General features: G+C 41.0%; 4 protein-coding genes across 9 annotated transcripts in view; 3 read left to right on the top strand and 1 right to left on the bottom strand.

Annotated features, from left to right (window-relative positions):
- anks1a (ankyrin repeat and sterile alpha motif domain containing 1A) overlaps window positions 1-11,820 on the top strand; it is a 62,844-nt gene extending 51,024 nt beyond the window's left edge. For 3 of the 4 annotated variants that reach the window (XM_022767584.1, XM_022767582.1, XM_022767586.1), the window contains 10 exons: window positions 1,022-1,120; window positions 2,276-2,422; window positions 3,142-3,249; window positions 3,508-3,678; window positions 3,824-3,961; window positions 4,055-4,126; window positions 4,242-4,328; window positions 4,923-5,060; window positions 6,086-6,268; window positions 8,799-8,998. In XM_022767584.1, the coding sequence (XP_022623305.1) occupies window positions 1,022-1,120; window positions 2,276-2,422; window positions 3,142-3,249; window positions 3,508-3,678; window positions 3,824-3,961; window positions 4,055-4,126; window positions 4,242-4,328; window positions 4,923-5,060; window positions 6,086-6,268; window positions 8,799-8,915 (1,260 nt within the window). In that variant the 3' untranslated portion in view covers window positions 8,916-8,998. Of the gene's footprint in view, window positions 1-1,021; window positions 1,121-2,275; window positions 2,423-3,141; window positions 3,250-3,507; window positions 3,679-3,823; window positions 3,962-4,054; window positions 4,127-4,241; window positions 4,329-4,922; window positions 5,061-6,085; window positions 6,269-8,798; window positions 8,999-10,193 lie in introns of those variants that run through there. The other variant, XM_022767585.1, reaches the window with a different exon arrangement.
- Window positions 11,821-16,212: 4,392 nt separating this feature from the next.
- Window positions 16,213-23,459, top strand: LOC111238193 (specifically androgen-regulated gene protein-like). 2 transcript variants are annotated; one of them, XM_022767597.1, is made up of 4 exons: window positions 16,213-16,328; window positions 20,539-20,733; window positions 21,360-21,519; window positions 21,613-23,459. In XM_022767597.1, the coding sequence occupies exons 2-4, from the start codon at window positions 20,629-20,631 to the stop codon at window positions 23,115-23,117; spliced, it is 1,770 nt and encodes a 589-aa protein (XP_022623318.1). In that variant the 5' UTR covers window positions 16,213-16,328; window positions 20,539-20,628; the 3' UTR covers window positions 23,118-23,459. The 2 variants fall into 2 exon arrangements, with proteins under 2 accessions (XP_022623318.1, XP_022623319.1); XM_022767598.1 differs by lacking the exon at window positions 20,539-20,733.
- An 8,708-nt stretch (window positions 23,460-32,167) lies between these two features.
- Window positions 32,168-102,554, top strand: scube3 (signal peptide, CUB domain and EGF like domain containing 3). Of its 2 annotated transcripts, XM_022767592.1 has the most exons (23): window positions 32,168-32,470; window positions 50,088-50,210; window positions 53,682-53,807; window positions 62,623-62,757; window positions 72,681-72,827; window positions 74,231-74,347; window positions 79,166-79,213; window positions 84,022-84,138; window positions 86,429-86,551; window positions 91,059-91,175; window positions 95,337-95,459; window positions 95,604-95,720; window positions 95,833-95,928; window positions 96,060-96,176; window positions 96,672-96,833; window positions 96,982-97,185; window positions 97,836-97,997; window positions 98,125-98,292; window positions 98,391-98,552; window positions 98,637-98,834; window positions 98,961-99,113; window positions 100,485-100,564; window positions 100,864-102,554. In XM_022767592.1, exons 1-23 carry the CDS (start codon window positions 32,371-32,373, stop codon window positions 101,014-101,016), a joined length of 3,048 nt encoding a protein of 1,015 aa, XP_022623313.1. In that variant the 5' UTR covers window positions 32,168-32,370; the 3' UTR covers window positions 101,017-102,554. The 2 variants fall into 2 exon arrangements, with proteins under 2 accessions (XP_022623313.1, XP_022623314.1); XM_022767593.1 differs by lacking the exon at window positions 79,166-79,213.
- A 1,388-nt stretch (window positions 102,555-103,942) lies between these two features.
- On the bottom strand, window positions 103,943-106,370 carry LOC111238177 (zona pellucida sperm-binding protein 3 receptor-like). Its single transcript, XM_022767577.1, has 7 exons — window positions 106,061-106,370; window positions 105,762-105,956; window positions 104,963-105,059; window positions 104,792-104,865; window positions 104,536-104,709; window positions 104,257-104,442; window positions 103,943-104,171 (listed from the first exon to the last, which is right to left on the bottom strand). Exons 1-7 carry the CDS (start codon window positions 106,368-106,370, stop codon window positions 104,149-104,151), a joined length of 1,059 nt encoding a protein of 352 aa, XP_022623298.1. The 3' UTR covers window positions 103,943-104,148.
- Between the last annotated feature and the right edge of the window lie 5,586 nt (window positions 106,371-111,956).

Genomic DNA, 111,956 nt, shown 5'->3' with positions numbered 1-111,956 from the left:
GTGTGTGTGTGTGTGTGTGTGAGGTGAGCACTGTAGGATTAACTTGAGATTCATATTGAAGTGTCAGCCACACGGGGCCTGAGCTGTCACAATTTGTTCCTGAGGCAGCAGCTCCCATGTAGCATCACGATACTTTAACAGATGAGATTTAGTTGCTGCCCCCGTGTGTAGAAGTAACACAGTGAGGATTTACAGTCGACAACATGCACTCTTCTTATTCACCGGTCATCTGAGGAGTACTGCTTTGTAATAACTCATTTATTTTGACTGTCAGATCTTTAGGTCAGCTAACAGGACACTGCTAATGACTTACATTCATTGTAGAAATAGAGGCTCTCCTCTTACATGTCAACAGTATAGCCTGCAGCTACAGCCAGCACTGGGATTCGACGCCTCCATCTCGTATGGCTGACCACTCTGCAGATCCGACATTGATTTATCCCTCCTGTCTCCATTATCCATTACCTGCCACATAGTCTCAACGGTGCTGCTGTGTCTAACCAAAGATGGATCGGACCATCATTCATACGTCCCTCTCTGTCCCCTCCCCCACACACTTACATCTCGCTTAAGGGGTTATCGACATGGCCCCTTTACTACAGTCAGTAGGCTGGACCCCAGGAAGGAGTTTGAACATGTCACTCAGGAATAATTGACCTTTTTTTCCTGCAACGGTTGCATTGCTGGTGATCAATACTTAGCCTGCAGCATAGGCTCCTGTTTTGAAAGGGTTTGCCCAGCTCAGATTGACATGTATTTTAGATTTTCATAGCTTGAACATAACATACATTAGAGATTTATTCATATGGCTTGATCGTGCAATACAGCCTGACTGTGATGCAGTTTTTTACATTTTACGTTGTGTTACAGACTGGCATCATCTTTTGCCTGGAGCTCATTGAGGGATTTGTGCTCTCATGCACGTGCCTCTCTTTCCAAAGACTTTCACAGGCACCAGTATGCGAGTTAATTCACTTCTCCTTTTAACAAGGATGCTGTTTTTATGTATGTTGTTCTACAGGGGAGCAATGTCATGGAAGACCAGGACTTGAGAGAGATTGGGATCACAGACCCGAGCCACAGGAAGAAGATCCTGCATGCAGCGCGTTCGTTACCTAAGGTGACAAATCATTGATTAATACTGCAGCGCTTATCTCAGCAGAGCAAGACCTGATTAGATGTCATGTGTTGCCTGTGATGTTAGATCACAAGATGCTGATCTCCCCTAAATACCCAGGCAGTGCTGGGAAGTAACTAAGTACATTTACAATGCTACTGTACTTAAGCACAATTTCAAGGTGCTTGTGCTAGTATTTGTATTTTAAGGCTACTTTACACTTACACTCCACTATAAACTTTTTACTCCACTATATTCATCTAATAAATATAGTTATGGGTTGCTTTTAAAATTAAGGCCTAGCATAAAAAAATTAATTATGCGCTTATAAAATATTATGCATTATTAAAAGATTAAACCATTAACCTCTTTGGCTTGGACCTCCTTGCAAATAACATTGTCTAGTTGGTGCCTTGTGTCACATTTCAGATGTATAATAGTTGTTGTCTAAACTGTCCAAATGGTTTAATGTAAATACCTGTTCCTGCTCTTTCAGGCCCAAACAAGTAAAATATACAATATTTCTAAAAAAAAAAAAAAAAAGGAAAATATTAGAGGAAAGTCCAAAAAAGGAAAATAAATTTGTGTAGCAGAACTTTGTTTTTTCATCTTTTGCTTCATCTCATGATGATTAATTGAGGGCGTCTGACCTCTAGTTGGGGAGCAATTTGACTAAACTAACTACCTGTATATAAAGTGGTTGAAACTACTCCCTCGAGCAGCTGCAACAATAAAATGCTGTGTATGCTGTTTGTTACTCCAGTATTAAAAACTGAATAACTAGTTTAGTAATACATGATATCAGTCGCAGGGAACCATTGTTCTGTGAGTAGTTTTATGCTTAAACCTTTAAGGATATTCACAGTTTTGTATTTTTACTGAAGTAGGATTTTGAATGTCAGATTTTTACTTGTGATGGAGTATTATTACATTGTGGTACTTTTACTCAAGTAAAAGATCAAAACTAACCCTAACCACCACTACAGTTGTGTAAATGTAATCTATAATCTGTTACCTCATTCAAATGACTTTTCTACACCACTTGCACAGGGTTATTGTAGCCAGATCCATAATAACAGGCAGGAAAATTGGTTAAAAATGCAGCACGTGCAGTGGCACAGCTCTTAGAGCATCAGTGAATCGTTTCTTCTCTTACAGGTGAAAGCGCTGGGCTGTGATGGCAGCAGCTCCCTGTCCTCCTGGCTGGAGAATCTGGGACTGCATGAGTACTTACACAACTTCCTGGCCAGCGGCTACCGCACTCTGGACTGTGTCAAAAACCTGTGGGAACTGGAGATTGTCAACGTGAGTCTCAGTGACGTACAGGGACTATGAGGAGTATCAGAGGGTGAAATTAGTTTCACAACGTGTTAAAGAAAATTCAGGATAAGAGGCAAGTTTGACAGTTTACTTCAGCTGCACTTTGAGGAGCCAGGAGACTCAAACAGACTCATTCTAGAGGAGCACACGGGAAATAAGCCTGCGGGCTTTATTGTGTTTTCATCCTCTGATTTTTTATGTATGTAATGACTACAGCACAGTGTTATATGTATTTTTAATCATCAAATAAATACATTTATTTATTAACTCATCCAGTCATTCAAACTCTGAAGGGGAAAACACAAAACTTTGGTTTTGAATGTTAGGGGAATATTTTTCAGTGCTTCAGCTGGTTAAAGGTTCAAAGGTCAGAAAACAAACCTTTAACATTTAAGGTGCTGACACTTTAAGAAGAAATGAACACGTCAGTTTTGAAAGAGAGAACTGGAGACTTGCACATAATGATCTGATAATTATCTCAAAACAAACTGTTAAAACAAAGACACTTTAGTCAGAGCTCTTCCAAGATGAGACAATTACAGTCTCATTTAAGGTTAAAAGCTTGAATACTTATGGGGAAGTTGTTATGTCAGTGACAGTGTCTGGATTCTCTTGACATGCCTCCTCCTTTCTGGCACTCCTGCCTCCATGAGTGCCGCTACTCATTTTCCTCTTTATTTTTTTTCTTTTTTTTTTTTCCCCAGGTGCTAAAGATCACCCCACTTGGTCACAGGAAACGCATCATTGCTTCCTTAGCAGAGAGACCCTATGAAGAGCCTCCCGTCAAACCTCCTCGTTTGTCTCAGATCAGGGTGAGAACCCACACACTCATACACTGTGTCACCAGCAGGTTTACAACACTCATCTACATTTTTCTTTTTATACACATTGAAATGACGTGTGGTAAGAAGGGATTAACAGGAGTTTGATGGTTTTCTATCCTGTCAGACTTGGCTCTATTAGTTTCAATCACTCTTTTCTTTTTCTTTTCTTTTTTTTTTTTTTGAAGTCCACAAATTCTGCAAAGCATGTTTTTTGTGAAGGATGAAGTACAAACTTTCTCTCTCCAGTGCCAAGACCTGCCTGGATCCCAGACCTCGTCTCCCCTCAGTCAGATGGAGTCCTACACGGGACGCTCGATGGACCCGCTGCTGCCTGCTGGAGAACCAGGGAGGAAAAAAGTGCCAAATACCGACTATGAGGTCACCCAAAGATACCGCAGTGAACGACACAGAACTCATGTATGTTTCGGTTTATCTTTATCCCTCACTTCAGCAGTACGTCATGTCAGAGGATCTCTATGTGATGTAGTGATTGTATTGCTCACCTGCCAGACATCGTTGATAATAATAATAATAATAATAATACTTTGAATAATCATTCCAGGAACGGTATGAAGAACGGCATCGAGAGCCTCGCCTGACCTTGCGGCCGCCCAGTCTGGCAGCACCGTACACCCCGGTCCAGAACTGGCATCACCAACCAGAGAAACTCATCTTTGAATCCTGTGCTTACGAAGCCAATGTACATTTACGCTTTTCTCCTTCCTGAATGATGTTGTTTTCATTGAACATATACAGCAACACTGACAGTTTCCTGTTTCCTTTTCCTATTTAGTACCTCGGTTCCATGCTTATTAAAGATCTGCGGGGTACTGAGTCCACGCAGGATGCTTGCGCCAAAATGCGGGTATGCTACGAGAGTTTCTTCTCCAGTCTCGGTGAACAAAAACATGTTATGCATATGAATGAACGGTAAATCACCCTGATGTCCTTTCTCCCTGCACTATTCTTTTCTCCTCCAGAGGTCGACAGAACAAATGAGAAAAGTCCCGACCATCGTCCTCTCCATCACCTACAAGGGTGTGAAGTTTATCGACGCAGCCAATAAGGTTCGCTACTACATCCACATACATGGCCCTGCTTGGTTTAACCTTGCACATCTTTAGTTTCATGTTATACACAATCTTGAACACGGTGCAAGTAACAGCTGATTGTTTGTGAAAGTGTTACAGTCAGGCATCATGCTTTTTTTGGATGCATAATAACATCAGGCAAAAGGACTGCTAATGAAAACGAGCCTTTTGGCTAACTTAGGTAAATGTACATTTATTTGACTGTTGATTAATGAACATTGTCCCTCTTCAAAAGAATGAAAATGCTCTCTGTGATTGTAAACGTCAGACTCGTCCATGTTTGTAGTTCTCAACAGGAGGCGAGTCTGCTCGTATTGTTATTCATTTGACATTAATAAAAAAAAAAAAGACATCGAGAGGTTGCCTTGGAAGCTCAGCCTGCTTCTCCTTTACACGGCTGCACTGTGAAACCCGATTCATGCCTCGACGTCTCCTCTTCACTGGCCGTCTCCTGTCAACTCATATTTCCATGATGCATCGTCATTTACAGCTGTGTGTGTGACAAAGCTTGATAATCTTTTTGTGTTGCGATGAAGCGGTAATTTTTCGGTCTGTATGGTCCCGTTACAGAACATCATCGCAGAGCATGAGATCCGGAATATCTCCTGTGCAGCCCAGGACCCCGAGGACTTGTGTACGTTTGCCTACATCACCAAGGACCTGCAGACCAGCCACCACTACTGCCATGTGTTCAGCACAGTAGACGTGGTAAGGATACCCTTGCTGTCACCCTCATTTTAGCACAGACGAGGTGACCGCACTGAAAGGAGAACTTTTAGCGAGTGTTGAAAACTTTCCTCGCCGGTACATTTGAATTCCGCCGGCATCATCTCCTGTACTTACACTGAGCAGATGTGACGGGCTGCACAGTCAACACTGTTATCTCCAGACTGCCCTATCTCTTCAAGGTGTCACGCTTCAGTTGGGGTTGATTGCCTCCACATAGACACAGTGCGACTCTGGCCATGATAACTAGACCTCACTTATCTCCTGTCCCGCCCCCCGAGATCTGATGATTATCCTGCTAATCTTCTTCATAATGCAGCCGGGGTCATTCCAGACAGCGCTCAGCGTAACAACAGTTTCCTCTGGGTTACTGTAGATCTCTGTGAATTCCTCCGTGGGGGCTGAAACAAAGCAGATAACCATCAAAGGCCCGCAATCAGTTATTTTAAACTGTATTGAACGTACTGCCGCTACGAGCAACCACCAGACGCAATCCTCACCTCACAAAGAGCTGATGTCGTCTGCCTGACACATCAGGGCAGATGACGTATTCGTGTCAGGACAGATTCCTGATCGAAGGATATGCAGATGATTTCAGAGCTCTGTGTTCCGTGTCTGTAGAAATAATGCTTTTTAACTTCCCAAGCCATGTAGTGTGAAGCTTGAGTCCTCTGTCTGTAGTCTGAGGTGCTTGTTCATATTTGGAAGCTGTCGGGAAACTAACAAAAGAATGCAGCAGCAGATTTAATACTAAGCTACAGAGGATGAATCCGGTTCAGGTACTGAGGGGAACAATACTCCACTGAGATTACTGCCACCTCTCCGTGTTACGCAATTCTGTTTTGAAGAAGTTTTAGTGAAAAGAAACTTTTCTCTGATAATTTTTTTTTTTTATTATTATTATTTTGCTGTCTCACTACAAACTGAGTGGAGTCTTGTTTTCCTGACACAAAACAAAACAATTTTCAAGATCTGCCTGCTCTTCCTCTCCTTCTCTTTCTGTGTAGAACTTGACCTATGAGATTATACTGACCCTGGGCCAGGCGTTTGAGGTAGCCTATCAGCTGGCTCTGCAGGCCCAAAGGACCAAACAGCACCAGAACCTTCCAGCGGGACACGGTTCAGAGGTCATTGAGGGCAAGTCCGGCCGACCCGTACCCAAACCACGAGGCAGCGTGCGGAAGTCAGCGGTGAGTTGGACATCAGACGTACTGTAGCACAAGACACCATATAGATACACCACACAGCAGGGAGCTGGTTACGGTCATTTGCCTGCTGATTCGGCAGTTGGAACTGCAGCAGTGGACGTGACACACAGCTCGTGGAGGCAATAACAGTGCTTTAAAACTCATAGAGAATCTGAGTCTGAATTTGGATGCAAATTGCAGCAATGAGATGCTGAGTCATAACTGTGAACACACAGACATGATGCACATGTTTTTTTAGAGTCAATGGGATGTACAATTTAAAACCAAGTAATCCAGTGATTGTTTTTTGTAAATCTATGGGTACATAGTACAGTGTACAAATGGCTAATAGCTAAGTCAGCATACTGTTAATCATGTCAATTTACAAAAATGTAAGCAAATATAGGCTAAACTGAGCCAAACTGTACTCCACACCTAAATAAGGTGGGTTTAAAGACATTTGCAGAATTCAGCATCCACCATTTGTTTAAAAAAAAAAAAGACATCTGCTTTAATAAAGTGTCTACAGGCATAAAGCTGAAGCAAGGAGAGGTCTGAACTCCTGCAGCACTTGTAATGTAACAACTTTATTGTGAGACCAGTGTGTTTTTCCGGCTCTGTCAGGGACTGTGATGAAGGCCACAAGCCGGAAGACGATGCTCTCGCTATAAAGTTGTTCATTATGTTTTGACCTTTTCAGACTTTTTTTTCCCTTCTGCGTGCACCTTGGAAGTACTGAAGGTGAAGCTGTGCCAGAAAAACTTAAACATAGCATGTATCACTGAGTCAAACGTGTAATAATTATGTTTTCATTAAAACATGTGCCTTAACTTTTTGGGATCAAACCTTCAAAAGATATTAGACAAGTCTTAGAACATTTGTATCAGTCCGCAGCGTTTCACATCATTATGATTACACTGCTGATGTTCGTCTGGCCATTAGCATTAAACCATTAAGAGGCGAGCGTGTGCTGAATATAAATGAGATAACTACACCTCAGGGACCAGTCGCACGTGTCCGTCTGCAGCTTAATGAACTCAGCAGAATCTTACGAGAAAATTTGCTGTCGCTCCTCCAGTGTCTGCCTTTTGTTTCCCCCACCTTTGTATTTTGATATGTACATTTTTCAAGCTTTATTTAATCAGTTGTAGTTTTGCTGAGCACAAATGACACTTCTCCCTGCTCCACACTCTCACAGTTACACACACCCACGCCTATAAGATGCCCCACTACAACCAGAGTCCAATCTGTGTTGGATACAACAGATCCGACTCCTCCTGTCTCATGCTGCTCAAATCTGTGTCGATTTCTCTCCCTTTAATTCCCTCTCTACCCCGCCTCCTGTCTGTTTCGTTTGTGCTCCTTCTTCTTCTGTCTCTCCCTCTCTCCTCCTGGCGGCGTTTATCTCTCCCAGGACTCTCCTCCTCTCGACAGTCGTTGCTGTTACTGTTACACCTGCACCACCCACCGTCCCTCCTTCCTACCGCTGCACTCTGCCAGCCCTGCTGCCCAGGTGCTGCCTTCTCATCCTGTCACATCTCCATCCTCTCACACTTGGATTCCTATTTGTTTCCCCTCTCACTGCCCTGAAAACCCAATAATCCTCTGTGTGTGTCTTTTAACCCACTTTTTCCTGTGTGAATTTATTTTGCCGGTAATGTATGTTTTTACTGCTGTGTGAAAATATATACACAAGCTGCACTGTGTGTACTGATAAATGCTTTGGATGTTACTTTGACTTGGGGGCCCTCTAATGACAGTTTGGTGGTAAGACAATAATGCACAGAGTGGCTGGTTTTTGGTAGTGGAACCAAAGAGAGTAATACAACGTCATAAAAATATCATTACAGTTCATTTCAGTACACGTAAAGGCACATGTATAAAATCTATTCTAAAAGGTTTAAAGTAAGTCCTTTAAAATACACTTTTTAGAGTTAATCAAGCTTGAAAGTTTGTTCTTCACCTTGAAAACATCAGTTGACAAATGGTACTTGATACTAAATGAACCTTGTGGTCAGATTGCTTCGACAAGGACAAAATTTGAACATCTACAATTCTTTAAGAACTGAGCTGCTATCTGCTGATGAGCACGTAATAGCATGTGATAATGGCTGAAAGCTCCAGAACAAGTTATTAAATGGAACTTGGGTTGTGGATGTGGCTGTGATGACTTCAAAGGACAAAGAATCCAATTTCAAACTAACTTTTGTGTGAAAATATTTCAAATGACAAAATACATTTAATTAACAAATTAAACCTAACTTATAATAATAAACATGATTTGAAATGAAGTGTGCTACCTTACAAACAAAGAAAACATACCACAGTGTAGTTGCAGCTGTAAGTGTTTATTAATGTACAGTATGTGTCAACAATTATAACTTCTCCTGTGAAGACATATTTTATATTATTAAAAGTGTGTTTTATTATTTAAAAAAAAACACTCACATCTGCTTATAACTACATTATACTGTGTTTTTGACAATTTCCTAAATGTTTATAGATTACTGATAAATGCTGTTTGTACTTACAGGGAGACATTGTGGACCAGGAGGGGGATGCTCAGTCCCAGAGCAGTGCCACGTGGCTCATGGACCCCAAGGAATCCAAGCGCACCATCAGCACTAAGTATGAGACCACCATATTCTGAGCGGACCCCCCCTCTTCCTCCTGACCTCTCAACCTGGGCCTGGTCTCACCTCCTTCCTTCCCCTCCCTCTGTGTGCCTTTCACTGTGATTCTGCCTCTCTCTCTCTGGGCTGGACCCCCGCCCTCCCCTGTCTCCCTTCAGCCGTCACTTGTGTCCTGCTTTTAGAACAACACCACAACAACACGCCGCTAGTGCAACCCTTCCACTTTATCGCCTCCTCTTCCTCTTGCTGGTATCGCTCACACAACCAGCCCCACCACTCACCTTCACTGTTACACTCCGTTCTGTTTACCTTGTTTGCTTCCTGAACTCTGTGCCCAGTGCTTCCCTTTTTCTTTCCCCCAGTCAACATCCTAGTATTTACTGTTGGTGATAAGCTCTTTTTTTTTTTTTTTTTTTTTTCCTGGTGCTTTTCCCGCTCTATTAGGCGATGGCCGCTCTGAGGCTTTTCACTCTGATCTTTCAACTCCTGACTCCTCCGAGTGCTGAGAAAATCTGATTTACCACAGCCAAGAGTGACCCACTGCACACGTCCTTGTCCCTGGATGGACATGTTTCCTGAGGAAACTGAGAAACTGGTTCTGTAATTCTATGCATCAGTTGGACTTTAGCAGACTGTTTCTGTTCAGCGGGATGCAGGTTGTGGTGTTACAGAGGTTACACAGGATTAACTAAGGGGGGGGGGGGACTTTTCACTTGTCAGTGTCTGCTCGAAGCCAAAGGAGGCTAAGATCCTAGCACTGTGATGAGGTCCTTTTGGAGCTAATGAAGTAAGCATTTTGGGGGATTTTGTAGTGGGGAAAATGGGAATCAAAATAGGGCACGGAGGCTGACATGGACCTGCATGTTAGTGGTCCTCGTTGCTCCAGAAAATAGACAGTCTGAACTGTCATAAGACTGGCATGCCCTCCTTTGTCTGTCAATCAGAGCACCAGGATTTAAACCTGATGCTTCTTCTGGAGTGAACTTACTATAACTAAGCACTTTTACCAAATCCCTGAGTGTGTAAGAATAAGTGCATCTTCCTCTGTCTTGTCTTTTTTTTCTTCGTCTTTTCACGACAAATGCCTTCTCTGTTCATCCTGTCAGCATGGCCTTTTGTTTTGCCAATCACACCATGTTAATATTTCACTGCTGCCGGAGAAAAGAGTTAATCATTGTAAAGGGGGGTGGTAATCCGTCACCATCGTGCTGTTTGTGTCCATTCGTTCAAAGTTATTTTTACTTTATTTTAACTTCCCTGCTTTGTGTGCGTGTGTCTGTGTCCCTTCCCTATAGCTGAACACTGTGGCCACTCCCAGCCAGTAAGAAACGACAGGAATGAGCCCTGTTGCATGGTGGGTAGGATGTTTTCTTTTTTTTTTTTTTTATTGGAAAGGTGACCCACTTCCCATGCAGCAGATCGCATCACCAGTTGGATCGTTCTCGCAGCTCGCCACAGTAAGACACGGGCCCGGAGACAAACAGACGTAAAGCTTTCATCACTGCACGCTCCATCGGTTCATCTGACCTCACCGACTTCATCAGACACACAAACACACACACACACACACACACACAAAAACCTCTGTTTAGCTTCCTGTCCATCAGAAAATGATGCTTGTCCCAGCCAGATGTTTTTGTTATGCTCTGTGCATTTCCTGAGGAATGAATCGTTGGCTCTTCTCGGCTGTCAGTCTTACAGGCCTCCCTCACAGGGAGCTCGTGTTTACTCTTTCAGGAGATGTACCAGCAGGTTTCAATGCAGAACTTGTAATTAAAGTGGAAGTGGCTGAGATGAGGAACGTAATAATTTTTTTTTTTATGATACAAAGGTACAAACTGTCAGTAAGAGACCTCACACTGTAGGTACACACTCCTTCCTGGATTATTTGTCCTGTATCCATCATTGTAGCGTCTCTTGATGACCGTCAGCCTCTCATCCACAGTACACATGCATAGCTGTGATAAATGATGTCATCTTGCACAGGAGGAACTCTCTAACCAAACTCAAAGGGCAGAGGAACTGACACTACAAAGACTGTTTTATAGTGGTGTTAACAGGGGGTGGCTTTTATTTGATTTGAAAGTTTTCTCTCTCTTTTTTTGTTTTTTTGGTATGTTTTAAATGTTTTTTAGGGCAATGACGTGTCCTAAAGCAGGAACTGGATCAGGTGTGGTTCACTGCAGCTCTGTCTCCTTCCCTGCCTCTTTGTTCAGTTAATCTAGACAAGATTATTCACCAAACCTGCCATGCAGGCTGGTACGTCTTTAGATTTTAGCTGCAGAGCAGAACAATAGGGCGCAGCATGTCTCTCCTAGCTAACTCCCAGTATGTTGACTGTTAATGGTACTTTTTGGTCAGCTGATGTGTATATGGGTACGTAGTTAGGTCGTTTTGATTTAACTGTTGTTTATGTGGTACGTTGTCAGGCCAGTACGATAACTCTATGGTACACTGTCTTCAGCTCGCTGGTGTCGGCACCTTCAGCCATCAGCCTGGTCCCGGTCTGCTTTTGCACATTGCTGAGGATCATGAGAGATATTCTGGGACTAATCTGATGACAACAATGATGAGAATGATATTGTACATGAATTTAGCGGTCTGTATTTTGATACTTGAATGATTTTTGCTTTTATAGATATCTATATATATATATATATATATATATATATGTATATGTATGTATGTACGTATAATTTTTGACGTTTGTCAAAAGAGAGAAAAGGACTATGTCTTACAAAAGTTAAACATATCGTGAATAAATACCCTGTGATTTAAAAAAAAATAAAATAAAATAAAAAAAATAAAGGCTGAGAAAACAATGACTCAGAAGAGGGACCTCACTTCAGAAAAAAAGATTGTAAATAATCTTGGGCTTCCAGTCTTTTTTATGATTATTTTTCATAATTGTACAACTAATAAATGGCGCAATTAGAAATGCTGTCCCTGTTGCCTCTTTATTTGTCTGTTCACTCATCTTGTTTCATGTCACCATTGAACTTTTGGCTTTTCATCCCATCTCCACCAGAATTGCCTGTCACATATTGACAACCTGTGGTTCTCCTGCAGGTATCACAGCTGAAGCGACACTGTGTTTTGATGCCTTCAGAGCTGCTCCATTTGTCAGAGGGCAGTCAAGGTCAGTGGTTGTGCCAGGATGAAATGTTTGGTCTCCGCCCTTCACGTCTATTTCATAAACATTTCCCCCGCTGAAGGATGGACAGCTCCCTCTCAGAGCCAGTGCAGGTGTAATGTAGTACAGGAGATAAGAGCGCAGAGGCGCAGGCACACAAGCTGACAGTGAAATATCATCATAGCGTCCCTTGTCAGTCCGAACGACAAGCCACTGCAGTAGGCGCAGGCTGCATGACAGCAGCATTTTAACACAGCAAACCCGTTTCTACATTATATATCTTTTGCATTAAAAGATACATTCCAGCACAGCATGATGAACACTATCTTACAGTTCAGGGTTTCATCTTGCCCTCTCAAACCCAGTCACCTAAATGTATCGCTGCGACAAGACTTTTTAATACCGTTGTGACATTACAAACTGAAGTTTTAGACAAAACTTTGTATTGAAACAAACTGTTTTTTTGTGCTTGTTAATTGTATCAGCTGAGATTAATTAAAATATTAAGCATTTTTCAAATCGCCTCGGCTCCAGATTGTGCACTGACATTAATTTTCATCTTTGTCAGAAAGGAAATGAGTCAACAGAGGAAAATGACCTCAACTATAATTTAAATGGCAACGTCTATGAAATATCAGTCAGTGATAACAACTCATCTATTCGCAAAACAATTCTGAAGTTTGTGAATGTATAGATAGATGGTAAAAGCCAATTTATTTTGTATCAACAATCACATATTTGCCTGCTGTTGTCTAGAGAGCATTAATTCTCAGCACGTAGTTATTCTTCATCTGATTTCTCTTATTTGTTTAGTCTTTTGATAGTAATACAGTCCCATGGGTAATAGCCATCAAATTTATTTTACAGTTTTACACTGCTGTTTTTCTCAAAAATCGAAAATAGCTCATTGCTTGAGGTTGTGAATTACAAATGACACTGCTCAAGTAAGATATTTGTATTAGCTTGACTGCTGCGATGAAATTACATGTGAATCCTGCAAAACTATGGCTGCATCACACCTTTGATACAATGACGTGACTGCTGCTGGAGTGGAAATATGTACTTTTTGAAATGTGATGTCACTGGCCAACATGAAAAAAAAAAACATTTTAACAGAACGACAGATCAGATGATTGTTTCTGTGTAAGATGTAAATAGGAATCTACACATCTGCTCATTTTCATAGATATGCAACAGACGTCACAGATGTATGCTGCTGTTCCTGGAAAACAAATCGCCATGTTGCATACAGATTGTGAGATTGATATCTGCAGACAAACCTGCTTTGTTCATAAACTAAACCATGCACTACAGGTTCACAGCATCCAGCCTGTAGACCATGGAAATAATTAGTAAAACAAGCCATGTCGCATTTCTTTTTAGACTACACAAGAATAAGCAGAACACAGTTTTGTGGTACCACACTCTAATCACAATCTGTAATGATTTATAGATTGTAATCTAGATATAAACAATTAGCAAGATTAAATTTTTGTGAAAAATCTCTTTGGCTGGTGCTTATCTCCTATTTGGTAGTAATGTAGATAAAACTATAATCCATTAATAAACATTCATGCGTTTTTTAGTTTCTAATAAGCGTGTGCAGCTTAGCCAGGACGTTCTGCACATGAAAAGTAAGAAGGTAAACTCTGTGCAAAGACAGCAGCATGCTAACCAGTGCTCTTGTTCTGCTCGCAAAGTCACTGAAGCCTTTACACCACAGAGAAACAGAAGTGCTTGGATGGCGCTAATTTCACTAAGTCCCGACTGACGGGTTTGCCCCTAATGCTGCTGAAGGGCAGCCAGCGCATGGGAGTAAGGATATGAACAGTTGGCATAGGAGAGAGCAACGCGGCGAGCAGTATCCAGCTTCAGGTGGTCAAGCAAGATGTAACATTTGAACTGCTCAGGTTTCTCTGGAGATATGAGGTTATGAAGGGCCATTTTGAACATTTCAAACTCCTGTGGATCATCATGAATGAAATTAGGGAATGAGGGGCCTTCATGGTGTGACTTGAAAGCATTCTGGTAAACAGGCAACGTGGCAGGTGACACCAGTGGTTGCTGTTGCAGATAAGGATGGTAGGGAACAGCGGCTTGTGAAGGATGGGAGGGGCCATCAGCCACAGCTGGAGGGCCACCAGCCACAGCTGGTATGTGCTGAGAAAGGAGACCTGCACTTTCTTTCACTAACTGGAAGAAAAGGATGGACCCCGGCGAGAGTTTGAGTGTGTTGAGAAAGAGGAACGGCACCAGTGGTTTCGGAGTGAGGAACGGAATGGTCACCTGCAGTAGCTGGTATAGTTTGTACTGGAGGATATGTCGCCCTCAGGAAAGGAAACTGCAGGTTGGAGTGCTTCACCACAGGCACAGGAGGCTGTGTTGCCAGCTGAGGCACAGCAGGGGGGGCGGCAAAGGAGGTTAAGGAGGTAGCAGGAGAGGGAAGGCTCAGCAATGCTGAGATTGAGATGTATGACACTGCAGGATGTACAAGGTTATGTGGAGGGGCCACACCTGAGGCAGCATGATACCCTAGCTGGTGAAAGGAAAGGTTCAAACTCTGTGCACCTGGGGGGTCCAAGGGATGAGTGTCAGCCTGAGGTTTGGGAAACTGGGAGTTGGATCCGCAACATTGATGGGTATTTGGAGTAGCGGCTGAGGTTCTGTTGAAGGGAGGGATGCACGACTTGAAGCAGAAGGAGGCTGGGGGCCACACTGGGGATGTGTGACCTTGGACTCATGTTGCTTCAAGTAGTGGCAAAGGTCCTCCACTGGAGACTAGAAAACTTAGGAAGAGTTGTCATACCCATGAGGAGGATGGTTAGGGTGAGCTGGAGAGGCATGGGCAGAGACCATAGCTGAAGTGATAGAATTGTTGGGAGAGGCCGTGCTGTCTAGCTGTCGATTGGCCAGAGTTTGCATTGAAGCTCCAAGCTGAATCATCATTTGAGTAACTTCACCAATATAATTTTGCATATCCACAAACTCTTTATGAAGATGCTGGGATGCTGTCAGTTGGATATCCACTTGGTGTATAAATGGAGCTGCCACAGATGCTCCTTGGCTCTGTGAAGCTGCATGTGGGATGTCCTATAACTACAGCCAATGTGCTGTGTTTGATAGTCAACTAAATTGGAGGGAGACTGAGCTTGTCCAATGGATCTCCAAGGTGCTCCATCCATAGCATTCACCATCTCTGCCTTAAAGGACTGCGTAGAAGATATTTGACATTAAGGAATGTATGAAGGCATGCTGATTTCCAGGTAATGTGCTAAACACTGTGGTTGTGCGGTCTGGCTCTGTCCTCAAGGCAGATTGGGGGCTACAGCGAATTACTGTCAGAACAGAACTTCTGAAGAAGCAAATAACAAACCTTTAAAGTAAGTAAATTATTTATTAATCCCTATAAAAACATTAGTCACTATTTATAATCCCTTTATAAATTGTACCTAATAAAGTGGCACTAATTTTGAATATAGACATGGATGTTGACCTTGAGTGACCTTGTCCACTCACTGTTTTGTTATAGTTTGGAATTAAAGTCTTTGAAGGCATTTTTGTGTTTTATTGAAATATGTCGACAAATATTGGATTGATTGTCCTGAGATATGATTCCGCTCAGGTCGAACTGTAATAACTGTGGTGATCCTCTGACTTTTCATCCAGCATCTTCATCAAGTCCAAATTTCATTTTGTTCAGTACTTTGGTTTATTACCGAATACCTGCATTACTAACATTCCCATCAGGCTCACAGAGGGACTAGCATGGCTGCAGACTCATAAGTGAATAAGTCAAGTTTCAAAATCCAAACAAATGTAAAAGCCTCACTATTCCAAATCTTTACACACATTATATGGAGCCTATATATTTATTCAATATGATATTTTTCCTATATTTGCAAATAAAATAATAAAAAATATATAAATAGATTTCTTTTGGAATACCATAAACTGTTAAACTGCAGGCAACATACACTCTATACAGTCTGAGGGTTACTCCCATTTGGCTGCTGTTATTCCACTGGCTCCTTCTTAAAAACGTCACAGTCAGGTGTTCACTGATTGGCCACCCATCAACCTGCCCTGAAGCTAATTGGTTCACCTGGCTGAGGTTATTTCCACCTGTGGTGACAGTCACTTCTCGTCGTGTAGTTTTACTTCCAAGAACAGTACAGCCACAGGAGAGGAGAGAGGTGCACCGCCACTATGGACTGAGACCTGAAAACAACTCTTATTTTTTTATTTTTTTTTAGCAGCTGTTACATTTAACCGAGACGTCATTTCCCCAACAGCCCCGGTGAGTTATCAGGAAATCTTTCTCTTGGAAGCGAGTGCTTGCTTTTCTCAGTTTATCTCGTGTATACAAAGGTTTTACAAGTTATGAGGGAAAACGTTGTTTAGTTCCTTAAAAACCACAAATCAGTGCTTTTCTGAAAATGTAATCCTCCCTTGTTTAGACTGGTGTGTATGTGTGCGTGCGTGCGTGCGTGCGTGCGTGTGTGTGTGTGAGCCAGCAAACCTTACAGGTCTCCAGGTTTTTTTTTTTTTTTTCCCCTGTAGCTGATGAGGTTGTGTGTGACTGACCCTATTTGCACAGACAGTGTCAGTTATCATCAGTCTGGGTTGAGAGGACTTGAAAAGAAATGGAGGGCCAGGTGAAATACTCCACAAGACACTCCTGCCATTGTAGGAAATATTCCTACATATGACCAGCATTATTAATCACTTTTCATGTTGTGTTGAAGCCTATTATTCCTTTCAGGGATGACACATTGATCACAAGTGTTTAATAACCTGAATATTTGGTGATGTAGAGAGTAGACAATGAGTCATGAATAGGCACAAATATTTGCACATAAATGTCAATAATAGTCATTTTAGTGGGACATGCTGCCAAGCTAAACATTAATGAAATATTTCTGTTCACTGCAGCAGGTTGAGAGTTGCACAACCGGGTGTTCACCATGAACTTTTGTTTACTGTTAATCATTAAATGAGTTCTCTGACTGGCTGCCCTTGAACACATACCTCACATTTTTTGGACCCCCTCTTTACGAACACACTGTAATTTGTCATCATGGGCTGTAAATGACGATCCCTGGGTTTGCAATAAAGCTGGCTCACAAACCGTGCAGCTGTTCTCACAGTAAACACATCAAAGACCTGGAGGGGACCCTCCCCTTTATAGTTAAAACGTTTTATCGTCTGAGTTATAATTCAAGTGGAACGCCCAGTCACATCAGGGCGCTTGGCTGATTTTGAGGGTTGTCTGAAAAGACAGGGAAGCAAGCAAAGTGACATTCCTGTCACTATTAAATCCTGAGTCAGCTGTGGGTGTAGTGAGCTTTCCCACTGCTGCCCTTCAGGTTTGTTGTCATGTTCAGGTTTGAGAGGTGTTGGCTGCTGAAGTTTGGACATTTGTCTGTCGCTCTGCTTATCTGAGCAGCCTAATGGGAGTTAGCAATAATTAGCACCTATTAAAGCTTTCTATGGGAGGCCCGTGGGCGCTTTGTCAAACAGCTTTTGTTGCCAGAAAACATGTGTGAATGTGGGTGTTGGAGATCAGGTTTTCCCCAACTGTCCTTGCTATGTCTTCATGTCAACAGGCCAGAATGTCAGTGCGCTAGATTAACCAGCCTAGGGGTCGGACCCCGACATATGTCTGAGGAGTCGCAAAAATCTCCTTCTCTCTGAGTAATTTTTGCTTGTCTCTTTTGTCTTTAAACTCTTATAAATAAAATATAAAATCTGGTTTTATTTTACTTCATTCTTGAGCAGCAGCTTCAACTTCAACCTGTCATCTTCTTTCTTGTTTCAACACACAGGCACTTGTTTCTAGGAAATTCAAGTTGAAATTCTCACAGACGAACATGACTTGATAGAAGTGAGAATCAAAGGGAGAGGAAAAAAAACACTTTTTGAATTTTTTTCAAATTAAGCGTTTTCTTCTTGTCAAATACTGGACCTCTTCAGGACTCTAAAAATCTTTCTAATGAAACAGTCTGAAAATAAGAACTGTTCATAACTAACATATCTCTAAGGGGTTCCAAGCCCAAACGTTGCATAACCACTGCTCTAGAATAGATCAACATCACAAAGGAAAGTCTGATTTTGGAAAAGTTTTACGACAATATGTTGGGGAATGTCCTCTTAATGCAAAGTATGTGTTTGATAAAACCAAGGCCTTTGGCAGGTTTCTAGAAATACTGAGGTTCCAACCCCATGATTCACAAAATGTTGATCAGACATATTGAATTTAAAGCTTTGAAGTGCATGAATTATTTGAATGTTTTCATACTTTATTCATTCAGTGAACTTATTCCCAAAAGCCTTTTTCAAAGTATTCTCTCAATAGAATTAATTATGTATTTATTCATTTTTTGCATGAAAGCAGTTATATTTAGTCTAAAAATATTTGAATGTGTCTCTTATATGTCCACCATGTGCTATTGTTTTTAAGTTGTGGAGTGTAAATTCCTACAGGTCAGTAAAACCCTCAGTGTAACCGCTACAGCTCAGAACAAAACTCATGTTTTGTTTTGTCCTCTTTGTCTTGCATTTTTAGAATTTGACTGATTGATCTCTCACCCTCTTTAAGCTGCCATCATTAAATGTTCATGCAGTTCATTGCAAAAAACATCAGTGGCTGCTCCCATTTTTATAGAAACACTTATCGTTTCACACATAAATGAAATTCAAACTGCGTCGTACTGGCAGAGGGAGACTCTGTCTGTGGGGACTGAGTGTCTGTGCGTCCTCAGTCAACCTCACTCTCCGGTAATTATTATGATAACTCACACCTTCATGCTGTATTAGGGCCTGGAAAAACTTTTTGTCATTTTGGTGGCTAATTCACAGACAAACAGTGACACTGACTCATAGAGGGAAAGTTTAATTCCGTTGCTTTTATATGTTTCATCAAATGTTCTCTGAGATAAGAGAACAATAAAGTTAGCTTTGCTCTGTGTCCACGAACACACCTGAACCTGATTGTGCAGCCGCGTCTACGTGATGAATAGATGTGTAACAGGCTGTAATGCTTTTCGTATTTGAATACAGTGTATTGCATTTGTGTGACCTAGTTAAGCAAAATCCATGACAGAATTTGAGTTGATCAAGTATTATCCCTTCATGTCTCAACTGCTGTTTGTTGGTGGTATTTGCTTCTGGCACATACTAATACACTGTAAGTACCTAGAAGGGGAAAGTAAGGACGTAAGAACTTTGCTTTAGTGGCATTTTCTAAAAGGTCTTGTGAATTAATTTCCTGCCCTATTTGTTTCTAAATGATCCGTCTTTTAGTGAGGATTTTGAAAATCCCCATCCTTGTATCCTTTTAGCAGATGACAAGCCAGTAATAATCCCTTGAGTTTTTTTTTGGCTTGCGTGCTTTCCTCAGGCCTGACACAGGATAATAGGTAGGAAACACAAGTAAGCAGTGTAGTGCTGCAACAAAACACAGCATATCAGCTGTCTGTGACTATGTCATGCAAATTCACAAACAAAGATGAGCATTTTTCTCTTTTTTACTGAATCATAGTGACTGCAATGGCATCTAACAAACAATGCTTAAAGCATCATTATGGAACTTCTGATCATATGTACAGCAATACCTTAATGCCATGATGCAACATATTCTCTTCCTGTGTAATAATTCAAAAAGCAGCTGTTGTTGTAGTAAGGCATTAAACTAATATCAATAATCTGTCCAACCAACAGTCAGTACCCTTCAAATCCTCAGTCTGCTATCATAGAAGAGAAAGAAAAGCAAAAGTTTGAGTCTGTTTTCAAGCAAAAACATCAAACGATTAATGGATTATCAAAGTAGTTGTTTAATTTATCGTTTCAGCTCATATGCTACATATTCTAATATATTAGTTTTCTAGAAACAGATGAAGGTAAAATATTAAATATTCAACCCATAGCCATCCATTCTGGTTATGAACTGATGTGCCACACCTGACAAAGGTATCAATATGTATGACAGAGGTCTGTAATTGTATTCGCAAACATCCATCTTCATGCTGATCTATTAATTTGAATCCAGGCCACGTTTTAATGTGTAAATAAAATGTTCACTAATTCATCCATTCATTTATTTAATGACGCAATTAGCATAACTGGTTATATTAAATAGATCACAGTGACTGGCATTTGGCATCTCAAACGCCCCTTGTTACGTTAATAGCAGAGTTATTACATTATGAGGGTCATTTAGCTCTGAGCTTTAATTTATGGCATGAATTTGTCACACTAATGGAAAGATTTGACGCTAATATTTGTTGCTGTTTTGTTGTTACTAACTCATTTTGTGATCTATTTTAGCCTCAAACTATAGCTTCATCTCCTTTTTAGCTGATGTAGGAAGTCACTGTTTGCATCATGGTTTGATAAATTGTGCAACGTGAAATAAACATTTTGCAGTAGCTGTGCCACATGTGAAAATTTCGTCTGATTCCAGTTTGGTCTTTTCATCCTGTTGTTTCGTTTTCTCCTTGACCTTTCAGAGTCTTCCTCACGTTGACTCTTGGTGAGATTTACACAATTAAAACAGGACCGCGAGGCCCAAGTCCTGCTCTCATCCTCTTCCTTGTGCAATGCCGAAGAGTGACACGTGGCCAGGCGGCGTTGCCATGGAATCCTTGAGCAATATGGACAGTGCTGGGAGCTGCGACAGTGTAATCAGCATGAACTCTGGCTGTGTGAGTGCTGCTGTAGATCTCCTCATTTCAGTCATCTGTCCCACTGACTGTTTATTGTACAACACACTGACACACTTCACCGTCACACTACTTTCCTCTGGCCTTTCTGAATAAACATGACTTTTGGCAGCGCTTCTGTCCTCGGTTGTAACAGGGGAAACAAAGAACTGAGATTTGCGCATCAGGTTGTAATGACGTTTGGCTGGGCATTTACAGTCAATATGAGACGGTTAAATGGGAGACAATGAGAGGAAGTGAATCTGTTTGAGGTGAAACGCTCTCATGTTTGTTCAGAGGGAGGCCTCTAAGGAGTTCCAGTGAGAGTTGTTATTTTAAAGATGACCAGAGGGGACAAGATCTTAATCTGTTCACAGGCACCTGTAGTTACCTGAAATAAATTCTTCTGACAGGCGAATCTAGAATGAAAGAGTCAGGACCAGGACAGGAGTGGTGTACTTAGTCATTGCTTTGCAGCTGTTTGAACACTAAACAGCTTTGACCTATTGCCCCTTTTGTGTCTCTCATGTGTTTAGGGTTAGATGTAGGACAGACGAGTCGAGATATTCTGTCAAAATGCATCATTATATCTGTAATATATTTCAGAGTGTCTTATTTTTTTTGCGCAGAGTGAAGATAGTATGGAGCATTTATCTGCAGAGGAGAGGGCGTGTCTCATGTATCTGGAGGAAACCATTGAGGCGCTGGAGGTGCAAGAGGACAGCGGCTTATCCAATGATGAAGAAACTGGGTTACAGGCAGAAGAAATAGGTTGGCCGAAAGAAGACGGTATGCTCATTTGATATTCTGCCCTGCATGTTCTCTTAGTTGATTGTCTCATACCTGCATCATAACTTTAATTATTGTGCTTTCCTTCCTTAGACATTTCCATTTTCAAGTCTGATGAGTTTGGAAGAGCTGACCATCATGCTGTGAATCAAACCTCTGAACCACAGTCCTTTCCTGTTTCAGCAGCTAACACAAAAGGTCTCATCTCAACACCACTGAGCTTGACTCAACCCAAACCTCCTGACACTGAATCAGTCCCTCCATCAGCTACTCGGACTCGGGTGCTGTGTATATCCACGGATGGAGATGCCAAACCAAAGATTGTCACGAGTACCGAGCTTTGCTCAGGTCAGTCCACTAAGGCCTCTGAAATAAATCTGGGTTTGATCCCTCCTCCCTCAGACTTCATGGATGTACCATACCCTCATGCACAACCAAAGAAAGTCCAAGACCATCTTCCACCTGCAGGGATATCCTGTAACAAGCCAGGAGCAACTATTGACTTGGAGAAGCTACGTCAGAGAGCCTCTGCGAAGAGAACCCAGGGCACTCCAAACATGGCCCCACCTGAAGTGTCCCCCACCCAGAGTCCACCAGCCATCACCTCTGGCCACCAGTTGAGTCCTCCCACCGAGGCTGCTGAGCCCAGAGGGCCACCTGCTGTGGCCCCTAAGCCCAAGAAGCTTCCTCCCAACATTATACTGAAGTCACACAAGGCAGCAGTGGCTGGCTCTGATGGCAGCTCGGGACATTCGGTCCCCGCTAGCAGTGACCGGGTGTTGATGGACCCTCAGAGGGTCCGCTTTGAGGCTCTCCGAAAGCTTGGCCTGCTAAAAGGCGATGAGGCAGATTCAGGTCCTGCCCTGAGCCCAAAACTTTCTCCCAAAACTCAAAGATCATGGGGAGCTCCTCCTTCTCCACTCAGCCCAGCAGCTCCACATACACCCCCCTTGACACCATCTAACACATCTGTCAACAGCCCACCTCGTGCCTCTGTCTCTCTACAGTCTCCTGCTGTGTCACCATCAGCTAATTCTACAGCTCCTGATATTCTCCCAGCACCTGCTGCCTTCAGTGACCCCCTCGCACCTCTGCCGTCAGATAATGAACTGTCTGCTGTCAAAGATGTTTCAGAGGCTGAAGTTAATGCACAGGTGACTACGCCTCCTTTCACCCCTCCTACCCTGACCAAGCAGTTAATGCCATTCAAGATCATAGGTGTTAAATCAGCCACCCTGGAGCGCTCTGGTCTGGGTCTAAGCAGCTATATGGCAAGTCAAGACTCCAGTGAGGCCGGTAAGGGTGTCAGCGGCGAGCTGAGTCCCAGCCATCTGCGTAACAATCGGCCACGCCCCGCCTCTCTGGGGAGCAGGAAGGAGTTTTCAAGTGCTCAGGGAGAGGGTTTGCAGCCAGGACGTGCCAAGAGTCAAGAGCCGAACTCAAGGAGGTCAATGCCTGCCCACACCGCCTTCCAGCACTCTGGAGACTCTCAGAAGCTGCCTCGATCGCAAGGCATCAGTGTGCTGATCTGCCCTCGTGCAGAAAATGAGGAGGACCGCCGTGAGGCCTTGAAGAAGCTGGGGCTGCTGAGGGACTAATGCATCGCCACTACATCTTACACCTCATCTAACTGCCACAGAATCCCTTCAGACACTTTATTTCATACACAATTGATGAAGGCATTACAAACCTTTCGGGAAGCAGCTTAACCACATATTTATGCATGTTTCATTTTACTGATTTAAGCTATTATAACCAGAGACTGCCTCATATGACTTGGATACTGTCATGCCCACACTTTCATCTACTTGTTACTGATATTGTACAGTCATATGTACAGTGTTTTGTTTCTCATTCGACTGGCAATCAAGGACTTTTTGGATATTCCTGACTCTCTCACTGTTCCTCTGGTTTTTGTAAATTAAATACTGTTACTTGTACGAGGCAACAATGAGTTATTTTGTCACTATATGTCTCATGATCTACAGGTATGAACCTTCTACATCACTGTCCACTTTCATAGGTTATTCTGCATTACAGTGACACCATTGTGAGGCTGGTTCCCCTCTTACTTCTCCTTTTATATACTTTGAAAGGTCATTGTTAATACTTTCACTTCCTAAAATCCTGGGGGAACTTTTAGTCCAGCTTTGTTTATCACAAGTTTTTGTTTTTGTTTTCTTAAGCACTGAACCTATTTGTGCAGTGCAGTTTGGCTCATAATTGAAGGCTGTTGGTTTAATGCATAAAAATGTAGACAGTGTGTTGTGTATTGCTAGAACATACCATACTGACACTCAAAGCAAGTAGTCGGTGGCCACTTGGTGATAAGAATCTGAAATCCGTTGACTGCATGGCTGCACAGTGATACACAAGCTTGTTACATAGCAGCAACATATAGTGTCACTATGGGTCTGTCAGTTGCACACGAGCTGATCAAACAAGTTTTATTCCAAGAATTGTTTTAATTTCCGGAAACATACACTCTCCCCATGCTGCCCACAAGTACTTTATGTGCATTTGGAATATGTCATTTGTTTTCCTCTGGTGGCTTATGACACATTGACCCTCTTGTATTATGTCAAATCGCATATTGAGGCACCAGTTTTCTGGCTCTGCTTCAGCTTCACCCCTTATCTGATGTGATGGTGCGAGAACTGGTGAAACCGGTTTTTCTCACCTGCTGGTTAAACCTTTATGGAACACCTTTGTTGCTCCTGATGGCACATTTATGAGCCGACGGGCTGTCTGAAAAAAATTTTAACACTGCTGCAGGCATTTAAGACAAATAGATTTGCTCTTTCCTGTAATCTGCTGTTAAGGTCACCTACTGCAGTGAAAATTAAGCTCAATTTGAAATATATTTCTCTGAGGTATTTACACCAGATTGCAGTACTCTAGAACTTGTAGACAATACAGCACAAGTTTTTCTATCAACTCACTTTTCAGACCTCAGACCATAACTTGGAAGACCGCCACATCCAAAAGTAACAAACATTTTGCCTGTGGAGCAGCATTGTAACCATTACTCTTTTATTGTGCAATTAAATCTACTCACAGTGTAGGTGTGTTGTCTCTAAATGACTGCATCAGTGCCAAGCGCCACGTCATGTGTCAGCGTTGTGATTCTTTGAGCCCTGCCCTGCACACCTTTTTTAATTTAGTCTTTTTGTTGTGTTGATCACACCCAAGGTTTCTTCTCAGGATGCATTTTCATCCATTATCTAATTTGCATCTAATTTTATCTATAAAGAGAGTATTTCCATATGCTTTTGTGGATATTTGTACACGTATTTTTCCCATGAAGGTAAACCCCTGAGTGTTATTTGTCAGAGGAAAGAAGAAGAGCCAAGTGGAAAAAGAATTTGAATGCTGTTTTGAATACTTTAGTTAAAAGATAAAGCTCGTGTGCATAAGTTGTAATAATGATTAATAAAATTCTATTCATTATACTCTCAACACACCAAAAGCTATTATCAGAATAAGAATCACTGGTGTGTTGCATTATTATTAGTTTATCTTATAGCGAATACGCTCTATTACAGTAAAGCCAGGAAAAGAGGAAGCAGCTACCTGGTGTCAAACTAACATAGGCTGCTTTGTGCTGTTCTCTGGCATGTTGGTATGTGAGCTATCTTTCTTTTCCACCTGCTCTGTCTGTTGTCCTGCTTCGAGCAGACCTGACTGACAAGGACTCACAGACAGCTCCTGTCACTTTCACTGTTAACCCTAGTAGGCATCATAGATGAGCTGCTACGAATAACATACCATATCAGCCTGCATACTTTCACTGATTCCCTGCAGTCTTGGTGTGAAGAAGTTACGGAGAAAAGATGGAATCTAAGATTAAGTAAACCTTAAAATAATCATTATGCAGCTGTGATATAAGAGTAAAGGGGCTACAGCTTTATGACAAATTAGGTTTATTAAGTAGAATAGAATTGGGCTTGTTCATAGTTTAAAAAATGTAGACAGTCTTACAGCATGCAAGAAATATATTGTGACCCTGTTAATCACTCTACAGCAGATATTCAAACTGTGAGGTGCGTGTCCCCAGGGGGGCGCAGGAGAGTTGAAGGGAGAGGCAAAGATGGCTATTAAGGTGAGGTGAAGGGGACAGGACAAGGGGAAGTTCGTTATTGTGATTTGGCCCGTTGATTAGGGCTGTTTATCACCAACCTGGTCAGCAGCTGGAGCAGCAGCAGTGGATGTGACACACAACTAATGGAGACAATTAAGGTATTTTCTTCCCCCACCGAGCTCAACTCTTTGTCAGAGTTATAATTCGGTCAAATCACAGACATTTTTACATACACACATTTTATATTCGGTGTCTTTTACACTTTCCAAGGATATCTTTAACTATGTTGTCCAATAAACGTCCATAAATCCGCTAAGAAATCAGAAACAAACAACAAACAAACGAACTGGCGAACTCGCCTGAGAATCAGCACGTTTTTAAGTTATCTTCAGTATCAAAGTGGTCTAATGACATTGTTTTTGAAGGTGCATTGATATATTGCAAACATAATCTGCTAATACTTAATTCGGCATAGTTTTAATGGTGCCAATTTACCAAACTCTTAACAAAAAGGCTAAGAAAAAAACATGTCTCAAATTTAGTACAAAGCTACCTAGCTAACTTCCTGTTTACGGCCCCCAAATTATGGAAACTGTTGTTCCAAAACTAATAACATTTTTATCCTCAAAGACAAAGAATGATAATTATAGTTTCGAAATCATTTGATATTAACCTTAACTTTAAATGTTTTCACTATCAATATTTTTGACATTACTAAGGCTTGTGCTGAATGACAGTGTCGTTCATGTACTGTACATGTATGGTGGCGGTGCTGGTTGGTGCTGGTTGGGTGGTGGGGGTCAGTCAGTTGTGTCTGAAGAGGGGCCCGCAGTGTCAGAGTTTGAAAACCTCTGCTCCACAGAAACAGCTCTACCACTGGAGGGCAGTCCAGATTGATGTTTGTGTACTAGTACAATAATGCTGTAACCAGACTGTGGCTGATGTACAGGATTTAAGATTGTGCATACAAATGCATATTTTTCACATCACATGCTTTATGCAGAGAAAAATTATGAATTTAAACAGTTCTACTTCTGCTGTATATTACAACTCACTTGAATCCAAAAATAGTGGGAAGTGGCTATGATACATTTTTCTGCGTGCCAAAGAGCTGATGTTGTAACTAACAGATGTCTTTTGTTTGCATACTCTTTATGTTTTCTTGATGAGTTCTAATCCTTTAAAGATGATTCATTACGAAGCTCTTTTTTTTTTTATCACTCTCATTTATGAATCATATGAGGTCATAACAGTTGTTTTTAAAGGGCATAAATGAGGATTAGGCTGCATTTGCTGTGGATTTTCTGAGGTTTTACATCCACTAATTCATAATAAACAGTAATATAATAATTTTATTATCATCCACACAAAAGCTGGGAAAGAGCATCAAGTCAGTTTGCTTTGAATTCAGCCAAAGGGAAATTACTTTGCATCAGTGAGTCCTTTACTGCCAACAATGCTAAAACAAAGAAGAATCCAAATCCATGACTTTAACTCAGTTTCCATTTTATTTGCCTGACATTTCCAAGTGCTTTTGAAGCTCAGTCATTCAAAATGTGGAAAGATTTTTGGATTTTGCATCTGCAATAATGAAATTTGGTTGACTAATTAAAATGAATTTGGTTCAGCTGTTGATCCATGAAATGTCTCATAAAACTGGCTTTTGTATGGGAAACAGGATCTGCTGCTTTCAAAGTGAATAAGTAATTATTTAGAGTTTTGAGGTTTATTTGAGGTCAGAATAGGCCTGAACCAGCGTGACTCTGAGAGCTCAGCTTGGTCCTGAGCTGTAGTTTTTATCTTTCCAAACAAAATCGCTTTGTCTTGTTCCTTCCAGAGGAAATGATTCAGGTCAGAGTATTAGCAAAGAATGTAAGAACTGAATGTGGGCGATTTGCTGGAAGGTTTTACTCATCACAGTGTCACAATGACCCTTAAGCATAATCATCATTTGTGCCGAGCTTGGAGAGCCTGACATGGTTTGAATGGGATCTGAAATTTGGTGTTTCACTCCCAAAATACTTCAGGTTTTGTATTATTTGGTATTTTATGACACACTTTTGAACCTCAACAAAGCTCCTTGGAGACACTCCCTGGGGTTAGCAGTTAGAGCAGGTAGGCGTAGCTGCTGCACTATCAGGCTAGACAGTGAGCTCATGGGACTTCCCCACCGTCCTGGTCCTGTTCTGTGCTTACCTACTTACATACTGTCTGTCTGAAGGAGGCCGCCAAAAGCCTCGTCCCTTTCTCCAGATATGAGTTGATCATAGAGGATTAGTGGAGACAAAGTGGCACAGAGCCACTGCTGAGTGTGCTGGGGTTTAAGCATGCCCAGCCCAGTTCTGTGTCATCAAAAAGGTTTACTTAAAATATACGGGTATTATCTCTCTCCTCTGTGTGGGTGTGTGTGCTGGCGTGTGTGCGCACAAGCACTGTTATCCAATTTTTTGTTGTATGATGGTGATTGATACTTTGAATGATACAGGCTCATCAGAAAGGATTAAAGTTAGGATCTTAACAGGACAAAGTCTCCCTCTCTGTCTCATTTGATCTTGATGGGTCCACTTGATTACAGGTGTGCACACACGCTCACACACACACACACCAGATGCGGTATGCGCACAGGCCTGTATCCCCTCCAGCACCCGCACGCTCACTCATGCAGCTAACAAGCCCGTCCGTATCATGTCTACCTCCCTGCTGCTGCAGCATAAAGACTCGGGTAACATGACTGGGACTCAAAGAAAACAGTCCCTCATAACCCAGAGCCTGAGGGTACCTGTGGTCATAACACTCATGAGAAGGTTTCAGCTCATGTGACATTTCCACTGGTGCGATGTTACAAATGCAACACAACTTAAATGTGCTTTTGCCACTGGAGTTGCTAATTTTTGACATGCAAGAGTAAGTCTTTAAGTTAGTTAGAGTGGCTGTGTGTGACACCTCTGTTTCGTCCCACTTGATAACTGTGATTCCTCCCTCCCTCTCCCTCTCCTGCTCTCCGTTAGTGCCAGTGACTGAGGCTGTGGTCAGGAGGCATTCCTGGGGCAAACCCACAGTGTTCGCTGGGATGCCTGTACTAAAGTGTGGAACTCAGCAAGCCACTCTGCTCCCCTGTGGTGCTGGCATGGTGAGTACCAAGAGATCCTGCTGGGCCTGCGGTGGTGTCGGTAACCTCGCATAGGAAGCCCCCGCAGAGAGGAGAAAGAAGGGAAGAAAGAGGAAAAAGTTCCGAGCTGTGAGTCTTGGCATTTTCACACATAAATCTTTCAGACAATTGGGGAGCATAAAAGTTGAACTGGAAGAAAGTAAATGAGGAGCTGAGGTGATGTGTCCCTGTGTATGACCATCTGGAAGAGAACATTAGGCTCTCTCCGGGGCTTCTAACTCCTCAGTTCATTAGCATGCAATAGAGTACAGTGTTGGCTATCGCAGACGCCTCCCAACATGCATCCATCTTGCATTTATCTTACTGCAACAGCTGTTGGGGCATTGTCTGACTTTGATTTTTCGGAGTCAAAATTACAAGCAGGTAGTGACAACACTGTCTAAAACAACTGTCTGGAAATATTTGTTGCCTTCTGATTTCTGAGAAGTGGAAAATTTTGGACTTTCCAAACACCCGTTGGTGGAGATAAAACAGTTGTAGCAGTTGTTAAATGTGGTGTATCTCTGATATACATCATTCATTTTTCATAAAGATCCAGATGGTGCCATGTTTGGTCTCTTTAAAAGAAAAAGCTATAAACTGATACTGCCTTCAAGTATTCACTTTATGCAGAACAAGTAACGGCAGCTTGGGGTCAGTCACTCTGCAGCAAATCTTACAAACAAGTTGCTTAAAAGCCGTTTCAGTCTCTGTGAGAAGAGGGAATAATACAGTTTCATTTGGCTTATTGTCTGTGAAAGATCCTCGCTGCTCCTTCGACACCTTCCACACTCTCCCACTCCCCTTTACCCAGTGTGTAGTCCTTTTTCATGACGAGCGTCATAAATTAAACATAGCCTGGGCTTCCCTTGTGTGTCTGTTGGTGAAAAAATAGCTTGGTTTGGTGCACGTTGTGATGCCCGTGCACAGCCCTTTGTCTTTAATGACGTGTTGCCATGAAAGTGCGGTGATCCTCCAGTGTGACTTGTACTCAGGCTCTGTGGCAACCGTGTTCTGACTTTCTCAAACTCCCCGAGTGACTCTGAGCTCATTTGGTTATACAAGTGCTCACAATTACCCAGAGATTTGGACACAGGGACATGGGATATTTCCATATCCCTGACGGATGTTGTTTTAATTACACTGAACTGCTTGACTTTGTGCTGTGGATTTACATGTTTTTTCTTCTTCCGTGGACGCGAAGGGGGATTCTCGGAAGGTTATTCCTTTGTACTGAATCTCTTATTTATTGAAGCCCCTGGTCTCTGGTAAAACGTGTGGTAGCATGGGAAACCATATTAGATAACATGGTTTATGAGATATCTGTCTTTCAATCTAAGGCAGTTACAATTTGACACGTAATCTTTAAAGCACAGGTAATGACAAAATTCGGATAAGATGCAAGATAATGAAAAATAATCCTCTCTCCTCCCTCTCTGTCATCAGACGATCCATGTTGGGTGTGATTCAAATTCTCTGCATCATCTGAAGAAAGAAGAGTTGTTATCTCCAATCAGCCTCATTGTGAGACCCTAATTATATTTGATTGAGAAAAAAAATTACACATGGGAACAGGCGTGATAATTATAGTGCGGAATCTGCCCGTACGTTGAAATAGAAACATAAATGCATCAACACAGCTGATTAAGTTAGGCGATAATACAGGAGATAGCAGGTGTGGAACTACAGATGCTATTCCTCCTGCAGGGTGCTCCCTGAAAACAACTGCCATTGACGGTGAAATGTGGCGCAGTAGCTCAGTGGGTTGTGCTCCTGGTAATGTGAGAGAGGTCTGTTTTGATTCATGTAACTCCTCAAGCCTCATTCCTCTTCAGGTCTTGTGGGTAATGGTGTGCATACAGGGCCTTGTGATCAGTGATTTTCAGGAATGGTTGATGGTGCCGGAGTGAAAACTTTAATCCCTATTCCACTTCAAAACACTTTTAGCATACTGATACTGTTTCATCTTTATTTGGTTTAAGGAAGTATTGGCATGAGGAGTTTTGTTTTTACAACATGCATCAAAAATACCTGAGTGAATCTCATTATGACGGATTTCTGACACCAAGCAGGGCTTTAGTTATTCAACGCCAGGAGCAAAAATCAATGAGGGAAATGTGGCAGTTGAGCTGAATCTCCTGCAGGGATAATGTGGTGTTGGTCATAGTTTTGGAACCAGATGACACAAATTATCTTTTGCATTGTTTTTGGTTCCTATGCCAGATGATTATTATATAAAGCTTTCATCAGTGTTCCTGTAAACAGTTACTGATTGTTAGTTATCATACATACTGTGTTTTGAACAGCTGGTGTAGTTTATTCAGTCAACATAATAACTTAATATCAGCAGGGCTTTTTATATTAAAAAAAAAAAAAAAAAAGAAAACATTTTCCTTCAAATGCATAGGCTATTTTCATACAAGTCACACGTTCATTTGGGTTTCAGTTCTTCATGCAGGACCAGTTCCAGTTATAACAGGAATATGAAATTGCTTTGGGCCCTCAATTGACCTTGAAATAAGGATGATATGCAGGGAAATCAGTTGATATATGAAATAAAACTAGGTTTTCATTTTCTATTTTCAAATGCGTTTTGCAATTTAGTTCTTAACTCTGTCAACTGAACTTTTAACTTCATTGAACTAGTAATGGGCAGATGGCATGAAGGACATTAATACCCACCCACCCATTAAATAGTTTAGTAAAAAAATGTTTGTGTCTTGATTTGGCTTTTTATTTTAAATGTCAACATTTATTGTTGACAAACTGCTTTATTGACAGCATTAATCCACCATCCGTGAGCTGTAGTAACATCTGCGCTGCACCCATGACCCCATGAAAATAGGCGTTTATTGGTCTGTTAGTTGGGCTGGATGAGCTCTTACACAGTCTACTGGAGTAAGAACAAAATTCAATCTCGAGGCTATTACTTTTTCCATCTGAGATATTTATAAATCCATCCGCCGTCTTGTACCCCTTTCAGACATTGCTTTTACCCACGCGACGTCCCGGGCCACTTTTTTTTGTTGGCGCAGGTGGCACTGGCCGGCCAGGTGAACAACGCACGAGCCACCAGACCCATCGTGGCCGTGCACGTGGGGGTAACCTTTAGGTTAAGTCCAAGCAGCACCTGTGTGTGTGTGTGTGTGTGTGTGTGTGTGTGTGAGAGAGAATTTTTGCAGAACTTAAAAAAAAAAAAAGGAGGTCGCGACAGCCAGTGAGGGCAGAGAAGGAGCAGCGGAGGAGTCCGGAGCGCAGCGCGGACGCTGCTTCCTCTTCTCTCCTCCCCCTTCAGACCCCGCCGCTCCACTCCATCTCTCTCTCTCTCTCTCTCTCTCTCTCTCTCTCTCTCTCTCTCTCTCTTAAATTGACATTGGTCTGGCTCGAAACATGATAACAAAAAAGCCTGCCTCCGCTCCGCGTTGTCGGGCTATCCTCAACCCCGATCACTTGAAACTCAAATAAGCAGGCGTAAAGAGGAAAAGGGATCGCACAGGATCCTGTCAGCGGGTGCTCAGAGGGAATAACAAGAGACCTTTATACCACACACACACCCTTGTATGTGCTCTTGCGCATCGCAGACCTTAGAAAGTGCTGGTGTTCAACTACAGTGAAAGTTAACATGTATATGCACGCTTTGATTCGCGCAAGCCTTGGATTTGTAGGTTTCTGCTTGGTCGTCTTTGTCCAACAGTCAGCTTCAGGAAGTAAAACCACTCAAGGTAAGTTTTCACCTCCAAATAGCTTTGATTTTACTCATCGTGGCTGGGAATGTACTGCTTTTTGCTTGACTGCTTGGTGCCTCATTAATAGATGTATTGGATTGCGTTTGGAAAGAAGACACTTATAAAAATTGAGATCAGTAGTTTAAATAAATGGATTTTGAATTTATGTGTATAACAACAAGTTATGAGCTGAATGTAGAGGGTAAGATTGAAGTTTTAAGTGACTTTGCTCCATCAATTATTCTTAGTTTAATTCAATCAGACACCTTCTCTTGATTCAGTGCCTAATTTGGCAATCTCTTAATAGCTGTTTTCTTGTGTCAGTGTGCTCAGTTTCTTCATATTTCTGCCGACTTGCCAAGACAGAAGAGAAAGGAAACATAATGAGGCTTAAATTAAGTTGTTAAAAAAAAAAACAGTTGTCTTTGATCTTCAAACGGCATCAGCAGTGTGAACAGTTATGTTTCATAGCTAATCCTGCAGGTAATTGTAGTGAGACTACCAGGAGGCATTTGTCACAGTCCAGACAAGTATTTGACACCAGCCTGTAACACACACATGGAGGAGTCTGTGTCTGTCAGACACTGCAGCTACAGTACCGTCCTGCCCAGCTGGCTGCCCTCTTGCTCCCTTGTCTTGTGAGAAATTATTCAGACCAGACAAGGGCAGCCTGAATAAAAAAAAACAAAAAAAAAACTAAAAAAACTCTGGCACCTTACAGGAACAAGACAGACACGGTGTGTTATTCACTCCATTTCTGATCCACTCAGTCTTCTCCTCCAGGTTTTCATCACTTAATTTTCCCACAATACAAAATGCCAAGGCAGAGCTGCCAGAAGTATTTGCATGCAAAGACACATCATGGTTTCTGTGTGAGTGTTGATTGTGGTTGGTGATGTTTTGCACACACAAAAAGACATCTCTCGGGCGGTCGACAAGGCAAAAAGAGAAAGGGGGTGGGTGACTATTTTGCATCCTGGGTGGTCTGCCCCCACTTGTGGGAAAACTCAATATTTACATTTTGCAATTAGAACTACTTTTTTCTCACTTTATTTTCCACAACATCGATTACACACTTCCTTGTAGTGTGGAATGCTTCTGTATGAGAGTCGCTCTGTAGTGGCATGCACCTGTTTGTTGGTCACACAGTGAAACGCCGGACGACCCCCACTTGATAGGCTTCTCCTCCAGTTCCTGTTTATCAGTGCAAGACAAGCAGCCCTGCAGTGACATACTATCTGTGTTTGGTTGTGAAGTTATTTGTGAGCATATTTTGTGCCTAACTGAAAATAAATACAGTGTTTGATGTTGGTGGCAAGTCTGTGGCACTGACAAGTCTGCAAGCTGGGAACAATTTTGAAAAATGCAGAAACAGAGAGGAACAGTGACTAGAAAAAAAAAAAGCTGCACAATTTGTCAGCTCAATATTTATTCAACGCAGATGTTGCCGACAAGAGTCTTTGTCTTTCATCAATGTCAGTCTAATCATGGCACTGAGTTTCAGGCATCAGTCATTACTATAGGAAAAAAAAAAGTGAAAGAGCAGTGGAATGAGGGAGGGAAGGTTTGAGGATGTGGTGGAGAGAATGACAAAGAAGGGAAAAATGAGAGCGGGGAAACAGAAGAGATTAAGGGTGCAGAGACAGACGGTGAGAGAGGAGGTTTCTTAGCGAGCGAGCAGCAGCAAGCGAGGAAAAGAGAAGGAAAGGAAAGAGGGGAGCCACAGACGTCATGGCAAATCACTCTCCCTCGAACAGAGTCAGGAGCTCTTCGCTAATGCAGCGGCACCAAGGCAACGGTTGGTGTGGGGCTGACATGCTGCCGTGGCTGGCTGTGTTGGTGTAACCTCTGCTCCGGGGCCTGGGGGTCTAAAGACGCAGGGCTGCCTGAGCAGGGAGGAAGGCCAGATCCAGGCCTGGGCACACTGTGGGAACCAAGCAGCCCTGGCAATATGAGGCCCAAGTGACGGGGAGGCTTACCTAGAGATGCTGCCTGAGTCTCCACTATGAGCGAGATGGAAGGGAAGAAGAAATCCCCCTTGCACCCACCCCCAACACCCACTCACCCCTTTCCTTTTTCACCCAACTCTTGCTTTGTTTGCTTTGTCCCCGCTTCCTTTCCTTTGCACTTAATGAAGTAGCTGTGCTTTTTCTCTGTCAGCCATAAGCAACGACTGCATTACACCCACTGTGTCAGAAAGCTCCCTGTCAGCCAATGTGCTATTTATATTTTTGCAACATAAAAGATGTGCACAGCTCCCCTCTGCCCCTTTCACCGCTTTCTGCAGTCATCTCCAGCCCACTTTTGTTACTTGATAGAAAGCTGGATATGCTGCAGGTCTGTGTAAGCACGCAAAGGTCAGTGTATGTGTGCGCATAATTGGGACAATGAGAGAGTGTATGGGCTGTGTCTGTGGTAATTTGGACAGTTCTTTGAAACTGTATGTGAAGCCACATAAAAGAACCATTTAAATGGGCCTTTTTATTTCTGTCTATCCCTTTGGCCTTGAACTTACGAGCGCTTGCTGTTTAGCAGAAAGAAGGAGGGGTAAAAAAAAAAAAAAAAAAAAAGACTGGCAGGCACTATCCTCTGTGAAAATGGCCAGTCATCTCACTTTAACATTTTGACACCACTTTCATCACCTTCGCTCTCATTTCTCAGGCTGTGTGGTTTCAGCATTACCCCTGAGTCCTGACAAGCTCCTGCAGTGGTATTTGTTGAGCTGCTGCACTTAACCCCTCAGAGACTGGATGTGCCTTTAACACAAGCAGGCACAAAAACCCCTATTTGTCTGCCGAGGTACCGGAGCTCAGTTTTTGTCAAAGTAATTTTTAAGAGCCAGCGAATGGAAGATGTATTCAGGTCAACCAGGAAAAAAGACGACTTCTGTCCTCATCGGGATGCTCTGTGACTTTGAGCAGTTAAGGACACTGTGGATCAGGACATTAGTGTTTGAATCACTTATTGACCACAGTGACAGGTCACCCATTAATTTTCTTTATCTACTTCTCACCATGTAAACCCAATTATAGCTGATGAGCTCCTAACCTGTAAATGCTTTTTTTCCCTACACAAAAGTACTCTCCTGTGATAAGAGTCGGGCTTGTTTGTCTTTTCCGTCTCTGCAGCAGGCATGCAGCATGTCAGCTAGTTGTGTTCTCGTTATGATCAGAGTGTCTGAGGCAGGTCGCGCCTCGGGCTAGCCCTCGGTCACTAGTTGATGAGTGGGTGGAGGGGATCAATCCGGCTTCACTTTACCACTCAGCAGACGCACTCAGAAAGCATCTGCCTGACAAGTGCTGCTCCAGAACCACTGTACATGTTGTTACAGAGCAGCCGAGAGAGCAGAGAGATTATTATCTTGGCATTACTTGAGTGGTGAAAACACTTGATAACAATTCTGTCCAAGAGCAATGTGGTATGAATCACGAAGATGACTTTGATCTGTGGGTGTGTTGTGAGGACAAGTGAATGTGGATGACTGCGATGAGTGATTTTAGACTGGATATTAATGACTGCACTTAGCAGACTGTAGGTCTTTCACTTCCCAAAATGAGGCTCCATTATAGAGGGAGAATCCTTTAAAAAAACAGGATGGCTCCAGCTTATTGTGCCTAGTTTTTTTTTTTTTTTTTTAATTCCATGGCTTCAGTGTGGCCAAGCTGCAGCTTTATACAAACACTTTAGTTCAGTTGTAGGGCAGGCAGGCAGGCTGCAGCTACATACAGAATGAGCACCATGTTTACAGGCGCATGTAAAGTTAAAACTGTCTGGTACAAGCTGTGACCCAAGGCGATTCAGTGGGCCTTCGTTCTGGACAGTTGCTCACTTTCATCCTGGCCGCTGGAATGTATAACCAAGACATTTTCCTCTCTGCAACAGAGTGTCAAAGATTCTGGCCTTAAAAAAAATCTGACTTCCCACTCAAGGTCTCGAAAACAAGAATTTCAATAAGTGCACTTTCCAAATGATTGTTTGGAAAATTGCAAGGTTAGGCGATAAAGTTTTACTGCCACATTTCCATTTAGGAAATTAAGAATTTATCAGCATCACATAAATGTTTCCAGCAGTAATGTAAAGGAATAGTTCAACATGTTGGGGAAATACACTTTCTAGTGGAGAGTTAGGTGAGATTGATACAATTTTAAAACTGTCTGTTAAACTCAAGGCTACAAACAGCAGCTGGTTAGCTAAGCTTGGCACAAAGACTTGAAACAGGGGGAAACAGCTAGCCTAGCTCTGTCAAATGGTTACAAAAACTGCCTACCAGCACCTATAAAGCATATAATATAATAATAATATATAATATTTTGCTTATTTAATCCAATGCAACCCCCAACATGCTAAAATGTTGTTTTCACACTTTGGTTTTTGAAGGGATTAACAAACAAGTAATAACAAGTTACTTAGTGACTTTTAGATGTGCTGGTAGCAACTTTTTAGATTTTACCACTGACTTTATTCGCTGCGTCATGATAGAAAGGTGCCCATACTGGACAAAGTGCTGTTTCAGATGCTTTTATATCCTGCCAACATTAAAACTCCAAGGGGAAAAAGCAATATCTTGGCATGTAAGTGGTCAAATTTTAGGATATTAAATATGGCATAAAATGTTGGCTATCAGTATTATACTTTAAAAACAAAACAAAAACATAAGTGAAGCTCTGGCTTATATCCAAGCTACATCAGTAAGATGTGAACTTACTAATCACCACAGCTGTTGCCAGATCCCTGTTTACCTCTGAAGTGCTCTTATGGAAGTAGAGATGGAACAAAACAGATTTCATTTATTTAAAACTGGACCAAACGGCTGAACTCGGGTCTTAAAGGCATAGTTCGACAGATATATGCGAAGATCAATACCACTCTCAAGACTGTATGGTATGAAAGTATGAAGCTATAGCAAGCGTCTGGTTAGCTTAGCTTAGCATCAAGACTGAACATGGGAAAACAGCGAGCCAAAAATTCACCTACCAGCATCTCTAAAGCTCTGTTAGACATTCCTCATGTAAAAAACAAACCCATAGGTTGTTTGTGCAGCAGGTCATTAGACCCATAGTTACATTTGTTGTTAAGTGACATCTTGTGGCCATAGTAGCTATGACAGGAGGAAAGGGAAAAGTGCGGTGACATAGTATAAAAAGCAACAAAGTCTGCATCAGGAGGAGGTTTGGGGTGGTTGGATGGGTCAACAAAACACAGGAATACAACACTGGAGAGCGGTGTTCGATTCCCGTATGAAACCAGTGGTTTATGTTTTTTCTATTATCCATGACCATTCGACAAAGTTACCAACGTTGTTATTCCGTTGTTATACTTATGTTGAGGAAGTACTTATTTTAACCCAAATGACGATCTTCTCCTCAACCTAACCAAGTAGTTTTAGTGCCTAAACCTAACCAAGCCATGGCCTTTATTATAGTAACCATGGAGACAAGGGTAGGTACTCCGCTTTTGGTACAGTCTGTGTGTTTATTATTGTAACCATGACAACCGAGGTCTGGTACGCATGCTGCCGTAGGGGCACTGTCTCAGGAGACACTCCCATGGGTCGGGTTTAAAAAAAACGACCCATATGGTTGTTCAGGTTGGAGGACTTGTTGCTCTGTTATATCTTGTTTTTTGAATATACCACAAAAAACATGCAACAACTTGTGCTTTTAGAGGGGTTTCTATGTGGAACTATGTTTTGGCTGGCAAGGACACAATCCTGCACTTAACCCCCTGTGAAACCATAAGACTATGTTTTTACATTTTGGTTTTTGTATGGGTTAAACACACAAGATGTCTCATGTAAATTTGTGAGCTTTAGAGATGCTTTTAGATGGATTTTGTTATCTTTGAGTAGATCCCGGGTACATATTTCCCCCTGTTTCCAGTGTTCATGCTAAGCTAACCAACTGCTGGGGATAGCTTCATATTTAACAGAAACAGATGAGAGTGGTATCAATCTCCTCATATAACTCCTTGACAGAAAACATATGCTGAATTTAAACCATTACACTGACTTCCAGATTTTGAATGCAGTACGAATGTTAGGTCACAGCCAAACAAAATCTTAACCGTTGGACATTGCAGATTCCCTGTTGCTCCCCAGGGGACCCCATCAGCTGTTGCGATCCCTGTGTCATGGTACCTTTTCTTCCTTCCTCGAACAGAAATTCACTTTATCAGCAGCAAGCGAGGCCCTTGTGACCACCATTTGTCACCTCATTTAGTATGGTTGCAGGGCTGACAAAGCTGTAGCTTTCAGTGCAACAGAGGATAGGGGAAAAAAATCAAATGTAAATTACCCAAACTTTCCTGAGAACACCAGGACAACTGCTTTGTATGCCGCACCAGAGTTCAGTAAGGAATATTCGAACCCTCACACTCAGGAGAAAGGAGTGCAGAGCTTGTATGCAGCTTGTTTATTTATCAAGGCTTTAATCTGAACAATATGTTCCAAATGAGGCCTGTGATGCTTCTCTCAACTGTGGCATTGTGGTTAAAATTAGAAAACTCTCTCTCCCACTTCCATCTCTTCCTTCTCTTTCCCTCTCACCCTGTCAGTGGCCTTTGTTCTCTGTGCAGATGCGGCGCTGTGCTGACAACATCCCTGTTGGTTTCGGGGGAGGATGGAGTCAGTGTCGACGACACTCTGACCCCACACTCTTGTGCTCACCTCTAGAGCCCCCCTCACAAGCGCTGATGGCTCGCTGAGGAGCCTCAGTGCTGTCCCACAGCTGGCTGCAGTGGCTCTGAGATCATTAATCCTCTAACCCCCCACCACAGAGCCTACATTTGTTTTTCTGTTCCATTACTCGCTGGTTGGGGATAGTGTGATTCAGGAGAAGATATCAGTGGGACGGTCACCTCAATCTCTGTACTTTTTTTAGGCCCATGACTGACTCTACACCATCGTTTCTTCTCTTTCGCCCTCTTTCCTGCTCCCTCCTGTGACCTCTTGGCTGAATAATGGGGCTGCGTCTCTCTTTGAGAGTTTGGGGGGGTCAGCGAGGGACATCATTAGGCTGGTCTGCGGTGGTCAGCGTTGTCGGAGGGGGGTTGGGGGTCAGAGAGAGCCTTGTTTACAGACTGCGTGTGTTTACATTCCTGATGGTGAGCTCCAGCTTTAGAGACTGCTGGAAGTGAAAGGAAATGCTCTTATTCTGCTTAGTAATGGAAAAATCCAACCTAATACATCAAGGAATCCAGATGAAAAAAAGGCAAGTTATTTATGTGGTGGGCTCTGGCCAATGCATTCTGGGTAGAAAGAGGGATGACTTCACTGATGAATTTGAGACTTCCTCAATGGACAGAGGCACAGGAAAAACCATATGACCCTCTGCAGTGTTTAATCACCTCTGGTGAACTCCAGACATTTATATTTATTGCAGTCTGTGATAGCTTATTGTGCTGATTAATGGCAAGTACTGTTCATGTCTCTTTTGTATTAAATCGTTATAGCTTTCCATCATACAGGCATTTATGGGCTGCAACTAACAATAATTTTCATCATCGATTACTCTACAGATTATTTTCTTATTTTCTATAAAATGGCAGCAAATAGAAGAAGAGAGCCAACATCCTAAAATGTCTTGTTTTGTTCGACCTACAGTCCAAAACCCAAAGATGTCCACTTTATTATCACAGAAGACTTAGAATGCCGATTAATTTTGTTGATCAACTAATCAATTATTCAACTAATCATTGCAGCTCTACAGGCATTCAGTCCTTCCTGTAATTTTCTGTGACGATCACAGCACCTGATATACTGTTGTACAATATAGTACAATATAGTATAGTCATTCACAAGTTTACATTGGGTATTTCCATTGCCCAGGTATGTGAAATATTGCTAGGATATCGCAGATTGCATTTTTACATATTGCTTTACACTGATGAGAACATGGGTAGGTGGGAAAATGGAATTTCAAATTTAATAAGATCCATCTGTTGGTGAAAATGTGAGAGTAGGAATATTAGCCTGAGCCAACTTTTTTATGAAAAAAAAAATGTCAACACAATTATATTTTTGTAATTATATAAGCCTATTTAGAGTTGGCAGACATGACATGGTGCTGCACTGATTAGCTGCAGGGTACACTTTGAATTTAAATCCCAGTGATGATACACAAGCAAGTTTTTGGGAAAAATATGCATCAGGTTGAGTGACAAGTTGAGAGGTAAATGTAATGTCCACTGTGACTGCATAACATTTATTGTACTTTTCAGCAATGATAATAAAAATCATCACAATAATCATAATCGCATAGCTGAAACAACAACTATTTATTTGCCATGCAGAAGAATTGTGAGGCTTATGCTGGTTTCACTTTTTTAAATGTGAGGATTTGATGCTTTTCTTTGTCATGTGTGATTTTGATTTTCAGTCTTTGGGTTTTTTCACTGTTGGTTATTTTTTATTAAGATTTCAGTTTTTATATATTATATTTTATTCTATAGACAAAATGATTAATTGAGAAAATTATAGATACATTACTCAATAATGAAACGAATCATTAGTTGGAGATTTTAATCCAACAATTGGCTGTTGATTCACTCTTCTCATTCAATCTCACATTGTCTGCTATGAAAATACTTGTAAATCTTTCAGCTGAGTGCACAATCAGTTTTGAGCGAGATAATTTTGTGTTTACTGTGAAAAATCAACTGTCCCATATTGACCCTTGGGTTTATGCCTCCATATGTAAAGGTAAACCTCTCCAGATTTTATATTTTCTGCTGCGGTGTCCCCTTACTCAGTCTGGTCAAAATACAGTACAAACAGTTTTTGACACGCCCCTTAACACTTGTTATATCCATTTAAGTGAAATGTTGGCATGAAGTGATTGTGCTGTCTCTCAGCATTTAAATGAAGCACATGTCCAGTCACTTCCAGCCCACTGCACTTCACTTTTCTGAGCTTTAGTAGTTAATGTCTGCTTCACAGCTTACACAGAGAACCATTCACTTTATACCTCAGTTTGACAGGAAACATCTAAAAATATCACACTTGTGCTGTAATTGCTATGTTGCCATCTTTATAGTTGGTACTGTATCTGGCTAAAGCAACCACCAATGAATGTAATTGCTGTGTGCAGAGGGGAGAGTGTCATGTCAGTTAGCTCTGGTTGTATAAATATAAGGTACACAGCTGGACTAAGTGCCACCCTTCCCACATATAAAATATGCTGCATGAGGCCAAGAAGTCATTAACAGTGAAGGACACATGCCAAGAAGGATGAAAACTCCCTTGAAAGGTACAAATGAATTGCTTGTCACTTCGGCTCCTAATGGGAAATGGTTACAAGTTATGCTCAATTATTCAGAGTGGTATGAATTAGACCTCCGACACTTAGAGTGTGTCATGTCAGCCACTCTCTGTGCTCGCCTAGTATTACTCTATGATTCACTTAATTACTGTAATAAGTGTTTTCCTTCTGGAGGTGGTCCGGAGGTCTGTGAGTCATAGTCTATTAAGGCCACACATGCTAAAGGCAAGGCACAGCACCAGATGCTTGGTCTATGATCAAAATCACAGAGAATGGCCATTATTTATTTATTCGCAGAGCTTGAGTCTGAGCTACCTCTAGAGATGTTTTATAAATGACACGAGGTGAGTCCACTTGCTCTTTACTCTGCAGTCTCCAGGCTCATCGCTGTCACTGTTGTTGGAAAGCACACACACTATAAAAGGCTCACAAAGGTGTTAACAGATTGAAGAAGTGGACACCAGGATCTTGTATGTGTTGGCTCAAGCTAGTCAAGCTGTTGTAATAAGGACATCCCAAATACACATGCATTATATATCAGCGTTTGCGTAACACAGAATCAGACAGTTGTGGAATAAAGAATTGAAGGAGTGGATTATTATGTTGGACTGAAGATGCTGAGCTAAATCTTGGAAACTTAACAAAACAAAGTAAATAATATTACAGGGTCATTATTTGCTTCCGTAACTTTCACTTTTAAAAGTCTTTGAAATTAAAAAGGTATATAATAAATATTTAGATTAGATTACTTTATTGATCCTCAGAGAGGAAACTAGTTCAGTGACTATGTGTGCACCAAAACATAACATTTGGTTGAATATAGATGGGGCTTTGGCACTGGTTTTGATTAAAATGAAGTGATGGATGATTGTACAAATGACAACTTTATTGTGCCCTAGATAATTTATTTTGGACAAAATTAGCACATGGAAACTTATTATTGCAGGTTAAATCAGAGCTGTAGTAATGAAGTCATATAATGCCTTAGGTGAGAGGAATTTTTTACCATTTTCTAATATTTTATAGACCAAACGATTGATTTATAGAATAAAGGGGTAATAAAATGTTCTTAAATTGCTGTGATTTAGTGTTACACTTCTACAAAGTTAGGGGACTCAACAGAAACTGTTAAAAAAAGAATGGAAAAAAAATTCTTGCAGCAAACTTCAAAAACACTAAATCTTACAATTCCCATAATGCAGTTTAGTAGCATCTTTCCTTTGGCCCTCCTTGCCTCCTAAATGACACCTCCTTTCAGAGCCCACAGCTCCAGTTTGTAACGCAGGCCAAGCCAAGATGACCCTGATGACATCACTATGACATCAATAAGGGTTAATTTTTTTTCACTTCTTGGGAAACTCCCTCAAGGACGTTATACTATTACTGTTTTCACGGATTCACGGAGCGGTAATCCCTGTGACAAGTAAACTGAAATGAATGTGTAAATTTGGCAGAATGCACCTTTAAGTAATGTAACAACCCTACAAAGGTCAATCATTGCTGTCATTGTTTCATACAACTAATTGGCATAGATTAGATGTAATGACAAAGTAATAAAAAGGAAAACATGGCTAGGTATAAACAAGGTAAAGCCATAGATTAGACACAGTTAATGTCTTTGGACTTGTTAACATAATATTGCTCTCCTGAAGCTCAGCTTGCATGTTCCTGTTCATTTTCCTGTTGCCCTCAGATCCATCTGAGGCTTCATGGTTGGTGGACATAAGCAGGGAGGGACCCAGGGTTTTGAAGTTGTGATCACAGTTTTTGAAAGCACGGCATCAGTCAGTGGTCATGATTCCTAAACATTTAGAGTGTGTGAAGGATGAGAGTAAATATCCCGAATGGAAGCAGTTGATATTTTTATTCACAACTTTTTAGAGCCTTGCTGGACAGCCAACACTGTGTCCCTTCATTAGAGGATATGGGCAGGAGAGGGGGTGAGATGCTAAATTTTGTGTTAATGTTGACGTCTGCATTTCATCAAAACCACTTTTTTTTGGGGGGGGGGGGGGGGGGGGGTTGCTGGTCTCAAGCCCTGCACAACTTGAAAATCCATGACATTTTCACAGGGTGCTGTGATAATGTTGCGACAACCGGCCATAGTTCCTGTCCTCTCCACAACCTCGTCCTCACTTCCTCTCAGGGCCCCAGATTAAAGGAAAGGCTCACATCACATTACATTAATGTGTACTATAAACAGCACAGGATGTCTACATATGCAGTTTGGCAATTTGGATGTGACGTGTTTTACATATACAGTACGTATGTATACTGTACACTGCTTTTTTAAAAAAAAAAAAAAAAAAAAAACATTCAGTTTTGATTTTGATTCAAACACACAGCAGCATTATGGCTGTATATGTGGACATTATTGGTATAAATGTGCTAATTTCCCCCTCCATTCAAAAATGTGTTTTGCTTATTGTTGCCTCTCTTGGATGTTTGGGCGTCACTGTGCAGAACGATGTAGATGTGGAAAGCTCAACACTAAAAGGCTTCTGTCACGTTCGTCCTCTGAAGGTGGAAAGTTTCTCTGTGCTCACCTCAAGTCTGAGTTTGCTGTATGCACATACGAGTATAATTATGTAGCATCATAAGTGTGGTTCAATATGCAACTTACGCAAACGTGACGTGGAAACACACACACACAGAGAATTGACTTTTTCGGTGAAGCTGGAGACATCTTGTGTGTTGTAGGTGAACTTCTGAAATCAGTGACATTGGATTTCTTTCATGAGGGAGGTAAAGTGAATGTCATTTTAACAATGTTTAGCTTCTGTGAGAAAAAAACAGATTCAATGTAGGATTTTTATTTGTCCGGAGCGGATCTTTTAAGTGTGTGGATAATGCTTTTTTGTACTGTCGTTTACAGAAACACAGGAAAAGATCATTCTTTTCAAATTTCCATTTTCTGTTGCATTGGACAGACTTTGCTGTGTTTCCAATGACCCAAAATGAATCCAGAGGAAATTAGTCACATTTCCAGACCTGTTGTTTTGCTTTACAACAAATGGAAGTTGTTAGAATTCAACATCATACAGATCATTTACAACAAAAAGACAAAAGAGGTGTTACTGTTTGCATTCATACAGTATAGCTATTTAGACTCTGCTGCTCTGTACATAAAGTAATTATCCTGACCTTAACCCCATCCTGCTCAACCGCAACCCTAAGTATAGTGTAAGTGTGGTTCTAAGATGGATAATTACAATACTTGTTCCTTTGTAATTATACATAGTATGACAAACACTGTGATCCCAAGAACACCTTTTTATGGAATTGAACCCAGCACCCTTCCTCTCTGCCACAAGGGGCTCATGAAAATGAAGGATTTCTTCTGAAAATGTCTTTGTCAAGAAAGAGTGTTTTGTCTCTAATGCGTAACCGCAGATGTTCAAATGTTGCACCCAGTCATTCTGTCAGGAAAAACGCAGCTGAATATTTTATTGCTCTCACTGACTGAATGCATCACTTGGTCCATATTTTTGACAATTATTTTGGAGTTGGCTGCAGGCGGTGCGAGTAAAGCTACACCTATGGGTGTCCCAGCTACACTCAAGTCTATTTCTGTATCTGAAGGAGAGGTGATGGGTTAGAGGGAGTGGAGGTGGGGCGGTGGGTTGGGGCAAAGCAAACAGCAAGGGTCTCAACACTCAAAGTAAACATTACCCTATGTTTGAACTACACACCTTCTCCCACACACTCGCGCTCTCCCCTCTGAGTCTTATTCCTGCAAACACCCCCTCGAGTTGGCCCAGCTAAATACACTGCTTATCCCAGGGCCTTCCAATAAATCAGAGAGGAAAGCACCTCTGACAAGGTCTCACCTCCACAGCCAGCAGCCCTTAGCTGGCAGCTCTGACTTACATGTGGGGACTGCTTTGGAATAAATGGACGAATGGCTTTTCAGAGTAACTTTCCTAATCACCACCTCTGAAGGAATAAGGACGTTTTATCCAGCAAATTTAATACAATTATAATAAATCCCTTTTATATGCCCACTTAGGCCTGCATCCCCGCTAACTCCAGCCCCCGAAAATGAAAAGTTTGCTTTGCTGAGGCAAGAACATGCAACAATTCATTGAGGGATTTAGATGTTTGACATACTGCAAAATTGAAAGTTTTATTGAGCATACAATGGAGCATGATGTAAATTGGTTTCAGGAGAACGAAAACCTGCTTCATTACTGCGCGACATGGTTTCATCCAACAAAATCATCGAATTCAATATTCAATATTCCAAGAATGTCAGTGGGTTTAAACACAGGCTCAAGCTATTTGTGGCTTTAATATGCTCAAGTGCATGAACCAGAGGAGAGCCACAGCAGCAGCAATATTCAAAATGACACATTCCCCGCAGTAAAATGTTTAAACATCTGAGCATTGCCCAACATCTTTCTTCTTTGGATTTGTTGTTTTGACTTTGTTTATTCATCCTTGTCTCAAAGCGCCGGTTTCATCCTCTGCTGCCTTAACTTGTTCCCAACAACTGTGATTCCTCAGCACAAAAGAATGAAAGAAACTCTCAATGAAAAACACAATCTTTTCATCTCTGGCATGAGTCAATTACCAGGGCAGCATTACTGAAAATGCTGCATGTTTTCTTTTTTTCTCAAGCTCTTAGAGGAGCGTCCTCTGAACTGAAGCGAAGGGTCTATTGATTCTGACATGTTTATTTCCATGGCAAAGTCAGTTTGGGTTTCCAACAAGACCAGTCAGTTTAGCTTTTGTTGTCCATGTGTCCATTGGAACGCTCCCAGTAACTTTTATGGGTGGATTTTTTAAACAATGTTTTGACAGACATGGATGAGTGTAGTTTGTGGGCCAGGATTTCTTCATTTGTATTTATTTCATTTTGTGGAGCTCACACCAAGGGCGATGGGAACGTGGAAGTCTTATGAGTTCATTTGACATTAGTGTCCATTATATGTCTGTCTGAGTCCAAGTTAATTTCCGGATCTCGGTAAATAGTTTGCTCACTGTAGGAAAACAGTTTGCACAGGCTGTTAAGTTATTTTTCATATGTCGATATTCATTGTTAGTGAAATCTTAGCTTGTGCTTTAACTGTGCCATGCTACAGAGGATAGGTTGTGAGTAATATTTGCACAAAGATGCAAATAAAGTTAAAGTTATTAAAGTTGTAGTTAATTGCCAACTGCTCAAAGGAAACTTTTGAGGAGGGAACAGCCTTAGCACAGTCACATAATGTCACCGGTGTAGATGGTTTTACCAAACATAGACTCTGTTTTGTTTGTTTTACAACATGAAATTCACAGCAAGCTTCTCTCTGTCATAATTTCTACTGATGTTATTATGTATCACAACATGGCACTTACCAACAGTGGAGATACTTACAGCTCAATATCTAGAGCTGCGCTTTTGCACTCAACAATGGCCTGAAGCGACGACAGTATCAACCTGTTTTGGATGCAAATTTGAGAGTTATAGTGAAAAAAAATACACAAGTGACGTTTTCCTGCACTACACACACACACACACACACACACACTCACACATATATACTGTATACAGATATAAATATCACAGCTATACAGGTTAAACTGATGTGCTGACAGTTGATGTGTTGTGCTGTTAATCTTTGAATTGTAAATGCAGTTTCCAACTTCAGGCGTGTTTGAAAAATGGGAGTGTGCGAGCCTAAGAGTGTGTTTGTGTGTGTCTCAAAGTAAAAGTGCGAGAGTTGACAACCTTGCAGACTGGAAAGATAAAGTGAACTGATGCTCCAGATGGAAACATTAATAACAAGATGAAAAGAGGGATTCTTTGAGTTTCTGTCATAATGAATATTAATTACCAGAGAGACTTGGCACAAAGAAACCTGACAATAAGACAGATATTTTGTTGTGATTAATACATCCTCTATTGAAAAACACTTCCTCACACGGCCTGTCATGCTCTTATTCTGGAAGATGGACTGTAAGGAGAAAGGACCCAGACTGCTCCTCAGGTGAATTCATATTGTTTTCACATAATACAAATCAATAGAGGGTTTGAGGAGCTCCTGCATCACTAAATGGCTTTGTGATCCCCGACTTTTCCTCTAGCGCCACCATGAATTTGACATTTTTGTTTTTTTAATTAAAAATGTTTGGAGAAGTGTTGGATGGATTAACATGAAATTTGGTGCATACATTAATTGTCCCCCTCAGTTTGAATTGTAATATGCTTGGCAAGACTGTTTTAGGTATTTGCGTTATTACAAATTTCCCTTTTTTATTAGGGATTTTATTACTTCTGGGACCCGAACTGAAAGTTCTATTTTCTCTTCAGCTCTCTGTTGCCATTGTGAGCATGTTAGCATCCAAACTCAAAGCACCTCCGTGTCTTAAGTACAGGCTCGCAGAGCCAGTGGCGTTGCTACAGGCTGTCAGTCTTATCAAACCTAACCTTGAGTCAGATTAATGGTTTTTACACAGTCATCAGGTATCACTGGAAACTGCATCTGCAAACTTTTTGTTGAGCTTGCATAATAGCAGGATGAGTATGTGTACGTGACTCTCCAACTAAAGACAGCTTTGTGTTCTTCCTGGAGTAATACCAGCATTAGTAACCTGCTATTGTGATGTTTCCACTGTGTTTGCCTGAAGGTGTTGTCATGGGTGTATTAGATTTGGTCTTGTGATACAAACTTTGCACAAACTTTTGTGAATTCTGCACTGTCATTGTCCTCCTTTCCACAGAAGATCTCATGTCCTCCAGGAACAGGCAGATATAGGCAATATGCTAAGCTCAGGGGTTTAGGTTGCAGGTCATTTCCCAGTGGGATCAGCCAGCTCCTGCAGAGGGTTTGTGATAAGAGTGGATACTAGAAGCTATGTAAACCTTGTTAAGCTGCCCTTCCCCTGTGTGCAGGGGGGTAATCCTAAACACCTGGGCTAGTTAACTGGGATTTGGTGGGATTAGGGGCTCCATGAGGCAAACCTGATCATACTTCTGGTTAAATCCATTTCCGTTCTTATCTTTTAAGATTCTTTCCTTTATAATTCAAACTCAATGCTGCAGTTACACAACAGTTACCGTTTATCCTATTTCATCTCTGCCCGCATCAGATATTCAGGGAGAGACGTGCTAGCTAGGTGTAAATCCATGTGGTTAGTCTGGGATTTGACATTCTTCTTTGATTGAAGTTCATGCAAAACATTACATGTTGAAAACTGAAAATTTGTCCAATGAATGCTCCTTGTGAAAAGGCACATTTTTACTGATTTTTTTTTTTTTTTTTTTTCCATGCTAACAAAAAGGCTTTAGGGATGACATTGTGAGTCAGTTGGCTGGCCCCTCACTTTGCTCCAGACTGGAATATGTCAACAAATATTTGATGAATTACTTTACCATGAAATTTTGTACAGACTTTGATAATGTCCAGAGGATAAATCCTATTGCCTTTTGCGATGCCCTGACTTCTCATGTAGTGCCGCACTAACATTAACATTTTTTGTTTTATTGAAATGTCTCAACAGATATTGCCTGGATTGCCATAAAATTCAATACTGACATTTATGTTCCCCTTAGTAAGAATTTTCTTGAATTGACTTCTAGTGCCACTATCGAAATTTCAATTTGTCCGATACGTTTTGACCAGATGCTTTTTAAATTAATGACTCAAAGTTAATCAGCCTAAGTTGTACTTTGTCTTCAGAGCAAATTTTATTATGCTGTTATCTTGTTTTCTTTTTAGCCCAACTAAGGCTGTTAGTCAAATGCCAATTTTCAAGACTTTATTGTTTTTTCATAATTATTTTTTGGGCAGTCTTTATTTAATGGATTGGAGAGATGACAGAAAAATAAAGGGACAGAGAGAAAGAATCCAGCAAAGGACATGAACATGGGATATTGTGGTTCACTGTGGTTGTTTTAATAATTTATAATTTATATTCATGTATTACTCAGACTCTAAGATATTTCTTTTTTTCATAAAAAGTCAAACATTCAAAATTCCATGAGCGTTTTTTAAGAGCCAAATGTCCAGTTCATCAGTTAAAGGTCACTGCAGCACAATCAATAAGTGGATATTTACTTGTGATTACAAATAAGAGACGGTTTGTCATTTTGGAACAAACCTAGTTGAAAATGGCACCAATTTATCAAATTAAACTCAAAATTATGGCAATAGGATTCATATGAATCTTCTTATTAATTTTTACTTTTGTCAATTTGTGTGTCTTTGTATTTGGTCTTTCAGTCAGAGTGGTCAAATGTTAGCACAATCAATTACATTGTGTTTGACATTCAGAAAATAACTATTATTTCTGGTATGTACGTGACACTGGTATCAAGGCGGTTTCAGCTCCATCAACTAACCGCCCCCTCCCTCTTCTTTCCTCCTTTGTAGATGTGGACGAGTGTGCAGAGGCGCTTGACAACTGCAGCATCGATGCCATCTGCCAGAACACCCTGAAGTCATACAAATGTATCTGCAAGTCAGGCTATAAAGGGGATGGCAAACATTGTGAAGGTAAAAGTCTGATTGGATTAATGCGCTCGTTTTCACCTGTGGTTGGAGGCACAGACTTTCTCTTCCCTTCTGCCGGTGCATGGGCAGGAGTTTTACAGTACACTGAAGTAAAAGCCACATTTCTCATGTTGATGTGCCGTATCTCTCTATGAACGTAAGCCCCTGGGCCAGTGACAGGCTTGATAAGAGCTTCTGTCTCACTCAACATAACTCATTAGCTTTAAGACTCTCCTGAAGAGGGAGGAGAGATGAGAGCGAGCAGCGGACGGAGAGAGGGGAGAGCCAGGTGCAGAGTGCTCCTTTGTGACAAGATGAAATGAAGCAGTAAATTTCCTGCACATGTTAGAGGAGAGAATTAAGATAGCGACTGAAATGGCAGTCAGAGGCCCTGCCAAGCAGTCAGGGATATTTCCACAGCCAGAGGCAGGCCTCATAGACTGTCAGACACAAGTCTGTTTTTCTAGCCTTTTTCAATGTGCCCAAAGCCTCCGGATCATTATATCCCACAATTTTTATTAGTATTATTACAAAACCATATTTCACAATGTCATTTCTTTCCTTACTATTATTATTCTTTCATTTACTTGACCGAGTGTTTTTCATGGCCTTCTGCCTGTAGGTTATAAAAAGTTTGCTTTATTGAATCTGTTGTAAAATATGTGCAAGATTGGGTTTCCATTGAAGTGAAGGTTAGCTGATGGCTCCTCAAGGCTGATATGCTTGTTTAAAAAAAAACAAAAAACTCTAAAGCAACACTCATAAAAAAAGAAATAAATAGATAAGTGTTTCAGCAACTGGTGGTCCGATTTGAGGAGCATGCTGTCGCACAGTCTGTTGACATTGTCCATGCACAAGAAGTTCTGTGTGCACCTGGCTGTCACATATTTGTGTTAAACGGGGACAGCAGAAAGTATGAAGACAATGATAAAAAAGAAAACATTCCCATGTTTCCAAGTTGTGTAGAGCTGTCACGCTTGACCAACTTTCATGTATGTACAGTCTGTGGTTCAGATTGGAGTTTTAAGTTTTAGTGGTTGATCTAAAGGCTTTGTTCAGTGTAGCTGCTGCCAATATCTGTGTGTATAAGTGGAAGCATTATGTTGTCATCAGATGGGACCATCTTGATCTGTCCTCCACTGTACAGGTCTTTATGGTTTGTGAAGGTAAGTTTCTCTTAAGGGAAGTCAGCCAGGAAAACCTGATAATAAATCATTACAGGATTCACAGGATTTTTGAAGGTCATTTAATTTTTTTTAATATTTAATTTTCTATTTTTTTATTTTATTTTAATGACTCCATAAATTTGATTTGTGTTTATTCCCACCCGTTCCAGTTGTTTTTCATACTGGCTTTTATTATTATTAGTTTATTGTTTTTAAAACATGTGTTATCTATTAATGCTTCACAAATGAATGATGTGATTTTTTTTGGGAGGGCGTTGGCACTTTTTTTTTTTTTTTAACTTTAACAAAAAACTATTGATTTTCAGCTTTTGTGATTTAGTTTAAACAACAGGAATAGTGACAGAAATAAGGCCAGGATCCTCTTTCCCTGCAAAAGTATGATAAAATGTCTTTCATTTGATATTTGTTATTCTTCCTATTACATAGTTGGTGTTTCTAAAAAGTTACATAAAAGCTTGACCATGAGACAAATCCGTGTCTAGTGGATATAAACGGACAAAATTTGGGAGTTGACTCATTAGTATGAGACAAGCACTGAATAAAAGCAAATTCAGAACTATTGGAGGAGAATCACATCTGCATTTACATGTGGTAGGATGTTTTTCAGGTTTAGAGTAGAGTAGGAAAGTGATGAGTGATTGTGTGCTGTGATCGGGAAATGACAGAGATGTGTGGGAAGTGGAGAGGCAGGGAGCAGCAGCAGAGTGTTTCTTTGTTGCAGTCCCATCCCTCTGCTGTCAAGTCCAATTAAGCCCCGAGTGAGGCAGTCTCAAAGAGGAGCTGAACATCCAGGATCATCGGCCCTAAATGGGCCAGTAAGTGCTGAGTTGAAGTGCTCTGTGTTCTCAATCCACCTTGTCTAGGTCTCCTCAGTATGGGCCCCTCAACCATCATCATAACCATAACAGACAACTCCACTCAGGCTGTCATGCCAATCTGCAGTCTCTCTTTATCTTTCTGCCTCTGCTCTCTCATTTATGTGTCACATTGCTTCAGTTTTAGCTACTAGCACTGATCAACTTTAGGGGTTAGTTTGATTCATCTGTCTGATGGCCAATAATTACCTTTTATTAAGCACTGGCTGCCGATCAGTCTGTAATGTCAATGATGTCAATAATGTGAGTGCTAATTTAATAGAAATTCCTTTCCAATGACATACATAGCATAAAGTAGTTAAAACTTTCCTTCCAGACTTATTTCCTTTTTACCTTTAATTGTCTAGGAATGTTATTTGTAGTAATTATGACATTGTTGTATTTCACCACAGACTTTATTCGCTGCGTCATGGTAGAAAGGTGCACATACTGGACAAAGTGCTGTTTCAGATGCTTTTATATCCTGCCAACAATAAAATTCCAAGGGAAAAAAGCAATGTCCTGGCATGAAAGTGGTCAAATTTTAGGATATTAAATATGGCATAAAATTTTGACTATCAGTATTATGCTTTAAAAACAAAACAATATAAGTGAAGCTCTGGCTTATATCCAAGCTACATCAGTAAAAGGTGAACCTACTAATTAATTACCACAGCTGATGTCAGATCCCTGTTTACCTCCGAAGTGCTCTTATGGAAGTAGAGATGGAACAAAACGGATTTCATTTCTCTAAAACTTGGACCAAATGGCTGAACTAGGCCCAGGTTTTAAAGGAATAATTCAACAGATAGTGAGAAGATCAACAACACTCTCAAGACGGTATGGTATGTAAGTATGAAGTATGAAGTTACAGTAAGCGTCTGGTTAGCTTAGCTTAGCATCAAGACTGGGAACAGTGAGCCAAAAATTCACATACCAGCTCAGTAAAAACCACATCAGTGAATCTGTACCAAACAAACAAACAAACAAGGGGTTTATATGTGGAACAATTTTTCAGCTGACCAAGCCGCAGTCCTGCACTTAACCCCCTGTAAAACTAATGATCTTTTTTTACTCTTTGGTTTTTGTATGGATTAAACACACAAGATATCACGTCTTAAGGTGTGATCTTTCGAGGTGGATTTTGTTGCCTTCGAATACTTCCCGGGTACCTATTTCCCCCTGTTTCCAATCTTTATGCCAAGCTAATCTAACCAGCTGCTGGTGGTAGCTTCTTATTTAACAGATAGATATGAGAGTGTGGTATCAATCTTCTCATCTAACTCTTTGCAAGAAAACAAATAGGTGCGTTTCCCCAAAATCTCAAGCTATTCCTTTAGTACTGCTTCTACATCCTCAGTCCCTAACTGGATCTTGATTGTTTCAAGTTGTTGAAGAACCTGCTCACATCCCTGTGTGTCATCTCTCTGCAGATGTCGATGAGTGTGCAACTGACTACAACGGCGGCTGTGTCCACGAGTGCATTAACATCCCAGGAAATTACAGGTGCACATGCTATGATGGCTTCCGCTTGGCACATGACGGGCACAATTGTCTAGGTGAGTATGTGATGTATGCATTTAACTGTGTGTGTGTGTGTGTGTGTGTGCGTGCGTGCGTGCGTGCGTGCACAGCTGGGTTAATTATGCAGGAAAATGTTAAAGGGTTTTTGTCAGGAGAACACATACATTAAACTGCATATGTCAAATTTCAAACTCAGTCCGACATAACCCATGTGGTTGCATAAATTATTCTCTCCACATGTCTCACGTCACATCATGGATGGTAATATATGTTTCGAGCCTGAACTGAGCTCTTATTAGACTGCTGCATCACATATTAGCTATTTCCTCGTTTCACAGGTAGCCGCCAAATGTGTTTTCTTAAAAGGAAAAAGGAGACCTTTTTTGTAATAAGTCTGAGTAGAAGTGGTGAATTTATGAAGAGCTTGACCCTGAGCTGGGAGCTCGGAGTGAGCCGTCAGCCGACGGTACTTTCCCATGGTTTAATATTTCACCAGTGTGCCATTCATATTAGCCTCGCAGAGAACATATTACACCTAAAAGGTTATGAAATGAAGGGAGAAAACAGTGCTCTTCCTGCTGTTGGGAGTTGCTAAACACAGACATCATCCACCCCCACCCCCACCACCCTATTCTGTCTTCCTATCTTGCTCCTTCTCCCCCATCCACCAACCTTAAATTCCTTTTGTTTTGTTATGAAACCCCCAAGTCAGAGCTCATGCTGCTCCTCAGAAAGCGTCTCCCTCTTGCTAACAGCCTCAGCATGATGCGTTTCACTTGATACTGAAATCCAGCTCACCCTGGTAGCTGCTGTGAGTTTGTTGTGGAGGGAAAGTAACAGGCGGCTTTGCTACAGCAGATATCACATTCATTTGAAGTGATGACAGAAAATCTTATCGGCACTTAGCAACGATTCACTGTGAAAAGGCCGTTACATGCGGGCACCACAAGGCAACACACTCCTATCAGTCCCACATTTACTTGATGAACTGCATGTAATGCTGGGATTAAGGTACACTGGAATGGAAAACACTCCCATCTTCAGATCGATAATGAACCTGTTCTGACTTGACGATGTACCCGTGTCTCGGATTCGCTTTCTTTCACTCTTGCTGTGTTTCTGTCTCTTTCTCTTCTTCCCCTTTCCTTCACTCTCTGTTTCTTGCTCGCTCTTGCTCTCTCGCATCAGTGTAAAGCAGGGCTATTTTCCAAGCCATTTAGCAACAGCATTCAGTTGTGCGTGGATCATTTGCTTTACCGTGGATCAGCTCCTGCCTTGCGTGCAGGTGTGTAATCGCAATATATGGTTGTGTGGCTGCTGCTGTTGCATCAAATGGAGTTGCATCCATCGATCCCTTTGATATAATCTGTCATAGTGAAACACACATGATCAAACACGGAGAGAGTTTTTTCTTCTTCTGCCGAATTTTATTTCTACGACCTGTATACAAGAGGGCAGATCTGTCTTAGAAGTAAATTCCTGTAAAGATATCAATCCAATTAATTATTAAACAAGTAAATATTTTTTTAAATCTCAGCACAGTCGACAGGGCATAATGACGCACTAAATGGTGTATATGCAGCTGTCAAGTACAAATCCAACCACCGCCTTGAGACCCTGCTCTGGCCTGCTAATGGAATAATCCTCAGCACAAACACAAGAGAGGAGAGGAAGAGGCAGAGCCAAGGTTTCATGTTAAGGCCCCAGCTTCCTCTTCCAGGTTTAAGCTCTTTTTTGGCCCCTGAGAAAAGATTATTCCCCTTGGTCCTGGAGTAGAGAGCCTAAGAGGCTGGTTCCCAGACAAGGTCAAACCCTCAGAGCCCTTATAGACCAGATGTGCCTAAGGCAGCGGAGGAGGAGACATTCACCTGATCCTCAAAAGTTCATGCTGAGTTTGGAGTCTGAGATCTTTAAGGTGCTTCTCTTTGGATCTACCCCGTGTTGTTTTTCCACAAAGCTCCAGTTATTTTATTTTATTTCCTCTTCCTTTCATGCTAACATTAAAGCATAAATTTCCAGTGTGTAACATAACTTCCTGCTCCCGTCCGTCTTGAGGCTGTTCTTTAGCCAGTAGACACCCGTGTTGGGGCGACTGTGAGCTCAGGGACTCGAGTTGGGCCGGCGCACATGCGTCCCTGTCGATGTCCTCTTTGTGTGCTCGCTGTCGCACGTGCCACACGGCTCCTTGTAATTGGATGTGTTGGCAGCATAATGACATTGGGCGGTGGCAGAAGGCGGCAGAGCGTGAAGCAGAACGCTGCCTCCGCGCGCCTCACCGGGGGCGCTCTGGTTTCTGAGGTCTCCCATGTCTGTCTCCTAAATCCCACAACGATGTCAGGGAGTCAGCAAGGTGGAAGCAATGCAATATCACAGCACATTGCTCCTGTCTGTGCAGAGTGAGATGTCACTCACTGTATAATTTACCTCACAGGGAGCTATTGTACCCTCACAAAACTCACTGAAGAGAAGAAGTGAAGCATATAAGAACTTGATTACGTCTTTTATAAATTTCATTACCATTATCTCGCGGAGGTGAGGGAGGGATGGTATTTAATCACCACACCTCTTTCATGGTGAAGCTGTAAAGGGTTTTTTGAGTCTTAGGAAAAACAGAGGAATCAATGTCAATTTAATCCAAAACACACATCCTCTTTACAATGAAAACCAGATGCAGGAAGGCTATTAGTTCCCCACTGTAGCACCACCGTCCCCACATTTATGACCTATGTGTTTTGGTTGAGGTCCGACAGAAACCCAAATACCCTCTTATCATTGCTAGTTCGTTAAATTCTCTGAAGTATCTTAATATCATAAGCATCTGCACAAACATTCCCAGTCCTTATAACCACAAATCACAAGATTTCACTTCTATCTGGAGCGAAAAGACACACAAAAAAAGAGATTTCTTATGCTCCCATAAAGTGGAAATGCCACAAGTCTTAATGTGGCTGTGTGGAAGAAACAAAGGCAGGCATGAAATGGACATTACAGATGTTCCACAGAGCACCACCATACTGTAATAGATAATCTTTTGTCATTGCATTGTTTTCTCATGTTATATCAATCATTCATCACATGTTGCTCCCTATTGCCAGAGAACTGATTTGGGGCTCCACACAAACACACACAAGCTTAGCAGACCATGTTCCTTTGATTTCTATTGACCAACACTGATTTGGTTTGTATTGATTCAGCAGAGCTCAATTCCCTGTGCAATTTATAGGGAAATGAATGCCCTTTTACTTTAACCTTCCCCAAAGACGTAACATGATCTATAACACGAAAGCAATGTCACTACAGCTTTGAAATGGGCTTTTGAAGAACAGCTTTGAAGTAGCAACTAAGAAAAGGTCACATCAGTTAACACTGTTATGTTAATGGCTGTAATTGTACAGTGATGTTTCTTTTTTTGCCAGTCACATTGAGAGTGTCCCTGAAAATGTCTGATAGAAAAGCTTTATCTATCATCTACCATAGTCCTACCAAAGTCTCTGAGTTGTCCCCTGGCGGAGCTTGCATCCCTGCTCTTGTAGTCCTTTGGGGTCATGTTGCAAGGTTGGCTAATCAAACAGGAGGTTTCAGACTGATGTATTATTGACCAGGTTCTGATGGGAAAAAGTAGTCATCAAAGAGCGTCACGCTGATACGCTCTGCAGCCTTTTAAATGCATTCCTTTTAAGTGCATTGGCTGCTCTTCCAAGGCAGTGATGATAACCTCCGCACCCTTCACTTCAGGAGAAAATGTTTGATTCTAGCCTGGATGATGTGCCTTAAACTACCACCTTTTAACTCCTGAATATGTAGGATTTAGTCAGGGCAATGATGATCTGGTTAACTCCTCTCCCATTATACCCAGAGGGGTTCAGGATAGTACAGACACTGCTGGGGCTTAGCACTAACCCTTCTCACTTCCCTGCTGCGGATGCAAATACCCTGCACTTTCCGCAGTGGGCAGTCACCTTTGCTTTTGTTGTGACACGCACGGATCGGGTTTGGGCACGGGGGTCTCTCCACAGTTCAGAGGAGAGGAGCTGGAGTGATGAGTTTAAGGGCGGATTTGAGATTGGTGCATTAGCTGTCTCCTGAAGACTATATCAACACACCCTCAACCTCACGCTCTCTCTCTCTCTCTTCTCTCAGGATTGTTCAGCCCCATGCACCATGAAATGAACAATTCCAGCTGAGCCCACTGGCAGGGCTTTGGGGGAAACTCAAGCCTGAGATTGGGTTTAGGGATGTAAGCATGCAGCAGACTGGGAGCGGTCAGACGTCAGCACAGGGCCTCTTGTCTCCTTGGCATAAGGCTGTCCACCCAAACACTTATCCTGGGGTTTTGTTTTTAAAATACTTCCAGACTTGTTTTGGAGAAACCAGTTAGCATGATCTTAGCTCATAGTTTTTCATTTAGGAAAGAACTCGGCAAGAGATTGGACGTGGAGTCTAAGTCTGTGCTTATTTACCAAAATGGTTACCTGGGAGACGGGCCCAAAGTCGAAAAAGTCTGAGTTCAATCAAAGCTGTATTCGCTCTGTTTAGGTAATAGCATAAAAATCAAACCTCGCTGCTGATTTAAGAATGAAACGCTACAGTAAACAGAGATTTTATTCATGTTTGCTTAGCAGATGTGAATCAGATAGCTGCATTAGCCACAGTGGTTCAGGCAGACAGGAAGCACTGGAACTAATAAATTGTTCACAGCTAAATACTGTAAGTATTAATGCATCAGCTTTCCGCCCGCAACAGTCACTCATGCTCGTACACATGATTTAAGAGAGTGCGTGTTCTGCAGATGAAAGTCCAGGATATCTTGCAACATATCAATTTATACAAGCTCAGCTGACAGGCTGAAGGTTTGTTAACACAAAGCCAGTTTCAGCGTCTGTGCTCTCTGCGGCAGTTGTTCTCCTCAGGCCGGGTTCAAACCTGGCGCTGTGGTCACTGTTGAGTCAAGTGGCTGAAGAAATCCACTGTCACTGAACTCCAGAAGCGCCAGAGAGAAAGAGGAAGTCCTATAATCCTGTTTAAAATGTGGAAGGATCTTGTTTTAATTGAAGCTGGCTGTGAGTGTGCCACTCCTTCCTCGCTGATGCTCAGTGAAGCCAAGCTAGTGCCTGTTCATCTACCAGAGCAGCATGGTCGTTCCCCTGCAGTCCCCCAGCTGTTTTGCTGCCTGTCGCTGCACATGGCTCCGATTTGCTGCCTTATTAAAGAGTGTGAGCCTCCTCAACTACTGTAAATGAAATGCCCAAAGAGGCCAGAGTCCGTCCACTCACCTCTTTGTCTCTGGCCTGTCTAGACGACAGAGACAGTTCTGTCCGATCTAGACAGAAGCCAAGCAGTGGGATGGATTCATGGACAGCTTTGATGACAGACAGCAGGAGTTTTTCATTCCTTCTTGAAAAAAAAACCTCAGGGCCAATAAATGCACCTAAAGTTGCTCAACCTTTTAAAAAAGGAGAGCAGTTGAGCTTTTCTCCAAAATAAGTGTTCAGGAGTTTCTGTAAGGCAACCACCATGTTTACATGGCTCTAAAGCTCTGTGCAAGGCCAAATGTTATATATACAGTCAAGGCTATCTGAGAAACCAGCGGACATGGCCTCCGCAAACACAACCAATCTCTTAATCTCTCTCCGTTTGAACCTTCCTTTTCCCTTCGTCTCCTCGAGTAAAGCAGGGATAGAGCAGAGACATGTCTCATTTTTCAGAAGTGAGGCAGCCCTTTTAACTTGATTAAGACATTTTTTTCCATCCTCTCAAGAGAATTTTTAAAAAATGTTTTAAGTCCAAATAACATGAGCACTTCTCTTGGCCATGCCAGAACCCCTTTCCGCTTGGAAATATTTGCTTTGGACGCCAGCCTTGCCCAGCACACAACACAGGCAATTATGGGAGCTATTTAAACAGGAGAGATCTACTGACAGGCGACGCCTCATTTGAAGGGATGAAGGAATCAGGAAATGAAACCTTCATTGATGCGCTGAGGGTATGGAAAGAGAATTCCCAGAGGTCCTCTGAAGCGGGTTGCATATCTCATGTGCATTTTGTGCATGCGTTGAGAACTGTTGTATTTGTGTAGCCTTTACATGTTTGAATTTTTGGGGTTTGTGTGTGTGAAAAAGAGAGAGAGAAGAGGGAGACTTTATGCATGTGTGAGGATGTTTTCCCATATAAGTCGTGGAGTTTGTGTTTTTTTGGTGTCTGCTAACAGTTTATCTGCAAAGGTGCAGCTGGAGGTTGCTGGCAGCTTTCATCAGCTCAAAGGTCTCCTCTCTGTTGCTGCTACTTTCATGATAGAGAGATGAGACCATGAGGTCAACCCACACAGTTGAATGAAAACCTGACCAGCATTTTTTTTCAAAACTGTCTTCCCTTCACTGTGACTTTAAGTCTAAATGTTAACTTTGCTGGACATTTTTTTTTTCTATGTGTATGGCTTCAACGGGCTGTAGAGTGATGCCTTACCCAGTCGACCTCAACTGACACGACACATTGTTTTTAGAGGGAAGAGACAGTTTCGCAAATGGAATGTGAGAACAGGAGAGAGGACTTGGCAAGCTGACGAGGGTCATGAGTGCTACCTGCCAGTGACCTAGTTATCAACCCCAGAGGTTTCTGTCTAATCAGGTGCCACTTTGTGAGCCCAGTATGTGTGTTTGTGCGTTTGGTGAATCCCGGTCTCTCAGAATTTCTGTGTGGAAAAAGAAGAAAGAAGAGGACAGAGCGAAGTTAAACTTCTAACTTTGCCGGGCTGAGAATTCCCCAGAAAGGAAACTTAATCTAGAGGCCTTCTCAGACTGGACAAATAGACAGTAAATTAGTTTCGCATGATGGTTTATTAAAAAAAAAAAAAGGCTTGTGTATACAGCAGATTATTGATGCATTGAGCAGAGGGATGGATAAGGTTCCAGTGTGGTGAGTAGTGAGGGACAGAGCCCAGGTCTCCGGGGGAAGAGGGGAAGGGAAGCCACAGTGAAGTCACGCACAGGCGAGGCCGGGTCTGCTGAGCTGTGCAGCATGGCATACATGTAGAAGCAGCAAAAAAAAGAAAGAAAGACATGGTGCAAGTCTTTCATTTTGAAAATAAACACATACTGCATATCAAAAGATTACTAGCTGCTCCACTGCCATTCATTTGCTTCTTTTGTGGAGTCACAGAGTGAGTTGGAACAAGAGGTTTTATTAGGAGAGAACACCTGGCAGTTCAAATTCATTATCGGTGCAAATGAAGTCAGCGACTGTCGTATGTGGTCAGTTTCTCTTTCTTTCGCTGTGGCAGAACGAGGCCTGAGGCAACACCTTTGTAAATGCTCTTCTGTCTGCAGTTGAGGTGGATTCCTATGGTTGTTTGTTACCCCCCTCCCAATACTCTCTCCTCTTGCCATCTCTACTTCTCCCCTCCTTCTTCATCGTCTTTCCTCCCTCTCCCTGCATTCCTCCCGTCATGGGGCTGACAGACACTCGTCATCAGCAGGTACTCTGACCCAGGTGGATCGGGTTTCCCACTTGTCAGGGGATTGTGCTGCATGTGCATTTTTATGGCTTAGTGCTGCACATTTGGAGGTTTTCAGTGCAACTCTGGTGTGCTGCCATATCTGATAACCATTAAGACAGACATGGCCTTCTCAGACAGCTTAAGACAAGCTCCTCTGGCTTTTCATAATATCCAAACACTTTTTGTGCCTCCTGCTTTCTGTTAGTTTGACATTTACAATCAAACCACAAACTCTGGTTGTTTTATCCAATAAATGGTGGATGTGAGTCAAGAATGTGAGTAAATGTGAGTAAAAATCATTTTTAAGTTTTTAAAGCAAAATCTTTTTTTTTTTTAATTCATACATTTCTATACCAGGAGGGCAGGATGAGAACTATTTCATTTTTCAGAAAGATAGAAAAAAATTGATGGAGCAAATTTTTATTTATATACTCATATGAATTAATTTTCAAATACATTTTTTGCACAAAATAAATAGAGCAAGTCTATAGCCATGCTAGAGTCTTTAGGGATGGTGAGGTTTGTCAGTTGGTCCAGACTGAAACATCTCAACAATGATAAGAGGATACAACATGATAAGATGGATGGCTGTATAATCCCCAAAGGATGAATCTTAACGACTTTGGTGATCCTCTGACTTTTTCTTCCAGTGCCACAATGAGGTTGACATTTTTGGTTATGAGTCAAATGTCTCAACAACTATTTGATGGATTGCTGTGAAACCTGGTACTTGTATCCTGTCCACCAAAGGGTGAATTTTAGAAACTTCTATCATCCTCTCACTTCCCATATAACACCATCATCAGTTCAAGATTTAAATATATCCAATACTGTCTTGCCTTCTATGCTAATAACATTCCCATCATCCTCAGCTATACTTTGCACTTAATGCTAATTAGCAAATACTAGCATGCTCACACACTAAACAAGGTGGCGAACATGGTAAACACTAAAGCTGCTAAATGTCAACACATTAGCATTGTTAATTGTGAGCTGATGTTAGCATTTAGCTCAGAGCATGTGCCTAAGTGCAGTCTCACAGAACTGCAAGGGCTGCAGGACTCTTACTGTTGTTTGCTGTTTGTTCAGAAACTTTTACTTTAAATTCCTAGGCCTAATCACTTCTGCTGTACTTACCAGGTTACATTTTACTGAATTTTACTTCTAAATGTATAGAAAATACAGAAGTTGGCATTCCTATAATCCATGCCTGATTCTGATTTACAGCTACTTCTCCATTAAATGGGCCATGATTTGATCGCAGACAACCTTCAGACAAACAGTAATCTGTGAAGCATTTTATTTCTGTCTTGAAGTGATCTTATTAATTTTGAATTTGTGTGTCTCTGTCCTGGCAGATGTGGATGAGTGCTCGGAGGGCAACGGCGGGTGCCAACAGATTTGTGTCAACATGATGGGCAGCTACGAGTGCCGCTGCAGAGAAGGATTCCTTCTGAGTGACAACCAGCATACCTGTATCCAAAGGCCTAAAGGTTAGTCACACACACACAAACACACACACACACTATTATGGAAAAGAGCAGGATACGTAGTTGTTCAGTGGCGGTGAATTTGACTTTAGGTCGGATTTTACTGTATTCAGCGGAAGCTCATTATTTTTAAGTAATATGTGGATGTTCAGGTCCAGGCATTTTTGAATAATATGATGAATTAGTGCAGATTTACACTCGAGAGTGGGATCAGCCCTAACAGGCCTAAATGAAAGGTGAGTGAAGGTAAGTGTCTCCAGACTGATGGGAATAAAAAGAAGAAGAGGGATAAATCTCTTTTTGTTTTCCACCCACCCTCTCAAATTGAACCAATCTAGAGCTTGGCAGCATTTTAAGGTATCGTGGTAGAGAGTGGGCTGCAGGGGACTGAGCAGAGAAAACAATTAAAGGTGTAGCCTCGGGCAGACACACCTCTTGTTTTTAGAGCATTCCTGTGGGATGGGGACGTGACAGGAGAAAGTACAGAGCCAACCTGCTCGGAGACTTACTCATCAGACACAGGAGCACCGCAGACATACATACATTCATAACGTCATAGCTGTATTTAAATTTTGCATACTACCTTGTAGTAATTTTCCTCAGTGGCTGAATTTTACAAGTCTATAAAACAGCAGTGCAGTGGTTTAGGTTGTGACAAATCCACAACTCCGTTTTTTTTTATAAATTGCACAAAATGATATAGTTATGTCATAAAAAAGATCAGTTTCTCAGGTTTGGAAGGGAAAAGCATTTTTCTGTACATGGTTTCACAGCGTACTCTGCCTCTGTGCTTTGTTCAGTAGATTTCTTCGTTGCACTGAAAAGCAACATCAGAGAAAATGAACAGCTGCTATCACTATCACAAAGCACATTTATTCAAGGAGTAATTATCCAGCTGTCCTCAGATTCCTCAGCTCCGACAGTTCGTACTGGGACTGTGCTGCAGATCTTTTTGGTTCCTCGGGGCCCTGACAGCATGTACAGCAGGATCCATGTGTCTCTTCATCTCTGCCCTGCTCGTCTCCCCTCTGTCTTTTGTAAGATAACTGCTCATGCTGGGACTCATTAGACCGTAATGTTCCTGAGTCCTCTGGATGGTGAACCGAGGATCTTGGAAGTCTGGTTTATGAGATCAGTCTGGCCTAGTGAACTGTCAATGTTTACATTTCATAAACGCAGTGTTATTTGAGTGGAGTGAAAAGCTGGATCATGTGTTTCAAAGCACCACAACTATATCAATTGTGTCAGAGGCAGAGTGAGCACCAGTCCAGTCTCACCAAACTCCCTCCGTCTCTCTCTCACTTCCTCTCTCCCCTTCCTTGATAAATGTCCTCGGTTCCTGTTAATCTTCCATTTTCATGTTAATTTTGTCTTTATTGCTTCCAGATGAGACCGATTCGGATCAAGAGATTAAAGCAGCCATCAATCTATAAACTTCCTTCACTCATCAGATAGCCGCCCTGTCATTGTATCATTATTTTTGATAGGCTAACAGACAGAACAACTACTCATCTGCTTATTATTACTGCTCCTATTACAGCATGTGTCTGGAGGAAAATGGAAGTGGTGAGGAAGTGGCTTTGCCAGGTTATTGGACAATAAGCCTGCAGAGTTGTTGCAAACATCACTTTCCTCACTTACTGAAAAATTATGTTCAAATGCCTTTAAAAAAAAATCATTGAGAAAATTGAAACTGATCTAATCTCTCAGCCAAGTTGCTTTCAATGCAACCCTCGATTCATTCTGCAAAGTCTCTTCCTAAAGAGCAAAGCCTGGGGTGCAGTTTGCTCATGAGCTTTACTGTTCTCATTAAAAAGACATCAGCTTTCCATTTCTTTCATTAATGGGTCAGGTGTTCCCTGGGCAACTTCTGTGAGTCTTCTTGGGGACGGTGGAGAGCTGGTCACTGCGGTGCCTGGCGCTACCAGTCTGTTTCCCCTGCTGGTAGGAAGCCCTTGTTAGCAGTGAGCCTGTGCCAATTAGGCAGCAGGGGTCTGCCAGCCTCTCAGCTAATGACAAGGCTGCTGCTGGCCTGTCTCTTATTAGACCTGCCCCTGCCCCCTGAACAGGAATAACTACGGCCAAATGAAGGCTCCATCGTCTAGCTGGCCAAAATGTAACAGTTCATTTATTCTCCCCAAACATTTCTCCCAGGCAAGAAATAAAGCCTTTGAAAGGCCAGCCAAGGTGCTTAGTGGTTGATAGGAATGCCATTTAGGTCAAGAAGGGTTCCACTGCTTTGCGTTTGATTTATTGTCTCTCTTATATAGGAGGATAACAGGGACGTATGTGTGTGAGACGGGATCCAGCACATTGGAATTCAGGAATTTCAGGCTCAGTCAACCCACACGTCCATAATTTTAGTCCTCTACATTTCTGAATATCCGGTAGGGCAATTACCTTAAGTGTGCGCTGACGGGCTGTTATATAAGTCACGTATACTAACTTATGTATTCAGTCATTTTTGTCTTCAGCTCAAATGACACCAAATATAATTATGCGATTTGAAAGTCAAATCATGAGCTGTGTAGAATTCATTGAGAGATAGGACAGCTGAACATGAACATAGCACAAGGCAAAGGAGAGATGTAACTTTTAACAAGAATTTGAGTTACCTGGATCAAGCTCCCTGTCATCGTCTGCCAATCAATATGGTACAAGTGTCACTGGAATTGTGAGGAAAGCTGTGGATATCAGCAAGGAGTTTGAAAGTTCACACCCGTCTGCTGATTACATAACAGTCTGAAGCTCATTGCAGTGAAAACTTTGATTACATGAGCCCTGAGGCCTCACTGTCACCTTTCACTGCTGGCATAAATCTGTTAATAGACTGCACTGCACTCAATTCTCCAAAGCGCACAATCACAAACTAGTAAATGTAAATTAAGTAGAGAAGTCAAGATAGAAGGAAGTCTATCATGCATGATACATCTTACATTATTTTATTGGACGGGATTAAAGAGGACCAACCATCACGTCAAATGTTAGATCACTGAGTGCTCAGTTTAGCGTGAAAAGGATTCATCAATTAGTCAATCAAGAGAAAGATTTGCTACTTTTCTTCATCATATATATCCACAAACTGAATATCTGTGGGTTTGGGGCTGTTGAACAAAATAAGCTACTTGTCAAGTCAAATTTTTATAATTTTATATAGCCCCATATCACAACAGAAATTATCTCGAGGCACTATTCAAATAGAGCAGGTCTAGACTGTACTCAATAATATTGATTACAGAGACCCAACAGTTCCCACCAGGAACACCATGAGCATAACTTAAATGTGTTATCTCAGGCTCATTGAAATTTTAATGAAATTTTCACTGTTTTCTGACGTTTCATGGAGAAACTGGTTAATAAAACATAATCGTTAGTCACAGCCCCAGTCGAGTGGGGGTCATTGCACCACAATATGTTCAAATTGTTCAGATCATTTCACTTATATTTGCCATTACCTTTGTCATATTAGAAAGTATAAAATAATGTAACAATTTCCTCTAAAAAATTGGCCTTGTTCTTTATCGGCCACCTGGCTGAGGAAGTGGGGCTCTTTCTCTGTACAGTAGGCCTTGTCTTTCCAGGGAATGTTTACTTTGTCAATGAAAACCTCTTCCTGTGTTTACAACTTTCATTAGCTTCCCAAAGGGGTTGTTACCCCTTGTACAGCTAATCTCTTCTGTCTCTCTCAATCTCTCTTTCTCAAATTCAAATATGAACACAGTGGACATTATGGACATAATCATATATATATATATATATATATATATACACACACACACACACACACACACACAGACTCACACAAGCACACAACTAATTTTACAACTTAATCCTGCTGGAGGCACATTCAGACACGTTCTATTATGACATTTAGATGCAGACCGTGGCGTGTCGACTTCAGGATGCCGACTAGAGCTACAGCAGTGCAAGGAATTTTCCAATAAATGTGATCAAATCCATAATAAATGGCCGCATCACATTCTCAGTTAGTTTTGCTCTGCAGCCATGACATTCCTTCTGTATGAAATCAGGCACAGGGTCACTGAACCCTGTTTTATTGTTGTTTTTTTTTCCTTATCACAAATGGCTAAAATAACCTACTTTCTTAAAATGTAATATCTGTTTAGCAGACTGTTACACATTTTAGCTTCATGAAGTCATACGCTGCTAAAGGGCCAGTTTCCATCATTCCAATGATCCAGTGTTTAGTATTGCAAAGTCAAATATATAACTATTTGTATTTGTATGCATGTACTTGTCTTGTGCCGTGTGGTTTTCCCACTGTGCAGGAGCTGACCTGGTTCTTACACGTTCCCCTTGGTGGGTCTCAGCAGGCCTGCCTGCCTGCTTGTCTGTGCATTGGCCACAGAACTGTTTTTACAAGTGCAGAAGTCGCTGCTCCATTGCTCTGCAGCCCAACCGTATAACCAGGCTCTTTTCCTATTCTAGGGAAGTGGAGCGAGAGGAACGCCTCGTGCTTCCATTGCTACCTATTAAGTCTTTCCCCTAAGTCCAGCAGCAGAGACGAAGACATGCAGGGGACACTTTCATGTCCCTCTTGTCTTCCTCTGCTCCTCTGTTGTTCTTTCTTCCCCTGTCTCTTTCCTACATTATCTCCCCTCATCTTCCCTCTTTGTCCAGACTTTCACAGGCCCCATGCCCCCACCCCCTCACTCCCACCCTTGAACAAATATACAGCAGTGGCTTGGGCTTTAGCAAATGTTGGCTGCCTTGCCACTGAATTCTCCGTACCTCATTTGAGATGGGCATCCCTTTTGCTCAGGGGTTTGTTGAAGGCCATCTCTAAGCTGGCCAGCCCAGCATGCTGCTGCAGACTGCCTGAGTGCCAGTGGGGTTTTTCCACTAACACTTGGCTGTCATGGCTTTAACCAGAGGGCCAGACTGAGCTCTGCAGAGACAGACGCCTTCTTCAGTCGCCTCTCCCTTTTGATTTTGGAAAGAATGCGGCTCTGTTATAACATAATGTATCTCCTATCTTTTGTACCTCTATATTAAAGAAAGCGAGCAGCCTATGTTCTTCTGCTGTGTTGTCTGTTCTGTTGAGAGGATGCCTGGCTCCTTTGGGACTGCACAGTGAGGTGACCTTGATAGAATGAGAGGAGGAGTGAAGAGGAGAGTGGCAACGTCCCCAGCAGGTGCTGCATGACTCTTGGTGACACAGATGGGCAGACGTGCAACATGCATACATTATGCAAATAAACCTGTGTCAATGCATACATTAATATATACATTAATGCAAGTACACTTACACACACACACACACACACACACACACACACACACACACACACAGTATCCACAATACACAAATTTGTATAACATAAGAAATTCTCAAGAGCCTTTTCTTATCCACTGTATTCTTGTCTATTTTGTAAGAAGAACTTAAAAAGTATATCACTTCAACTGTATACCAGTTAGAGCTTGGAACACAGCATGTGCTACATGTTTGTGGTTTGTTTCAGCACAATATACTACTAAAAGTTGGACATTAAGCACTTTTGCAGTGACATGTACGCGTCCAGAATGCTTGCTCCTGTCTTTTCCATTCTCTGGTTGTTTATGCTTTCAGTGGCTCCTCTCTGAAAAAAAAAAAAAAGGAGTGAAATGAGCAGCCTCAACAAGGCCTCCGGGAGCTGGAGAAAATCACTGCTCACACAACAGACCAAACAGTAGCAATTGGGAGTTGGTGGGGAAGAGTTACTTCCTTGACCGGCTGGCTGCCCCGTCGCTCTGCCTGACCATCTGCGTCGCAGCTCAGCCCAACCCAATCCGGTTCAGCTCCTTTCCCATTCTCCTTTCCATGCGCTGACATTTTTATCCTCCTATTAAAACTTTTAAGGGCCCATTATCTAAGAGGAAGGAATGTTGCTTTAATAGTGTGGTGGCTCCATGCTTAGGCCCCTTCTTTTCAGTTTGTAACCAACTAACACTAGCTAGCTGCTTAATGTTCTCCAGCCAGCGTCAAGCAAAGAGGGGACCGTCTCCCCCTCGGAGACGTATGACAGCAGCTCAACATGGACCGTGAGCCCTCCTTTCACTGCCCCAAGCACTCAGAACAGACTATAAACCCTTGGCATGCCTTCCACTACTTCAGCCCCATTGTTTCAGTCTCTCCACTTCATGGTTCTCAGGTTTAAGAGCGCTCACAGGGCTGTGGTGAAGAACTTGTGGCCTCCGTGGATCTTTTGTTTGAGGATCACAGGAGTCGGCATCTTAGCCGGAGCACCCGTGTTAACTTTTCTTCTTTTGCACAGTTCCTCATGTCATGTTAAAACTCATACCCCGCTATTGGAAGTTTACTGTTGTTTGTATTTTTGGTAGGCAGGTTTGACCTCAGAGGGAAGTCTTACAGAGCCTGTAGCTTCTGTGCACAACAGGTGGTCTAAGAGAATCCTTTCTTGCAAAATACAGATGTTTTACTGTGTCAGAACATGGAATGCTTTCAGTAGATTTTTGCAGTGTAGTAAGAGCTGGTCTGTTTCTGAGAGAGCTGGAGAAACAACCTGTGCATTCCTAGCTCACAATCTATGGCTTTTAAATTACAAGCCACTGCCTTTAACAGTGATTTCAACTCCAATCAGTTTCTCCAAGGGGCTATCCATTTAGACTACCTTGCCCACAGGAGTTGCCATCATCAGTAAATCCTTATGTTCTTTTGTTTTTGTTTTTTTCTGTTGTCCTGACCTGCTGCTTTTCAGAAAGGCAGCTGTGCGATGTGACCTGCACTTAATGCCATGTCCTGCAGGCGCTGAGGCTGATCCCACATATTAAGTTGAAGTTCCACTGACTCAATGACAGACACACAAATTGATTCTGCTTCGAGAGATTGAGAAAACAACTTACAGCGGTGACTTTATCCCCCAGAGGATCATGCTGATATTTCTTTTGTTAAGAATAGGAAAAGTAAGCACTGGGAGTGTATCTGCCCTTTTGTTGTATACTTAAAGGGCCTGAAAACCTATTTTCTCTATCAGCTTCTTACTATGAGTGGAAGGGGGACCTACATGAACCCGCTATTTTCTGCCATTCGTAGAATAGTTTTGGTTAATTCACATGAGCGATTTCTGTTTTTCTATTTTTTTTTTTTTTTTTTCCTCTTGCCGATTTTAAATGGGCAGGGCTCAGTTAGACAAAAGTGATGACACATGCTTCCTCACACCAATCAGGATTCAGCAACATTTGAAACCCGATGATGGCTATTTGGTTGTTTGGTTTTTGTCAATCAAAGCTGATTCCCTCTCCCTGTTTCCAGTCTTCATGCCAAGCTAAGCTAACTGGCTGCTTGTTGTGGCTTCACATTTAGTGCACAGACATTAGATTAGCATTGATCTTCTCGTCTAACTCATCATATTTCCCAAAATATAAAACTATTCTGTTAAAACACATACAGTACTATTGCCTACAGTGTACAAGTAAAGCCAGAGATTTATTGGCTTCACCTTTTAGTGTTGGGCACAGAGGTCACGACCTGTCTTGGGAGGATAAAGTTGTGGCTGCTTCACAGAAGGAACACTCCCACTTGTTTTCTTGGTTAATTGCAGTGTTCCCTTTTTTACCACAAGTGCAGTAGTTTTGATGACGACTGTGTCCGTGTGAAATGCTATATCCACTCTGGTCTGTCCCTCGGTAGCTATTTGAAATGACTCCTTCTCATTTCCAAGACTTTGGACTCTATTTCCTGTCCAGTTCTCTGCCCATAAAGTGCTCTGTGATAGTTTTTATTAGTTTCTACATATAGAGTTATGTTTTATGGGTCAGCAGATTGTTCTAGTAGTGGATCGTGGCATCTAGGATCTACATTTTTTTTTACTCCACCTCCTTATGAATGGATTTTGTTCTTTCTGCTTCCCATCATTTAGTAATGTTAAAAACTGGAGGCATTTGGCAGCTAGTTAGAGGGAACTACGCACAGTGGATGATAGCTGGCCCTGGCCTGGAGAAAAGGGCCATTGTGTCAACACTTTGGCTTTTATTGGTCCTCAGAGAGATGAAGGCCCAGGTTTCTGGCCCCAGCTCGACATGTTATTGATGGATGGGTCTGTAGTATTCGGCTAGAGGGGCTGCATAAAAATGAAGGTGGAGTGAAGTGAGTTCTGGGATGCATAATACAACCTTAGTATGTAATCTTTAGTCCATCGGGGTTATGTAGTTAGAAATTCAATCCTCTGTTACATTCATAGATGTCTATTTCTTGTGTTGGCCTCAGATAGACACAAAGCCAAGAAAAGGAACCACTAAATTCCACATGCTACTTGAATATCGACATGGCTCGCTGTGAAATTTGCAGCACTTTAAAGCAGCTGCTCTGCTGATGCTCATTCATGGTTACTTCACTCAGTTGCACCGTGCCTTTTTTCCTTTAACCTTCAGAGCTGAAGAGCCAGCCCAGCATTTGTGTTGCAGAGAAGGCTGCTGCTGCAATTGGTGTCTTGATAGCTCACCCTGTCTGCAAGAACGACAACAGCTCAGGCAGGGGATGTGTGAGAAGATTGTATGACCTTGTGGCACTTGTTAAAGTGATGGAAAGCATTTAATTAACCAAGAGGTCAGAATTGTCTGTCACACTCTCACTGTCATCTTTTTGAAGTATAGAGAAACTCAAAATAGATTCCTGAGATCAGCCATGAGTGGAAATACGTACAACGGCAGGTTGAGCTTTTGGCAAAACACGTGGAAAACAAGATGGCATAATTAAAGGAGGTTATGGTGGCAGGAGTGAAAGTACAAAAAAAAGTAATTAAGGATGGAATGATGTAAAAACCCGCTTCTATCAAGCTGAGATTGTTTTTCCGTGTAGCTCTCGAGGCAACTACATCGAAACTGTATGACAGCACACGGTTGTCAAGAATGGCACACTACATTTGGACTTTAGAGAGGAAGAGTGCACAAGGTTAGATGAGCTTTACTAGTAGTTGACACTTCCACACACGTATGCAGATGCTTAAATTTATAGCAAAAAAAGTTGGCTAATTAAGAAAGTTAGACCTCCAAACACCCTTCAGTGCGATAGCAGATTTAATGAGACATTAATGGAGATGTCTTCTTGCACATTGCCGCCTCGTTCGCCAGAAGAAAAGGAAAAGGGATCTGTTGGGTTTTTAATGAGTCGGAGAGCTGGGGTTTGTCACTGCATCTGTAGCGGTGGCAGGGTTTCACAATGAATAAGTCAAATATCAGTCTCCTTCCACGAAGGCAGCAGGATTATTACAGTACAGAGCAAGGCAGCAGGAGCACAGCGTCCATATGTGTTATAATTCATGACACGAGGGTCTCAAGTCAAATGCATGCTGGGAGGCTGTTGTACCTCTTCATCAAGCATTTATACATCACAGAAATTATGCATCTTTCTGAGCCATGTGTAGTAAAGCTTTGAATAATTAAATTCCTTTTTTTTCAATAACATCTTGATTTTCTTCCTGATTTTCTTGATGAGTCAAGAAAAGACTTCTTTTAGCGCATTCCCTTTTGAACTCGGTCTCAGCAGGGAGAATTTAAACAAGGAGTTAATTTTTTTTCAGTGTTTTCTTTTCTTTATGGGGGATTACCTCAATTAAAATCTACTGGATCAGCTCCTGCTGGGAGTTTTATCCTTTCTGCAGGCAGCCTCCTTTTTATAGGCTGAAACGAGCGAGCATGTTCCAACAAGTGCCTGAATCTTTGTAAAGGGGTACAGAGCATGTCAGTCACCAGCAGTAGGCATATATGTGACTGAGGGTCAGAATGCGTGACAGGCATTTCCTCCTGCCAGCTCTGTCATATCTAACTTAAAACCAAACTCTTAGTTTACTTATTGGTCTTTGTGTTTTTTGTTTGTTTTTTTTTTAAAACAAAAAGGAAAACTTGTGTAATCTTTGTTGCAATTATGAGATAAACTCTCTCTCCTGGTCTCGCTGTTTCCTTCACAGTGCAAGCAGACAGCGCGAAGGAGGGACCCACCTGCATGGACAAGAATCACGGCTGTGCACACATCTGCAGGGAAACACAGAAGGGTGGCATCTCCTGTGAGTGCCGACCCGGATTCCAGCTCACCCGTAACATGAAGGACTGCAAATGTAAGTCATCTCGACCTCAAGCACAGTGAGGGACTCACACACGCACATGCACACACACTCACATACGCACAGAGGGAGGATTTATAGGCTCCTCATGAAAAGGTGATTGGGGTTGGAAACCTGCCGATGATGGATAATTACGCTCATTCCACAAATGCCTTCCAACAGATTTGAAGTAGGTTACTGACATTTACGTTACATTACTAAGCTGTGACTAATCTTCTGAAAAGTCCTTGTAAAGAAAAACATGTTTATCAAATAAGGAGCGATCATTTACACAACCAGGGCAAGTGTGGAGGTTACTCGAAGGGGACTGCTCTGATGGACAGCGCACACTTCCTGTTGCTGTGCAACGGAGATCATCCTGTCAGAGCTGGGGCCAGGGCTGATGGGGGATTTGTCTGTGTTTGGATAAGGATTGGAGAAGTGTTATTCTATAGTTTTTCTGTGACAGCCCAGGAAAAGGGCAAAAGGCGCTGGGATGGTAGGGTGCAGACAGGATGGCGGTGGAAGGCTCGTGCTCTTTTTCACTCTGTCATCACAGGTGTGTTTAAAGTGCCAAGGTTAATGCTTCCCTCGCCCGCCAGCATATCAATGTATTTGCACTTAAAGATTTGCAAAGGCACACACACATGAACACACAGACTTAGAGCAGAAATTGTACACTTCAGAGTGACTAACAATGAGTGAGTAGGTGCAGCCTCTTGCTCAAGGCCACCTCATCGACTGTTGGAGGGTGTAAAAATATGACCTCTCAAATCCTCCGCAACTCTAATGTGATTCTTCATTCACAAGGATGAAAAAATTTATCATAGGGAGTAATGCATAATTAAAGCCATGACAGTGATTAATGTAAGTAACAGATTCACTACTTGAGGTGGTGAATATATAAATCATGGCATGCCCTTCTTTATATCATGATATTCAGTTTTTAACCTTAATCTAAGACCTGTTGCACACAGTGTTTAATAAGCAATGGAAAGATGTCGAGAGGTCTAATTGCCTTGAACACTTTTTAAGTCGAAACAATAATTTTGCTGACACTGGTGTCAGCACTGTTTAGTTGAGACCGAGTTGTTTTTTGTTAATACAGTCATTTGAGGAACTCAAATAGACAGTATGTCTTATTGAAGCTCTCTGAAGGACGACTGAATGAAGTCTGAATTGAGCCCGCAGTATTTACGTCATAGAGCCGACGGCTCAGAGAATGAGTGTGTATTATCCTGAGATTCCAGCTGGTCACCTTTGATATATATCTCTTTATCCTCTCTCTGCCCTCATTTCCTTTCACCTCTCTGCTGCCCACTTTCAAATAGAAGGCATAAAATGCAGAAGAAATACTCTCAAAAGTGTTTTTATTACCCTGCATGTACATTTTATGTTATTTATCTGTCCTTTGATAGTGACGTGTAACTATGGTAATGGGGGTTGCCAGCACATCTGCGAGGAGACAGACCACGGCCCCAAATGTTCGTGCCACATGAAGTTCGTCCTCCACAGCGATGGAAAGACTTGTGTAGGTGAGTCATCTCACCCCGATACAACCACCAAGGGCAAGGAATAAAATGGCTTTTGAATGAGAAAATGTAGAAGCACAAATTATTAACTCAGCACCAGATTTCCAACAGCAAATTTAATTAACTCTGAAATGAGGTGTATAGTGATAAAATGCAAGTTGAAAAACAGGCCTTTTTACAGTAGCTGTACGCCTGAGCCTTTTCTCTTGATCTGTGACATCCAAGGACAAAAGGCTACCACCCACTGTGCTTTCCCCTCTGCTGCTGCTGCTGCTGCTGCTGCTGCTGCTACTGCTGCCGCTGCTCCAGTAACCTCTCAGTCACTGTATCTGCTTTGGCTTTTCTTCCTCCTCCTCTTCTCGGTGCAACAGCTCTCCCTTTCCCTCTGTTTCTCAGTCAGCTTCATGCAGTGAAATGCACACCTTCTATTAGCCCTTGGGTCAATTCCTCCACTGCTTCCCATTGGGGATTAACTCACACACCTGCCCTAACCTTCCACTGGCATTTATCAGTGTTTGCCTCAGTTGACTTAAGTTGAGTAAAAATCATTCAGCTACTCGGGCATATTGAACTGCTCTGAAGGGCAGTTTTCCATCAAATGAGACCTACAGACACGGAAGAGTCGATGCACAAGTCTTGATAAATATGTACGCATTACATTTAGCCATGCAGAATTGCACAAACAGGCCTTTATTTTATCTGCCTTTAATAGTGCCATTAATTGTCACCATTTACAGCACAAACCCATTCAAACCAATTTAGTCAGTACAGTGCAGTGTTTGTAACGCAAGCTTCAGTGAGTTGGGTAGGACATATTTTCATTGTCAGTGAGACAAACATAGTAATAGAATTAGAAGCTACGCCTGCAGAGCAGACTGGTAAGGCGGTCGCTTGGTTTTGGTGGCTGTTAACTTTGAGAGTTTGGTTTGGGCAGTGGCTGATTAGCTCAGTGTTTCTGGATCCCCTTTATTACCACAACCCTGATCAGAGCCAGACCTATGTCAAGGTCTGGTCAGCCAACCTGTCATTATTGCTGTACCCTGCTAGGCCAGGGGGACGCCACAAAGTTGACCGCATCCAAATTATATGTCTTAGCCTGTCTTATTCTCAAGGCAGAGCAAATGTACATTTGGCGTGCCAGATTAGGAAGCAGTCAGCCAGTTAAAATCTCTGATTTCCCCCACAGAGTCTGGGGTTACAGCGGTGAAGGGAGGGCTGCTCTGCAGTCGACATGGGGGCGCTCCATCTCCCAGACACTCTATTAGCTAATAAAACCTCAATAAAACAAACAACCTGCCAAACGAACCACTGATGGGAGAGTGAGTGACAAGAACGTTGGAAGACCTTCAGCAAGGCACCACTACTGTGCACTAGGACTGTAGGTCTGAGGGGTTTCCACCATTTTAAAAAAAGGATTCAAAAGCAATGTCTGCGGAAACTGTTGTTGTTTTTACATAAAACTTCAAAAGCTGCATCGGATGATGCCCCTGTGGGGAGAGGAGGGCTGCATAGGTTTACAAAGACATTTCAAGTCGGCGTGCCAGATTTTAATACAACAAGCTTAACCCTGTGGCAAAAAATGATTATTGTTTTTGAGAGATCTGACTTGTTACAAAATGCAACCGCTACCTCTGCTCTGAAGAAAGAAATCTCACTTTTATTTATTCCAAGGCTTAAAACAAATAGTCCCTCTTGGAGCTAAGAAATCATATTCTAATCCTGAGTTAAGTTTCAAATAGTCTTAAATTTCACAAACAAAGAGGAAAAGGTCTTGCTGGGGTTGTTGTATTTTCGCGTGCTATCTGTATAGAATGTAGTGATAATAACCCCTCAGCCACCGTAATCGGAAATAGTACTGATGTATAGAGTGTAGAGGGTATCCATAGCAACCAGACAAAGTGAAAATACCTTCCTGTTAAGCCTCACTATTGATTTGGAAACCTTTATGATTCATTGAGTCTCTGCATACCTCTTTCCAAAAGGAACATAGCACATGATTACCAAACAGCTTTTGGCTTGTCAGTGGCTTTGTCGTTAGTCTGGCGGGTTCTTTCTGTATGCTGAAGCTTCACCGTTCAATTCATCTTGTGGGGTGTTTCATATGCATTCGGCAGCATTTTCATTCATTTTGTGGTGTCTCCTCATCCAGGCTTGGTCATGCATTTTTTAATAATACAGCATATGCTGCTCTGTTTGGAAAGTGTTGCTTCTTTATCCTTCCTATCTCACCTCTGTTGATACTGTGCAAACTGTAGGTGAGAATGTTAATGTCAGGAACGCTTGTATGGATGGCACACATACTGTACACTTGGTCTGTCTTAAACATACACATGCAAGCACATACACTTCTTAGAGATAGAGTTCAATCACCCACACAAACTTTAAAAGGGATTTTTTTTACCTAAACAGTCCTAAAAAAAGAATATCAGGTTAATTTTTGCATATAATGTCTATGTATCAAGTGAGTGAAGATATCAGGAAGGAGCAGCCATCATGTGGAAGCGTTCATGCTGTTAGCACAGCAAATCATAAACATTCACAAATAGCAGGCAGATGCCGACATGCTCAGGAGTTCAATCATCTGAAGAGTTGGCCACACTCTGCTAGACCCACACACACACACACACACACAAACACACACAGAAAGAGAGAGAGAGAGAGAGCAAGAGATGCATTTTATAATACAAACAGAAAACTATACAAACAACCACACAAACATACAATACATATCCAGCATGCATGCATCACATGCATGTAAACACATGTAGTCTACATGCATATGCCCATAACATAAACATGCTGCTCTCATTTCGGGTGGTCTGTGCATTCACGCTGGTGTATTCAGAGCTATCTCACAGTGCTCCCTGTCCTCTAACCGCTGTGAATCGTTCTTTCTAGATGCTGCATGTTGGGACTGGGACATGTTGGCAGTCAATGTAAACCGTGAATGCTTTGTTGAGCCACCATGGTCAGAGTTGAGCATCTACATTTACTTCCTTATCTGGCACCCCAAAAGAGCTCTGGCCTGCGGATTTCAGAATGACCATTGCAGAGAGTATGTGCCTGAATTACAGTGATAGAAAGTGAATTTTATTTTGAAATAATCTTTTTTTCAAATATAACTGAAATTATGCAGGGATAAAAAAAGAAAGTTCTTGCTGTAATTTTAAAGCCCTTCATGTGCTTTAATGCCCAATCCGCCACCCCAGCTTTATCATGGGTGAATGTACATGGTCTACATACTAAACATGTGCCTGTACTTGGGAGTGGAGGTAAAGCTAGATCTACATTCAGTGGGCTCACTGGGGAGATCTGGATTGTAGAATTCGTTAAATTAAAAGCCATTCAGTTAAAAGATATAAATTATACAGTAGGTAAAAACATAAAGACACTATTGCTTTCTGAAATAGTTTTTAGTGACACATGAATTACACGGCTGGGCCACGGACAGCGTGTAGAGACTTGACATAACAGCCTAACAAGATTAGCTCTGAAATGATCTGACCATAAAGGATATCATAAAGCACAGACGTGAATCCGGCTGCCCCTGTCTCTCAGCTTGCAGCACTAACCACCGCTCGCTCTGTCTGTCCCGGCTCGCAGTGCTCATACTAACTAGCGTAAGCATCATCTCACATACAAACAACAACACTGCACTTTGTCTGCACCGTGTGGAATATTTGTTTGCATGACTGCATGTCGAGAGGTAACACTTTTGCCTTGAAATGTCACCCTTTTCATTTAAGATGAGGATCTGTCATCATCAGTTTGTTGTTAGCATTTGAAAAGTAATCACTGCTGTTTGCTCAGTTGTTACCAGTGAGAGGCTGTTTTTTTATTTCTTCTTTTGCAACAACATAATGTCATTCTCTCATGTCATTATCACCTCCTGTGAGCAGAAATGGACATTAATGTGTGTAATTTAAGGAGAGATGAACGCCTCACATCCACGCTATCGACTCACTCCTACCCTCATGATACCTTGCATGAATTATGGGCTCAACTTTCAGTTATTCTTGTCACTGAGACGGTGTCTGCGAAGGAGCAGTATGCTACAGGTGTTTTTCTTTTGTTTGTCCTGCAGCTTTTTGGGAAATAAATGATGTTGGAACACAACCTGTCACACGATAAATGGGATGATGTGACCATATCTCTGCTGTCCACTACTGAGCGATGGGAGGACAGCCTGAACGAGTGGCATCGAATTTATATAACAAACTATGTTAGCTTAGCATTTGTTAAAATTTTAGTTCAGGGACAAGTTCAGATGTTCATGGCTGCACGAACAGTCAAGCTAAACTACATTTGTGGCTTAAACAACAGAAAATGGAAAGGGACTGTTCCTGTCAATATGTCTCCTTTCAAATTAATTCAAATTCAGTCAATAAAACGCACCCAACTTTATTACTAGAGCAGGACTGTTAAGCCTCAGAGCTTTTCAGATTGTTCATCAATTCACTGTCAGTTGCAACAGAAACAATAAAGTAGCTAAGTATGCTACTGTATATAATCAAAGCCACTTCTTCAGGTCGTCCTTCCAGCCCTCAGTAGTAGGAGGCAGAGGCACGATCACATTATTCCATGAAAAGACACCTGTAGTGTATTACGAACTCCCACAGACACTGCCTCAGTGAGAGGAGTAACCAGAAGTCGTGCCAATAATTCATGCAAGGTATCATGGGTAGGAGCAAGGTCAGATTAGCTCTTGTCTCATGCTCATGATTTACATAACACGCAAATGCTGCGTGGTTCAAGTGTATGGAGAACTAAAGTGGTGTTTTTACACTGTGTGCGTGTGTGTGGGTGTGCGCGTGCATGCAGGGGAGAGGAGTGTCCAGTCCCCGGCAGCCCCACAGCTGTTCCCCAATGGTAAATATGTGTTCCTCTGACTCCTCTCTCTGGGGTCTGTGGGTGTGGGGAGTAGAGGAAGCTAACCTAGCAGGCACTGATCACGGCCTTCCCCTCCCCACAGGGGCATCATCCTTCTGACCCTTGACCTCTGACTCCCAACCCACCCCCCCACCCCACCTTCCTCTTCCTTCTTTGAATGCCCTCTCAATAACAACCACTGTCCGTGTCAAACCACACCTTTTCAAAACACAGCTGCATACAGGGAGCCACTGACCAGCATTATGAGCATTATATAAGGAAATCGAGATCTACTGTATCTAATATTGTCACAGGTGTAACTCGTCAAAGTCAACTCCCTTCTTGCAGTCATTGTGACTAAGTACATTTACTTAAACGCTGTACTTCACAGTTTTGAGGCCGAACCATTTGATTCTATGCTACACTTCTACTCCACTAACATGCAGAAGAAAATACCCCACCACATTTACCTGACAGCGGGAGGTAAAAAAAACCAAAACAACAACTCTATGATAAACTTATAAAACACAATACATTATTAAAGACTAAACCTGTGGTTCCCAACCTTTTGACGCCTTACAATAAAGCAGTGTGTAGTTGGGGCCCCAGATGTCTGTGAGTTGTTAGCTGCTCCACCAAAGAGACTTTTCCCCTCTAAACATCTCACATGGTTTCATTTAAATAACTGATTGAGGCTCAAAGAAGTAAAATGATTCAATATTTCACCAAAAAATCAGCGATCAGACAACAGTCCAATATGTGAGAATAGATTTGTGGTTATTGACCTCGTCCCATTAATCATCTCACGACCCCTCAGATTTATCTTGTGACCTTTTGGAGGGGCCTGACCTTAAGCGTGGCCACCTCTCCACACTACAACAGTAAATGCCGCTTAAACACTGATGCATCAGTATGAATAATATAATAATATCATATATAATAATATAACAGTCACAGAGGCTATTTTTATACAGAACAAGACGTTTTACTCCTGATACTTTTAGTAGCATTTGGCTGATAATAACTTAACTTTTAATGCAGGATATGTACTCGTAATGAAAAATATGAACATGAATGCACTTCTTTCTTTTTTTTTTTTACTTAAACATAGGATCTGACTAGTGTTTCCACCACTGCAGTTTGATTGATCTACTGAATAAGAATGTTTTAGTATAAGTGCAAGGAGCCTTTGTCAAAAGTCCATAACACTGTCAATTTAACTGTGATAGTTTTTAGAGGCAGACCAAAGACTTTGGTTTCATTTCTGTTTTGATACAAGTGAAATGAGCGAAATTAAGCTTGCACTGTTTCAAACACTCGGCCACAGTGTTCCTAAACTCCATCATCATGGACTATTAGTTTTGGTGAGGAAGCCAATATCCATGATTCAGCACCACTTCATACAAAAGATGAAACACAGAATCCCTCTCAACTTGTTCCTTCATACACTTGTAATCCTGTGTCCTAAAATGATGAAAATAATCAGTTGCAGGGAATAAATCAATGTCATTCCAGTCCAGTTTATTTTTCTGTTTTGTTGCCAAAAGTAATTTGTTTCACTACATTTGCAGTAAAATGAACAATGGAGCACATGTGAGGGAAGGCGGGGGAGTATTGAAACTTTGCATTTTGATAATATCACTAATGCAATTCAGCCCAATTATCAGGATGAGCTGTGTTTTAATAGCTATGGCAAAGATGCCAGGAAAAATAAACTCATAAATCTGTGAGGATGTATCAAACCTTGATACTTCAAAGAGATTTACGATTTAATTATACCATGTAAGAAACTGAGGGAGGAGGCTTGTTCTCAGAGGAGTAGCCCGTTCAAGGTAAGAAGCAAAACAATAGTGTTTTTAAGTAACTAGTTGTTACTACTGTATGTACATGAACACTGCGTTCCCGACATGCTACGATATAAAAGTCTGACCTATTTCAGGATTTTGTGCCCTAGTTTCTGTTTTTTTTTTTTTTTCTTCTCAGAAATAGAAACATTAAGAGCAAGGGACGTATTTTACCTCCTGATTTATCAGGTTCGTCTCCTGATTTCCTGTGTTACTGTACCCTCCTGAAACCACTGTTGGGGTTCACTTTCACAGTTGAAAAAAGACGTTTTCGTTGGTTTTATTTTCTTATTGTGTGGTGTATGTTATTGAGAGAGCATTCACCTCAGGGTGTGGTCATGTCTCTGTCTGATAACCCCTTACACCGTCTGTGTAACTTTACTCTAGCTGCATGTTTGCTGTTTGGTCAAGGAAACAGTATTTTCCCTTCAAAAGAAAAAAAAAAAAAAAAAAGGTCTTTTTCACAAATGCGATTTATTCTCAGTGATCAACACTCTGGGAAATGTTGCTTTGTGCCTTTGTGTGAATTCTGTCCCCTCACCCGCTGACGTATTTCGTTTGCGGTCATCATAAATGGCTGCTGACAAGTTGCACTGAGGTTGCTTGTCAACAGCTCTGAAGTAAGTCAAGAAGTGGTGCAGCTCTAAATCCCGCGGCTTCTGTTAAATGATGATGTACACTGTCTGAACCTCTCCGCATGAAACATATACTGTAGAGGCTCAGCATTAGACCCGACACCCTACACATCACACTGGAGAATATTTACAAAAGTCTGCCCACCGTCACTGTAATTGCAGAGCCCAACCTGGTGCACTGTAGATGTGGCTGGTGTGCATCCAAAACACACAAACCCACACACATACCAGAGTGTGTGTCTCTCCCCTGTCTTCACAAAACCATAATGTCAGAAATATTTCTTTGCTCTCTTAATACATGATCATTACAGTTTGGTGAGATGGCTGCCTGACTAAGCGGTTTGGAGGCATGTCCTGACACTGTCTTATCGTCTCGTCTGCCAACTGTCTCTGCTCACACTTTGCAATTATATGAACCCACAGTACCATACTCTCAAGCCTGGGTTGGGATGGAGGTATTAACTGGAAGCCCCCACCCCCAGCCCCCTCCCCTCTGCCCAGTACTCCTCTGTAAGCAGATTGATCCGTCTTGAGTGTACTAAATCTTGCAAGGATGTGTGAAGTGTCCAATTTTTGAAAGAAAAAATAGCACAATCTTCCTAATACTAATTAAAATTTGAATCCATCTCCCTTTAACCACAATGACAAACACTGCTAGAGCTTCGTATTAGGGTGGAAACATTTGACAGTTTAAATGGAGGCTGACTTTTAAAGAAAATATCTTTTGTTAAACTGCAGGAGCATCAGCAAATCACAGACATGCAAAATTATTTAGGTTATCCAGGAAAGGTGTCTCACAAATCATGACAACATATACAAAACACGGACGAACTGTATCGACAAACGAGACCAGTGGCCAGAAGTTGACTATTGAACATATACAGTAGGGTGTAAAGGGAGGTCACAAATACTGTGAATTGTCTAAGATGACCTTTATAGCAACGTTTTCAGTGTTGACTTACTTATTTTTTTTTATTTTATTTTTTTATTTAAACTCTTTGTGTTTATATTTACTTGAAATCTATCCCAGTATATTGATGCATCATGTTCAGCCTGTGGCAACAACATCCACTGAACTGTTTTGAGCTGTTGTCTATGAAACGGCTATAAAACATTACATTACATCACTATAAGCACCTGTTTTCCTTTGATACATAATTCCAATCTACAGTTGAGTTTTTTATTTGGGGGGAAAGAGCTTTAGAAAGTTTCATTATGGCTGCTGCAGGCAGTGCAGTTTTAGATTTAAGTGAAGAGGATTAGGTGTTTCCCCAAAGGGATCCTTGCTCTCTATAAAAAAAACCAGTGCAGCTGCATTCCCTCTTTAGTGCCACGTGTGAGCTGCTATCTCCTTGCCAGTATGAAGTCTTTGACTAACCCAGCTGTGCTGGCTCCTTTTTGGACAAGCTGCCAGCCAGCCATTAGACACAAGTGTTGAGCTGTGTGGATGACCATTTGCCTTACAGCAAGTTAAAGTGATTGTTTCAGGTCGCAAAGAGTTTTTTTTTTTTTTTTTTTGTTGCTTAACAGTATGTGAGGCTTTCTATAAAGCTGGCAAAACTATTAGGACAGACATTGGTCGCTCTAACATAAGAACGAATTTTCCCCTGTACTGTTGCTTAAAATGAAAGTCTCTGTGAAATTTGTCACTGTCTAGAGAAGAGACCTCCGCCATCCTATCTAGACTGACTACCTCCCTTTTTTCAAATCAGTCTAGCCAACACAGGGCCCAGGTAGCTGAAATTGCTTTTTTATCCCCAAAATGCCTGGAAGGTTTTGTCAAAACCAGGAAAAAGTGGTGGTTTTGTCTGCATCTGTCTCGAAGTCAAACCTGTACCCTCATGATGGAGGGGAGACAGATGTCCTACAGTACTGGGGACTTTTGGAGGTCGTAATTCACCTTGACCAAAGAGAAGCAAACATGCACACACTTACCTACTTTTACACACACATTCACACATAAAGAAAACATTTAAAGTACTATATTTGGCTGTGTTATAATATTTCTGTCACCTTTCATTATTCACAAACATCTCTCCCATTCCTTCACTGTTAATCTCCTTCAGCTGCTGCATTTATTCCTCTGTTTTCTATCTTTACTTCCTCTTCATTTCTCTCTACCACTGAACACCTGAAATCCTGCTATGCTTCTTATTTTTGTCTCCTGAAAAAAGGGAATGCTGTATATAATACTGTGTCTTCTAATTTTTACTATTATACCCGCATGCATGTAAGCTGTTTCGATGGGGAGAAATAACTAGGTCAACACAGCATCTACTGCATATTTTTCCAGGGGTTTGTCTGACTGTGAGTGCTTGTTTCCCTGCAGAGACCTGTGCAGTGAACAATGGCGGCTGTGATAGCACATGTCATGATTCAGTGACAGGAGTCCGCTGCAGCTGTCCTGTTGGCTTCACTCTGCAGCCCGACCGCAAGACATGCAAAGGTAAAGCATCACCCACCGCTCCAGGCAGCGTTCAACCTGCACATGTCCAGCTGTCACCAGATTTATCTCCGGCTTGTTGCGTTGCCAGGCACCCTGGAGCTTCTCTCTCAATTTGGAGCTCATAAGTATTATTATCAAGAGTTTATGCTGTTGCCACCCTCCACATTAGCACCTTCACCAAACTTCTAGTTAGATTTTCTCTTTATAGACTACACTATTATTGTTTCATACCCACAATTGCATTTACAATCTTTGTCATGTATCCTCACTAGTAGCACCAATCTCACCTTACTTTCTGCTTTTCAGCAGCATAATTTGAGTAATCTTTTGTCATGCCATTCGTTTTCTGTGACAGTTTTTTTCCCACTGTATCACCATCTTCTGCCTTTCTTAGTGTTGGCAGCGCATCCTCAACTCAAGCAACCTGTGTACTGTAGCAAGTTTTTTATATTACGTCTCATAAAATCAATTCCAAACCTTACTGAGAATTACATTAGGAGAGGGAGGAAACAAAGGCACTACTGACATTCATAGAGTAGAGCGGCTGAGGACAGTCTGTTTTCAGAGAGGCTGGGATAGAAATCTGTGTGCTGTCTGCAGCTCGTAATGTTACACTTACAGCTCTGATAAAAGTGCATTGGCTTATATTAGTTTGGTTTGAGAGGAAAGAAGAGGAAAACAAATCCTGGCAGCACTGGCACCAGACGACAGGGGCTCGCTGCAGGCCAGACACTTCTGAAGAGCTGAGACAAAGATGGAGCAAGGAAGGGATTATTTCATTCCATTTCTGATGCATTTATTTCAACCAGATGATGAAGACTCCCGCAAGAGACAGATGCCTCATTTGTGACGATGATTCAGACTTAATTAGATCCGCTGCCAAACCTACCAAGGCAGAGCAGCATCAAACGCAGGGATGAACACATGATATACCGATTGGGTATTGGCTACAGAAATAAAAGTAAATGGAAGGAGATGGACAATGATGATTTAGAGGTCTTACTGCTATGAGGCTTTTATTATGTGAGAGCTGCAGCCCATTAGAGTCACACGCAAACTGATTTTAGCCCTTTTGAGGGCCAGTAAGGAAATCCCATTTCTAGACTGTCATGCCAGTACAGCCAAACACATAATCGTCCTATTTTGGATTATTCTGCATCATTAGCATCTTTGTTCTTATACTTCTATCTCACTGTTCAGCTCTAACAATGTTTACTGAACTTTTGTTAAAGCTGCTATAATCAATATTTTTATGTTAACAATGGGAAAACAACACCACTTGTATGTGAGAGGGGTCGCTCTTAAAGAAAAACTCCCCCTAACTCTACGCAGCATTTCAGTTGATTTTTGTGGTTTTGTCGCCCACAACTTCACGGTTTTGATTTACTCTCACTGCTTTATAGTATCATTGTTTTTGGCTGCAGTGTGCAGCAGTTTTCAGCAAAAAAATGTCCTAATAAAATGACTTCATGCTGCCTGCCCAGCACCAAAGTTGGCAACTAGCTGGTCAGTGCTGTGCATGAACGTGTTCAATGAACAGCACATTTCACAAAAAATATTAATGCTGAACTGAACAAAGCTTTGAACAAAGTTTGCAAATGATGAACATGAGCAAGAGCATTTTATGACAGTTTTACGGTACGCCGCTTGACGTCTCCACAGACACGGCCCAGCATGGCTGGTGCTGGTGGTACAGACGTTACAGACACATTGACTACTGCTAAATCCAGTTTGTTTGAGCATTTAAAGCAGTATTATGGACAAACAAGTGAAGACTCAGACGGATTATATTTATATTGGATTTTAAATCTAACTAATTTCTGCGTCAGGGATATATAATAATTCATTTAGTTTGGGAGTTGCAATAATTCGGGGCTGGTGATGGATTGAAAAAAAACAGTGGCCTATTTATTTAAAAAAAAAAGGGAGCAAATGAATGTGAACTAGTTCATTTTTGGAACTGTGAACTTAGTTCAAAATTTTAAAAAATGAACTACGAACATGAGCTAGTTCATTTTCATCTGTATGAACTGAACTTTGATCTAGTTCTTTTTAAGTGTGAACTGGCACAATACTTTGCTGGTGAACAAAGCTAGATACTTCCCTAAGAAGTTGACCAAAACCATGACTCCAAATTTTTGCTAATGTTGCTCTGTATCTGCTTGACGTCGTTCAGAGAAAAGACAAAAAAAGTCACGTACTGCAGGTTCAAGTTTTATTTTCTCTCCTATTTTCATTTGTGGTGTTTGATTTGATGTGTCCATTCTTCTTGATGATTTTCTGCTCACAGACATTGACGAGTGCCGTCTGAACAATGGGGGGTGTGACCATGTGTGTCGGAACACAGTGGGCAGCTTTGAATGCAGCTGCAAGAAAGGCTACAAGCTGCTGACCAATGAAAGAACTTGTCAAGGTAGGTAGCACATTTGACGACCTTTTGCCACTTTAATAAAGATAATTTTCCAGTGGAATTCTACATCCTGAACACCTTCTGTAAGGTAGAGCCACCTTAAAGCAGTATATAGTTTTTAACACAGAATGGTAAACCAATAATGTCTTCCTAGTGGCACAAAAATTTGCTCCCCCCTGGACTGCAGAGAAACCAAACCAGGCCTCTCTGGCTTGTTTGTCTGTTATATTTGGTGGCAGCCATCACTCAGCAGGAGCTGGGGGGGACTAGCTGCAGAACAAATAAAGAGTTTGCCGTGGCCGAACACAGGTGTGGGGAATTAAAGCTCCGACTCTAAAACCTCTGGTTCTTGAAAGAATCAAGCCACTACAGAAACATCTGGTGAAAGAAGACAAGCGGAGCCGAGCTCGGTCTCTCTCCGGGTGGAAAAACAGATGACATGCTATTTTTTCATTCTCTTTTCTTTACTGATGTGGTCAATCAATATCCAGCCTGCTACACATCAATGTCATGCGATGGGTTTTGAATTGCTGCAGTGAATTACGCCACTCTGTACACAATACACAAACATCGTATGTGGTCAATGAAAATACACACTATGTCGCTGTGCTTTGCTGCCACTTTCTTGTCACTTCGAATCTATTTTCGTTGCGATGCCTTTCTCTCATTATTTGGGGTCAAACAATTCAAAGTTTATTTTTGCTAAAATAATGTAGATAACTGAGAAAATCTGGTCTGTGCATGTGGGAATGTAAATCACAGCTTGTTTTCTGTGGCACTATGCCTTAACCAACTGTTTGGGTGCACAGGGGCGACTCTGGAACAGTGTTGTCCTTGTTTGGTGTTGTGTGTTTTGTCTGGAGAGACGGGCTGTGATAAAGCTCACCTCCCTTTGAGTGAGGTGCTGCCAGGCTCACACACTCCACACTACTGAGTCACCTGTCTGCTCCTTATCCTGTCCTCTCATTCCTGTCATTTTTCTCACCCATGGAGTGAGAGTCGGGCAAAATAAGAGCAGAATGCCTCTCAGTAGAGGTTCATCTATATCTTAATGAAACTCTTATGGTGCAGCTGCCCGTGTGATTCTTGGTGTTGATGTTAGTATGCAAATCTGTAATTAAAGTGGTGATCCAGGGATTTTGTATTTTACTTTCATAAAGTTGTGAGAATCACAAAAGTCATATTGGAAAAAAAATGGCCAAAATCAAAGCAGCAGAGGCTGAGAGATCCTGACTTTTAATCCCTAGTATGGGTCTAACTCCAAACACACCGGAACCTACATTTCCCATAATGTAACGATGAATTTAGAAACAACAAGGCAAGGTAACCGTGGTATTATAGATCAATGGCATGTGTCTGAGTAGAAAAAAAACCCCAAACATTCAAAAGCAAAATTCATGAATACACACTCACTTTTAATGCTTTTTACAACAAATTCTGGATGTTGTAAATCCCTGAAATGTACAAATTTAAAATCTGCAAAAGAACAGTTGAGATGTGTAAAACTATGAATTAATAGAGCTTCATGTAGTAACCTTTAATTTATATTGATGATCAATATATGCTATTTTTTATTTATCTCTTACTGTATTATTTATTTGTATTGTTTATAATTTATGTGCTTAAGTTTAATAATTTATATTTTGGATAGTGTCTTTTATTCAATCCTCACTGCCAAGTAAATGCTCATATATTTATAACCAAGAGTTTCACTTTGAGAAGAATTTTCCAAGCCCGATTCAATATAACCCTGATGACATCAGTATGACATCATCAGGGTTATTTTCTTGGTGCTACTGCAGAGCCACAGATGACATTATACATCTGTTTTCACTTGCTGATCTTCATGTGTAAAATCTGTCTAATAAGGTTTTATATAAACAAAACAAAATATAATAACCCCCATCATGCATCTCACTTAGGGGCATAAATCCAGAGCAGGCAGATGAAGATTAAGTGAACCTGCAGTAATTGCACAACCATCGTACTGTAGTTTTATTAATCGTAGCGGACATAATAGATGCTGGTGGTTGGTGGTGTGACACTTAAAGAGATGCTTGCTGTCTCCGCGAGGTGTTGAGATGTGTAAACTGAACTCTGGGTTTATCTTGGTTTAAACAGTCATGGTGTTTCCCTGCTGTCAGTGGACCATGGCCCATAAGTCAGGATGGGACATGTCTGCTGAGCCCCTGTCAGCATTCCTCGACCCTCAACACCCTCCAAAGTCTCCTTCTCATCTCTTTCTCACTCCTAATCCACATGAGGGCACTCAGGGAGATGTTCATCTGACTTCATGTTTTCTCCAGAGGGAACATCTATGATAAAGCTCTTATCTGTTCTGTATAAACAACAGTGACCTTTTCTTAATTTCAGTCTACCTCATTTACCTCCCTAGAATTTTATTTTGGGTGGAGATTAAAGTGATGAACTGAGAGAGAGAAAAGAGATTAAATAATTGATGGAATCTCTGATTTGTGATTCCCATCTTAGTCTTTCAGGCTTTAGACAGAGTTAGGCAGCAATATGATTGCTCTCACTTAATCTTTCCATGGTCCCCAGCACGTACTTCACCTCATGATGCTGTCTTGCCTGCCCACTGCATACTTCACCTTAGATTCTCGGTAAATAAGGGTTGTAGGAGTCCCAGATGTGTTCACACATCCACTCTGTAGCTGGGCGCAACAGAAAACGATATAATGATAAGTTGCAGATCAACTTCTGGCGTCACTTAGTGCAACATTTTTTTTAGGGTAAACTCGGTCACCACGCCTAATTCCCAGAGGGTTTTCACTTAAAAGTGAACCAAGCATAGTTTATACTTCATGCGCCAAAAGCAATCACTTTTGCAATGCCTCATACAGCATGTGCCAGCTCAGGCTGCTCCCTGTTGCTGCTATGAATCTCTTGGGGGTAACAGTGCGGACAAATAGCAAGGACTGTAAAAGTTTGCTATTGCCGTTTTCTTTTTTTGTGGTCACTTTTCTTCACTCAGTATTGAACTGGTGCATCAGATTCAGACATTTGAAAAGATCATTTTATTTGTTGGATGTTCAACCTAAATTGGGAGGATCTATTTGTCCAGATGAGGTGTAGTTGAGTCATATGTGCAACAATGAAACATTCTGAGGTTTTTCAAACTTTCAAACACTAACCTGTTGATCTCCTCCAAAGCTTGTGCTCTCTTTTGTAAACCGATCACTTAATAAGCTTTAAATCTCAGCACTTTTTCATCTCCTTTTTGGTGCTTTGCCAAGCATTAACTCAATGACTGTATTTACTGATCTGCAGAGAGTTCAGCTGCACTGTCTATGAAGGATTATGCCAAGAGTGAATATGTGAATGCAAGATTTGTGCAGACATTTATCAGTCTGTCTTCTTGGTTTCTTCAAGGTAACCCATTATTTGACTGAACTCCTGTAATTGCTGTGAAATACCTGTGTCATCTGTTTGATGGTGGCTGGCGCTGCCTCATAACCCAGAGGAGCTTCAGCTGTAGTGGATGAAAGCGTGATATTCCTGGGAAAATCCTCAGAACCTTTTTTTAAAATTAGCCAATTAGACATCTAGCATAGTTGTAGCACATCTCCATTTTTTCCCAGCATGTGTTGCCTAGGCTTGACACAGATGATTGCTGACATTAAAGGAAACTTTGATCGTAATAAAACCAAATGTCATCCATCTCCTGTTGCTTCATGTATCAGTGGACTTTGAGCCCATGCCATTTAAGCAACTTATCAGGATGCACATGTAAGAGAGCAGAGAAGCAGAGAAGCTCACAAAGATAAGACAGGCTGCTGACAGCCGGGATGGAGCTGTTGCAATGTGGATTTGCAGGTGTGACGAGGCTGACGGGGTCAGAAGGACCAGAGTCTGAAAACAGGTTTCTTCTTATCTGCATTCATACTGTGACATATTTATCTAAATAATACAATTATTGTTATTTTTGAAATGATTATTCAAAGCATGATATAAATATGAACTCAGAATAAAAGAGTGGGAAGTCAGATTATGAGGTTTCCAACAGTCCTGGGTCATTTATAGCGCAGTTAAGAGGAGAAAAGGGAAAGTGATTGGCAGATCGTGTGTGGGGAGAAAAAAAACTGCTCGTCAGCTCCTATTATCAGGTGAGGAGCAGACTTTCTTTTGACTCCTGCTGCGGCCGCTTATTATTTCAAAAATACCTTGAAAAGTCCATTTCAGTGGATCAAAATGGAAAACTGCATGACTGCAGGAGGTCAACCACTATACAAAGCACCAAACGGGAGATGTCTTCTTTTCAGGAGACGCTTTTGTTGTTGTTGTTGTTGTTGTTGTTGTTGTTGTTGTTGTGACATGTGATTTGACCCATTGCAATTCATGACAAACTATGAATACAATACCAAAGATGAAAAGAGGAAAATATGCCATGATAGGACAGGGAGTCTTGTTTGAAATTTTATTTATTTATTTTGTTTGTAATTTGTTCAACTATTTGACGAGTTTCTAACTGCACGTCTTTCTATCTATACAGACATTGACGAATGCTCTTTTGACCGTGCCTGTGACCACTTTTGTGTCAACTCTGCCGGCAGTTTCCAGTGTCTTTGTCATAAAGGCTACGTCCTCTACGGCCTGGCACACTGCGGAGGTGAGCCCCCACCCCCCCCCCCCCCCCCCCCCCCCACACACACACACACACACCCCACACACCACACAACAACACACACACACACACACACACACACACACACACATCACACATCACACTACCCTTGTCTCTAGATGTAAATCTCCTGCCCACACCTCTTTGCTTACCCTCCATTAATTGCTCTTATGTTTGGCAGGAAAAGCACAACTACACAGGAAATAGATTATTAATGGTAATATGAATTTTGACTGACAGCTTACATAGAGGACCGTACCAGAGTTTTAACTGATAAATTATATATCTAATACTAATAAATAATAAAGCATATCATGTACTTGAGATACAGACGGGTAACGAATTAAAGGAAAAACCAACAGTAAGTGTGTTAGTATGGTGTTTGGCAACCATGTGCTGCCAGAACAGCTTCAGTGCATCTTGGCATTGATTTTCATGGAGTCTCCGAACTCTACTGGAGGCATAAACACTATTCTTCCAAAAGACATGTCTTACATGTCGGTCCAAAATCTCCCGTTGGTGTTCAATTGGGTGGAAATGTGAGAAGGCCATAGCATATGATTCATTTTCATCCTCATCAAACCATTCAGTGACCCCTCATGCCCTGTGGGTGGGGGGATTGTCATCCTGTTTCTCCACTAATTTTTCAGGTTGTTTCCTTTAATATGTCACCTGTCTGTAACTTGTGATAAATTTCAGAGGCACACTTCAGTCTTTTAGTTTGGTTTCCTACCTTACCGGATAGTTTTTAGCCATAATAGCATCGTTGCTCAAGGGATGGGACTGTCGGTCCAGTGGTCAGTCCACTCCTTTGGTCCAGGTTGAAACATCTCAACAACTATTAAATGGATTTGTTCAGACATTCAGAGTTCCCAGAGAATGAATCATGATAACTTTGATGACATGTCTAACTTTGACATCTGTGGCTTTGAGTGAAATGCCTCAGCCACTGTTGAGACATTTACCATACCTATTATTACAAAACTTTTTACCCCCTCAGGATGAATTGTAATAATTTTGGTGTTCCCTTTACTTTTTCCTCTCACACCATCAGCAGGTCAATTTCTCCAGTCCTTTGGTTTATGTCCAAATACCTGCAAAACATTCCCATCAGCCTCAGCTGTGTTTAGTGCTGATTGGCAAATGTTTGCATGCTAACATACTGAATTAAGATGTTGAGTGTGGTAAACATTACACCTGCGAAACATCAGGATGTTACAATTGTCATTTTGAACATGTTAGTCTGCTGACATTAGCATTTAGCTCAAAACACTGATGTGCCCATTATTATTATTATTATTATCATTATTATTATTATTATTATTAGTAGTAGTAGTAGTAGTGGTAGTAGTGGTAGTAGTAGTAGTGGTTGTAGTAGTAGTATTAAAGTGAGTATTAAGCAATTCTTTTGAAAGCTATTTTAATTTTGACATCATAGACTTGCCTTTATCGGTCAGTGTTGTTGTCAGTTGTCATCATCATGGAGGAGTACCTGCATGCATCTGCATTCTTGGACAAAAGCTAAATGTAACTTAATGCTCACTCTGATGGATTACACATCTCAAGCCAGTTTTAAGTCTCTGAAAGTGGATTTTCAAATGCACTGAAATGAGCTGAAACAGGTGGCTGCCTGGAAGGCAGGAAATCAGTCTGAAAACTTACTCTACAGTTGGCAGAAATGTAAAGTGTAGACGCTTTGTGCCGTAGTTAATGGACTAAAACATGAAAAACCACAGCTAAGGCCCTTCAAGGTGGAGTATGGCCATGTCCATCAAACATTAGCAGGTACCTACTGTACTCTGGCCCAGAACAAATATCAGAAACAGCCTTTGGTGTCGGGAGGAGATGTGTGGGGGCGCGTCAGATGTGCCTGGCAGGCAGCAAGAGGCCCGCCAGAGCACATCAGGATGTTGCGGCGGCCCTTTGATGGAGTGTGTATCACCAGTTAGAATCTGCTGCTGTCTCCAGCACCTCAGGGCCTCACAGTAGTTGTGGGAGAGACAGAGAGAGACAGTCTATGCACTTGAAATACATAGCTGTGCAGTGATTTGTTCTATGTTTTTTTTTTCTTTTTTTTCTGGTCTGTAGTTTGACAGGTCTACTGATCAGAAATGTTGCAACAGAATGTAGAATTAGGAATGTTGGTGAGACTAGACAGCGGTAAAGTGTAGATGTACAGGATGTTTCCTGTCTGTATCATTACTGTAGCAATCTAATAAAGGTAAGACTGCCTTTAAAAAAAAAAAGGCTTGTAGGGTCATAGGATCCATTCCACACTAGGCAGCTGTATTAGTTGTCAGTTCAGGGAATGAAAGCACCAGAATTGGATTTGTGAGGCTTTTACTCACATGATGGACTGTGATCAGGCCACCACACTGAGCTGCTGGGAGGAGAAGATGGTCAGGCGTAAATGATTCTCTATACCATTGTTGAGAAAGCTGGTGATGAATGATTTCCCCAGGCTTTTCATCGGCGCTGTCGGAAATGTTAGATAACCCTAGAGATTAATGGCGCACCCTGTTGCACTTTCTTCACTCCTGGCCATAACCAAGGTTGCGTTGTTCTCTGTGTGGTTTATCAGCCGAAATATAGCTGTCAAACAAGCCAGAAAGCTGTGTTCAGTGTTTAACAATAGACTCACCCTAAACAAACCCAATTAGGTCAGTGACCTGCTGTCAAGCATTGTGCCGAGGCCTGTCAACATTCCTCCCAAGTGAGAGTATATCCAGCCATTCTCCCTCTCAGCTAACAAAACAATCTGCACATTTTTTGCTTATCTGGTAAGAAAATAGACTCGGAGCAGTTGTGACTAAATACTTTGTAAGTGTTTTTGAATTTACGTCACTTGATCCAGCCAGCAGTGACCTCAACAGAATTGTTTTCTTTTGGTCCTGACAAATGTTTGTGTACATAGATGGAAGAGAAAGACAGAAGTCAGACACAACAGAGTTTAAGTTGATATGCTAACAGTTAAAGTTAATTGAAATAATAAAATACAGGAGAAGAAATTCCACTTTAAATGTCACATTACGATGTTGTTTTGACTGGAAGTTGCTGATGTTAATGAGTCAGCACACAAAGTTGATCAAAATTTAAGGAAGGCAACATTTCCAAGAACTAACCCACCCACCCTGAAATTCCTCTCCATGACACAAAGAAATTGTTGAGTCTAAATGTCAAATTGTCTTTTTTTTTTTGCTGTCTCCGTTTCTTTCTTGGCTCTTCTCTGCTCTGTTCTGTAAGAGCAGAGAAAAAGAAAAAGACCAAAGAGACCAGGAGAAAGGTCAGAATACATCTACTTGGCAATGGGAGGAACAAAGAAGTTAAAACAACAGTTGCTGGCAGATGAGCTCCGCTTCCATCAGATATTCATTAGAGTTCTTTGTCCTTTAAATTGTGTGCTTTGATGCAGAAGATAAGCAGCGCGCCTCTCACAACATTTCCAAGCAGCTCCGGCTAGTCATCGGCAGAGCGCTGTTGATGAAGTCATCATCTTCTACTGGGAGTGCAGAAGCGCACAGACTGTTTTTATTCAGGGTGAATAATTGAATGAGACAAGGAAGAGCATTTCATATCAGCAGGCCAGATCATCAATCACTGTCATTATCTCTGCCTCGTCCCCGGTGTCTCCGCCACTTGTCCGCGGCCTGGCGCATCCTCAGCCCTACTCACTAAACTAATTTTGTGTCTGGCGTCAATGTCAGCAAGCCCGCATCTGGATCCCGGATGCTTTTAGCGGTTTGAGCTCAGCATGTGTTTGAAAAGGTGATTATAATTTATTGCTTACCACAAGTCTTCCTCACCGAAGAGCAGAGAAGTTTTGACCATGAAATTGAATGTGGCGACATCAAAATGAGGAATCACTTCTGTTTACATGCAAACACATTAATCTTCCCAGAATGTGACTCTCTGACAGGATGAATTGAACTGACCTCACAGGAACTCCTCATTCACAGCTGTGCTCTTTCTCAATCAGTCTGTTTTTCTTTTACGTTATTCAACAAAATGAACTCCAGATTGTTTTGGACACAGCGTTTCCCAGAGTTTCTGACGTCATCTTTGTCTCATATTTTAGATTCATTGTGTGTGACTAATCATTTTATGCATGTACACTAAATGTCTATGTGTGAACATATACTTTCACAGATATTGATGAATGCAGTATAAATCGTGGGGGCTGTAAATATGGCTGCATCAACTCCCTGGGCAGCTACGAGTGTACCTGTCCACCAGGGTTCAAGCTGCACTGGAACAGGAAAGACTGTATTGGTATGTAGCAGCACTGCCCCCCTGTGGCCGACACACTGAGTCACACTCAAAACACATAAATCTCTTAACAGTGTCTGTCTCTGCCTCTCTGTCAGCTTTCTTTGACAACACTGTGTGATTCAGTGCTTTTTTTTTTTCTCTCAGAGCTTGTGAAATGTCCTCCGGGACTGGTCGCACCAAAAGCCACTCTGACCTGTAGCAAGACGGGGAAGAAAGAGAGCTGCTCTCTTACCTGTGCCTCTAAAGCTCACTATCTGGCAGGTATGTCCCTCCCAATAAGAGTGTAGTCATAAAATACAACACGATTGTCCCTTAAACTGAAAGTGAGAAACATTTTACAAACTTATTTGGTTTGTGTTTGACCTTTTTGCAGAGTCTGACAACAGCTACTCGGTCAGTTGTGGCATCCCCATCCTCAGAGGAAAGTCTCCTGCCAGGCTCAACTCCAGCAGCAGTCAGAGCTGCATAGGTTCGCTGCCCTCCAGATTCTTAAAAAACACTTTTCAGTGATGCAATGACTACAGAACTACAGTATCTGCTGTTATTGCTGTTGCGATGTGTCAGTGTGCCCCTACCCACTATTGCTGTGTTTGTCTGTAGAGACTTTGGCCCCTCCAGTGAAGCAGACGGCTTCGTTCAAGATTAAAAACGCCAAATGTCACCTGCACCCTAAACTGACAGGCAGGACGGAGGACAGGGGACGGACACTAGGACCAGGTCAGTTGCTATCTGCGCTATCTGTGTGTGCTGTGGAATACATATGATCTTTTTTATGCAAATTGAAAGGGATATATGATTGAGAGCTGAAACAGTTGATTAATAAGTTTAGTGACGACAGCTTTTTTGATAGTGGATTAACTGTTTCTAATGTTCATGCAGCTGCTCAAATGTTAGGATTTGCTCTTTGTGATGTAGATACTGTACGTAACTGATTATTAATGAGAATTTTTCACAAATTTCCTGACATTTTATAGACAAGACAATTAGTTTTTCAGTGATGAAAATAATCAGATGAATCAATAATGAAAACAATCATTAGTTGCAGCCCTAATATGGCAACTAATGATCTGTCTGTCACCCTTGAGCCATACCCTCCAAGAAATTATAGACTAACTCTCAAACTTTAAAGAACATTTTTTAATTTTTTTCACCTATACACAGATTTTTCTTACACAGTATTGCCTCAGACTATGTAATATCATGTGTCTACAGGAGGGGGGCAGCCCTGCAGCAACTGCCTTGTAACATTTGTCAACCTCAAATGTGACTCCTCCAAGAAAGCTAAAGGGCGACGTGCTCGCAACCCTTCTAACAAAGAGGTAACCCGCATTACTTTGGAGCTGGAAGCTGAGGTCAAACCTGGAGACACTACAGGTCAGTCGTTTTATCTGGAGCAAAAACTTTCCAAACAATTACTACCTGTGTCGACCTCGTGATTGTTTCATTGTGCAATAGATTCCAATCTCAGTCAAGGCCATAATTATTTTCTAAGTATTGTTTTTATTTATTTACCCATAACCAGGCAGTTGCAATCTGAGCTGCCTGAGACAGCGCATGGAGAAGCAGGTTAAGACCTACATCAAGGCTCTGAAGAAGTCCATCAACCAGGAGCGCTTCCTGATCCGAGTCGCTGGTTTGGAATACGAGGTGGCACAAAAACTTCCCCAGGCTGCTCCCAGTCAGGAGAACTGCGGGCCAGGCTGGGAGAGGGAAAGTGGCCGATGTGGTAAGAGCAGAGAGCGGGACCAGGAGAGTCAGATGAGCTGTTTTTTTTTTCTGATGTGCAAATATATTGGATTTGAGAATTAGCAATGGCAGACTGAGAATCTAACCTTATATTAAACCACACACTGTTATAATCTGCAATACAGGGTCATGTGAAGTAAGGTGTATAGTCAGTGTCCACTTTATCAAGTACACCTGTAGAGTCTAAGACTAGTTAAATAAATAAATCTAGTTTTATGCCAAACATGTTTGGCTTTTATGGACATTGTCTTAGCGGTATTAATTCAATTACACAGTCTGTTTTGGCAGTGAGGTCATAGTCCGTTGCACATTTTAAACACCTCTCAATGAAATGTAGTCAAGTACAACACCACTTTTAACTATTACCTCAATAATAAACATATAACTGGTTTTACACGTTTCCAACAAAGACTGAACATTTTGATCTTCATGAAGATGTTGTACAGGTTTATCTAGTAAAGTGGCCACTGAGAGTACAGTACATCCAGGTTTACTGGGTCACCTGTGCTGTATCAACCAGAAAACTAAAAAATCTAAACAGAGTTCAAGGTTTGCATGCTTTTTTGTTTTTTTTTAAACTTAAGTTATGTGTGTCATCTCTGACTGGAGCCATTGTGGATATTCTCTCAGTCAGATGCTTGCCAGGGTCTTACTACCATGGTGAGCAGGAGCGCTGTGTCCAGTGCCCCCCAGGCACTTTCCAGGAGAAGGAGGGGCAGCTGGCCTGTGACCTCTGCCCTGGCAGTGATGGCCACGGGCCGGTCGGGGCACGAAACATCTCCTCCTGCGCAGGTAGCCTAATTTAAAGTCCCAGAGACAATATTAAATATGTATGTATATGTATGTATGTATTTCTGGTCCAGTGGAGAGCTGCTGTCTTTAGTAAAGCTGCTCTCTGTGTTCTTCAAATCAAATCCAGGCCAGTGTCCAACAGGGTCCTTCTCCAGCGATGGGTTCAAACCTTGTCAGCCATGCTCTCAGGGCACATACCAGCCAGATTTGGGACGGACCCTGTGCTTCCCCTGTGGGGGAGGACTGAGCACCAAGCGGGAGGGTGCCAGCTCCTTCCATGACTGTGAAGTCAAAGGTCAGCTTTTACTCTTTTTGTACAGGCAGGAAAATATACTTGAATAATCTGTAAAGTCTTGCCCACTACTAACATGTTTCTTTGATTTTATCCTGTAGTTCAGTGTTCTCCAGGTCATTACTACAACACTACAGTACACCGGTGTATCCGCTGCCCCGTGGGGACCTATCAGACTGAGTTTAGACAGAACTACTGTATTTCCTGCCCTGGGAACACCACCACTGATTTTGATGGCGCCACAAGCGTCTCTCAGTGCAAGAGTGAGTCTGAAAGTGACTTTTGTTTTGTGTCAGATTTTTTAAACATGAGCGGGAATCTAATTAGTTTTGTTTGTGTATGTCTAGATAGGCAATGTGGTGGAGAGATGGGTGAGTTCATGGGTTATATTGAGTCACCTAACTATCCCGGTAATTACCCCGCTAATGTGGAGTGTATTTGGAACATCAACCCACCCAGCAAGCGCAAGATCCTAATCGTGGTGCCGGAGATTTTCCTGCCATCAGAGGATGAGTGTGGAGATGTGTTAGTTATGAGGAAGAACTGTGAGTGCCTCTCTTTCCTGTTCTTGCTTTAGTGGAATTTTATTGTTTACATATGTAATTGCACCATAAAAAGAACAGTTCCAAAAACCTGCTTAGTCATTGTTGTCCTCTCTGTGTTCTTCCAAGGGTCAGCCACATCCATCACCACCTATGAGACATGTCAGACGTACGAGCGGCCTATCGCCTTCACAGCTCGCTCCAGACGTCTCTGGATCAACTTCAAGTCCAATGAGGCCAACAGCGCCAGGGGCTTTCAGATCCCCTACGTTACTTATGATGGTATGTGACATGCTCATTTATTACACCAGCTAGTTTTTACTATGAACTGCAGTGTTTATAAAATCAGATTTTGCAAACTGAGAAACTCTGTGACTCAGTTTATAATCACCTTAAAGTGTGACTATGTAATTTTCAAACAACAACCCAATCTTCCTGAACAGTTGAAATCATAAGCAAAAAAACACACACTTTCTCAGTTCAGCACTCTCAGGGGTTTTACCACTGCAGCCTTACTTTGTCAGGTATAACCAATAGCTTATGATTGTCAATAGGTTAATGATAGCAAACTTTAGATACTGCTGTGCAACTGACATCACTGACTCATTTTACTCCACCTGTGCTGTTTACATCACATAGCATCTTATCATTTGACACACACTAGATTTCAATGGCTTCTTTTCAAGTACTTTTTACTCAAATATCTTAACTAAAGGTCCACTTACAAGCTTTTTCCAGAGCTTTCAATCACATCTCATTGTGGAGCAGTTAAAACCGCTGGAAGAAGCTCATTTAAGCAAACTCTGTGCATCTACTGAGGAAGACTGTGAAATGTGGTTATAAGCTCCAGAAAAGGTAAGTAAGTGGACATTGAGTTTTTGAAAATACAGTTTCCAAGGTCATGAATTCATGTTTTACAACCAAAAATGTAGCAACTGACTCCAGATAACAAGAAATAAATTGAAATTCAATGTGTCATTATGCTGTAATTATCATTTATGATAAGCCACAGCGGCTGCAAAGTTACATTGTTTAGGGTCAGACCACAAAAAAAGTAAACAAACAAAATCAGAAAATGTCACTTTCTTTGAGTGAGACAGAGGCCAGTCATGTAGATACTTTTTGGTTTTATTTGCCCAGGATTTGAAGTATTCATCTCAGAGATTTCTGCCTCCACCCCAACACAGTGGAGGAGAAGAGAATTTTGTTTGAAGTTCTGTATGTTATATAGCTGATATTAATATTTGAGAGTTTAAAACAGGCAATATCATCTATTGAAAAAAACAACCTGTCAGCACAATCTATGTAACAGTGACCCTGTCTCTAAATAATCTCAAACATACAGTATCTTTGGAATTACTGCAGTTTCTTGTTACTTCTCGGCAGACATGTACATTGATACCACTATGTCTACAACAAGCTAATATCAGTTTAGCTCGACTCACAACATTGGGAAAGCATCTTACCTTTCCTGAAATGGTGACAGGTAACTGAGTCAATGGGAGTTTCCGTTCTATTTGTTTGTTTTGGCCACACCTGTGTATTTTATTATTTCACCATATTGCTGTTGATATGCATGACGTGTTTTTCAGCAGGTCATTAGGTGACTAGTAATTGTGTTTCCTGTGTTGTATCGTGCGTTTATGAATTCAGAGGACTACGAACAGCTCGTAGAGGACATAGTGCGAGATGGAAGACTGTACGCCTCAGAAAACCATCAAGAAATCCTCAAGGTTGGCACTCTTACTTCTTACTGTGTTTAGTTCAGTCTTTACTTATTGTTGTTACAGCAAAGAGGTGACTCAGTTAAGCAATAAGCTGTAGATGAAAAGGTATTGTTGGGCTTAACAAAGCTGTTACTAACATATTAGTATTTCTATGAGTCAGATGGCACATTGATATTGAAAAGGTTTGTTACTGTCGTCATATAGTAGGTGTGTAATTTATTGGGTAATAGCTTCAAATGTAATTCAGACAATTGTTAACTAAAATATGTGATTCCATTGACACATGGTTTTTTTCTTCCCAACAGGATAAAAAACTGATTAAGACTCTTTTTGATGTGCTGGCTCACCCTAACAACTACTTTAAGTACACCACTCGGGAGTCCAACGAGATGCTGCCTCGCTCCTTCATACGTCTCATAAGCAGCAAAGTCTCAGCTTTTCTGCGACCATACAAGTAAAAGGTCACACAGTTGCTGACGCACCGGATCGCGAGCCCCCGACATCCCCCTCCACCTTCCAGGCCACATCCCGCAACTCCCACAGGGCTTAAAAAAAAAACAAAAAAAACACAAAACATACCACCATGTTTACCCTCTTATTTTCCATAGGCTTTGACAATAAACACTATGCAGACCTGAAAAATACTGAACATTATTTGTGTTTTAGGTTTTATTTTGTCAGTTTCCATTCAACACAGGTCTGCAGTCCCGAGCTCAATCATTTAGTGGGATATAGAGTATATGAGTGGGTTTGGTTTCTATTGTGTTGTGCAACGAAACCACACAAACAAAAAAAGACAAAACAATAGAAACGCCCATTTCAGACAGGAGTGGCGTTTTGTGTGCGCAGTTTGAGCTTGATAGTTATTGTGTTTGCGTAAATGAGTTCCAGCTCCAGCTCCTACCATTAAGTATGACTGTAAGTGTTGTGTAAGTGTTGTGTAACCCTGGTTCCATCTTCCGTGTCTGTGTGCTGTCCTCGAGGAGGAGCAGTTGTTAAATTCATGTCGCAGCTGCGTTCCAGGTCATTTATAGCCTTACTATATTTGAGCTCTTAGAGCGATTTCCAAGAGTTTTACTGTTAAAACAGTTAATCTGTGTTTTGGTCCGTCTGTCTAGACTGTACCGGTATTTTCCAACCTTGAGATAATTTCTGTTGCTTTTTGAAGCCAACTTGAAGCAAATACAAAAAGGTGGTTTATCAATCCAGGAACACAGTGAACATTTGGGAGATGAATAACAAACTAACATTTGTAAGAGCCACAGAAATGAGAATGTGATGTCTAGTGGAACATGTCTCGGTGAGAGAGAGAGAATGTCTTTGAGGGACATTATGTTTGCTGCTTCTTTTAAAAAGGTCACTTTAATTCTTCAATCTCACTGTCTTTCTGATGTACTCTACACATTAATAGTCTATACGTTTAAAACAAAAGAAAGCTCAGAATCTGAAATACTTTAGTTCTCACACACAGTAAATTGATAATCTCACATTGCCTGTCTGTGGACTACCAGTTTTATTGTGTTTTTATTTCAATCTTGTAAATAATGAAAATAAATTAGACGAGGGTTGAATTCTTTAATCCTATTTTTTTTTTCTTTTTTTTTTTCTTTAAACGCAGGCCCCCCAAAATCACTTTCTGCCCTTGTTGTTCCACCTGTCTCAAATCCAAAGACACCCAGTGCCCCCTCCAAACACCCCACAAACATTTTGTTCTGTCCCAATGAAGACAGCTCTTCCAAAGACCGCCCAAAAAGGGGCGGGTCAAGGCATTTTGTGCACTACATTTAGAACCCATCATCCTACCTTTTTAGTATGAAGTGCAATGAATGAAGATAACACACCCTAATCTTGGTTATGCCCACATAAAGGTTGTGAAATGTGTTTTGGGCTGCAGTCTTTTTGAGACTCATTGTATGAAATATTTATCAGTCACTATGGGCAGAAGATGTTAGGTTTAAACATGTAACTCCAATCCCCCCAAAAAAAAAAAAAAAAATTTAAGTCTGTTATGTGTAAAAAATTTGTATTTGGTGTGTAAAAAGAAAAAAAAAGTGATTTCAAAACAGTGACCAAAACAGGGTAAAATAATTTATGTTTAGTAAAAATCTAACTTTTCTTCATGTAAGGATCTGTAAAATAGTTTAAAAGTAGAATAGTTTGACATTTTGGAAAACACTTGTTTACTTCTTTGTCCAGACTTAGATGAGAAGATTGATACCATTCTCGACTGTACAATAAATATAAAGCTATAGCCAGCAGCTGGTTATCTTAGCTTAGCCTAAAGAGTGGAAACAGCTAGTCTGGCTCTGTCAAAAAGCTTAACGAAACCTGCCCAACTCACCTCTAAAGCTCACTGATAAACACATCGTCTTGTTTGTTTAAAATGGTACAAAAGTCAGAGGGTAAAAACAAGAAGTTGTGGTTTGTGGGGGAGATTTACAACTATAACTAGACCAGGCGCAGTAACCTCCAGAAAGTGAATAAGCAAATTTCCCAAAATGTCAGGACTATTCCTTTAAAGTCATTATCACCACCACTGCAGTTGAATCAGTACAGATCACTACATGGTCAGTGGGCAAGTGACAATGATAACCCCCTCCCCTTAACCCTCTAAAGAAATTAAATCAAGTTGATGCTTACTCTGATGTCTAATGATTATATATCAGGAAGGATGTTTTGTCCCCACTCATGTAAATAATTTTTTTTAAGAAGTGGGATGGTACAGCTCATATCATGTACCAGCCAGTACCTGAGCTTTAGGATGACACAAAGGGAATTTGACCACAGTCAAAGTTGAGGGAAATGCTGGGCCATGCCATGAAGAAATCATGTCAGATTAAAATTCCTCTCTACACATCTCACTTAATGCAAACAGTCAGATTATTTACATTATATCTATGTAGACGCCATCACGCAGCATCCCAGTGTGCTCACTCGGCCCACATGCCCTCATTCCCCAACCCCCACCCCGAAAAAAAAAAAAAAAAACAAAAACAAAAAACAGCTTCTTTCCTGCAACCTGATAAATTTTTGTTTGTTTTTTTATTGTTGCCTTTTAACGAGAGTTTGCTATGATGTATCATAGAGTTGATAATGATATTTGCACTTGAATTGTTATTGCTCATGTAAAGAAATGTCTGGATTTTGTATTGTCTTTTTAAATGAATGGAATTGGTGTTCTTATTTTCTTGTAGCTTGTTTGTTCATGAAATGTTCACTCACCGTTTAGTCTATAGAGATGATACACATACAGTAACATTATCAACTGTAAAAAGAAAAAAAAAACAAAAAAAAAAAAAAAACAACTGTACAGAGGTGAATGAAACAAGTTTGTACTTGTTACTGCCCAAAACGCTTACCGAAATAAACATACTGTACTTCAGCTTCATTTCAAACTAATTTTAATGTCTGTATAATAAGTTCATACAAGTTTCATCAGCAAATAATATATTATGATTAGTGCATTATTGAAAAGGTGGCTTTTAAAAGAAGCATTTCTTTTAGAGGGTAGATTATGTTAGCTTAAGAGATCATCTTTATCATCATCATCCACTGGCTGCTGTTGAATGGTTTAAGCAGGTTGTAGCTCATTAGCTCCTCCAGTGCTGTTGTACTAAAAGGAAAGAAAAAAATAGGCATGATAAAATTTTATAGTGTGGTATACCAAGTGCTTCATGTACAACAAGTTGTTTACTTACGTGTGCGTCTACATTTGGGGAGGCTAGGGGACCATCGGCCATCATTCTCGCAGGTAATGATGCTCGGGCCAATCATGGTGTAGCCTGGCTTACATGCAATTGATATAGTATCCCTATATTGATAGCGGTCATTGTACGCTCCCATCCAGAAGGCGCTAGGCACATTTGGAGGTGGACATGTCATTTCTACGAGAAGAAGGAACTACATTTTTATTCTGTTCATGACAAGAAAGTAAAAAGTAAATATATCAGGATTGCTGCATCACTAATATCTAGGACCTTGGCATTTGGGAGGAGGTGCACTCCATGTCCCATCCTTGGTACACGAAATATCCATTTGTCCAATAAGGGTTCCCACACGACAGCGATAGCGAAGTACAGCCTTGTATGTGTAAGTCTCTTGAATGCCTATCATCTCAGCATTTGTCACTTCAGGCTCTTCACACACCATCACTGGAAGAGATACAAGAGTTTTAAAATGGCTAAAGAGAATCAGGAAATTTAAAATGATAAATGTTTTGTTTGTTGGCTGCACCTTCACAAACAGGAACACGTCCATCCCATCCAGCAGGCATGCAGTTTCTGGTTGCCCGTCCTACAAGACTGTACCTGATGACAGGATGTATAGAAGGCATCAGTTTGAGTGAGAGTACAGAAGAATGTAAAAGTTAAATATACAGTTTGTATGAAAGCAGCATTGTCCTACCCCTCATCGCAGACAGCTGTAGCAGTGTGTCCAAACACGACACCAGAATATATAAACTGGCCATTTAGAATCTCTCCTGCAGACCCACATGGCTTTGCTTTTGAGGACGAAAAGACAATTTTAATTTGACAGGACATTATGCACTTGGAAAAATAGTTTTTATATTCATGTCCACTGCGTTGGAGATTATACAATAAAGTGCAAATGCAGTGATTAAAAAGGGGGGCAGGGTTACTAAATGGTTTCATTTATACCTCAGTTTCACATTGGTTTCCTTTTCATTCACCATTATATGCAAGTTCGAGACTTGAAACTTACTTGATTTATGATTATCATTGGATTACCTATTGACTTTTAATTTTGTGAAAATAAAGCTGTCATCACCACAGCCATTTAATAAATTGAATGCGAAAGGTCTGCACTGCATTATCATGCAAAAGTGATGTAAGTCTGAGATAAAAGCCAGAGCATCATGATGATAGATGAAGCCCTAATACAGACCTGGAGTCTATTTTTCTGAAGTATGAAAAGATAAAACAGTGGCTGCATGGAGAACAGCAGACAAGCAGTACCTAAAAGCATGCTGTAGCATTGAAGACTTACAGAAGCTTAAGATGCAAAATCATCCTTCAGAGAGAATCAGTCTTCTCTGACGAACAACAATATTACTGCAGTTCTACACAATACTGCACATGACAATTCATAAGCTGTTCAGTAATGTACAAAATAATTTATAAAAAACACAAAACACTTTTACACAAAAGGTCCGACTGTGTAAGGCATATGAAAAAATTCTTACGTCTACATTTTAGGAACAGTCGTGTCCACTCTCCATCCTTGCACATGCGGTATCTGCTGCCACGAGCTCGAATGTAGCCAACATTACACATGTAATAAACTCTTTCACCAGAAGCAAAAGATGTCTGTGTGATGTACTTGTCAGCAAGGGTGGCTTTGGAGTTGCTGGTGGTTTGAGGGACATCACATCCACTTGCTGGAGAGGAATGTGTCAGTTAGGTGAAAGGAGATGGCAAAAAGACATTTGTGTATCTAAACTGAGATGCTACACAATTGGCTATTCAGTAGAAATAAACTTACGTTCTTTGTTAGATGGCTGTTCCTTGGTGGACGGCTGTTCCTTTGTGGACGGCTGTTCCTTGGTGGGCGGCTGTTCTCTTTTATCCTCGGGTGAAGGCAGACACTGAGGGAGCTGAGGGTGCCACTGGCCATCAGGGCCACAGGTGACCTGCTGAGCTCCATCCAGTTGGAAACCCTGACTGCAGGTGACGGTCACATTGTCTCCCACTTGGTACACAGAAACTTCACCACTCTTGACAGAGTTGGCCACTGGAGGGCTGGAGCAGGTGGTCTCTCCCTCTAATGAGAAGATAGGCTCACTTACTAACATGACTTTTTTCCTCTGAGATAATAATGGGCACTGTCTGATGGCTAGTGGAGGAGAATGAATAGATCTTTTACTTAAGTACAAGTAGGAATAAAACAATGTACAAATACTGCATTGCAAGTAAAAGTCCTGCATTCAAAATCTTAAGTAAAAGTCATCAGCTAAATGTATCCTTTTGACCAGTGTGTAAACAGGTACAGAGAATCCTCTATAATCCATCCCATATTCTGTTCTCAGTATGAGCTGTTCCCATCAGGCAGACGATGCAGAGCTCAGCAGGGCAAAGTGAATGAGTGTAGTAAAAAAAGAAAAAACACCTTAGTGCCTCTATCAGTTACAATTTTAAAACAGTAGCCTAAAATAAGAAGGTTACATAGGCTGTACTGAAGGACAAAACCACAAACTGATGATGGCTCAGGTAGACTTAATTTATTCATCATTTTGTGTATTCTGTAATGTCTTGTGTTTGTAAGTGTTGTGTGCTGTATATATATGAACTGGTTTAGCTAAAGTAAATTTTAACTATTTTATATACTGTTGGTTAGTTAAATCTATGTATGTAAATGGAACTAGTAACTACAGCTGTTAAATACTCAACACTAAAATGTGTAAGTTCAGCACAAAAATGTATTTAGTATGCCATCAACAGTAGTGGAAAGTACCCAACACTCACCTCTGAAAATTTGTAAATACACTGAACACACTGTCAGACAGCACAGTGAAATATTGAAATAGATATGTTACAGTACAGAGCAAAACCCTGCTGGGGTTGGTCTGGGAACATCTGAAACTCAGTCCTGCTTGTAGAAAAATGTGCTACAAAAAAGTAGGTTGGGGTCTGGACACCTGACACAGAATTCCAGAAAAGGACTTGCATATTTCAGTGAGATCCAAATTGACACATACATATGACTTCATGCTGAACAACTCAATATTCATTTTCACAGCTTCATGTGCATAATGGAAAAGATGTTGAAATGGATTAAGGGCAAGGGCGTAGGTTTGGTCGCAACATTGTATTAGAGGGGTGGTGGGGTTGTTACATCCCTACCAAAGAGATTGGCTTTTTACTGCTGTCAGTTAACATACAAGATCTGAATTTACATTCAGGAATGCCCATAAGCAAATGTAACACATGAAGCAAAATGTGTATGTAAAAATTGCATATGAAGCCTGTTAGACATAGATATAAATTGGAATAATATTGACAAATGATATTGTTCCAATTTATATCTGACAGAAAAATCATGTAATTATGTTATTCTACATGTAAATATAAATATACACATGTAGCCTATGTTTAAATTTAATGAGAAAATAGAGATTATGTTTGTATTTGATTGTCTTAATGAAAATGTTTTAATGAGGTGCATTTTGCTATGAGTATTTCATATGTTAAAAACTATCTTCTATATATCCAGAGGATATATATACACATCATAATATATCCTCTTTCTGATGACATATGGTAACATCACTCTTGAAACAAAGACATGTCATGAGTCGTAGTATAAAGCATAAAAAATGAAAAAGCGTCAGTGTATAAAGGTATGAAAACAAAGTGAGGCCTAAAAATTGAAAAAAACGTCATAGTATAGTAAGGCATGAAAATGGAAAAAAAAAGCGCCATAGTATAGTATGGCAAAAAAAAAGAGAAAAAAACAACAAAGTATAGTAAGGCCTAAAAATGGAAAAAAAATACATAGTATACTATAGCATAAAAAGGGAAAAAACGCCATAATATAGGAAGGTATAATAATGTCATAGTATAGTATGATAAAAAGGAAAAAAAACGACATAGTATAGTATGGCATACAAAGCGAAAAAACGTCATAGTATAGTATGATAAAAAGGAAAAAAAACGACATAGTATAGTATGGCATACAAAGCGAAAAAACGTCATAGTATAGTATGATAAAAAGGAAAAAAAACGACATAGTATAGTATGGCATACAAAGCGAAAAAACGTCATAGTATAGTATGATAAAAAGGAAAAAAAACGACATAGTATAGTATGGCATAAAAAGGAAAAAAAACGACATAATATAGGAAGGCATAATAATGTCATAGTATAGTATGGCATACAAAGTGAAAAAACGTCATAGTATAGTATGGCATAAAAATGAAAAAAAAAAAAAAAACACCATAGTATAGTATGACATAAAAAGTGATAAAAAAACGCCAAAGTATAGTAAGGCCTAAAAATGGAAAAAAACGACATAGTATACTATAGCATAAAAAGTGAAAAAACGCAATAATATAGGAAGGCATAATAATGTCATAGTATAGTATGACATAAAAATGGAAAAAAAAAAAAAAAAAAAAAAAAAAACGACATAGTATAGTATGGCAAAAAAAGTGAAAAAACAACATAGAATAGTATGGCATAAAAAGTGAAAAAAAAACACCAATTATAGTAAGGCCTAAAAATGGAAAAAAAACGACATAGTATAGTATGGTAAATAGACAAAAAAACGCCAAAGTATAATAAGGCCTAAAAATGGAAAAAAACGACAGTATACTATAGCATAAAAAGTGAAAAAAACGCCAATTATAGTAAGGCCTAAAAATGGAAAAAAACGACAGTATACTATAGCATAAAAAGTGAAAAAACGACATAGTATAGTATGGCAGAAAAAAAGTGAAAAAACGACATAGTATAGTATGGCAGAAAAAAAGTGAAAAAACGACATAGTATAGTATGGCAGAAAAAAAGTGAAAAAACGACATAGTATAGTATGGCAGAAAAAAAGTGAAAAAACGACATAGTATAGTATGGCAGAAAAAAAGTGAAAAAACGACATAGTATAGTATGGCAGAAAAAAAGTGAAAAAACGACATAGTATAGTATGGCAGAAAAAAAGTGAAAAAACGACATAGTATAGTATGGCATAAAAAGTGAAAAAAAAACAAAAAAACAATTATAGTATGGCATAAAAATGGAAAAAAAAACGACATATAGTATGGCAAAAAAAGTGAAAAAAAAATAAAAACGCCAAAGTATAGTAAGGCCTAAAAATGGAAAGAAAAAAAAAAAAAACGCCAATTATATTAAGGCCTAAAAATGGAAAAAAAACGACATAGTATAGTATGGCATAAAAAGTGAAAAAACGCCATAATATAGGAAGGCATAATAATGTCATAGTATACTATAGCAAAAAAGTGAAAAAAAAAACGCCAATTATATTAAGGCCTAAAAATGGAAAAAAAACGACATATTATACTATAGCATAAAAAGTGAAAAAACGCCATAATATAGGAAGGCATAATAATGTCATAGTATAGTATGGCATAAAAAGTGAAAAAAAATCACCAATTAAAGTAAGGCCTAAAGATGGAAAAAAAAACGACATAGTATACTATAGCATAAAAAATGAAAAAACGCCATAATATAGGAAGGCATAATAATGTCATAGTATAGTATGGCATAAAAAGTGAAAGACGCCAAAATATAGTAAGGCCTAAAAATGGAAAAGAAAAAACGACAAAGTATAGTATGGCAAAAAAGTGAAAAAACAACATAGTATAGTATAGCCTAAAAATGGAAAAAAACGACATAGTATAGTATGGCAAAAAAGTGAAAAAACAACATAGTATAGTATAGCCTAAAAATGGAAAAAAACGACATAGTATAGTATGGCAAAAAAGTGAAAAAACAACATAGTATAGTATAGCCTAAAAATGGAAAAAAACGACATAGTATAGTATGGCAAAAAAGTGAAAAAACAACATAGTATAGTATAGCCTAAAAATGGAAAAAAACGACATAGTATAGTATGGCAAAAAAGTGAAAAAACAACATAGTATAGTATAGCCTAAAAATGGAAAAAAACGACATAGTATAGTATGGCAAAAAAGTGAAAAAACAACATAGTATAGTATAGCCTAAAAATGGAAAAAAACGACATAGTATAGTATGGCAAAAAAGTGAAAAAACAACATAGTATAGTATAGCCTAAAAATGGAAAAAAACGACATAGTATAGTATGGCAAAAAAGTGAAAAAACAACATAGTATAGTATAGCCTAAAAATGGAAAAAAACGACATAGTATAGTATGGCAAAAAAGTGAAAAAACAACATAGTATAGTATAGCCTAAAAATGGAAAAAAAAACCCGACATAGTATAGTATGGCATAAAAAGTGAAAAAAAACACCAAAGTATAATAAGGCCTAAAAATGGAAAAAAACGACATAGTATACTATAGCATAAAAAGTGAAAAAACGCCATAATATAGGAAGGCATAATAATGTCATAGTATAGTATGGCATAAAAAGTGAAAAAAAACACCAAAGTATAATAAGGCCTAAAAATGGAAAAAAACGACATAGTATACTATAGCATAAAAAGTGAAAAAACGCCATAATATAGGAAGGCATAATAATGTCATAGTATAATATGGCATAAAAAGTGAAATAACGTCGTAGTATAGTATAGCCTAAAAATGGAAAAAAAAAAAAAAAAAAAAAAAAAAAAAAAACCAAAAAAAAAAAAAGAAAAAAAGGAAAAAAGAAAATGCCAGTACATTTGAGAATCCTGTATACGAAATCCGTTAAATCGTCTCATCAGAAAACATGTCAACGTCACACTGGCAAAGAGAAGTGTGGTCCCGCTATGGGCAACAGTGAGAATTCCTNATAGTATAGTATGGTAAAAAGAGAAAAAAAACGACATAGTATACTATAGCATAAAAAGTGAAAAAACGCCATAATATAGGAAGGCATAATAATGTCATAGTATAGTATGGCATAAAAAGTGAAAAAAACGCCAAAGTATAGTAAGGCTTAAAATGGAAAAAAAACAACATTATACTATGGCATAAAAAGTCCTAAAAATGTCATAGTCTAGTAAGGCATGTGTTACGGCCGTGGCCGTATTCGGGGGACCTTTGTCATTCCCTGTGTGTGGTTGGGTTGTGTTCTGTCTCAGTCGCCTGTTGTTGCAGTCTGACCCTGCGAGAGGGGATGCCCGTGACGTCACCGGGATTTCCTAGGAGTGTTCCGCCTTTCCGCCGCACCTTCGATGCTCCAGCTGCAAGCCATCTCTCCTGATCAGCTGGGCTCGCCTCTTGTCTCCACCCCGCGTATAAAAGAACTGTCATTCGGTTGTTCGTGGCGATCTGTGTTGCCCGTATGCAGACTCGCCGCCGCGCTGTGTACCAGTGCTTGTGTGATTGTTGTTAATTGATTAGAGCCGAGTGAAACAATGTGAGAGCTAAGGTTGTGTGTTTTTGGTTTTCTAGCGTAAAGCTAAGTGCAGCTCTGTTTGAGCTCTGGTGTTTGGTTGTTTTGCTTTTCTTTTGTTGGCTGCTTGTGTTCTTGGTGTTAATTGCATTATTGGGTGGCTTTGTTTTTCTTGTGCCGCCTCTCATTTTGTTTACCCTGTTTACTTTTGTTAATAAATAACTTTATTTAACCCTTAACATCTTGGGTTTTATGTTACTTCCCTTTCCCCTAACGAGCTGGTTGTAACAGCATGAAATGATGTAAAAATGTCATCTTAAAATGAGGCATAATATTTCAAAAAGCACCATATTATTTAAAAGGTATAAAAACAGTATAATGAGGCTGAAAAATTGGAAAAAAAAAA

Source organism: Seriola dumerili, unplaced genomic scaffold (genome assembly GCF_002260705.1).
Source record: "Seriola dumerili isolate Sdu_G_001 unplaced genomic scaffold, Sdu_1.0 BDQW01001222.1, whole genome shotgun sequence".
In the NCBI taxonomy this organism is placed as follows: domain Eukaryota; kingdom Metazoa; phylum Chordata; class Actinopteri; order Carangiformes; family Carangidae; genus Seriola; species Seriola dumerili.
The sequence above is the reverse complement of the archived record's forward strand: the minus strand, read 5'-3'. Positions and strand labels throughout refer to the sequence as shown.

Coding starts and splice junctions, on each gene's coding strand:
- LOC111238193 (XM_022767597.1), top strand. CDS start 20,629: ATGCCGAAGAGTGACACGTGGCCAGGCGGCGTTGCCATGGAATCCTTG. Junction 20,734..21,359: donor TCAGCATGAACTCTGGCTGT/GTGAGTGCTGCT, acceptor TTTTTTGCGCAG/AGTGAAGATAGTATGGAGCA. Junction 21,520..21,612: donor AGGTTGGCCGAAAGAAGACG/GTATGCTCATTT, acceptor TTCCTTCCTTAG/ACATTTCCATTTTCAAGTCT.
- scube3 (XM_022767592.1), top strand. CDS start 32,371: ATGTATATGCACGCTTTGATTCGCGCAAGCCTTGGATTTGTAGGTTTC. Junction 95,460..95,603: donor GAACAGGAAAGACTGTATTG/GTATGTAGCAGC, acceptor TTTTTCTCTCAG/AGCTTGTGAAATGTCCTCCG. Junction 97,998..98,124: donor AAACATCTCCTCCTGCGCAG/GTAGCCTAATTT, acceptor AATCAAATCCAG/GCCAGTGTCCAACAGGGTCC.
- LOC111238177 (XM_022767577.1), bottom strand. CDS start 106,370: ATGTTAGTAAGTGAGCCTATCTTCTCATTAGAGGGAGAGACCACCTGC. Junction 105,957..106,060: donor ACAGCCATCTAACAAAGAAC/GTAAGTTTATTT, acceptor ATTCCTCTCCAG/CAAGTGGATGTGATGTCCCT. Junction 104,710..104,791: donor ACGTGTTCCTGTTTGTGAAG/GTGCAGCCAACA, acceptor TATCTCTTCCAG/TGATGGTGTGTGAAGAGCCT.